General features: G+C 46.3%; 1 protein-coding gene across 7 annotated transcripts; it reads left to right on the plus strand.

Moving 5' to 3' along the window:
• The first annotated feature begins 15,898 nt into the window (after nucleotides 1–15,898).
• Nucleotides 15,899–121,678, plus strand: ROBO4 (roundabout guidance receptor 4). 7 transcript variants are annotated; one of them, XM_028707703.2, is made up of 21 exons: nucleotides 15,901–16,586; nucleotides 35,613–35,936; nucleotides 45,153–45,310; nucleotides 46,537–46,657; nucleotides 49,347–49,485; nucleotides 51,856–51,983; nucleotides 53,736–53,866; nucleotides 54,932–55,151; nucleotides 56,673–56,794; nucleotides 58,733–58,904; nucleotides 60,840–61,034; nucleotides 62,153–62,195; nucleotides 63,012–63,151; nucleotides 65,416–65,754; nucleotides 72,612–72,728; nucleotides 82,804–82,948; nucleotides 92,060–92,299; nucleotides 101,491–101,900; nucleotides 108,099–108,368; nucleotides 117,105–117,307; nucleotides 121,343–121,678. In XM_028707703.2, exons 1-20 carry the CDS (start codon nucleotides 16,406–16,408, stop codon nucleotides 117,269–117,271), a joined length of 3,762 nt encoding a protein of 1,253 aa, XP_028563536.2. In that variant the 5' UTR covers nucleotides 15,901–16,405; the 3' UTR covers nucleotides 117,272–117,307; nucleotides 121,343–121,678. The 7 variants fall into 7 exon arrangements, with proteins under 7 accessions (XP_028563537.2, XP_077776054.1, XP_028563536.2 ...); XM_077919926.1 differs by lacking the exon at nucleotides 121,343–121,678 and adding an exon at nucleotides 117,966–119,320; XM_077919927.1 differs by lacking the exon at nucleotides 121,343–121,678 and adding an exon at nucleotides 118,477–119,320.
• Nucleotides 121,679–121,896: the final 218 nt, after the last annotated feature.

Here is a 121,896-nt window from a genome sequence, read left to right on the forward strand (position 1 = left end):
CCCAAACGATCGACCAGGAGGGAGAGAACATGCCAGTCAGGCATGTGTCTCTGCCAGGGTCCTACTCGAGCGTAGGCTGAACTCCTGACAATATCAAGCCCAAATCATTCAGTAGGGCAAATATAGCTTGCACGGCATCACGTGTTAGGAATGGAGGATAAATTAGGTTGTTAGGATTTTAATGCAACCCTACCTAATTTGCATTTTCTGAAATGTTATCATTATTATTAATAATACATATATTTTAAAGTTGTGCAAATGTTTTCACAGATGTTTAAAGGACACCCTCCCCCCTGCCCAAAACACGATGTTGGTATTGTTACCAGACACAGTGCAGATCTTGTTGCTTTTATTAGCACCCTTGAAGTAGGAGCAAGATAATTTGCAATCCATGCTAATGCACAATAGAAAGAAACAAATAAATACAACGGTTACTTATTTTATTTATGGATTTGAATCGTGGCTCCTTTTTTAGCACATTCAAGGTGGATAACAATAAAGCAAAGCAAAACCACACAATAAAACAAATGGAAGGGGCAAAGCTCAGTGCCAGAGGGCAGGATTTGTGGAAGATCCCGGGTTCAATTTCTGCCATCTCAAAGTAGGGCAGGAAGACCTCTGTCTGAAGCCTTAGAGCACCCTGCCTTCAATGGTAGATATAAACACAAATAGAAAAAAACAGGGGTTCAGGCCAGCATATAAATACACAATATACGGCAAGCAAAGTACAATGAATTGTAATCATCACAATTACCTTCTCAGTGTTAATTCTGTTGTATGGGTCTGAGAAGTTGCTCTTGAGACAAGAAATTCATCTTCTCAATAGAATTACACCGCATGGGTTTAACACACCTTTTGATTTGGGCTGTTTCTTATAACACCTCTTTCAGAAACCTTTGATGTTTTACATTCTCTTCTCCCAAGTGTCCACTAGTGGGCTTCCTCTGCGCTCTGCTAGCCAGCATGCAGCAGGTACCTCAACTGGTACCCAGTGTGGGACCTTGTTAACTTCACAGGGTGAGTCAGCCTGCTCACGGTCTGGAAAGGTTACATTGCATTATATGGTTTGGCTTGCGTTGCTACCATTTTCTTTTATGTCATCAAGTGAAAAAGGAGTTTCTCTTCGAAACTGGGATCACCGGGCTCCAGTCCCGTTTGCTACAGCTGCTCCGCCGCTTCCAAGAATTTTCTTGCATCAGAGATAATGAAAACAGATCATTAATTGTAATATTGTACTTATTTGGTTATTCTGGAGTACCGCTTGTATGTACTGCATGCCTTGTAATAGCGGGTGCATTGTGACGAATACAATTCATTCTATTTTGCTTGCCATATATTGTGTCTTTGCATGCTGGCCTGAACCCCTGGGTTTTTTATTTGTGTATGTTTTTATATAGCGGGTTCCTTATTTTTGTGTTTAATAGTAGATAGATCCTGACCTAGATGGGCCTCCCCAAAGCACAGACAGATCAATACAAAGCAGTTTCTGAAGGCAACAGAATAAAACAAACAAACCAGGAGGCAGTAAAAAACTCAAACCCAGAAACAGGAGCAAATGTTCTGAAAGGCAGATCTAATGCCATTCAAAGCGCAATGGAAGGGGCCAACTTCCACATAGCACCTAAAGAATGGAGAACACAGATGCTTAAAAAGAGAATTTCATCATTTGGCTGATCAAATCTATGACAAACAAGAAAGTGCAGGGCAAATAAGAAAATGTTTGTACACTTACCATAATGGCGAATGCCTCATCTACCAGTAAAATCCAGTAAAACTTGCATTGGTTACCGAGACATTTGTTAATGATTCACAAAATCTATGGACAATTCCACAAATGATTATCCAAAGCAATTCTAGAAACCCATTCATTTTCTTCCAGAGAAACATTTGAGATCATACAAACCTGGAAAGGATATTTGTAAATGTTTTTATACTTCCCTGTTATTACTTTTCCTTTCGCATTTTGAATTTGGAAAGCATATAGTATGAATTGGCATAAGCTTTCAGCTGCCGAACAGTGTCAAAAACTACGAACCATTGCACACTGTATGTCAGAGACAAAACACCATTGCATGCCAATAATATTTGACAATTTACATTAAATTCTAATACAGTGGTACCTCGGGTTACATATGCTACAGGTTACATACGCTTCAGGTTACAGACTCCACTAACCCAGAAAGTGTATCTCAGGTTAAGAACTTTGCTTCAGGATAAGAACAGAAATCGTGCTCCGGCGGTGCGGCAGCAGCAGGAGGCCCAATTAGCTAAAGTGGTGCTTCAGGTTAAGAACAGTTTCAAGTTAAGTACGAACCTCTGGAATGAATTAAGTACTTAACCCGAGGTATCACAGTAATCAAATACGGCATGCCATGGCATGCCATTCCTCAAACCCTAACTGCCAGTGCAACTCTGAAACTACCTTTAGATCTTGAACTGAAATATCATCAGATATCAGAGAGAGATAATTTCTGGAGCAAATGCTGAAGTTTCTTTTTTAGCAAATACCAGGTGGACATTGTCTATCCACATTTATGGAAGGGAATTTTTGGGAACAAATCGTTTCAGTTCCACCCTGGTCGTAGCTGGGGAGGTTTCCAACAGCTCAGTTGTGCTTTGTGTAGATGCTGAGCTCCACAGCCAACACCTGACCTGCTGTTCGTCTCATTAGAATTTCCTGCCTGCCTTACAAAATGTTTCGCTGTGAAGAGCGTGGACAACAAAAGGATTTCAAGACTACATATGAAAAGGCTGTTGTGTGAGAGAAGGGGGAGTATCAGGGTAGGAGGGGGAAGGAGGGGGGTGCGGTATTTAATCTTTTCCTAACCCCCCCCCCCTGCAAACTTGAGTACCTCCTTTCCTGAGCCTCAGCTTGAGGAGTGTATTGCTATTCACATTAGCTCATTGCATTTCTTAATCCATGATAAATGTTGGGAAAGATGGTGTTACGTGTGGTGGAAATCCAACCAGACCACATGAAAGGAAATTAATGAAACAGAGTCAATCCTATTAGTTCCGGCCTGTATGGCTTTGAGGTAGAGACGGAGGGATGGAGGAGAGGAGGAGGCCTTTACCAGCGCTGCAGAGGAATGGGGAGAGGGGCAGGGGCTCATGGAGCTGAGCCATTGCTCGTTGCCGTGATCTGGAAAGGCAGCATGATCCACTGAGGAGTACAGGATCAGGTTTAAGGTGCTGGTTTTAACCTTTAAAACCCAATACGGCCTAGGACCCTCATACCTACGGGACCGCCTCTCCTGGTATGCCCCACAGAGGACCTTACGGTCTTCAAACAAAAATATTTTGGAGGTCCCGGGCCACAGAGAGGTTAGGCTGGCCTCAACCAGAGCCAGGGCTTTTTCGGCTGTGGCTCCGATCTGGTGGAACGCTCTGTCACAAGAGACTAGGGCCCTGCGGGTCTTGATATCTTTCCGCAGGGCCTGCAAGACAGAGCTGTTCCACCAGGCCTTTGGTCAGGGCACAGCCTGACCCCCTCCTTTGGCAATCCACACAGAACTCTAGCCCAATGGTTGCCATTAATCTGATTTGAATTGATTTTATAATGAAATAATTTTAGAATGTTGTATCATTTTAATGTTGTTAGCTGCTCTGAGCCCGGCTTCAGCTGGGGAGGGCGGGATATAAATAAAAAATTATTATTATTATTATTATTATTATTATTATTATTATTGAGAAAAGCATTGGTCCTGTTCTCTGACACTGAGTTGATCAGTGGCCTTTGACAACTCACATAGCCCTTCACATTCCTCTCTAACGCCCCTATTTAGCTGTGGACCAGAGGGAGGGAACCTCTGGCCCTCCAGGTGTTGCTGGACTCCAGCTCCCATTGGCTCCAGCCAGCCTGGCCTGTAGTCAGGAAGGATGGGCGTTGTTGTCCAGTAGAAGGCTGATCGCTGAAGAATTGATGCTTTTGAATTATGGTGCTGGAGGAGACTCTTGAGAGTCCCATGGACTGCAAGAAGATCAAACCTATCCATTCTTAAGGAAATCAGCCCTGAGTGCTCACTGGAAGGACAGATCATGAAGCTGAGGCTCTAATACTTTGGCCACCTCATGAGAAGAGAAGACTCCCTGGAAAAGACCCTGATGCTGGGAAAGATTGAGGGCACAAGGAGAAGAGGACGACAGAGGATGAAATGGTTGGATAGTGTTCTCGAAGCTACCAGCATGAGTTTGACCAAACTGCGGGAGGCAGTGGAAGACAGGAGTGCCTGGTGTGCTCTGGTCCATGGGGTCACAAAGAGTCAGACACGACTAAACAACAACAACAACTTCTGGAGAGTTGCAGTTTCTCCATCCCTGCTTCAAGGTGTGTGTTGGTTTGTGTCTGTATGTGCAAGAGACTGTGGGGTGATCGCCCAACAACTAGTAGACAGCCCCAGGAGGGGTTGCAAAATGGCAATATGGGCTCCCTGTCTGAAAAAAGATTAGCCACCCCTGCTTTAAATCACACCAAGAGAGCAGTTTCCCATGCTCTCAGTGCTGCAGCATGGTGAATTCCAAGCTTCTTGTCCTCATGGAATCTTTACACCGTTATTTGTTTGCTGAGGAATATCTCTGCACTGGGGTACAGGAACAGGGGTTAGCAAACCTGCCAAGGTTTGTGCTTCAGCAAGGGACTCATTGCCCCTCCTGGAGCTCCCTGGCTTTCTTCCTGCTGCTTCTCCTAACTCTTTCTCTTTGCTTTCATCTGCCCACAGGAAGAGATGGCAAGAAACAAGGACATAAGAAAACATTTCCCCCTGTCCCACCATGGCTTTGTTGCATGCAACGTTGTTTCCATTCTGCTGCAGTTCATCCTCTGCCAAAAATTAGCAAGTTCGCTTCCCATTTCTGTTTTCTTCAGAATTCTCTGGACATTCCTAGCTAGAGAGCAAAGATGGAGAACTTTCATCGCCCTAGACTGACCTAGGACACTTTGGTACCTGAGGCAAACTGCAGAATGGCAACCCCCCTCCCCCTGCCAGAGTGGCTGGAAACCAAAACAGATCCACCTCGTGCTGCAACATTTTGTTGCAGGTGCTGCTTGTGGAAACAAAATCCTGGAAGACAATGGAATTTGTCTGATCTTTGGGCTAGATCCAGGCTAAGTTAGCTGAAATTAGTGGGGTCATCCTTCTTCCCTCTGGAGAAATCCCAAAGAATCTTGGGATGTTGCTGACCAGCTTTTTATCTGCAAAGAGCAATAAATTTCCGTGACAGCTGGGTGGTCTGATCAAGGATGCCAAGAGGAACATTCACTGGAGTCGTATTTAATGGCAGTGGTGATAGGAAAAGACAGGCATGTCCAATCTCACAGGCACATGTTCCCTCACCCACCCCCTGGGATCTGGCTAGGAGAGGCACGTCTGTCGGCAACAAAACCCTGGAACCACCCAAAGAATATCTGTGTGGCAGCTCCTGCAGCCACAAAATATCACTGGATTGAGACAACAGTGCCACAGAGAAATAATAGAAGCATAGTGCATGTTGACAGGAGAAATGGACAAATTTGTCCATTTCCATTAGTCTCATCTTTAGAGTAGACCCAGTGAAATTTATGGACCTGTTCATTTCAATGGCTCTATTCTGGGTAGGATCGTCATTGGATACAATTCTCAATTTCTAGACCAATTTGTGGAGGGTATGATTGTCAGCGGTCGCTAGTCACGATGATGATGCTCTTCTTCCACTGCTGGAAATGTGGAGAATTTGTCCCCCATCCACTGCGGGGAACCTTAAGTGGGGTAAGTGCTGTATCACTCAGGCACTGCTTGTGGGCTTCCCATAGACATCTGCTTGGTTGCCCTGAGGAGAGAAGATTGGACTCAGTGGGCCTTTTGCCTGATTCAGTAGGGCTCTGCTGACATTCTTACACATAGCCAGCTGAAGCCCAGCATTATAGCCGGCATTATATCCATTTACTTAGGTGCACCATCGATGAAGGGAAATTCAAAATGGTGGCCCTTGGCCATTTGCCACTGCCTGATGTCTGGACCCATTGCTAAGCCCAGAGCCAGAGCCCACTGATGTAGGAGGCAACCCCACAAACCCAGAGCAGATCCTAATTGGAATGGTGTATATAAAGGCTGAGGGACGCGGGTGGCGCTGTGGGTAAAACCTCAGCACCTAGGACCTGCCGATCGCATGGTCGGCAGTTCGAATCCCCGCGGCGGGGTGCGCTCCCGTCGTTCGGTCCCAGCACCTGCCAACCTAGCAGTTCGAAAGCACCCCCGGGTGCAAGTAGGGACCGCTTACCAGTGGGAAGGTAAACGGCGTTCCGTGTGCTGCGCTGGCTCGCCAGATGCAGCTTGTCACGCTGGCCACGTGACCTGGAAGTGTCTGCGGACAGCGCTGGCTCCCGGCCTATAGAGTGAGATGAGCGCACAACCCTAGAGTCTGTCAGGACTGGCCCGTACGGGCAGGGGTACCTTTTTTATATAAAGGCTACATGTACCTGAAAGGGTTTCAAATATACTTCCTGTTCAACTGCAAGGGAACTGTTCAGGAGACCACCTCTCTCCATACAGTATGAACCTACCTGGACCCTGAGATCGTCTGAGGCCCTTCTTCGCCTGCCTCCTCCACAAGTGGTCCGGAGGGTGACAACATGAGAATGGACCTTTTCTGTGGTGGCTCCCCATCTGTGGGAATGCTCTCCCCTGGGAGGTTCGCCTGGTGCCTTCACTATACACCTTTAGGCATCAGGCGACAACATTCCTGTTCAACCAGGCCTTGGGCTGATTAATATTCTGTGGCTTTTTAAATCTGTTGTGGGAGGGAGGGTTTATTGGTTTGTGTTTGTTCATATTTTTATTATGCATTTTGTGTGTTTTATATTGCAATTTTATTTTGTGAACTGCCCTGAGATCTAACAGATGAAGGACAGGGTACAAATTTAATGATCATTGCCATCATCATCAACAAATCACAGCAGGCTTTAGGGTCGCACAGAACATCTCTGAAAGCGGGGAGGCTTCCACGTAGCTCGAACTACACAAATGGTGCTGTGCTACTTTCATATCTTGAGGGGGTGGGTTAGCAAAAAGCAGGAAAACTTTGGTTTCCTTTTGGTCATCCAGCCACATTGCGGCCAGGGCCACCTCAAGCCCCTTGCTAATGTCTGCTCCTTCTTCCTCTGAATGTGCTGAAAAGCGGCCTTTGGCTGCTCCTCCCTTTTCTCTATCCTCCCCTCCCCCCAAAAAAAATCATTCCTCACAGAGTGGGAAAATAACTGGAACAAAGCAGAGCTGGATCAGTATTAGACCTGGGGTTCTGAGCTGCCCCCCTTTTGTTCAGTGCCAGCTGGGAATGAGTCACAAAACAGAAGCCCCTTCCCCTCGCAGCCCGGGCCACCTCCATTGAGCGGCAGTGAAGCAGAAGCCGGCTCTGTCCTCAGCACTTTTCTTTTCTTCTCCCCCTCCCCTCATCGCCCCCCCCAGCTCCCCACAATGCAGCACAACAAAAACCTCCTCCCCAGGCCTGCTTTCTCCTCAGACGCGTTTCCCTTTTATTGGGCCTGCCCTGCAAATGAGATGTACTTTCTGCTTTAACTAACTCAGGGAATCATTCACAGACTCTATCTTTCTTTTCAGAGGGTTAGGCCTTGGCAGCCAAGAGGTTGAGGAAGCCGGAGGAGGGACAGGGGTAGCCAGGGGGTGATGGGGAAGCGGTTGCTATAGGGATGGCGTGCAGGCTGCCAAGAGGTGCTTTGGGGGACCACCACCAGGTCCCAAAGAATGCCAGGCCTTCCTCGACACTGCTCACCTGCAGGGAGGAGGTGGGGGGTGGCGGACAGGGGCACAAGGGACCCGAGGCCTTCTTTTTCTTTTCTTCCCACCCCCCATTTGGATACAGACCTTGATGTGCTCCGCTTCCCACTTTGTTGGCTTCGGAGCCTCTCGGAATGCAAACCAGGCCCGCAGACAAAGGTCTCCGTGGCGGAGAGGGGTGGGTGGGAAACAGCTTCTCCTCAGGAGGCATTTAAAAAGCCCCGTCCTCCTGTTGGGATGATTAGGGACCAATTTAAAGGTCACTTTGGGAGAAAAAAGGCCCACGCTGCTAGCGGTTGTGTCGGGACTACCTGCCTGCTAGGCAGGAGTGTGTCTCCGTAGCCCCTACTGGGCTGCGGGTTCACAGGTGAAAAGCAAGGGGGGGAAAGGCAGGCAAAAACCATTGCACACGACCACAGGGACGGCAGGCACCAGGAAGAGCGGGAACTGGCTCCCTGAAAGGCTCTGCTCCAGTTTTGCAAGGCAGATGTAGGCATTTCAACTGTCTGCATTTTTCATGGCAAATTATTGTGCCTGCTGCTGGTAAATAGGGGTGGGGGGGGGAAGAATGTCAACTCAGTTTGCATTTAAAGGCAAGCCTGCCTATTTGGCAGTGCCTGAAACAATACGTGGACCAAAACTCAACTGTCTTTTTGAATTTTGCATTTCTCTGAATTTTGCAATGCGGTTACTCCAGCCGAGTGGTGTGTACAAAAATTCATATACTTCCGTAAAGTGCGCATAAGAATTCATATATTTATACAAGCAACAGTTAATAATGCATTAGATGGGGGAATTCTTTTTTTGCAAATATATGCATATTAGGCAAAATTGCATAAAAATGTATGTGTGTTCGGAGAAATTTACATGCCGCTGAACAAAAATTCATATACGAGGGTAAATGTATATTCTCAGTGAAAGCGTCATACAAAACTGCATTATGCTCGGGGAATCGCTTTGCAAAATTGTGTATATTAGGCAAAATTGTGTGCAAATGCATTCAGCAGGAGAAATCAGCACTAGAAGGCTAATGCATTTTCATGAGGACTTCAGCAAAAATGCCAATTGATGTGAAAATGTGGAAAACTGAATTTAAGATTGGAAAAATGAGAAACCACAAGAAACAGAATTTGTGAGAGTCACCCATCCCTATTGGTAAAGCACAGCTTGGTGAATGTGTGCTGAAGCTTTTGTCCAGGTATATAAAAATGTACTCCTTCTTGTCTCATTCTGCCTGCCCCATCCTAGGATGCATTGAATTTGTACATGTGCTGTTTCTGACATTCTGAATCGGAATATGTGCTTTCTGTCTTGCAAGGAAATACAGTTTCAGAGAAAGATAACAGAAGTTCTTTGGCAAAAACATGCCATGCAAGTGGCAGATTTAGGAATAGCTACTCTCATGCTCACATAATGTAAACAACAAGAGTATTTCTGTCAAACTTTGAGAAGAAATCGAACGTGCTGAGGTGGTGCTTGTGTTGAATCATCCTGGGGCGGGGGGTCAGGGAGAGAAATGCAAAATGTCTAGCAGGTGAGACTGTGAGGAAGTAAGCAAAAAAGGGCGTGAGGAAGAGTCTGTGGATTTAAAAAAGGAAACAAATATAAGGAACGGCCCAGTACCAAACTGGAGGCCAAAGAAATGTAAATGCTTTTGTCAACAGTGTGCAAAAGCAGGAAAACTCCCACAAAGGACTATAAATCCTTCAGGGGACTGACCTCTTTTTGCTACAGAAAATGGCCGTATTGTGCATTATTAAAAGAGGCCCTGCGTTGGGCGAAGGAACAGAACTTTTGTGAGCTTCAGGACACTTGGCAAAACTGAGCAGGAGCAAAACAGACTAAGCAGAGATCCCCTCTTGCCCCCTGAAAATATTGCCTCAAATATATTGACTGGGACTGGAAACTGGGTTCCCACCCCACAGAGGCCCCCACGCCACGAGGAACGAGCTTTAAGCTGTCTTGTGCACGTAGCCTAACAGCCAATCCAACACAGCCATCGGCTGGTTGGTTTGTTGCCACGGTCTTCTCCCAACTCTCCTCCCGTTGAGGAGCAAAGCAGAGGAGGAGGTTGCCAATGGAGGGCGCTTGGTGTTCCAGTAGCAGCAGGAGACCAAGCAATAGCAAGGAGGGGTGTGTGCAAATAGGTAAGTGAGCTACTTGTGTGCTCCTCTTCCCTCACACACTGGGAACCCACTTGCCTGCTCCTTTGCTTCTGCTGCCACCGCCTCCTTCTCCCTTGTGGCAGGGAAAAGACCCTGTAGCTGAATGCAAAGTGACCTCCATTGAGCTGGGCCTGCTAGGTTGTGGGATCTGGCCTCAGACCGGAGCATTTTATCACTGGTGAATATTCCCAAGCAGAAAACAAGACTTTTTGTGAAGAGCACCAAATTGTACCGCAGGTATGATGGTGACCCTCCAAATGAGGCTTATTCCACGAGTGCATTTGATGCAATAAAGCTGGGAGAAGAATTTAATTTCCTCTGTGGCAAAATGCTGCGAATGAAGTGTGGATGAATTCTTATGGTGCATGCGAGTTTCCTCAGAAGCACTCCCACTGGCTTCAACAGAGTGGCTCCCAAGTAAACTCGCGGATTATCGCAGTCTCAATTTCATTCAATATGTGGAACGCAGCGGTTTAATAAAGTTTCAGAGTCAGTGCCTGAAGGGTTTGTTACTCTAGCATCGTTGTATCCATTGGCCAGGACACTAGAAGAATGGTACACAATGAAGCAGCAACAGCAAATAAAACTGAGTGATCTGGGTAGCAGGGAGGAAGAGAGAGTCTCACAAAACTTCTCTTACCTCAAAATAACCATCAACATTTAAATACTTTCCTGATGAGCAGCACGCCTTACTGAGCAGTTGTGTGTAAAATGCTACATGCCTGCCTTTTCTTCTGTTGTCACCAATAAAGGGGTCCAAAGATTGCTTTAAATTGGAGCTGAAAATTCAGCTGAGGGGCCTTGGGTTTCTGTGACAGGGCCAATTTCCCACAGGCCCCACCAGGCCCATGGTTGGCAGGGGGAAATGATTTCCGTACCCCTTAGCTTCTCAATCTTATGGTTAAGGTACCCCTGCCCGTACGGGCCAGTCTTGACAGACTCTAGGGTTGTGCGCCCATCTCACTCAAGAGGCCGGGGGCCAGCGCTGTCCGGAGACACTTCCGGGTCACGTGGCCAGCGTGACAAAGCTGCATCTGGCGAGCCAGCGCAGCACACGGAACGCCGTTTACCTTCCCGCTGATAAGCAGTCCCTATTTATCTACTTGCACCCGGGAGTGCTTTCGAACTGCTAGGTTGGCAGGCGCTGGGACCAAACAACGGGAGCGCACCCCGCCGCGGGGATTCGAACTGCCGACCTTTCAATCGGCAAGCCCTAGGCGCTGAGGCTTTTACCCACAGCGCCACCCGCGTCCCACAATCTTATGGTTACTTCTCCACATTTCCACACAAGTTTGTGAATATCGATTTTTAAAAGTCCTCATGAAAATTCATTGACCTGAAAATCCCTCCTAACATGCAACACCTGGGCTCGTATGCCATTTTGCCTATTTATTTTATTATTATTTATTAAATTTATATACCGCCATTCATTAGAGGTGGTTTACAACACCGAAATCCACAACATAATAAGATAAATAAATAAACAAACAAACCCCAACCCCTACAGTTTAAATATACACATATTTGCGAAACCATTTCCCCCTAAATATAATGCATCTTTAAAAATTGTTTCCAGAAATATATGCATTCCTACGTACAGTTTACTCAAATATAGGCATTTTTGTACGCACTACTTGGCAGGAGAACAGCCCTGCGGGATTCAGAGAAGTGTAGATTTCTAGGATCTCTGTGTTTCAGTTACCATATTGTTTCGGATAGGGTGAATTAGGCAAGTTCGCCTTTCAATACAAAGCGAAATGAATTTTGCCTTAATCCCCAGCTAAGTCCCTGCCTTGCTACCTACACCTTATCTGGGCTAGCCTCAACATTGTGCTTAAAGGGAAAATCTACAAAGGCATGCAGAAAGAAAATTTAGACTAAGGCACCTCTCTATTGCTGTCATTACACTGACCTCGACACAACCCCAAGGAACACAAGGGCTAAAGCACTTAATCTTTATTGGGGTTTATGGGTGCCTCTTTGAAATGCCTGCATCCTGACTGGTCTCCAGGGATGACCAGCAGCCACTGAAACTTGCCCTTTGTGTTGACCTTTCTACTTGACCCCCCCCCCCAGCTGGCCTGGGGAGGTGTTGTGCTCAAGGAAAACGCTGAGGTCATCTCATGTCTAAGACCGCGATCCCAGTTCCCACATCTATCAGGCAGCCGGAGTCTGTAAGGAGAGAGGCCTTGGATTTGAGCACATGTAGTCTGTAAAGACATGGCAGCAGAGCCACACTAACAACAACCTTGTCCACCAATGAGAATCCATGCTTCACTTTGTTGTTGGTGGTTTAGCTCATCAGAAACATGACTTGTGATTGGTGGCGATCACCTGCAATTGGCTTGAAGAAGCTTCCTTAGGACGGGACACAAAGACAGATGCTCTCTTACTTCTAAGGACTTTACAAATTATTATTATTATTATTATTATTATTATTATTATTACTAAGTCATATCCAACTAATGTCTACTTGGAGTAGATCCACTGAAATTAATGGACCTAAGTAAGCCATGTCTATTGATTTCAATGGGTCTACTCTACATAGGATTGGATTCAACCCATTGTTATTTTCGATATATGCCTAAGATATAATAGCCAACCCACTGACCATCCAGTTAACCGCCAGCAGCTTGCCTGAGGCCAAGAATGAGTGCATCTGTCATTTTTTGTTTCTTTCAGTTTCTCATATTTCCACGTCAGTTTGCATTTCTTTAATTTTTTAAAAAAATTCCTCTCAAAATTCACCAGGATTGTAATGCAAATTTCTCCCAATACACAATTCTGTTTTGCCTAATATAACATTTTTGCAAAGCAATCTCCAGTAATAGAATGTCTGTTTTGTTAGTTGTTTTCATTAATGTATGAATTTATGTGCAAAAATTTGCGCTAGTATATGCATTTTTTGTGCAGAATACTTGCCTAGAAAACGGCATTGAAAAATTCAGAGGCTTTCAAAGTAAAACTTTGTTTCGGTTTGTGCATTGTTTCAGAAGTGCGAATTAGGTAAGGTTGCCTTGAAATGCAAACTGAATCAAAGTTCTTCCCTACCCCTACCTGCGACACAGCGGCTGCACTTGGCTCTAACTCCCTGTCCTTGGATGGTGAAAAAACCTGCAGTCTCAAGAGGAAGATAATGCGAGCGGCACAGTCAGGTAACTGTCCACCCAGTCGCAAGTAATCCTTGGTGTGAAATGGAATGAGAGGCAGTGGCAATGGCCATAATAACCCGAGAATAACTTGATTATTGCTATTATTTTGGGGGGGCAGGGAGCAGTCAACCGCAGAGCAATGCTGTGTACTGGAGAGAGGGAAGTAACCCCAATGTTAGCTGTATGTTACTATGTGAAAGCTACCTTGGGGAGCCTTCTCAACTGAAAGCGGGATGGAAACAGAGGCAAGAAAAGGAAAACAGGATGGGGAAGTGTAGGAAGACAGAGAGAGATGAAGGATCCACTATAGGCAAGGTGAGGGATCCATTTGTTTCTGCCCGATGACACCACAAACACATGCAAATCCTTTGAGCAGAAGAGCCTAGTGGACACACCGTGGGCAAATGGGGCCTTTATCATAACTCTTGAAGCAAGAACACTGCTTTCTGGCTCTCCGGCCTTGGATACACACAAGATCCAATACCAGAAGATTTGGTATCCATTTATCTCAGGTATTGCAATCCACAACTGACCTTGAATGCAAAAAGAAAAATGCAATAGTGAAATTAGAAGGAAGAGTAAGAAAGGACAGATGTGCAGGAGGTGCAGGTTCACGCTTCTGTTTTAAGAACAAATCTATGAATATTGGTATCCATGGAAGAGTCTCTATGAGGTTTGCAGAGCACAGAAGTCCCATTCTTTGGCTCCTGTTAGATATCTTCTTCTTCTTAGGTGATCACTTATAGCCAAGATTGTCTTCCATAAACATGGTTTTAACAATGAGTCCGTAAGTGACTTTGGAGGCAAATTCTGGATCCACACATCCTTCCACGGTGGGGACATAGGTTTCTGGGCAGGAGTTGATCACAGTGTGGATTTGCCAAGCGTGCCTTCCTCCTAGCACGTTTCTCCCTTTCGTCCTGGGTTTGAGTGTATTCAAAGCCCACGACACCTTTGGTAAAGGCTGTTCTCCAACTGGTGTGTTTGCAAGCCAGTGTTTCCCAGTTGTCAGTGTTTATACTACATTTTTTAAAGATTTGCCTTGAGAAAGTCTGTAAACCTCTTTTGTTGACCACTAGCATTACGCTGTAGGGACGCGGGTGGCGCTGTGGGTAAAAGCCTCAGCGCCTAGGGCTTGCCGATCGAAAGGAGTGCGCTCCCGTTGCTCGGGTCCCAGCGCCTGCCAACCTAGCAGTTCGAAAGCACCTCCGGGTGCAAGTAGATAAATAGGGACCGCTTGCTGGCGGGAAGGTAAACGGTGTTTCCGTGTGCTGCGCTGGCTCGCCAGATGCGGCTTTGTCACGCTGGCCACGTGACCCGGAAGTGTCTCCGGACAGCGCTGGCCCTTGGCCTCTTAAGTGAGATGGGCGCACAACCCCAGAGTCTGTCAAGACTGGCCCGTACGGGCAGGGGTACCTTTACCTTTACCTAGCATTACGCTTGCCATTTTTAAGTTCAGAATAGAGTATGCTCTGGAAGACGATCATCAGGCATCCACACAACATGACCAGTCCAACGAAGTTGATGTTGAAGAACCATTGCTTCGAGACAGGTGATCTTTGCTTCTTCCAATACACTGATATTAGTTTGCCTGTCTTCCCAAGTGATGTGTAAATTTTTGGGGGGACACCTTTGATGGAATCTTTCGAGGAGTTGGAGATAGCGAGTAGGACCTGGTAGATCTACACAGATGCTTTTTACAAAGTAAGGCTTGCTACCTTTCTGGCAAAGCTACAAAGCCAAAAAGTTCTACGATCAAAGCGCAATGGTGAGACAAGACGCAAATGATCCAAAGTTTGAACTGTGTTAGGAACTTTGTAGTGGTGGGACCGGGGCACAGGAGAGCACCATGGCTTACTTGAGAGCTTCCTGGAGGCGCCTGTTTGGCCAATGGTGGGGAAAAGGATGCTGCAGTAGATAGAACTTTGGTCCAATTCATTGAGGCTCTTCTTACATTTCTGTATTTGCAACAAACAGCATGAAATCAGATAGGAAAGAGCCACATTTGCTTACTTGACACTGGGAACAGGAGCCCTCAGCTCGGCTCCTTGTAAAACACGACCAGGCAGCTTGGACTGGTGTGTTGGTAGCTCGTCCAGGAGTGGGAGAGAAAGACATTCCTCAATTGGGAGGTGCTAAGTTGGGTGTGAGGCATGAGGGCAGCATAGTTAATAAGGAGTAAGAGTGATGGATGGTTTGTGCATTTGGGAGTTAAATGGGTATTAATTTCTTTAGGCTAATTTAGTTTGTTGAATGTGTTCGAGTTCATTAAAAAAACCCCAGAACCTACCTCCCAGGAAACAAGTGGTTGTTTTTTCTTTTTTTTTTAAGGAGAAGGGTGCAACACCAGCAACGGTGAGAACAATTGAGATGTTTGGATTCTCAGCAATGGAATGATGAAATAATTGGCCCTAGTGCAATAAATGTAATTGTAACTGTCTCGGGCATGTTGTGCCTCTCGTGACAAATGAAAATGTTTCAGGCTCCCTTCAAGACGCCCAGTTCCCCAGCCAGGTTGACAAAGGAGCAGCCGACAAGCGGTTAAATCTATCAGAGGATGGTCAATTTTGTTTGAAAACACTCCTTCCACCCCCCCCCCCAGACAAAGCACTGAGCCTTCTTTTATGTAGTCAATCTCCCCTCGCCAGGATGGCTGGAACTCAACTTTTCCTTGCCTTCTCCCCAAGGGGGGTGGGAGATAGAAGGCATTTTGCACGGAGGTTAAAAAAAAAGAGGGAGGGAGGGAAGGAAGGAAGGAAGGTTGGGGATAGGGTTTTTTTTAAAAAAAAATGAGAAATGTCTGGCCTTCAAGAAGGAAGCCACAAAGAATGTTTCCCTTTTCTTCATTGATCATTTAATTTAGTTCTTCACAATATTGTGTAAGGTGGGGGGGAGAGAAAAGTGTGTGAGAGAGATCCCAGTGGATATGCCCCCCTCCCCGCTTTCTGATGTCACAGATGGTTCAGGGGACTAGCCCGCTCACAGCATGGTGCCTATATGCTTTCCTTCCCTCATTGTTCCCCCAGTTAAAAAAGAAGGGGGGAAATACAAAAGCAGTTGGAAAACATGCTTAATAACTAATTCCAAATAATTTCCCAAACAGAGGGCTTGGGCTAAGCAGAAGGCAGAGCTGTGCAGGCGCAAGCAGAGAGCGAGAGAGAGAGAGAGAAGGGGAAGGAGGGGGGGCACAACCTGCCCCCAAGGCTTCTTGGGCATCTGGACAAGAGTTTCTTTGGATTCCTTGCATGCTACTAGAGGGGACTTTGTTTCCCCCCCTGGAGCCAGCATCTTCCCCCCTTGGTGCCTTCTCCTCTGCAGGATGCTGCCCGAAGTTCTCCTGCTGGGTTTCGCCTTCCTCCCCTGGGTTTGGGGGGCTCAGACATGCCAATGCCGGTGCACCTGCCTGGCAGAGCAAGCGAGGAAAGCCCCACAGGTGCCCAGCAGGCAGACGCGGCAGCTTCGCCACAGCCGCCAGCCTAGGCAGAGGCACAGGCTAAGAGGTAAGAGAACACCCCTCCCCACCTTTCTTTTCAGGGGGAAACAAAAAACCAAACAAACCCCGCCAAGTTATAGGTTATAGGCCTGCGCTGACTTGCCAGTGGGCATTGCGGCCCACCTGTTTGAGTTCAGCTCTGGGGCTGGCGATCAGAGCCTCCTAGGAAACGCGCCATGGAGGAATAATGACAGCTGTAGGATTGCTGCAATAAATGTCAGTCAAAGCCGTGGTCTGTGGAAACAGTGGCGCGGTTGGTGCGCAGGCTATGGCGGCGCCACGGATGTGTGCACTTGCGAAAGGAGACCCCATGTGCTTTTGTAGCACGCAAGCAGTTTTGTATCGAAACCTGAGGAAGAGAGAACTGCCAAAGATGACTGGAGGAGCAGAAGGTGGTGTTTTTCTTTTATTATGACACTTATGGGTGTGCCGTTCCCCCCCCCCCAAAAAAAATTTCCTGCATCATTTGGGATGGATTATAAGGCCTTTGGGGCAGAGACTAAGGAAATAAGATGGGGAAACAGGGAGAGAGATGCGGGAAAGCGTGCAAAGGAAGAACGGTGAAATAGTGGGGATCCAGCAGAAAGCTCTCCTATGGAAGAGCTCTTGTTCAGTCCCCTATTAGTTTCCGTGGAGTTTTGTGGAGGAGATTTTCCCACTGAAATGGTGCCCAGCCCAGTGGGATTTATGCCATGTGATGGGATAGGGATAGATAAATCCTCTGAAATGTTTGTGTTGACTCCCAGCTCATAAGGGCTTTTGATAGAGTGTTTGGTCATTATGCTTTTTTTTTTTTTTTTTTTTTTTTTTTTTTTTGCAGAAAACCCAATATTCTCTTAACTGCTTCTTACCTGGGCAAAAGACCAAATGTGAATACTGCTGGCTGCATTTCAACCTTCAGTGCAGTTTTACAAAAGTGTCGTACTATTTTTAATTATGTTTTAGAAATGATTTCTCAGTAGCCCAGCCACGGAACGAATAATCTGTGACTGCAGAACATTAATGTAAAGGGTTGTATCATTATAACAGTGTTCAAAATAAAGCTACGCTATGAGGACTGGACCTATGTTTTAGGTCTTGGGAAGACTTTTTACAGGGAGGGAGGGAGGACCTCGTATTCACTATTCAGTAACACAGAGGTCATGGCTCTGCTCTGAAAGTCAGTGAAAAGACAGTTGCATCTCTCTGTTGTCTTTGGACATTGATGCTGAACTCTCAAATGAACTGATTTCTTTTCTTTTTGCCATTGTTTATTCCTATCTTGGAAGCCCCTGAAAAGTGTGGGATGCATCCCAACTAAGTTTGTTGAACGTAGTTCCCATTGCAATAAATGGGATTTATCCTAAGCCAAGTCTAACTGATTTCAATCAGAACTAAGTTCGGCTAACTTAGTCTGGATCCAACCCTATGATTAAAAGAAAGAAATTACCTGGGTGTTTTAATGGTGCTGCAAATTACACTGAGGCTAAAACAACCTAACTGTAGGCTGATCATGATAAGCAAGATGAAGGGCTGAACTCTTTGTGTGAATGATGATAGTTGTTCACTGCTTAGAGAATCTTTTTATATTATTATTAAGAGGCATGAGTTGGCATGAGTAAACAGTCAAACACCACCATCTCTGTGCATACTCAGTTGCTGCCGTAGCACTTTAGTTTCCAAAGGAAATGTATGGAGTGCTTTGTTTATTTCCATTTTATGTTCAGCCTTCCCCCATCCTGAGATCCCCCCAGATGTTTTCGACTGCAACTCACATCAGTCCCAGTCACCGTGGCCAACACATGCTGGGTGTGAGCAAGGGGAGTTGTGCTTCAAAACCTTTAGGAGGGCACCGGGATGGGGAAGGCTGCTTTATTGATTTTATCCCCAATGGAACGAATCTGTGTAAAAGTTTGGCTCTAGCAGATGTGATAATTGTTAATCAGAGAGGGATGTGTTACAATCGCTGTATGACACGCACCATGTTCGCAAGGTGCACTGAGTGATATTCATGTGCGAAACCTTGAAATCTTGTAATAACAAGTTTATAGCAATTAATTAATTAATTAATTAATTAATTAATTAATTTGGTGAAATTATAAATTATATGATGCTTGATAAAATGCATCTTTCTCTGTTATTGTCACTAATATATGCAATTTCATGCACACTACTCTTTTATATGCATTTCTGTACACATTCCTTGGCCAGAGATCTGCATTGCAAAATTCAGAGGAATGCACATTTCGAAGCATGGCTCTGTTTTTGTTTCAGAAAGTGTGAATTAGGTTGGTTTGCATTTAAATGTGAATCGAGCCATATCCCCCCCCCCCATCCCTAGTCATCTGAATACAAGAATCGCCCTTTGCAAAGTACAGGTTGGAATGGAACTGCCTCAATGGAGTGATCACGTGACTTTCAGAGGAGAAATCTGATTCTCTCACATTTGACTTCTTCTGGAATCAATGGGAGGTTGTTGTGTCACGTGTATCGAGGGTCACAGGCCATCACAATGCGCCATCGCAATGCACGCTATGCCCTGTGCCTCATGTAGCACTTTGCTGCTGATACTAGGCCATTGTGCCAGTGTTTGATAACAGAATACAACAAAGCCCAGAGCATTGCTTATAGAGTGCAGGGGCCTTAATTTGCAAGCCTAATACATGGGAAAGAGGCCATTCCTATGCACAAGGGATTGTAGGATTAGCTGCATCTCAGCTTGGCGGAACAAAGTTGGGGTGATTTACAGTACTGTAGTTTGTTAAGCGTTGCTGGGAATTGTAACTCTGTGAGGGGGAAACTACAGTGCCCAGAATTCTTTGAGAGGGGAAAACATGATTTGAAGGTGCTTTAAAGGTATAGGATGTATGCAACCCTCAAAGAATTATGGGCTAACAAACTAGAGGGCCCAGAATTCTTTCAGGGAAAGAATGTGATTCGAAGGTGTCATGTGTATACAGCCTTACATGGCAGCAGTACATGTCAACATGTATCTTCAAATGGCAACTGCTACCCCAAAGCAACTGAAAGACTATGAGTGATCATGTGAATGCTGAGGCTTTTAAATTTCAGTTGGTCACCTCAGTATTTTTGGGCCAGGAAGATAATTTTGTAGTTATATTAATTGTGGGAATTTGCACAATGCATAGCAAGTTTATGCATGCTCTGCATATGGCTCACACATGCTTCCTATATTTTACTCCCCCTTGCAGCATTTGGGAGCAGGCGGGCCACATTTTTACCAGCTATGTAGACAGGAGGCATCTTTAGGATATGTTTCCAGCATCATATGAAGGGGCTTCAGTAGTTTCTGGGCTAATTTCAAAGTGCCACCTAATGGATCCCTGGGCAAACTGCAGCTTGGAACAGCCCATGTCTCAATAACGGTAACAAAATCCTGCCCTGTGCCTTTCATTCATTATACCACAGCCATGGTTTCCCCCAAGAATCCCAGGAACAGTATTTATTAAAGGGTGCTGGTAGTGGTTAGGAGATCTTTGCTCCCCCACCAGTGAACTACAGTTTTGAGAATGGTTTAACCATCAATCTCTCTTCCCAGAGAACCTGGGGGAATTGGATATTGAGCCACCAATATTGGGTTGTATCCAACATTAGCCCTACTCATAGACTCATTGAAGATAGTGAAACTAAGCTAGGCCCCACTCATAGCAGTATCCTGACACTCTAAACAGCCATGGCATCCCTCAAAGAAAAATGGGAAGTGTAGTTTGTTAAAGTTCCTGAGAGTTGCTAGGAGATCTCTGATCTCCTCCCAGAACTACAAATCCCAGATTTCCTTGGGAAGAGGGATTGTTGTTAAACCACCCTGAGGATTGTAGCTTTGGGAGGAGATTAGGGATCTTCTGGCAACTCTCAGGAACTTAAAGAAACTACATTTCCCATGTTTCTTTGAGAGAAGCCATGGCTGTTTAGGGTGCTGAGGGTTGTTATGGGACCCCTGTTCCCATCCCAGAGCTACAGTTCTCAGACTGATTTGACAACAATCCTTCTTTCCAGGGATTTATATGGGATATAATTTTTTTTTGGGGGGGGGAGGGGATGTCTCACTGTAATGTGGACTCCCTCTTTAATGACTTGAAAGTGCTGCAGTTGAAAGTAGAGGTGAACATGCCTCAAACTGAGACAGACCCTTGGTCTATTTGGAGATCTCCAGATGTTTTGGAGCATAACTCTCAGCATCCCCAGTTAGTGGTCATGCTGGATGGGGCTGATGCAAGATGTGGCCAACAACATCTGGAGGACAGCAGCTTGCATAAGGCTGGACTACAATTAGCAGAAACTCTCCAGAGTATCAGGCACTTGACCTCCTACCATAGTGTGCTCTACCTGGAGATGCTAGAGATTAAACATGGGTCCTTCTGCATGCAAAGCACTTATCTCATTGTGTGGAAAGGGGCAGAAGTCATTGTATATCACCAATCAGCATAACATTTGTACAGTACATGCTAATTTATATCTATAGATACACATTTAGAAACAATTACAGTGGTACCTCGGGTTAGAGACGCTTCAGGTTACAGATGCTTCAGGTTACAGACTCCGCTAACCCAGAAATAGTACCTTGGGTTAAGAACTTTGCTTCAGGATGAGAACAGAAATCGTGCTCCGGCGGTGCGGTGGCAGCAAGAGGCCCCATTAGCTAAAGTGGTACCTCAGGTTAAGAACAGTTTCAGGTTAAGAACAGACCTCTGGAACGAATTAAGTACTTAACCTGAGGTACCACTGCAGTAACATTCTTCCAAGTCTGTGCCTGTATTAGATCCAGAATTGTTTTTATTATAAGGTTGCTGTTGTTTTTCCTGATGATGTATTCCTTGTTAAATTGCTTCAGGGTGTTTTGCGGGAAGCAGTTCATAACTTAAATAAATACACAAATAATTTAAGCAGAAATGCCAACCATCTCACCAAAGTGGGGAAGATCGCTCTGACCATGCGACCTGCATGCTTGTATTTTCTCCTGCCCATGTGCTCACTGTTGACGGGCAACGTCAAGGTCTATTGTCTCCCTTCTTACGGTCCGTCCTCTTTAAACCAGAATCTGACTCTTCAAATAGAGGACTCTTTGAAAAAGAGGACTCTGTAAAACAGGACACATGACTGCCTTAGAGCTGTGGCTGCTCCCCAAACATAACAGGAACCATGGAAGCTTTGCCTCCGCAGGAGTGGAAAGTGCTAAATCAGGATGAGTAATTCAGATAGGCCTTTTGGGAAGGCCCCAAAATAAACTTAACCTCTTCCACGCTGCTGCTTTTAGGTTCCAAAACAGCACACCTTCTGGAAAAGAATTATATTAGCTTTCTGGAAACATCAGTGGGTGGCAGGGAAATAAAGCTGTTTCAACTTGATTAGTTAACAGTGATGTAATCCTGCTGAAAACAAGGCATGCTTTATACCGTATTGGTCTGAATACCAATGGGTGGGTGTGGCTATCTTACACTCTCTAAGTTGCCCTTCCCACTCACTCATGCACAATCTTGCATCTGCAAATGCACACAGCCCTTCCTCAGTGGATCAGTGCAAACCAGCTGAGCAGGGGAGCTACCTTCCCCCATCCATTCATCAAATGATTGATGTGATGAGAGAGGGAGAAATTATTTAAATCCACATCAGGGTGTTGGACTCTGCCCAACCCTCCACTGTGTCCAAAGAGGACCAAGGATGCTCACTGGCTACAAAACACCGAGTTTTTATTGGCAGAGGAAATGGAAAATTGAGGGAATGGAATGGTGGGGTCTGGAAAAGCGTGTGGCTAACTCCATGGAACCTTCAGCAGAAGCACTCTGCACTGCAATTATTATTATTTTTAATTTCATACTCTCACCTTAGTCCCACTAACATCAATGAGAAGGACTAGCACGGGATACAATCCCCCTAGTTCCCTGGTAAGAGAGATTGATGGTTAAACCATTCTGGAAACTGCAACTTTCTGGTGGGAATAGGGGTTTCCTAACCACTCTCAGCATCCTTAACAAGCCACTATTCCCAGGATTTTTTGTGGATGTATTTATAACAGTTTAAAAGGTAAAGGTAAAGGGACCCCTGACCATTAGGTCCAGTTGCGGACGATTCTGGGGTTGTGGCGCTCATCTTGCTTTATTGGCCGAGGGAGCCGGCGTACAGCTTCTGGGTCATGTGGCCAGCATGACTAAGCCACTTCTGGCGAACCAGAGCAGCGCACAGAAACACTGTTTACCTTCCCGCCGGAGTGGTATCTATTTATCTACTTGCACTTTGACGTGCTTTCGAACTGCTAGGTTGGCAGGAGCAGGGACCGAGCAACGGGAGCTCACCCCGTCGCAGGGATTCAAACTGCTGACCTTCTGATCGGCAAGTCCTAGGCTCTGTGGTTTAACCCACAGCACCACCCGTGTCCCAGCGCCACCCGCGTCCCTTATAACAGTTTAGGCTGTCCCAATAAGCTTATATTATGGAACATTAAAAACAGAACAGGAAAAAAAGACAACAAAAACCAGATAGGAATTCCTAACACTAGGTCAGCTGGCAAAAAAAGCTGCCTTCAGATACCTGAAGGGCTGTTGTGCAGAAGATAGAGGTGACTTATTCTCGCCATCAGGCAAGAGTATAACCAATGATTGGAAATCACAGGGAAGAAACATGTTAACAATCAAAACTCTTTGACAGTGCAGCAGCAGCAGCCTCTATTGGAGATGGGACAGTCTCTTCTTCATCAAAAGTATAGGCAATGGCCATTTTGTGTGTGGGTCCCATTCCTGGCCCCCATGTGCGTCAGTTTGCATTTAAAGGCCAACCAACCTAATTCACATTTTCTGAAACAATACATGAACCGAAAGGCAGACATCCTTCAAAATTTGCAGTTCGCCGAATTTTGCAATGCAGTTTTCCAGCCAAGTAAAGTGTACTAAAAGGGCATATATTGGGACAAACTGTGCATAGAAATACATATATTAACGGGTGGGGGAACATTTTTAAAAAGCATTATGCTAGGGAAAATGCACTTTACGGAAATTAGGCAAAATGGCATACAAAAATGTTTATTTCAGGAGAAGTTCGTACTGAAATCCTGATGAATTTTCAGGAGGGTTTTATTTTTATTATTAAAAAGAAAATCACCAACAGATGTTGAAATATGGAGAACTGGGCTTAAGATTGGAAAGGTGAGAAGCAGAAATTGCCATGTCTACTTGTTCCTAGTTGCTGCTCTTCATTTCAGGGACAGGGTGAAAGACCTTGAGACAAATTCAAGCTGAAATAAGATAAGTGCTTGTTATTTGATCACACCTGCCTAGATTTTGTCTTGGCTGCTCCAGATAGTTTCTTTACAAAACAATGCTAAATTAGTAAGGTCTATGCGATTGTGTTGGCTGTCCCTCCCATCGCAAGAGGGAGCACACGTTTTCTGTGATTAATGCAAACTTCCGACCTTTGTCCTCATGCTTTTATGATTCTGGCCTTTTGTGGCTCAATTTGCTTCTCCTTAAACATGCTATTATTATTATTATTTAGGTTTATCATTCATAACACTTCCTGCCACTTGCGTGCAACATCCTGCCATTGTCTGTTCAGAGGACCTTGGCAAATTCCAGCTGGTTGCAAGATTTTGTATGACAATAAGGTGCACAATCTATGAATAGGGATGTATTGCATCTGAATGATTATTGCATCTACCTCCCCACCTTTCCCCTTAGCAGCTTAATGTGATTAGCTTGGGTTCTCCCCTTCTCCATATTATGCTCACAACAAGTCTATCAGTGATTGCCAAGTGAGCTTCATGGTCAAGTGGGGATTTGAACCCTTGCTCTTCCAGCCCCAAAGCTGACACCCTAACCACCATACCACAGCGACTTTCTTCTGAGGACCGCAGAATTAGTTCTACATTCCTAAAGCATGGTGGGTGGAGCATGGACAAGTGATTCTCAAACAGCAGCCCCATGTGTTAGGCGGCGAACAGCTGTTGGAATTGAAAGGGTGTCTAAAAGCTGTGTGTTTGTCCTGTATCATGAGCAACTGCTGTTGAAAAAATCCCCTTCAAACTCACAGTTGATATGCCATAGCCCAGTATTCCCCAAACTTGGGTCTCCAGTTGTTTTAGGGCTACAATTCCTATCATCCCTGACCAATGGTCCTGCTAGCTGGGGCTGATGGGAGCTGTAGTCCAAAAACAGCAGGAGACCCAAGTTTAGAAAACATTGCCATAGCTCTTTGGTACAGAGATCCTATCACGGTGATTAGAAATAACACTCAAAAGTTCTGGGGAAACTGGGTGCATACATTGGAAAGTCGCACCACCCGCGCTAATAGTGAGCTCGTTCTCTGAACACCAATTCTTATGTGAAAAGGTAAAGGACCCCTGGACAGTTAAGTCCAGTCAAAGGTGACTGTGGTTATGCGGCGCTCATTTTGCTTTCAGGTTGAGGGAGCTGGTGTTTGTCCACAGACAGCTTTCAGGGTCATGTGGCCAGCAGGACTAAACCACTTCTGGTCCAACAGAACACTATGACAGAAGCCAGAGAGCATGGAAATGCTGTTGACCTCCCCGCCGCAGTGGTACCTATTTATCTACTTGAGCTGGTGTGCTTTCAAACTGCTAGGTTGACAGGAGCTGGGACAGAGCAAAGGTGAGCTCACCCCATCATGGGGATTTGAACCGCTGACCTTCCGATCTGCAAGCCCAAGAGGCTCAGTGGTTTAGACCACAGTGCCACCTGCATCCAAAATAGCCCAAACAGCACCATCAGCAGGCATTGAGAAAACCCATGGTTTGCAGAATTAACCCACAAAAGAACTTTAGATAAAAAGAAAAACACCTAAAAAAGGGGTAAACTGAAAACCAGCCCCATAAGGACTGGGCCTGCTCAGTGGGCATGGAGTGCTGACTCTTGGGGTGGGGGAAGTTCAGAAAGCAGGGACCAGGAATGAAATGAAGCATCTTACATAGGAAGCAGGTTATTCTTCTATGTTAGTATGCAATGAATTTTGAAAGGTGATGAAATTTAATACGTCAAGAGTGAAATGTTGCACAGCAAGCTCAGTTGGTTAGAGCGTGGTGCGGATAATGCCAAGGTTGCAGGTTCGATTGCAGTATGGGACAGCTGCATATTCCTGCATTGCAAGGGGGGTTGGACTAGATGATCGTCAGGGTCCCTTCCAACTCTGTGAAACTTTGCTACAAATAGTGCACATTTATACTGCTTAAAATGCACCATTCGTTTTTAATTGGAGGGGAATTATATTTTGATACAAAGCTTTCTCAAGTGGCCGAGAAAGTTCTTGCTAAGACAATTAGGGATTCTCACAAGAAACCATCAGAGGAATCCATGGACAATTTGATCAAGAGTAGTTGGAATTTAAGAGTCTGCTTAAAAACAAGAAAGCGGAATATTCGAAACAAAGCTTTCAAACATCATTTGCATTTTGGGAAGTGGTGTTCATATTTTGTGGACTCCTTAGGATTCTTTCTTATTGTAAAGCAAGAATGTGTGTGTGTGGGGGGGGGGGTGTTTTTTACCCCTCTGCCAGTTTTTGAAATGTATGCCTTCATAGTTTGGCCAACCCTTTCTTAGATTATTATTATTATTATTCACTTACAAATTGCATTGCTTGTTGGATAGCTAAATAAAACCCATTGGCTTCACTCCCATTCTGGGAAAAACTTCATATTTTCAGAGCATTGTCTTTGTACAAGGAAGGCTGAAGTAGATATAATTGAAGGAAAAGAGGCGGGGAGGGGAGGGGAGGGGAGGGGAACTTTTTAAAGACAGAGAGCAATTCCTTGACTTAGGAGCCAGCAGATTCCAGGTCCTACAGGGGGAAAACAAATAGGAAAGTTGGTGCAAACAGTCCTTTTTCTGGTGTGGGGTCTTCCAGCAGCTGTAGTTTTGAGCTGGAGGAGAGGAGGCCCTGAAATTCACACCCACCCCTTCCGGTATCCTTTGAACAGTCCGGGAAAATACGCGCTGATACCAAGAGGGGAGGAAGTGGCTTGAAGAAATGTTTGGAGCTGACAAATTTGTTTGTGTCAGAGTCCCTGTGCTTGTGCGTCTTGGAGCAGAGAGACAACAAAAGCCCCCAGTGGAACTGACCGGCAGAAAAGGAGGCAAGTGAGTGCAGGGTCCAGCCAGTCTCCCTGGCTGCCCAGTTCCATCAAGAAGAAGTTTCTGCAACTAGACAAGCATGGCAGGAGCGGTGAGCCCTGTGCTACAGAAGCTCATAGTTTGGGCAGTGTTTCTGCTGATGCAAGGTGAGTGATCAGGATCCATCCGGACTAGGGGAAGCTTTTACTTATGCAGTCAAAGGGGTTTAGAATCTGGGGGCAGATCTCCACCCTCCCCTCCCAGCCCAATGGAAAGGAGAGAATCTTTGATTAAGTTTCTGAGCGTACTTGGAAAACTATGATGAAGGCTGTGGTCCTGCACACACTTTTGTGGGAGTAAGGTCTATTGAAGCAAGAAGGCTGTGCTTTTCAGTTCACATGTTTCGGATTACCCTGTAAGACTAGCCTGAAGGGGGGGGGGGCTCTCTTCCCCAGCGTTCTTCATTGCTTCAACAACCCCCTGAATTTATAGGAGGTAAAGGTAAAGGTACCCCTGCCCGTACGGGCCAGTCTTGACAGACTCTGGGGTTGTGCGCCCATCTCACTCAAGAGGCCGGGGGCCAGCGCTGTCCGGAGACACTTCCGGGTCACGTGGCCAGCGTGACATCGCTGCTCTGGCGAGCCAGCGCAGCACACGGAAACGCCGTTTACCTTCCTGCTAGTAAGCGGTCCCTATTTATCTACTTGCACCCGAGGGTGCTTTCGAACTGCTAGGTTGGCAGGCGCTGGGACCAAGCGACAGGAGCGCACCCCGCCGCGGGGATTCGAACCGCCGATGTTCCGATCGGCAAGCCCTAGGCGCTGAGGCTTTTACCCACAGCGCCACCCGCGTCCTGAGCTAAATTTATAGGAGAAGGAACCCCAAATTTCCCAGTAACACGATTCAGCCTCCCAATAAAATATTTGAGGGTGCTGCCCCCCAAGTTGAAGCGCATTGCCATTCAAATGGTGTGCACGCACCACATCATGTGATCAATTATGCAGGGTGGGGCTTACCTGGGTCCCCCTCCCAACATTTTTTTCACATTGGCACCCCGCCGTAAAATTTGAGATGTTTTGCAAATGTCATCTGGATCCTGGGTCATGTTCATCTCGTTTCCTGTCGTTTTGCAAAACAAAAACAAAAACCTATCATCAAACTGATTGATTAAAAAGAAATCTCTGCATTTTTTAAAGCCTGGAATGGAATGGATCTTAGCTATGTTCACTCACAGTGAAAACTTTGGCATATTTACTTGAGTCAGAAGTCAGTCCCTCTGCGAGTGTTCAGTGGGGTTTGTCCTAGGTAAATGTGCAAGTTTCACTGTGTTCAATGGCCCTTACTGTTACGGCTGTGGTCCTAACACACTTTATTATTATTATTATTATTATTATTATTATTATTATTATTATTATTATTATTATTTTATTTCTACCCCACCCATCTGCCTGGGTTTCCCTAGCCACTCTGGGCGGCTTTCAACAGAAGGTTAAAAACACATTAAAACACAATCATTAAAAACTTCCCTAAACAGGGCTTAACTTGTAAGTCAGAAATAAGCCACACTGGACATACTGGAGCTTCCTTCCAAATTTTGAATAAATTTGCTTAAAATTGTAGCGTAGGTAAGGCAAATATAAAGTGAGCCCACTGAATCCTAACTTTCCCCTGAGCACTATTGGCTTAATTTAGGAAATTTGGGTTGCTAGGTTATCCCCGAGGAGCAGTGATAAAAAACACTTGTCTTCCTAACTTTGCCTTCAGAATTCTGTCCAATGAAATGCTTAATATTACTGCACTACTGTTGTGCAAGTAGTTGCAACACATCTGGAGCTCCAAACAAAATATTTAATTTGCCATTGGTACACAGTGGGATCTAAGAACATGTGATCTTTTGATCTGGGTTTGCTTTGTTTGGCATTCTGGGATGTTTGGAGACAAAGAATGTAAGGAGGCAGTGATTTCCATCCTGTCCTGAGCCCATCACAATCGGCACTGTTTCTTTTCTGCTACAGTTCAGCTTCTGCTATTTTACTATGTGCTGTGGCCAAAACTAATATAATTATGCCAATAATTATGTAATTAACTTCCATGCATTTCAATGGAAAGAAATGTTGAAACAATGCATAAAACAGCACACTTATTGATGTAACATTTGCAGACTAAGAAACCATGATAGCAAATACCTGGGTGGTTTCTTTTCTGACCTTAGATAGACAAGTGAACTATAGCAATTCAAGGTGTTAGGTAAGGTCAGGTTTATAAAATTGATATATTGCTTTCCATTACAAAAATTCCCAAAGCAATTTGCCAAGTAAAAATGCAATAGTGAGAATCACATAAGCATGTTGAAAACATAGAATCAGTGGCAGGAGAAAATTTCAGCTCAATTTAAAGGTGAACCTAATTCACACTTTCTGAAGCAATATTATTATTATTATTATCATTATTATCATTATTATTATTATTATTATTATTATTATTATTTCTGAAGCAATATTATTATTTGTTGAATTTATATACCGCCCTATACCCGCACGTCTCAGGGCTGTTCAAAGAATAAAATCAAAATACAGTGGTACTTCTGGTTATGAACTTAATTCATTCCAGAGGTCCGTTCTTAACCTGAAACTGTTCTTAACCTGAGGTACCACTTTAGCTAATGGGGCCTCCTGCTGCCGCCGTGCCGCCACCGCACGATTTCTGTTCTCATCCTGAGGTAAAGTTCTTAACCCGAGGTACTACTTCCGGGTTAGCGGAGTCTGCAACCTGAAGTGTTTATAACCTGAGGTGTTTGTAACCCGAGGAACCACTGTATAAAATGTGTGGGAAAATGCACATATTCATGAAAATAAATGCAAGTATTCATGAAAATAACATAGAAAAATTAATTATACAGTGAATGCTCGGGTTGTGAACATGATCCGTGTGGGAGGCACATTCGCAACCCACAGCACCGCGTCTGTGCATGCGCGGGTTGCAATTTGGTGCTTCTGCACTTGCGCGAGCGCCGAAACCCAGAAGTCACGCGTTCCGGTACTTCCGGGTTCGGCGTGGTGTGCAACCTGAAAACACGCAACCTGAAGCACCTGTAACCCGAGGTATGACTATATTAGGAAAATCTGCTTTGCCAGTTGTGTACAGGCAGGGACTATTTTAGGTGTGTCCAAATGATGCATGATCGCCGACATGCAGGTCCTTTTGGACTTGAAAGAGGGTGGAATGGGGCAGAATGGGGGTGGGGCAGGGCATAATGGAGCGGAACAGGGCGGGGCACAGAAATATGTACTTACTGATGCGCATGGGATCCAGGAATGGAACCCCCATGCAAAATACTGTATACAGTATTAGGCAAAATTCTATGTAATAAATGAATGCATTAGCACTCAAATGCTGATGATTTTTCACGAGGACTTAAAAAAATAAAATGCAAAGTGATGTGGAAATGTGGAGAACCAAACTTAGGACTAGAAAAATGAGGAACTGGACAGATTTCCTCATCCCTAACAGATTTTAGTGTCATAAAATGGTCCATCTCCATGAGAACCACCCCATCCAGCTTCAAATGAACACCAAAACAAACATTCAGTTGTTGGCACTACCCAAATGCCTGGGGAAACAAAGACGTCTCTGGCTTCAAAACAATTCCAACATTAGTGGCAAGCCAACCTTCTTGGGCAGAGCATCCTGTAGACAGGGCGCTGTTAGAGAAAAGGCCCATTCTCTCGTTTGCACCCTCCAGGCCTTCCTCGAAGGAGGCTTGCACAGCAGGGCCTCAGATGATGATCTCAGGGTCTGGGCAGGTTCATAGGCAGAATGGCAGCCCTTTCGATATAAGGGTCCTGAACTGCGCAGGTCAAAAACAACCATTGCTTTTCTTACTAATTCACATTAGCTTGCTCAGATGATCAGCAATAATAGGGGAGCTGTTTATTTTAGATGCTGCCTGCTCCCTTCTTTGTGTTTATTTCATGGAAATGATGAAATGCTTTCTTTCTTATTTTGAAAAGCTTTGCAGTGTGATGACGGGGGATTTGGTTCTAGAACTCTAAAAGGGAGCAACACTGCCACTTTTACAAAGTTGTTGCTAATGCACATCCCCTTTTGAAGAAAGCCCCCCCCCCCCAGCATTCACTCCAGGGGTCAAAACCTGCAGCCACTGTACCAAGTGATGAATACTTCCCAGCCCTCTCTTTTCCTCCACGAAGCCCAAATCCTGTTGCCCAGTTCTCTCATTTCCTGCTGCTTGTTGGGATGGTAATACAGAATCTGAATGGGCTAAGATGAAAAAGTGGTGGGGTGGAATGCTTAGATGTTTCTTTAGAAACAAATGTTGAAAAGCAGGAAATTCCTGAAATGTTACACACCGGCCCGTCGTCATGCTCAGTAAATGTGGGAAAGATGGTGGAATCAGGAAGCTTCAGTGGTAGCACCAGGGGGAAAACATTTTTGCAGGGATACAAAGAAAGGAAAAATGACCTTTCTGGTTGGGTTGAACTTGAGAAAAGTTCATTTACTTCAAATAGCCAAATCCAGCAACAAAAGACCGGGGGAGAGGGGGAATTAAAATATTTTTCTGTTCTTCCACCTTTGGTGGACATGCCCAAGGATTAAGAACTTCTGGGAGATGATTTACAATGAAATGAAAAAGGTATTTAAATATACCTTCCTGAAGAAACCAGAGGCCTTTCTCCTGGGCATGGTCGGCCAATTGGTGCCAAAGAAGGATAGAACTTTCTTTATGTATGCAACAACAGCAGCAAGAATACTTATTGCAAAGTATTGGAAGACACAAGATCTACCCACCCTGGAAGAATGGCAGATGAAGGTGATGGACTACATGGAATTGGCGGAAATGACTGGCAGAATCCGAGACCAGGGAGAAGAGTCGGTGGAAGAAGACTGGAAAAAAATTAAAGTATATTTACAGAAATATTGCAAAATTAATGAATGTTAGAAGGATGCTGGAACGAAGTTATATGGCTTTAGCAGAAATGTTATAAAGAATTAAGTAAAAGTAGATGGTTAATGGACCAAAGTGGGAAAATTAAGGTTAGACTGTCTTAAGTTAAATTTTAGAACGAAAATTGAGAAAGATGGAAAGGACTTGCTGAAATAGGTAATTGAACTAGAATACAAAAAAGGGAGGTGTGAGGAGGTCGATGAAACAAGTATATGAAGGGTAAAGACATGGAAAGGTTAGATGTGTTTTTAAATGTTTTTGTTCTGTTTTTTCGTTGTTTTATTGTATTGTTTTTTGTTTTTTGTTTTTCTTTTGTTTTTTGATGTATTGTAAGGTAATGTGTTGTTTTGTTTAATTTTCTATTGTTCTTTTTCTCTTACTGTAACTTTTAAACTCCTAATAGATATCATTTTTTAAAAAAAATATTTTTCTGGGTCTCCGTCTGCACTATACATTTAAGACAGCATCATAGCACTTTAAGCAATGGTTGGTTCAGCCAAAGAATTTTGGGAATTGTAATTTGCTAAGGGCACTGAGTGCTGTTAGGAGCAGGGGCTTAGCGCGGGGTGAGGCATAGACCTGGGCATGGATTTTTGAGGGGGTACGAAGCCCCCCTGTGAGGTGCTCCTCTTCGGGTGTTGGAGGAACCGAGGCTCATTGAGAGGAGCAGCAGGCAGCGCTGTCCTGGGGGTGCCGGCTTGGGGGCACCTGGTTGGGCCCGCCAAGTGCCACGTTGTTTGGCCAGACTCCCCCTCCTGGCATGGGCAGGCAGGTGGAGCAGCGCAGCCCTGCTTGGCTGCGGTGCAGGGCAGAGTCACTCCGGTGGTGTCGGTGGTGAGGGCTGGGATGCTGTGCCCGGCTCCTTCACCGTACGTGCCTCTGCCCACCCCCAGCACACATGCACCTACCCCAGGAGCTGTGAATTCATGCAATGCCGCTGGTTGGAGATCCCCCATTCCCCTCACACAGCTACAGTTCCTGGAGTGGTTTAATAGTCAACCTCTCTTCCCAGGGAAGTCTGGGAATTGTAACTCTGCGAGGAGAATAGGGGTTGCATGATAATAGTGGCAGATGTGTCTTGTGCAACACTTCTACTTCTAGAAATTACTGGACTTGGAGGACTTCTGGGAGATGGTGGTGCCAGGTCAAGTCTCCTAAGTGTGTTTTATAAGCTGGTAAAGGTAAAGGTAAAGGGACCCCTGAGCATTAGGTCCAATTGTAGCCGACTCTGGGGTTGTGGCGCTCATCTCGCTTTATTGGCCAAGGGAGCCGGCGTGCAGCTTCCGGGTCATGTGGCCAGCATGATTAAGCCGCTTCTGGCAAACCAGAGCAGCGCACGGAAATGCCCTTTACCTTCCCACCAGAGTGATACCTATTTATCTACTTGCACTTTTGACGTGCTTTCGAACTGCTAGGTTGGCAGGAGCGGGGACCGAGCAACGGGAGCTTACCCTGTCCCGGGGATTCAAACTGCCGACCTTCTGATCGGCAAGTCCTAGGCTCTGTGGTTTAACCCACAGCGCCACCCACGTCCCTATAAGCTGGTATCCGACCGTAATAAATTATCTATCTACTGGACTTGGAGATTTGCATGAGACAGGTTGCAGAAAGCAGAGTTTTTGACTGGGAAATAGGGGGAGGGAAAGGGTTATTGTATCTCAAAGGGTGCCTAGAGGCCCACCGGTCCATTCTTTGTGGCTGAAGGTCCTTGACTTTCTGCTGCTTCCGAGGGGACAATGTCAGGAAATTCTGCACAGGAAGCTCCGAGGGGATTACTATGTATTGCCTCAGTAACAATGAGTTTGCTTCTCGGAGACTGTGGATCAGCAGAGTGCCATTCTACAGAAAGCTTAAATCAAGGGCTGGGGCTTTTTCCATCTCTCATTAAATTCTAGAAGTTTGAAAGGCTGGGAAAATTGTGCTTCACATTAAACAGAGAGGCTAGAAAATGGACTGCGGTTACTAACAGGCACTGAGATAAGGAGAGCAAGCGTGCCATACTGTACTTGTCTACCCAGCCTAATGGGATCAATCCCGGGAGTATGTATAGGTTTGCCGTCTAAGAGGACCAATTTATGTTGTTGATTCTAACAGTGATGTTATTTAGAGCATTGAAATGTCCGAGGCACATTCATTGATATTTTTGGATGGAGAGCTGATTCTAAGGGAGAGGCAGAGCAATTCAAACTCCCTTATGGGGAGGGTGGGGTAGGGGCTGGATTAAATGGAAGTGCTGTTCTACTGATCTCCCTCTGACTCACCAGCAGGGCGGCACTAACACCATGCCATTGGCACTGAAATCATCCTTTGAGTGAGCAGGAAGCAAGGTAGCAAGTCCTTCAACAGCCGAGCCCAGGCTGAAGCCCCCAAAGTGGAACATTCTGAGGCAGTCTGGGATCTGGTCTTGCCGTCATCGCACAATGACATTGGGCCCATTGCCTAACCTGTGCACCAGCCTGCAGCTGCCACAGGGATTGGGCTCATTCATCCTTCTGCCATAGCTGGTGCAGTGATCAGGTTGGCCTGAAAATGCAGACTTTTTCCTTGCTTGCTGAAGCAGCAGTAGAAGCTGGTGTAGGGGTGGGGAAGGGAGAAAGGCTTTCTTTCCTTTGTTAGTCCACTTCCACACCCGCCAGTGGAGGAGGAAAGTGGCCAGTAGAGGCACTGACCTCTCATCATACTGTCATTTGCAGCAGCACCTGCTGGTGGCTGTGTGAACTACAGCATGACGACAGCCTTACACAAATATTATGTGTAAAGATTGACACGGGTATCCAATTCTCCAATGAGGCTGTGTTCACAATATCCCTGCTGTTATCATCCAAACACCCCTGCAGGTTAGGCACACAGTGACTCACATCTGTACATTTTGTGGCTTAGCAGGGACTTGAAACCAAGTATTCCAGTCTTTGTTATATGATGTCAAACGCTGCCGAAGTGGTCCGCAAATGGACGTAGTGAACAGTGATTCCGGATATACCCACTGTTTCATGAAATTCTTCTTCAGCACAGCAGAAGGATACAGAAATGCTTCATAAACCCATCTATATGGTTAATGGAAGTGTATAACATAATTGCTATGGAGCAGTGGTCAGAAAGTTATGTAACCACTGTTCACCATGTCTGTTTGTGGACTACTTTGGCAGCATTGGACGTCATAAAACAAAGATTTACGGCTTGTTTTCACCAGATAAGAATCTGACCCATTGCTTCTTTCAGAGACTTGCATAGTCTACAAAGACTTTCAGAGACTTATAAGACTTACAGTGGTGCCTCGCAAGACGAAATTAATCCATTCCGCGAGTCTCTTCGTCTTGCGGTTTTTTCGTCTTGCGAAGCACGGCTATTAGTGGCTTAGCGGCTTAGCGGCTATTAATGGCTTAGCGGCTTAGCAGCTATTAACAGCTTAGCGGCTTTAAGAAAAAGGAAACAAACTCGCAAGAACTCGCAAGACGTTTTGTCTTGCGAAGCAAGCCCATAGGGAAATTCGTCTTGCGGAACGACTCAAAAAACGGAAAACCCTTTCGTCTAGCGAGTTTTTTTGTCTTGCGAGGCATTCGTCTTGCGGGGCACCACTGTATGTTTATTTGGTTCTATGTTTTCAAGAGAATCCATCAAGAGTGCATATTTTGTGATTTTCAGAGATTTATAAGATTTCTGTTTATTTGGTTTTGCAGAGAGTGCATATTTCATATATTTCATACTGTTCAATATTCTGTAGAGATTATATAAAGAGTTTATATTGACATCACATTGTTGTATTTGGTCATCGTGTTGCCTTGGATATTACTGTGTTTGCAACACAGGGGTTTTAATTGTTTAGCACTAGCACAATGCAGGGTGCAAAAATATGGCATAGGTTACTTTGCAACTGGTTTGTTTGGAACTTTTGAGTCGACCCAGTGCTATGTTACTGTAGGTGGCAAGCAAAGGAATGGAAAGACAAAAAAGTGTTTGATGGGGGAGAATGAAGTTTATTTTTTTTCTGTCCCTCCCTCCCTGTTTCTTATTCTCCCAGGTTCGAAGTCTCGTTCAGAGGAGGTTGTACCATATATCATTGATCACCCCTCTGACCTTGTGGTGCGCTGGGACCAGGCTGCGACCTTGAACTGCCGTGCGGCCGGGAACCCGACACCCACCATTGAGTGGTATCGCAATGGCGAGTATGTGAAGACAAACAAAGACGATGGTCCCTCCCAACGCACCCTCCTGCCGGGTGGCTCCCTCTTCTTCTTACGTCTCAGCCAGAGGAAGGGGAAATCGGACGAAGGGGTATACAACTGCGTGGCCAGAAACCACCTGGGTGCAGCCGTTAGCAAGAATGCGTCTCTTTATGTGGAAGGTAAGGCATTGGGATCAGCTTGGAGAGTTGCATATCGGGCAAGCCACTTCTATTGCAGCATGGTGGGGCTGTCTGGGTGGGACTAGGGACTCACCTACATTAGTCAAAAACTGCATGTTAAATACGTTATAAACATGCTACACCAGATGGCACTGTAGAGCAGAAAACTTTTCTATGCAATTTCTGTAAAATTAAATTGTTTTAACCAAGGGGGGGGACTCTGTGTAAGGTTCCCCCGCTTGGTTAAAACAATTTAATTTATGGCTTATTTATAGCGTCCCCCACCCCTTGTATAGATCCACCCTTGAGGGACTGCCAAATCTGTCCATTGTCTTTTCTCTCGATTTTCTCATTTGTCCAGTATTAAGTTCAATTCTCCACATTGTTTGATGGGTGGTAATGGTGGTGGAATAAAGTACTCCTGAAAATTTCTTCAGATTTGAGTGCAAATTTCTCCCTGTATGCACATTTTTGTATCTAACTTTGCCAAATAGGCACCTTTTTTTGTTTTTTGCAAGGCAGCTTCCCACAACGTTATTCAGTCTTGTATGTTATTTACACTAATAGTATGCATTTCTACACATGCTTTATCTCAGTAGATGCATTTTTGTACGTGTTACTTCACTGGAAAACGGCACTGCAAAATTTGGAGAAGTGCACATTTTGAAGCCTGTCTTCATTTTGTATATTGTTTTGGAAAGCACAAGGCAGGTCGATTTACCTTTAAATGTGAACTAAATCCAATCCCACCCCTGGTGAGATCTTGTTTCTATGAGCCTATGAACTTTTTCCGTAGACTATGCCACTGACTGCAGGTGTGCGTTGTTTGTAAAGACTGTTTAAATGCTTTTACCTTAAGAAATGGGGACGTGGGTGGCGCTGTGGGTTAAACCACAGAGCCTAGGACTTGCTGATCAGAATGTCGGCGGTTCGAATCCCCGCAACAGGGTGAGCTCCCGTTGCTTGATCCCTGCTCCTGCCAACCTAGCAGTTCAAAAGCACATCAAAGTGCAAGTAGATAAATAGGTACCGCTCCAGCGGGAAGGTAAATGGCATTTCCGTGCGCTGCTCTGGTTCACCAGAAGCAGCTTAGTCATGCTGGCCACATGACCCGGAAGCTGTACGCCGGCTTCCTCAGCCAGTAAAGCAAGATGAGCTCCGCAACCCCAGAATCGGCCACGACTGGACCTAATGGTCAGGGGTCCCTTTACCTTTATCTTTACCTTTACCTTAAGAAACAGGGCAGACAAAAGAAAGAACTCCACACAGTGCCTAGTTAAACTTGGGATTGGCTCCCACAGGAGGCAATGATGGCGAGCAACTTAAAAGAGGCATCTTGTTGACCACTGTGAGTACAGGATGTTCAGCTAGGTGTGCCACTGGCCAGATCTAGCAAGTTATTGTTGTGTTCTTATGTTCTTACAAGCAAACATTTACCTGTGCATGGAAAGCTACCATGTAAGAGAAAAGTCCTCAGGACAAACTGTCCCTCCTGTACTCGATTTTCACATGCAGGGAGCTTTTAACATGGGAGAACTTTCAAATACACACCTCCCACCTGCAAACTGAAATGATCCACAGTCCCTGGAGGACTGTTCGTTTGAATTAGTTCTTTGATACCTACCTACCAACCAACCAACCAACCTTTATTGTTGTGATCGGAGATCAGCCACTAAATTATTGCCAAACAGCTAGCAGGGAATGTCCGCGTTGTTAAACTCATGCTAATATCACTTTCAGTGCTCCTTGCCTCACATTTTTCTCTCACAGCAGTCGTGAGCCAAGGCCTCAACTGCTCCCATTTTACAGATGAGAAAACTGAGAGAAAAGGGCTGGTTCAATGCCACCCAGTGAATTCAACGCTGTTGATCCCATCCAATTAGATACAGTAGTGTTTAGTGTGCTGAACTAGGATTGGGGATCGGGGACAACATTTTGCCTCTCATATTCAGGAAGCAGAGAGTAGTAATGCCATTCATCCATAAATAAATACAATGAAATATATGCATACTGAGAGCAACAATTAAGAAAAGTTCTGCCGTGTGTGTGTGTGTTTTGTGTTTATAAATACTTTTGACTTTCTAGCTACTCTCATTACTCCTATATTCCATGTTCTGCATCCCCTGGGTAGTACAGAGATATCAAATGCCCTGTCTCAGGCATGCCCCTGGACCACACCATCTTCCCCACCTTTAAGCCCACAACGTCTCTCTTGCAGGATTCTGCAGCGCTAATTATTGGCACAATTAAAAACCCTCTTTAATATTCAGGCTGGGAGACCCTCCAATTAACACTTCATTAACGATCAGGCTCCATCCGGCTCTCGTGGCCCAGTGTGAAGGTTCGCAGTGGTGTTTGGCAGCTATAAATATTCATGCAGGCAAAGATGGTTTGGGAGATGCTTCTGTTAGCAAATTAAATTAAGTGCGCCACATGGACTCGCTGTTCGAGCACGTGCAAGCAAATAGTTTCCCTCCCCGGATGTGCATTGGGTCTTGCATTGCCGTGGAGCGATGCGAAACATGCAAGCCAATTCCAGACAGGCTCCCAGTTTTTCCTCTGCTCCCTGCCCCCCAACTGCCTCTGTGTGGGTCTCTGTAACAAAGTCAATAGGAGGCTGGTGTTTTGGCATTTTTGCTTTGTGTCAGATCAGCCCATCGTGCAGAGTGAGGAGGTAAAATGCTCAGCTGGACCATTTCAAATAGCAAGTCTGTGGGTCTCATACCATTTAATGAACCAACACATTTATTTTAAAAGGGGATAGCATTTTAGCTGACCGAAAGATTTTGAATTGATTAATATCATGGTTTAACCCACACAGGTGGCGCTGTGGGTTAAACCAGAGAGCCTAGGACTTGCCGATCAGAAGGTCAGCGGTTCGAATCCCTGCGACGGGGTGAGCTCCCGTTGCTCAGTCCCTGTTCCTGCCAACCTAGCAGTTCGAAAGCACGTCAAAGTGCAAGTAGATAAATAGGTACCGCTCCGGTGGGAAGGTAAACAGCGTTTCCATGTGCTGCTCTGGTTCACCAGGAGCGGCTTAGTCATGCTGGCCACATGACCCGGAAGCTGTACGTCGGCTCCCTCGGCCAATAAAGCGAGATGAGCGCCGCAACCCCAGAGTTGGTCACAACTGGACCTAATGGTCAGGGGTCCCTTTACCTTTACCTTAATATTATGATTGTAGCTTAGAAAAAACCTGGCTCAGTGACAGAGCATCTGCTTAATGTCCCAGGTTCAGTTCCTGACATCTCCAGTTAGAAGGGTCAGGTAACAGGTAATGGGAGGACCTTTCCCTGTCTGAGTCACTGGAAAGATGCTGGCAGTCAGAGTAGACAATAGTGGACTGGCTGGATATATAGTCTTATTTTTGTAGAGGGAGGTCCCGTAGCCCAGTGGTTTGTACAAGGCAGTTTCCTCTGTTTGTTTGTTAAATATACAGAATAAAAAAAGAAATTCTTGTGATTGAGAAGACCAGCATTGCAGACACAAGCTTTTGTTCCAGACTGATTGACTTTAAGAAAGTACCACCTTCTTTTGCCATACCCTATGATCACAAAATTAAAATCCTCAGCTTGCACATACATATGCAGCAAAGTGGGAAGCCATCATTCACTAACTGTGATCTCAGTTCTCCCAACACCTCCAGCACAAGAGGTATTGTTACACAAAATCTTTAGGGGGCAAAACCTAAAAGGTGGTGCTGCGGAACCACCATAAACATCCCATTGGGGACTGAAGACAGTCTATGGCCATGGAATGCTGACTAACTGTTGAAAGGGAATAATGGAAAATAATGGATGGAGGAGGAATGGGGTGGAGTATCTTGGAAGCTGGCATGGCTAGTTGACTGAATCCCTAAACAAGAAGCACTCCACACTGGGACGTTTTGTAATAGGTTCCGCTTATAATGTTAACAGATTCTCGATCATCCTCCTTCTGAGTTTATTAGCTTAAAGGGCAGTTGTGGATCAAAACTCCCTGTAAAATATTTGTGTATTGACTTATGCACTAGGAAGTCATATTTACAATCCCATATGGTCAGGGGCAGCTAAATTTGTATCCCTTCCATATGTTGAGATGCTTTTCTCATTTCTACAGCAAATATAACCCCCTCCATTAGTCCTGTATGGGCACATCTGTTAATTTTGGCTTCTCTCAATTTCTCATTTTTCCCCAGTTGCACGTTCAGGTCTCTACATTTCTGCATCAGTTTGTGATTTTATTTTTAAGTAGCATTTTAGAGCAATTTTCGCATAATATGCACATTCTCGTGCACAATTTCTCCATAGTTTCTGATTATTTCCTAATATGAATTCATTTTATGTCTTATCTTCACTAATATGCATATTTTTGAACACACTTTCCCCAATAGACATCCTTTTTTTGGTGCATTATTTGTTTGGAGAATTTCAATGCAAAATTCAGGAAAGTGCGAATTTTCAAGAATGGCTGCCTTTTGTTTAGCAGATTGCATTGGGAAGTGTCAGTTAGGTAGGTTCCCATTTAAATGGAGATCAACCAAATTTCTCCACCATTCGTAGTCCTCTACCATTCTTCTTCGGCAGTAGAATTGACCTATTTCTTTGTTACAGCGCAGTCGCTGCAATGCAGCCTAATCTTTTCTCTTGGTCTGTGCTGGGAAACGTGGGGCGGGAGACTTTTGGAAACAATTAAGGATTATTTTGTTTAACCATCTAAAAATATCTAGCAATAACATCCTAAGGTACGGTCTCTGCAGGTTGCTGCTTGTAAGAAGTTGACTCATCTCCTGGACTTTTGATTATATTACAAAGGAGTCACATCCTTCAGGAGGGATGAATGCAGGAAGCAGGCAGAAGACTGGAAGGCAAGGGGAAAAGGCTGCCTCTCTCCCTCTCTGTGGGTTTCTCCCTTCTGATTGTGTTCCCAGTTCGGGTTGTCAAGGCAATTGTTATATTTGAAGCAGAAGAAACTGCAGGAAGACGGCTTCCCATAAATAGCCACGCTAGTTCTCATTTTGTTGCCACAGGATGGGGTGATGGTTGCTAGCTTAGATGGTTTCAAAAGGAGATTGGACAAATATATGGAGGATAAGCCCATCAATGGCTATTAGCGTTGATGGCTAAATGGAAACTCCAGGTTCAGTGGCTTGTATCTGTGAATAGGGCAGATGGGTAGTAACAGCAGGAGAGGGCTTCTCCCTGTTGGCCAGCTGAGCTTTGCTGGTCCGTAGGAGGAAAAAACTTAAACAAGATGCAGAGTTTCCAAAAAATAGACCAGAGGCAATGGTACTTCATCCAGCAGAGCTTTACTGAGCACAACGGTCACAAATCCAACACAGTCATATCTTGGTTGTCGAACTTAATCTGTTCCGGGAATTCATTTGACTCCTGCAACAGTTTGAAAACCAAGGCACGGCTTCCGATTGGCTGCAGGAGCTTCCTGCACTCAATCGGAAGCCACAGAAGACGTTTTGGATGAAAAACGTTCGCAAACCGGAACACTCACTTCTGGTTTGCAGCGTTCAGGAGCCAAAACGTCCAAGTACCAAGGCATTCGAGAACCAAGGTACGACAGTACATTCAGGATTGGCACAGTTGCCACACTTGCAATAAAACTTACAATGACTTATAATAAGACTAAACCATAACACTATAGCGTACAGAACAGCACACCAGAACAAAGAGATAGAAAGAGTAAGCTCAGAGCCCAGGCTTCTTCTGGCCTTATTATTATAGTCAGCATGGCCTTGACAGAAAGATAAGAGAACCAGTTTAAACCAGCTTTACTCAGCTTCTCAGAAGAAATAACCCAAACAAGAACCTTCTGCCTGTTTCTTTCATATGGAAAGAAAACTTTCCAGAACCCTCTTAAACCAAGTAGAATAGGAAAGATCTCTACACATCACATCAGATTTCTGTACTAAGAAATGAGAACTGCAACTCCCTTCATGTTCCACTTGTGGGTTTCTTGAAGGTGGCAGGGGTGGACTTTGGTCTTTCAAAGTTCAGCGGTGCCCTGTGTGAGCCCAAAATTCAGCACCCCTTTCTCTCCCCTTCTGTTCTGTTCAATTCATGACATCATAGTTGCAGCACCCTATGGCACCCCCAAGGCTCAGTACCCAGTGTGGCAGAACTGGTGGTGCTGCCCTTTGTGGCTGGCCTTTTGGCAAATGGAGGCGTATGCAATGCAAGTTTCCTACTCAGAGTAGGCACCCTGAAGTTAATGGACCTGATTCACTTAGGTTCATTCATTTCTATGAATCTGCTCTGAGTTAGCATCAGCATCACATGCAACCTGCAGTGTTGATGTGTGTGTGTGTGGGGGGGGGGGGCTTTTGGTCAACAGGCCTCTTTTTGATGGCCTGGTGGTCTTTTGTATTGTTCAAAAGAGCAGCAGTTGATGGCGCTTTGAGTGAAGTGGGACTACAGATGGCATTAAATGGCTACTTGTAAAGTCCAGCAGACTGACCCTTGGAAAAATGATAATTTTGAGAAGCCTCCAAAGGCCCATCTAGTCCAGCATCTTGTTTCCAAATAGGTTTCTTTCTTTCTTTCTTTCTTTCTTTCTTTCCAAAAAGTGAAGGCAAGGAAGCATGCTTGCTAGGATGCATTGATGAGCAGTAGTTCAGCAACATCCGAAGGACCAAAGATTCCCACTCCTGCCTTTCGTGCACCTGAGCATGTGAGCTAGTATGTTTATTCTGGACTAGCAACTGTTGTGAAACAGTGTGTGTGTGTGTGTGTGTGTGTGTGTGTGTGTGTGTTGCAGAGTTTTCTCAGCTGCACGGCCTCGTACCATGGTTGAAGTTGGACACTAGCTCCACACTACACACTTGCAGGCAATCGATGCTGCAATTCAATGCACATGTTCCTGAGAAGAAGTCCCACTGAGCTCAGCATTTGGGTTGCCATACGTCTGGGAAATCCAGGACATGTCCTCTTTGGGGAGTCCAACATGCCCATCTGGGGGGATTTTTACATTTTAAAGGAAATGTCGAGTTTTGGAGGGGCGGGGCGGTGTTATTTATTCATTTATTGGGGTTTTTTTTGCTTGGGCTTGGCCCAAGCTGGTTAAAGATGCCCGTGTGCTGACAGCAGCTCAGGCTGTCCTCTTTTTTGCTCTTCAAGATATGGCAACCCTACTCGGTATGGCTTCTCTGACAATGGCACGCCCAGGATGGCAATGTTAATTGAATTCCTTACATCATCATCATCATCATTGACTTGGGCGCCTGTTTAAGCTCCATCTCCTCTGTTTATGTAGCTACACTCCATCATTGAAAACGATTAAAAACACATTAACTGGATATGTGTGTGTGTGTGTGTGTGTGTGTGTGTGTGTGTGTTTTAGAATCCACAAAGTAATGGTAAAATACAAACCAGAATTAAGGAATTTATACTGCAGCGCTCTCTTGATGCAGTGAACATGTGAAAGGCAATCCAAAGCCTTTGAAGAGTGGTAAAAATCTTAGGGTACAATCATCGAGCACAAGTGAGGTAAGCACCATTGACGCTGATGGGAGAGAGTTAAACATGTGCTCAACACACTAATTGAAATTAATGGGATGTGCTTTATTACAATAGAGTGGCTGCACCAAATAAACTCACTTTTAAGTTTAGTATGGTTTATGATTGATTCTGCTGGTTCAGCTTTTCCTGTTTTAAGTATCCCTACCCCTCACAGCATCCAATGACTTGTGGTTGGAATTTTGTTCGATTTCCTTATTCAAGTTGTTGTTTGTAGCAGGTTTATCTATTATTGGCTCTTGCCCTTAATTTGTAAGGAATTAAACCGCTCAAGGAGCGATCCTTTTAACTGCGTCATCCTTCCTTGGTGTTAGAACATGGAAGTTTAGCCTCCAAATCAAAGAGATTAATTTTGTCAGGTGGAGCAGAAAGGCAGCTGGATCAGTGCTTGATTCTGCTTACAAAATGCAACCTCTGGAAATGACTGAGTAATTAAAAACTATGTTGCATGTCCTGCTCCTTTGCATAAACACAGTCAACACCAGAGGGCAAAAGAAGGATTCTTACACCTATCCCCCTTTGCTGCCTAATGTGCAATGAACAGCTTTTTGCACCTTAAACTTCTATTTTTTATTATGTGATCAGTAGTCCAGTGAGGGACGCGGGTGGCGCTGTGGGTAAAACCTCAGCACCTAGGACTTGCCGATCGTCAGGTCGGCGGTTTGAATCCCCGTGGCGGGGTGCGCTCCCGCTGCTCGGTCCCAGCGCCTGCCAACCTAGCAGTTTGAAAGCACGTCAGTGCAAGTAGATAAATAGGTACCGCTCTGGCGGGAAGGTAAACGGCGTTCCGTGTGCTGCGCTGGCTCGCCAGATGCAGCTTGTCACGCTGGCCATGTGACCCGGAAGTGTCTTCGGACAGCGCTGGCCCCCGGCCTCTTAAGTGAGATGGGCGCACAACCCTAGAGTCGGACACGACTGGCCTGTACGGGCAGGGGTACCTTTACCTTAGTCCAGTGAGGGGCTACCCTCTACTGGTGCAGCTAATTTAGGGTGTTTCTAGAGCAGACATGTCCAAAGTCCATTTGGGAGGCCTAATGCGGCCCGCTGGCCAGTTTAATCCGGCTCCTGTGGCAGTTTATTTCCTGGGGTAAAATCCCTTAAATTACCTCAACAACATTAATCCTAAAAAAAGCTCAACAACTCTGCGGTAAAATCATAATAAAAAAGCTCAAAAAGTTAACAACTTTGGTCGGCCCTTTGGTCGGCCCTCATGGCCCTTCACTTCATCAAATCTGGCCCTCTTTGAAAAAAAGTTTGGACGCCACTGTTCTAGATGGTTGTTGTTTTCAGGTGGGATTCAAACACATACAGTGGTACCTCTGGTTGCAAATGGGATCCGTTCCAGAGGCCCGTTCGCAACATGAAAAGAGCGCAACCCGCAGCAGGACATCTGCGCACACATGGGTTGTGATTCTCCGCTTCTGCGCATGCATGATGTCATTTTGCACTTCTGCACATGCACAAGCGGCGAAACCCGGAAGTAACCCTTTCCGGGACTTCCGGGTCACCGCGGGACGTAACCTGAAAGAACGTAACATGAAGCGGACGTAACATGAGGTATGACTGTATTGACAAACTCAGTTGCAAAATCGTAGGCCACGTTCACATATGTGCAGTTAAGTCAAATTGCTTCCCCCAAAGAATATTGGGAACTGTTGCTGACCCCATACGGGAATTTCATTTAGCATATATTTGTGTTTTCTCGTAGCTCTGCAAGAAGAGTTTCGGCTTCATCCCAGCAACTTGGTGGTGACAGCTGGAGAACAATTGGTTCTGGAATGCTTGCCCCCTAGAGGACACCCTGAGCCAACCGTTTCGTGGAAAAAGAACGGCGTCCCCATAAATGAGGAAAATGGTCATTATGAGGTAATCAAAAACAATACATCTAGTAGCAATGTTTTTTTGTGGTTTTTTAAGAGCCGCTGTGGTGTAGTGGCTAGAGTGTTAGACTGGGACCTGGAAGACCAAGGTTCAAATATTCACTTGGCCATGAAGCTCACTGGGTGACCTTGGGCCAGAAACTATCTCTCAGCCTAGCCGACCTCACAGGGTTGTTGTGAGGGTTAAATGAGGAGGGGGAGAACCATGTGTGCCACCTTGAACTCTTTGGAGAAGAGGGTGGGATATAAATGATATCAATCAATAAACGCAGCCCATATCAGATACAGTGTATAGTTATCAAAGTCATAATTGCACCACATCTTTTAAAGCCCAGGAAATCCCAGGAACTATAGTTTGTTAAGGGTGCCAGGAATTGTTGCTCCGAGAACTACTGTTCCCAGGATTTGGGGGTGGGAGCCATGTGCTTTAAGATGGGAATGTAGCCGCAACAACCACAGTAGAGAGGATAAAAAGGCAACATACATGCACACAGATTCTGCCTTTTATTTTTAACAAAACAACAACAACAACCCCATTACCAAAACTAATTTTAAACTGCAGACAACTTTGGCTTGGAATTCATCTTCTCATTAACAGTTGTATCTCAGTTTCCCATCTTTGATGGCTACACTGAGGAACTTAGCTATATTTTCTCTGAAAATAAATCCACTAAGTGGATGTATTTAGTGGGCTTGGGAATTGTACTGTGCAGTGTGTTGTCACTGCTATGTTGAAGTTATTTTGCACAATTATGTATTGTGTGATGTTGTGATGTCGTGTGTGTGTGTGTGTGTGTGTGTATGCTTTGAAGAATATGTAGAGAAGTTGCTGAGCCATCTTGCTAAGCCAACTGTCCTTTTTTTGCCCAAAGAAAAGGCACTTCACAGACTCCCAGACAATATGACAATATTTTGTTATATATTTTTATTAATACATTTATATATCACCTTCTTCCAAGGAACTCAAGGTGGGGTACACAATTCTCCTCCTCCCTGTTTCATTCTCACAACAACCCTGTGAGGAAGGTTAGGCTTAAGAGTTGGTGACTGGTTCAAGGCGACTGAGCTTCATGGCTGAGTGGGGATTTGAACTCTGGTCTCCCAGGTCATAGTCCAACACCCTAACCATTATGCCACACATCAAAAGGGACAAGTAAATACTTGTGGAGCTCCAACATATTCTTTCTCCTCTACCTCACCCCATTTCGACAGGTGACCAACACAAAGCTTTTGGTAGCGCATGCTTTGAAGAGCGATGCGGGAGCATATGTCTGCATGGCCACCAACCAAGTAGGAGAGCGAGCGAGCAGAGCTGCCTTGGTCTCCATTTTGGGTAAGGAAGGGAACAGGGATTGCTCCTCCCATCTTTCCCCACCAAGTTGAGCTATGCCCTTGGCGGGTGTTCCATCAGCTGGTGAGAATCTCTACACCACAGATAAGTGCCACATTGGGGCTGATTGGCAAAATGTATAAAGGTAAAGGTAAAGGTACCCCTGCCCGTACGGGCCAGTCTTGCCAGACTCTGGGGTTGTGCGCCCATCTCACTCAAGAGGCCAGGGGCCAGCGCTGTCCGAAGACACTTCCGGGTCATGTGGCCAGTGTGACATCACTGCTCTGGCAAGCCAGAGCTGCACACGGAAACGCCGTTTACCTTCCCACTAGAAAGCGGTCCCTATTTATCTACTTGCACCTGGGGGTGCTTTCGAACTGCTAGGTTGGCAGGCGCTGGGACCAAGCAACAGGAGCGCACCCTGCCACGGGGATTCGAACCGCCGACCTTTCGATCGGCAAGTCCTAGGTGCTGAGGCTTTTACCCACAGCGCCACCCGCGTCCCATGGCAAAATGTATAGACATGAGCACAGAAGTGCTTACGGAGAGAACGAGAGCATCGCCCAACTATAACTGTTCAATTATCATGGTATCTGTTTCCCTTGATTTCCACCACCTTCAGGTATTGAATTTGTGCATGGTACTGAAGCTGGCAGGACCAAGGTATTTACTTAGCCAATGGGAAACATATTAGAAAGTCAATTTTTTGAAAGGGGAAGTGATTCTGAGGACATCTGAAGGCAGTCCTGTTTAGGGAAGCGTTTAATGTTTGACAGACTGTTGTATTTTAATATTTTGTTGGAAGCCGCCCAGAGTGGCTGGGGAAACCCAGCCAGATGGGCGGGGTATAAATAAATTGTTGTTGTTGTTGTTGTTGTTGTTGTTGTTGTTGTTGTTGTTGTTTGTTGTTATTTCATGAATGAGATGATGTGCAACACTTTCTTTGGGGACGTGGCATCATTATAAGCAGCTGGATCATTTAGCGTACAGTCATACCTTGGGTTGAATGCGCTTCGCGTTGAGCGCATTCGAGTTGCGCTCCGTGGCAACCCGGAAGTAACGGAGAGCGTTACTTCCGGGTTTTGCCGCTTGCGCATGCGCAGACGTTCAAAATGACATCACGCGCATGTGCAGAAGCAGCGTAAAGCCACATGCGTGTGCGGAGACGTGCCGTCGCTAGTTACGTTTGCTTCTAGATGCGAACGGGGCTCCAGAACAGATCCCGTTTGTATCTAGAGGTACCACTGTATTCAGATCCAGAATATGAACTGAATATGAAAGACCATAATTCGGTGGCAGAACACCTGTCTTGCAAGCAAAATGTCCCAGGTTCAGTCCCCAGGTGTCAGGGACTGTGCTGAGGAGGGCTGCACTGAGGAGGAATGGTGGGAGCTTCCCCCTCCCCCTCCCCCTGCTCCTGATCAGGATCCTGAATCTTCCCAGGAGCAGGAGGACAGTATAGATTTGGAACAGTGGTTTGCAGAGGGACATAGTTCAGAAGGCAAAAGCTGGGAAATACTGGATGGGGAACAGCTAGGAGAAGATGCACTGGGAGAGAGAGAGTTAACAGATTCACTGTCTCTGGAAAACGTTCATCCGCTCAGCCCAAGTCAAGAAAAGCTGATAAGGTGGCAGCACAGAAATTACAGTGGTTACAAGCTCAGGGTACAAGACACAGTAGTGACGTAGATGACTAGGGAGGAAGTGGGTGAAACCATTAATTTGGAGCACCGCCATTCCTAGGACAGGGATTCTTTGTTCTCTCGCTGTGATTAGTAAAGTTTCTAACTGGTAAGAATACTCCCTTCCTTTCTTCTGGTTATCTGCTGCCAACGTGGGGCAGGGAGGAAGCTGATTCCCTGAAACCTGACACCAGGTGGGACTGGGTATGTCCCATGTCTGAAACTCTGGAGAGTCAGTGTCCACTAGCAGACAATACTGAGCTAGATGGACCAATGGTTTGAATTGGTATAAAGGAGCTTCCTATGTTCCTATGAGTTCCTTTTTACTGGTTCCATCACCAGGAAGTGTGGGAAAGAGCATTAATATGAAAACATGGATGGACAGAGAGGTGGGTCATCTTGCTGAAAAGCAGCTATGTCTTTGGATGGCTGGACTCTGTGTCCTGTATCCAGCGCTCGTCCTACTCAGAGTAAGAGGTAAAGGGACCCCCTGACCATTAGGTCCAGTTGTGACCGACGCTGGGGTTGCGGTGCTCATCTTGCTTTATTGGCTGAGGGAGCCGGCGTGCAGCTTCCGGGTCATGTGGCCAGCATGACTAAGCCACTTCTGGTGAACCAGAGCAGTGCACGGAAACGCCATTTACCTTCCCACCAGAGTGGTACCTATTTATCTACTTGCACTTTGACGTGCTTTCAAACCGCTAGGTTGGCAGGAGCAGGGACTGAGCAACGGGAGCTCACCCCGTTGTGGGGATTTGAACCACCGACCTTCTGATTGGCAAGTCCTAGGCTCTGTGGTTTAACCCACAGCGCCACCCACGTCACCCTACTCAGAGTAGACCCCTTGAAATTAAGAGACATGGCCGATTTAGACCCATTACTTTCAAGGGGTCTTCTCTGAGTGGATGTTGGTGGTCTCTGACCCCATAAAACCCACTCTGCTAGTGAGAGTTTCCATAACCCTAAGGGACTACTCGGTTTGATTAGATTGTCTTCTTCTCCTATCCAAGAAAAGCCAGTATTCACTCGGAGGCCTAATGATGTCGTGGCCAAGCTTGGCAGCACCGTCCTGTTCATGTGTGGAGTCCACGGAGACCCAACACCCGCCATCCAATGGCACAAGGAAACGGGAGAGCTTCCCTCCGGAAGGTGAGGATACCTGTTAGATTCAGAGGATTTCTCTGGCTGTCACTCTCTGCTTGGCCACGGCATTGCAGCTTGTGAAAGGAAGATCAAATTGTGTGTGTTTTTCATTGATTTTTTTAATTGTAAATTTATTAAAGACAGAGGAAGAAAAAAGAGACAGGGGGAAAAACAACAACAGAAAAGTTTCGCCCCCGCATTCACAATACAATAAACATCCATATTAAATTACACTTGCAGATTAATATATGCCATTCAAATGTCAGAATTGGTCTCAAAGTTGGTGTTTATAGGAAGCACATCAAAGGGTTGATGCTGTTCCCACTGTAGATTTATTCCTCAGGTTTTGCTTTTAAGTCACCTAGCTATTGCCAGACAGCTCAGAGGAACAAAGGCAGAGCTTAAGAAGAGCCTGGCTGCAGGATCAGACCAAAGGCCCATCTAGCACCCTGTTCTCCGGGTGGGAAATCCTAAAGATGAGCCTAATGGTAAACTGTGGAAATAGAAGAAGCCAAACATTGCTGGATCTAGCTTCTGGGTCATTTAGCGTTGGACAGATCAGTCTTTCTTTCTTCTGTGTATGGCTATGCAGACTACTCGACTCTTAGCAGGCCAGTAATTTTTTATTGCAAGTTGGTCTTTTTAAAAAAGAATCATCATCATCATAGACTAGTAGCTTTTCATAGAATTGGAAGGGTTCATCTCGTCCATCCCCCTGCAATGCAGGAATATGCATCTGTCCCATACAGGGATTGAACCTGCAACCTTGGTGTTATCAGCACCACTCTCTAGCCAACTGAGCTATCCAGGGCCAATTTGCAAGGCTGCTCCAATGTTTTATCTCATCACTTAACATTACCATCAGAGCGACACAGAGCGTGCCTTGAGCTGGATGTGTGAATGGCCTCCCCTGGAACATACGGTGCTAAGAGTAGCATGGCATCAGAACAGAGTCCTTGGCATTTGCTCTTGTGGGTTTCAGGCATTGTGCTCCTCTGCCCCCAACCTGCAGACAAATAAAGGACAACATAGACTGGTTTGGATTGAAACAGGCCATAACTTCATTGAATAGAGATGAAAGAGGGCTTGGGCATGGGGCAATCAAAATGCTTCTGTCCTGCCCACTGGAAGTGATGCATAGGTTAATCTGGGTGGGTGGGGGTGTCCTAAGACTTACATCAAATAGGGTGACCCCTGCAGAGACCACCATCTGGGGGAGTGCCTTCGGCCCTGCCCCCCCTGGGCACACAGACATGGCCATTCCCCCTGGATCCCTTTAATGGGATACCCCAGCGTTTGGAGGGGCTGGCGGAGACTACATCCTCCCCTCCATCCAAGACAAATGATTGCCCCAATGCCCAACCAAGCTGTGACAATTGCTATGAAGTAGGCAAAACCACCGGGTTGGAGCCAATTGGCCCAGTGGACAAATTCCTACCTGGCCCCATAAAACGGCAACCACTGTAGCCACAGCAAAGTCCTTAAACATCGGCTTGAACCAAGGGAGGGTGGGTGGGGAAACCGACGAGGGGAAAGCAGGTAGGGCCCCAGGTGAGGGCTGTTTAAATTGCCAGGGAACAGACCTGAGGGAAGCCTTTGTCAGGAGCTCATCCTACACTTGAGTAGGACCCCGGCAGAGACACAAGCCCGACTGGCATGTTCTCTCCCTCCTGGTCAGTTGTTCGGGAGCTTCAAAAGCTTTCTTCTGCCCGAACATCACAGTGCCAACAGACATCGGCACACTTAGGGATCCGCAGAGTCTTCTCAGTTTGTGTAACAGAACTCAGCAACTCAGCATTTTGGCTAATCTACTTTATTTACATATAAACACACAAAGAGCACTGCAACATGGCTCACTCTCTAGTATCAGACAGCAAAGAGAATGAACAAAGGACAATAGTCCCACTTCACAGAACACAGTAACACAAACATCCTGTTTCCGTCACTTTGCACTTTGTGAAGTCAAAACATACACCGTCATGTGAAAGACAACAATCCCATGACTGCAATCATGGAGCAGGAATTCTAACAGCCTTCCCACCCCGTTGACTCCTCTCCATGTTCCAGCCCATGTCCTAGCCTGCATCCTCATTTGCCATTCTGGGATGCAGGCTAAGATCTGGCCTCTGATAGGAGGCACGGGCTTATGCCCATGCCCCCTATCCGTATGGGGCTGTGATGATGCTACCCCCTCGTCGGGGTCTTGGAGGAGCCTCTGCTATCCTGCAACGCCAGAAAACCTAAAAGGGTGAGCGGACTTGCGATGGCTCTTTCACACATGCAGGCCCTATTCTGGACATTGCATCTGTGTTTAGGGATGAACATGCATTTGTGAACAAAGCCCCGGTCACTGTTCCATACCGCTGCTCCCCACAGGTATGAAGTAAACAGAGAAAACGTCCTACAGATTCAGCACTTGACGATGAACGACGCTGGGAAATATGTCTGTACTGCTCGCAACCAGGTGGGAACCATCTCTGCCAAAGCATCTTTAACTGTGCAGGGTAAGCGGCTCTTATCAATATCAATATTTGGCCCTTGGGACCCTGTCCAGGCCACACCCACTTCCCAAGCCACTCCCCCTGTGACCAGGCTTGCTCCTCAAGGGCTTGACCTGGCCAGCTATGACAATGGCTCTGGTTTGCCTGAAGGAAGAATGACCTCACCAGGAAGCTAGCCTGGCTATTCCAAGAATTAGAAGGGGAGGGACAGCCAGGTATTTGAAGGGTCTCAGCATACAGCCTAGTCCCCGTCCCCCCCGCAACTCATAACATTATGCAGCTGTGAAAAAAGGACAGCACATGAAAACAAAATAGGAGCACATGCCCACCTCCAGAAAGGAGAGAAAAAGTGAGAGGTGTTTTCTTTTTTTTATTTAACAAATGTTTTTCTACTCCTTTTCTGTGAAACGCACAGAAGAATTGAGGGGGGAAAACAGTCGATGTTAAGCATGTGACAAAATCAGTTAACAAGAACATTTATGTCTTTTGCCAAATCACATTTCTTTCTTAAATTTTGCAGCTCCAAGCTGAGAGAGGGTGTCACAATTTGCTTCAATGTGCATAAAAAACAAGTTGGGAAATTAACCAAATGCCAAAACACACACACCAAATAATGGTTACTTGGGTGTGAGGCCCTGGGACAAATGCCCCCCCTCCCCTGTGATCAGCCCTGTGTGTAGAAACCTCTGGCTTCTGTGTGACAGGAAGGTAGCCTACCATAGCGGGATGAGAATTACACCTGGTGTTTTGCCGCCTTCACTTTTGGTACTGTTGACTTTTTGCCTCTGGCCACACTTCTTACCTTTGGCTCTACACACCACTGGCGTGAGATCTTCAACAGGTTGCTCACTGTTGGAAGATGTCCATCAGTCTGGAAAAGGTTCCTCACCTTTTCGCTGTAGCCTAACAACAACTAGGAGGGCACCAGGTTGGGGAAGGCCATGGAGGAAAGCCACAATGATGTATTTTGATAATTGTTGTTGTTGGCCTTGGGGGATTATGGAGGGTGAAGTCAAACTGTTGGAAGGTTGCAGCGCCTGCTGTGGCTGGAGAGACATGTTTTGTTGCAGCTGGGACAGATGAAGGCATAGACACTGAGTTGCGACCAACATTGGGTTGCCCCTTCGCTTGTGCGTGGTCAATATGCAACGCCCCCCCCCCAACCCGGCCAGGCCAACTCAGCCCACCATCCCACCACCAGCCACCTTACCTTTGTGAAAGGAACGCGCTGCCATTGCCCTGGTGATCCTCAAAAGGACTAGGCAGAGCCAAGCATCTTCACCCTGGCGTGTCCTTTTGAGGATAGCCACAAAATTGGGGGTGGGCGGCCCCCTTCTTGAAAATATTGGAGACTCCCTGGCTCCCACGGCCCTCCGTAGATGGCAGCTCTGGATGAAGGCATCTGGTTGTGTTGCTGCAGATGCACCAAGCAGTTTCTTCTCTCTGAGCTCCTCCCAGGGGTCATTCCTCCTCTGGTCCCTGCTATGGATGCACAACCGGACTTTCTGTCTCCAGGCACTGGGGGTCGCCTGCAAGCGATTCCCACAATGGCAGGGTTGATGTTGCCAGCTTTCATTTATTGTGAGCTGCGTTGGTCACCATATCCTGTAGGGAAGCAGCACAAACTTAAGCATAATGCAAAGGAAGGTGGGACTCCAAAAGGACTGACCTTATCAATTTGGGTAAAGTCCACGTTCTCCAAGGATACACCTTTGAGTCTGGGGTTGTTGGTTTTTTTGGTTTTTTTGCTTTTAGATCCCCTGGACACTGGCCAGAGCAAGCAGGACAGGCCAAAAGATGTACTGAAGGAGCCGATGGATGCAAAGGTTTACCTGGCAAACGTCACTGCTGTCCCCTCCACGCCAGCAGCTCACCTGCATTGGAAGGTGAATTAGATATAACAAAGGTGCAACAGAGCATACAGATGGGGGCAGCATGCTCTAAACCCATGGGCCATTCCAGCTGGGGCCACACGGTGATTTCCCCAAATCATGACCACCTCTCAGTCAGCTGACGTGACTTCAGCAAGACAGGTTTTAGTTCTGCATTAAGTGTGGATGCCTGTTCCCAGGAGGATTTAACCCAAGATTTATCTTATCAGCTGACAGGTGGGAGTTAAATTGTTTTCAGGGAACAGGCACACACAGCCAAAGGAAGCCTGTAAAATGCAGACATCTTTCTCCCACTTCCTGCAGCAGCAGAGGTGGGGATGAAAGGGAGAAAGTAGCTGTAAAATGCAGGGATTTATTGAACACTGCTGTTTTAATCTGTTCATGAATATTGTTCAAAATCCAAATTTTGAGCTGAATTGAGCTGGCTGTTCAGAGTTGAATTGCAAAAGCTTGCAGAATTTTAATTTAATTTAATTTGGGCTGAAGATTCCGTTTGGCTTTTGTCTACTCCCACTTTGTTCCATAGCTTTTGTGTTCCTCAGGGACCTCATCTATATCTCCAAGAGTCGCTTGACCCGAACAATGTTGTGGTTTCTGCAGATATCACAGTTCTCTCTGATTTAGGGTTGGGAGAGAAATCTACCCACGTTGCATTTTAAAGCAAGCCTGCTTAATTCACATTTTGTGAACCAACAAGTCAACTGAAATCAGGCAGCCATCCTTCAAAACCCACACACGCCTCCAAATTCTATGACATCATTCTCCAGCCAAAAAGTGTGCATGAAAAGGCACACGATATCGAAGAAAATGACATTACATTGGAGGGAAACGCTTGCAAAAAAATGTGTATATTAGTCAAAACTGCATTACTAAATGCATGCATTGTGTGCAGTTTTGTGCAGATGTTTTTAAAGGAAGAAATTGCAAGCCGAAAGAGTCAGGGAAAGTGAATTTTTGGTTGGAAGAATGAGAAATGGAGAAAAACTTAAACTGGCAAATTTTCTCCATTCCTACTCCGAACCAGAGGTTAACCCAGATTTCCCACCTATTGTCTTGAAGGTTGTCTCCTCTTCCCAGCGCATAGATGGCTATGTGGTGTTCTATCGCTCCCTGTTGCCTGTGACCACACACTGGGCTGAATGGCATGTCCAAAGCAACCACCGTACCATCGTCCCAGGGCTTGAGAGAGGCTATAAGTATGAGTTCAAGGTGCAACCATATTCAGGGAAGGTTTATGGCTTGGACAGCAACGTAAGGGAGCTCTGGATCCCAGAAGAAGGTACGACCCTTCAGCACTTCCTCTTTTTGAATGCTAAATATTCTGGAACATGGGTGGGGAACCAGTGGCCCTCCATACATTGCTGGACTCCAACTCCCATCAATCCCAGTGACCACATCCTAATGGCCAGGGACAATGGAGGTTGTAGTTGAGCAGAGATACATCTAGAGCACACCTCTAGATACACCTAGTTGCAGTCCTTCAAGGCATCTAGGGGGCTACAGGTTCCTCATTCCTGCTCTAGAGGCGGTGATGTGGTGTGATCTGTGCCTAGCAGTTTACTTTGCTTAGGCAGTGGGGTGCATGTGAACATAAAGAAATGAGTTATATTGGGCATGTGTGGCCCTCTGTCAGGCACTGGGCAGAGGAGGAATGGTGGAGACTGCCTCCCCAGCCTGACCCTTCCAGAGAAGAAGACAGTTCAGAATTACAACAGGGGTTTGAGGGAGATCACAGCTCAGAGGAAGATGAGGGGGAAAGCTGGGATATAATGGGAGAGGAAGGAAGAAGAAGCACCAGAGGGGCAACCGCTGACAGATTCAGTGTCTTTAGAAAGCATTCCCGATCCCCCCCCCTCTTCCAGAACCCGGCGAGCATTGAAAGTAGGAGAGCAAAGAGCTCAAAGGCAGAGGGCAGGTAGCAGCACCCATAGTGATGACGCATGAAGGGAGAGAGGGAGAGGGGTGGATACTCACTCGGGGAAACATCATTATTCCAAGAGGCTGCATTTCCAAGCCTCTCTCTGTGAATAGTGAATAAAAAGCAGTTGGTAAGGACTTTCCCTTGTCTTATCCATTCCTGGCAACCTGTCGTGGGGATTTAGATCCTCTGACGACTGACACCCTCTGGATGTTTAAGACTCCAACTGTCCCAGCCAGCATGGCCAATGAACTGGGGTGATGTGAATTAGAATCTAACATTTGGAGGGCCACAGGTTTCCTTGGCCATTGATCCGTTTCCCCCATTATTGTCTCACCTGGTTGGACACAGTTCTCTAAGGTGCCAGGCACAGGACTTTTTCTAGCTCTGACACCTGAGGCTCCTTTAACTGAAGACTGAACCCACCCAGGACCTTCTGTCTACAAGGCATGTGGCTGAGTTTTGACCTAGCCCTTGGAGGCCAGTAGGATTCTTCTGTGCTCTTGCACCTTTGCAAAACCCAAGCGGCACTGAGCAACAGCATATGAACCCTGCCTTGTTGTCATGAAATGAAATCAAGAGCACATAATTCAAATGTGAACTTTCCCCCATCCCACGCTCTCTAGTCTCCTGCTGATAGTGCCATCCCAAGGCTAATTTCGCCACACCTCTTGGAGAACTCTTTGAGATCCACCAGGCATGCAAAGGATTGAGATCCCTCAGTCCTGAACTCCTGATCTTGAGCTGTTGAGTTGTATGGAGGAGGCAGGAGGTGGCAGAGTAGATAATAGCATGTGGCTGGAGGCCTGTTGCACCAGCAATTGTTGCTCCTTCTTTTCCTAAAAAATATCTCAGCAACCCTATCCTTTCCTTTCTTCCCAGTGCCTGGTGCTTCCCCTGAAAGCATCAGCATCACCACATTTCAAGATGCGAATGGCACTGTGATCATCCACTGGGAGCCCCCTCCACAAGACATGCACAATGGCATCATCAAAGGTTACCAGGTAAGGAGGAATGGAATTGGTGCCATTTGGGTACCACAATATCTGGTTGATGGTGATGGATAGAAGGAATCTGGAGGGAGGATGATTAAGTGGTATTCCACCAAGGTCTGGTGGAATAGAGCATTTCATGGGGGTGGATCAACTAAAACTATGGTTGCAACCCTTCAGCAGTTTCCAGCTGTTGTCCTTGAGGAAACTGGGGAAACTAGAGATGTGCTTGAGTGGCATGCAGTTATGTTTCTTTATGTTTCCTGAAATAATTACAGGCATGAGGAATCTTTAGCCCTCCAGGTGTTTCTGAACTGCAGCTCCCATCAGCCCTAAGAAGCATGGTCAATGGACAGGGATGGTGGGAGATGAAGTTCAGCAGCATCTGAAGGGCCAGAGGTTACCCACACCTCATCTGATTCTTACTTTGTCATTTCAAGGCTCGTTTCTTCTTTTGCCTGCTGTCATGCTCCTTGTACATTATACATGTGCAGCAGGTGCGCTGACTCTGAACTTACGTTCCATGGCAGGGTAGGGAATCTCAAGCCTGGGGGTCAAATGTGGCCCTCCTGACGTCTCGACCTGGCCCTCAGAATTCTCAGCAGGCTGCACCCCTCACTGGTACTGCTTCACCCCTCAAGTGACTTTACTTGGCTAGAATGTGTCCTTGAATTCTGACGTTGCTTCTTGCTTGTCTGGATGGAGGCAGGGGAGGGGCGTGTGTGTGTTTGTAGAAACTAGCCTACTTTACAGAGATAAAACTTTACATTCCTTGCACTGCCCACTTTTTCCTACACTGGGATCTTCACTGGCTCCCAGTAAGTTTCCAAGCACAATTCGAAGTGCTTGCCTTCCAATCCTCGCCTTCCCCCATTCTTAAACCCAGCCCTTCTTCCATGACCAAGTCCCTCGCCATACTTTCTAACTAAGGGACAGACAGACAGTATGCTCTTTAGTTAGAAAGTATGGAGAAGGACTCAGTTGGAAAAAACGCTTCCCTGCTTAGAAAATGTGTCTGCACATCCTTCTGGTGGTTCCCTCATGGTCGAGCTGGGAGGCTGTGCCACCAGTCCGTCCCTTTTACCCCTGTGGGTCAGAAATCATTTCAGGGAAACTGGAATTTATCCTCTTTCTAATTTGGGGATTTAAAAACAAAAGGTGGGGTTGTGAGTTTATGTATAGTATACAGTCCTCTTCAGAACTAGATCTGTTTATACTGCAACTCCCTGGGTTCTCCAGCAGCCTGCCTCATCTCTTGTCTCAGTTCAAAGTGTTGGTGCTGACCTTTCAAGCCCTAAACGGCCTCAGGCCTATATACCTGAAGGAGTGTCTCCACCCACATTGTTCAGCCCGGACACTGAGGTCCAGCTCCGAGGGCCTTCTGGCGGTTCCCTCACTGCGAGAAGTGAAGCTACAGGGAATCAGGCAGAGGGCCTTCTCAGCAGTGGCACCCTCCCTGTGGAACGCCCTCCCATCAGCTGTCAAGGAGATAAATAACAATACAACTTTTAGAAGACACCTGAAGGCAGCCCTGCATTGGGAAGTTTTTAATGTTTGATGTTTTGTTATGTTTTTATAGTTTGCTGGAAGCTGCACAAAGTGGCTGGAGCAACCCAGACAGATGAGTCTGGATATAAATAATAAAATCAATCAATCAATCAATCAATCAATCAATCAATTCCTCTGGCTTCACACACTACTGGCATGTGCCTCCCCACCCCCTGGAAATGCAGCCCACAGACTCTAAAAAAACTTAGCCTTAGTCACCCCCTGTTATTTGGCTTCTTTCCCCACTTTGCATCTATCTCTTACTGCTTTGCTAGATGTGTGACTCTGTGCAGGATATATTTGGTTCCTCTCATGTGTGCTTCTGTTCTGCAGAAACTGCCGTCTTGTGCCGCTCTGTGTGAGACAGGCTGACGTTTTTCTTCTCTCGCCTTGTGTTTGCAGGTCTGGTTCCTGGGCAATGAAACTCACTCAGGCTCTAACAGAACAGTGGGTGGAGAAACACACAGCCTAGAAGTGACAGGCCTGGCTAATGGGCAAAAATACTGTGTCCAGGTAGCAGCAGTCAATGGAGCTGGAATTGGAGTGCCCAGTAATCCTGTATGCAGTGCTGTAGGTCAGAGGTGCTATTTTGTAGCTGATCTCTTAGTACAGGGGTGGGGACACCTGTGGCAATCTAGATGCTGTTGGACTACAACTCCCATCATTCCTGACCATTTACTATGCTGGCTCTGGTAGATGGGACTTGTAGCAGTGCCAGTGATGGTCACCAAAAGAGGGTGCCTTTAAAAGAGGATGGTGCCAATTCATGGACGAGAGCCCAAAAATATGGTTCAGAAGCTTTACTTATATTAGTAAAGTAAAACACTTTTATATGCGTTCTAACCCTGTGACCCACCAGATGGCGCTGTGGAGTCCCGTCTTTTGTCAACGTGATTTCCCTTTATGAAATTTACAAAGTGTTTAACTGAAATGCTTCTTTGATGTGCCTAAATCCAGCCTTACAGAACTTCAAAACAACTTAGAACAAATAAATTTACATCCACTTAGTTACATAATTTCGTATACTGATCACAGCATAATATCTTAGATTATAAATATCTTGCAGTCTGAGCTAAAAATCAAAGCTCTTTTTCTTCTCCATTGCAGCCTCCATTAGCCTCAGTGATTCACACAACTGCAATACCACCTCTCCCCATATGAACCTACTCGGACCCTGAAATCATCCTCTGAGGCCTTTCTTCGTGTGCCTCCTACTCAAGAGGTCCGGAGGGTGGCAGCATGAGAACAGGCCTTTTCTGCAGTGGCTCCCTGTTTGGGGAACACTCTCCCCAGGGAGGCTTACCTGGTGCCTTCATTATACACCAGGCATAGGCAAACTCCAGCCCTCCAGATGTTTTGAGACTACAGTTCCCACCACCCCTGACCACTGGTCCTTTTAGCTAGGGATGATGGGAATTGTAGTTCCAAAACATCTGGAGGGCCAGAGTTTGTCTATGCCTGTTATACACCTTTAGGTGCCAGGCGAAAACATTCCATTTAACCAGGCCTTTGGATGATTAACATCTGATGCCCTTTTAAATGGACTGTGAAAGGAGGGATTATTGGCTTGTCTTTGTTTATTATTATTATTATTATTATTATTATTATTATTATTATTATTAATGTGTTTTTATTTTGCAATTCTATGTTGTGAACCGCCCTGAGATCTACAGGTATAGGGCAGTATACAAACAACAACAACAAAGAGAGCATCTCACCCAAGTTGAATGCCTCCAGATTAACATATGCATAGACCTGTACTACAGTCCTTTTCATGTGATTCTGAGCTAAACACCTTGTGACTGAGCCAGCAGAGATACAGCCCTACTTAATGATTGACCTGTTATCAGCTTCAGTGGAAATTTTCAGCCATTCTTCACAGTACAATCCAGGCACATTATAGATTTGTTTCCCATTTCAATGTACATTAAAACAATGATACTTAACAGGGCTGTAGCTTCCTCCTCCTTAGTCTCAGTGTAGTCCTTGTAGGGAGGAGGATGGGGAGCAAAACTGGGATGAGTTGGCTCTGCCTGTCATTGGCTCTGGCTCCACCTGCTGTTGGTCCTCTTCCCCTCCAGCTGCCATGGGCATCTGGCATCACTGCAGCATGTGCCCTGCCACTCACCTGTAGCTGCGCCTCCCACTGAAGATGTTGTTCATGTGGCCAGGGCTCATCTACTGTGTGTACACATATCCCAAACCTTCTTCATTCTTCTGTGGCTTAAGTTCACCATCACACCTTCTTCCACTGAGAGTCAGTGTGGTGTAGTGGTTAAGAGCAGTAGACTCGTGATCTGGTGAACCAGGTTCGCGTCTCTGCTCCTCCACATGCAGCTGCTGGGTGACCTTGGGCTAGTCACACTTCTCTGAAGTCTCTCAGCCTCACTCACTTCACAGAGTGTTTGTTGTGGGGGAGGAAGAGAAAGGAGAATGTTAGCCGCTTTGAGACTCCTTTGGGTAGTGATAAAGCAGGATATCAAATCCAAACTCTTCTTCTTCCTTCCAGAGCCGACAGTCGAGAAGATGGCCAAGACCCCGGACTTCCATTCTGCCAACTACATCCTGGAAGTGGTGCGTCAACCTGTCTTCATTGCCAGTGTGGGCTCGGCACTCTGGGTCATGCTGATGGCGTTCACGGTTTATGTTTGCCAGCAGCAAGCCAGGCAGTATGGCCGGAGACGTCCATATGCCCTAGGTGAAGGTAAGAGAAGCAGATAGAGTCTGGCTTTAGGCTTATAGAAAGGGCAGTGTTCTGACTCATTGCACTGGGTCCCAGGTGGGTAAATGGGCTCAGTGTAGGGTGTCAGTCTGCCTGTGGTGGGGAACCTTTTTCAGGCTGAGGGCCCCATTTCCTTCCTGTCAACCTTCTGAGGCCCACGTTTCAGTGATAGGCAGAGCCGGAGACTAAAGTAGGTGTAGCTATTATGCAACCTTTACCATTGTACAATAAAAGGGACGTGGGTGGCGCTGTGGGTTAAACCACAGAGCCTAGGACTTGCTGATCAGAAGGTTGGCGGTTCGAATCCCCACAACGGGGTGAGCTCCGTTGCTCGGTCCCTGCTCCTGCCAACCTAGCAGTTCGAAAGCACGTCAAAGTGCAAGTAGATAAATAGGTACCACTCCGGCGGGAAGGTAAACGGCGTTTCCATGCGCTGCTCTGGTTCGCCAGAAGTGGCTTAGTCATGCTGGCCACATGACCTGGAAGCTGTACGGCGGCTCCCTCGGCCAATAAAGCGAGATGAGCGCCGCAACCCCAGAGTCGGCCATGACTGGACCTAATGGTCAGGGGTCCCTTTACCTTTACCTTTACCATTGTACAATAGACTAGTTTCTACATACAGTCAACACAACCCTCTCCTATCATCCGTCCTGGCAAGCAATAGGTGTTATCTGGGTCCAAGGAATGTATCCCAGGTGGTCAAAAACCCTCAAGGAGGGTGTGAAGCAGGGATGTAGCCTGGGGAGAAGTGTTTTGGCCTGGGAAGATTTCCAAGAGTTATATAGAGATTGCTGGGGAGGCATAGGGAACCCTGCTCTATTCTAAGCAGGCATGCATGAAAAAAATGTCACATCATGTGCATCGCATGTAATTGTATGGGGGGGGGCATTGCTTTCTTGAACACCGCCCCCTAATCAACTGAATACAGTAAACACACCAAGAGGTCACTTGATTCCAGGTCAGGAGTTAAGTTGTGGTCTTACTAGTTTGGCCCTAGGAAGAGGCTTTATGCAGTGTGGCAGGGAGTCATGAAATGAATTGTCAGTGAAGACAGGTTTGCCTGTCTAATGCTATTTTGCCATGCACCTCACTCTCTCCAGGTCTGTATAGAAACGCCAGTGATGACACCATCATCAAACACAGGTATGCTGCCGTTCCCCCTCTCTCTAGGGATGCATGCATATTTATATCTGTGCAAGACAGCTCTAGCAAAATAGTTAAATGTCGTGGAATGTTTGATGGCAATCGGGGGGCAAGTTATCACCCGCACCACTGTGACCCAGAATTAAATAGCGATTTCACTTCTTTATGTCCTGTCCTTGTCATGCAAAACCAGAACAAAATCACTGCAGTTCTTTATATATGTTTTGTTGTTGTTTAGTCATTTAGTCATGTCCGACTCTTCATGACCCCATGGACTAAAGCATGCCAGGCACTCCTATCTTCCGCTGCCTCCCGCAGTTTGGTCAAATTCATGCTGGTAGCTTCGAGAACACTGTCCAACCATCTCGTCCTCTGTCGTCCCCTTCTCCTTGTGCCCTCCATCTTTCCCAACATCAGGGTCTTTCCCAGGGAGTCTTCTCTTCTCATGAGGTGGCCAAAGTATTGGAGCCTCAGCTTCAGGATCTGTCCCAGTGAGCACTCAGGGCTGACTTCCTTAAGAATGGATAGGTTTGATCTTCTTGCAGTCCATGGGACTCTCAAGAGTCTCTAAAGAGTCTTTATATATGTTTAGTCTTCTTGTAAAGGGGGGGTGAGGTATATACTTCTGCAGCTCACTAGTCCTGTGTGCAAATGAAGACACCTGCCAGGTTTGAATGCCCAAGCTACTAATAGAGTCATGTCATGTCCTTCTTTGATTTCATAGTCTTCTGTCTGTCTGTTTAGTCAGTGAGTCTGTCTGCCACACTACCGAGATTCGCATCTATGAAAGTGTGCCTATTTCCCCTTTGACTGTAGGGTAGACTGTAGCGATTCTCCCTGGCTTTCCAACACATGGAAGTCAACTTCAGGCTCCAAGAACTACAGCACCAGCAGCAGCTTGAGCAGTCAGCTCCTGTGGACTGAACCCAAAGATAACCAGGAATCCCACAAATCTAGTAAGTGTCCCTTGCGAACAGCAGGTGGCGGTTTAGTTTTGCTTAGAGCTTGCTGAATTTTTGATGAAATTTACAATCTGATCCATTTCCTGGGAATTTTTCTGCTCCTTAAATTGTTAGAGAATTTCACACATCGACCACCCTGGAGAACATTTAGCAAGATAGCCCAAGAATATTGTTCTTACAAGTAAGGTGCATAATTTTGGGTGGAACTGTGCATCTGGTTTTAATATTGTTTATTATAATATGGTTTTTGCCCAAGTATAGGGGAGCATTTATCCTTTCTCATTTCAGCATGTTGCCTTTTGCACTGATAAGTTGACGAGCCACCAAAATTTGGGTTTATGAACGGTTGTGTTTGTGTGGAGTTGGAGCAATAGGACCTGTTGACCCTGTTCTTCTGTACTGCAATCTGTATAGAGAGTGTAGAGAGAGTGGATGATTCTCCTTTTATTAAGCACTCTCCCAGGAAGATCTGAAGATCTGGTCTCCATCTGCTTAAGGGATGCTCACTCGTATGCTACTGGGAAGGTTGTAAAAAAAAAAATCTGACTTCAATACAGATCAGGAGAAATTGTCTGTTGGCTTGAGAGATGGGGGAAAAGTATAATAGTATCCCATCTGTTTTCAATTGTTTTAACAAGCTGTGTGTTTTATTTCTGTATTTAATTTTATTGATCTGCAGCCATAATAAAGAATTATATTATTGTTGAAAGAAGCAAAGGGGTCCTTGCAAACCTCCACTCTTAGCTCATTTCCACCTTCATCCACTGACAGTATTATTTCATTCATTCATTCAGTGAGCTGGTTTGCATGCAATGTGAGCTTAGTGCAGACATGTGAATGCAAGGTTCCTTAAATTGGTTCCTCCCCTGACCCTCTTCCTGCTGCACTACTGCTGTTATTAACCATGGTTCGGCTTAGCATGTTGTCTGAACTGGGGATCTCACTCCAGACAAACCATGTATTGTAAACCCAGGAACAAGGCATGGTTACAGCTCATGGTTTTTCTGGAGTGAAACAAACCATTACCCCTGATTTGGATGACACACTGAGCCACACCATGGCTGATTTCAGCAGCCATATTGGAAGAATCAGGGCTGGAGAAGGAGCCAAGGTAGCTGCAATCTTCTCTCTGGGAACCTGCCCATCCATGCATTCTAGAGCTATTTGGATTTTGCACGTCTCTGAATTTTGAGGTACCTATCAAATGCATATACCTCATTGGCCCGAATATAAGCCTCACTTTCCCCCCAAATTCCGACCGTGAAAAGTTAAAGTGCAGCATAAATTCGCGACCTTACAAAAATCGACTTTTACGATATCGCTGCTGAAACAGACATATGGTAATACGGAACAAAAAAAAAGTTTTATTGCCGATTTGAGGCTGTTCATTTGTCATTTACGGGTGTGATCGCCTGCAGAATTGTACTCAACTGAACAGCGATTTGCAATTTCAGCGATTGTACAGTAACTTTTGCGGGCTTGCAAGATCAAAGGCTTAAATTGGCTCGGAGTTACAATTCTACCAACCACAGTGATTTTCAACCTGTAACCCAATTTTAAGGCAGTGGCTTATATTCGGGTATTGACTCCTCACCCCACCAAATTTTAAAGGTACGGCTTATTTGCAGGTATGGCTTATATTCGGGCCAATACGGTAAAATGTGTATTATAAGGATAAAATATACTCTTGGAAATACATACAGTGGTACCTCGCAAGACGAATGCCTCGCAAGACGGAAAACTCGCAAGACGAAAGGGTTTTTGGTTTTTTGAGTTGCTTCGCAAGACAATTTTCCCTATGGGCTTGCTTCGCAAGACGGAAACGTCTTGCAAGTTTGTTTCCTTTTTCTTAACACCGTTAATACAGTTGCGACTTGACTTCGAGGAGCAACTCATAGCACGCGGTGTGGTAGCCTTTTTTGAGGTTTTTGAAGACTTTGGTGATTTTTGAAGCTTTTCCAAAACTTTTCCGAAACCGTGCTTCGCAAGACGAAAAAACTCGCGGAACGAATTAATTTCGTCTTGCGAGGCACCACTGTACTATGAGAGAAATTTAAAAATGCATTTAAGGACATTTAAGTATACATATTTAAATAGGATCTTTTTGTAGATTCCTTTTTTAAAAAATCAGATTATTGCAGTAAAGGGGCAAAATGGACTTATGAATCAACACATGCAAAATGGCTATGAACTAAGTAGGTTGCTCCATCCCTGACTGGCCCTTCCTTTTTGCATTTTCCTTGCCCCCCTCCCCACAGCAGCATCCTTCGACAGGCAGAGCCAAGGTTCCCGCATCCAAACTGTTCCTTTGGTGGCTGATAGTAGGAGCAGCAGCCTATATGGGGCACTCTTTGTAGATCTTCCCGTGAAGGACCTGAAAACTTTCTACAATGCCCCACCGCCTCACCTTCCCAGCCCCAGCCTGCATGCCATGGAACTGGTGCAAAATGGGGACCAGATGTTCATGCCCCACTACAGCCCGAACCCCTGGCTGGCCAGTACTAGGGGAGCAGCACGTCCAGGGCCACGGAAGGCAAAGGGCTCCCTGTCTCCAAATCTTATGCCTCAGGGATCCTGGGATAAAAATAGCAAGAAAGGTAAGACATCATCACCACCACCATCACCATCACCATCACCATCATCTCTCTCTCTCTCTCTGTCTTGTCTGGGAGTTCCCTGTGACATCATAATATAGAAAGAGTTGTGAAAGTAAGGTATCAACTTTTTTCTGGCAGAACTCATGAGCCTTGAACAGCTGCATCACCATTAATAGTTTGGCAGATGCTGCTGCTTCTTCTTCTTCTTCTTCTTCTTCTTCTTCTTCTTCTTCTTCTTCTTCTTCTTCTTCTCCTCCTCCTCCTCCTCCTCCTCCTCCTCCTCCTCCTCCTCCTCCTCTTTCTCCTTCTCCTTCTCCTTCTCTTTCTCCTTCTCCTTCTTCCTCTTATTTATATACCACCCTATACCTGGAGATCTCAGGGTGGTTCACAGAAAAGATCACAACATATATAATCAGAATAAAACCAACAATGAAATAACCCCCCCCCCCAAAAAAAAGAGCCACATTTTAAAAGGGTATTGGATGTCAAACAGATCAACTGAAGGCCTGGTTAAAAAGGAATGTTTTTGCCTGGCGCCTAAAGGTATATAGTGAAGGTACCAGGTGAACTTCCCTGGGGAGAGTATTCCACAGACAGGGAGCCATTGCAGAGAAGGCCCGTTCTCGTGTTGCCACCCTCTGGACCTCTCGAGGAGGAGGCACACAAAGGAGGGCCTTCACTGCATCTGACTGCTAGGACAGCTTTGGCTGATTAATTGTGTCGTGCAGCTGTTCAAAGTTGCAAGAGCCCCATCTCTTTCTGGATGAAAGCGAAGCAGTAGGTTACTTAACTGGACCCCTGGTTCTGGAGGAAGTCCTAGACTACATAGGAAGCTGCCTTATACCGAGTCTGACCATTGAGTCATCCTCTTCACTGTTATCTACACCAGAGACAGCTAACCTATGAGCATGTACAATTTGTTGGATAATAGTATAATAATAATTTATTATTTATACCCCGCCCATCTGGCTGGGTTTCCCCAGCCACTCTGGGTGGCTTCCAACAGAATATTAAAATATAATAGTCCATGAAACATTAAAAGCTTCCCCAAACAGGGCTGCCTTCAGATGTCTTCTAAAAGTCTGGTAGTTGTTTCTCTCTTTGACATCTAGTAGGAGGGCGTTCCACAGGGCGGGTGCCACTACCGAGAAGGCCCTCTGCCTGGTTCCCTGTAACTTGGCTTCTCGCAGCGAGGGAACCGCCAGAAGGCCCTTGGCACTGGACCTCAGTGTCTGGGCAGAACGATGGGGGTGGAGACGCTCCTTCAGGTATACTGGACCGAGGCCAGTTAGGGCTTTCAAGGTCAGCACCAACACTTTGAATTGTGCTCGGAAACGTACTGGGAGCCAGTGTAGGCCTGGATGACAGCTCCCATCCTCCTAAACCAGGCATAGGCAACCTTGGCCCTCCAAATGTTTTGGGACTACAATTCCCATCATCCCTGACCACTGGTCCTGTTAGCTAGGGATCATGGGAGTTGTAGTCCCAAAACATCTGGAGGCCCGAGGTTGCCTATGCCTGTCCTAAACCAATGGCTGGGCTGGTTGGCATTAATGAAAGTTGGATTCCAATGACTTCTGGAGAATGGCAGGTTAGACACTGATTGGCAGCAGCTCTCTCGGATTTCAGACAGGTATCTCTCCCAGAGCTGCTTGGAGATGCCAGGGAATGAACTGGGGACCTTCTACATTCAAGGGTAATGGTCTACCACAGAGCCGTAGTCCCACATCCCTAGCAGAAACCTTTTCTTCCAAGGAACAAGAATCTACAACTTCTCTCGGCAGTTTATTTTACTGCAAAGCTGTTCCGCTAATGTTAATTTCAGGTTTACTGCCTGAAACAAATTTCCCTGTGGAGAGGGTGTCTTGTGGAGACTATAAGATTATTTGGGGAGTTAGACGCAGGGATGACATAGAGAAAGGAGTCACATCCGTGGCAGCGGGAAACCCGAAGGGCTGCATCTGAGATAGTGGCTTTAAATAACCACCGACAGTAGGTCTCTAGCTATCAATATTTTCGCTCCAGAGGGGGAGCTCTGCGGCAGCAAATGTGAAAATGAGTTGTGGCACCTTTAAAGATCACTAGTCTTTATTAGGAGCCGAGTGTTGATGGAACTTGAGCTGACTGCACTGTGCACAAAGTGTTACCGGGTCTGTGGAGTGTTAACATTGTCTCTTCTTGCATCTCATGCCCTTTTGGACACCCTGCTCTTTACATTCAAGATATAGATAGATGGATATCTGGCACCTGATGATCACAGCATGCAACTCAAGTGGATTCTGGTACACAAAAGCTTAGGTTACAATCCATTTAGTTAGTGTAGGGTGGCGCTGTAGGTTAAACCACAGAGCCTAGGACTTGCTGATCAGAAGGTCAGCAGTTCAAATCCCCGCGACGGGGTGAGTTCCTGTTGCTCGGTCCCTACTCCTGCAACCTAGCAGTTCGAAAGCACGTCAAAGTGCAAGTAGATAAATAGGTACCGCTCCGGAGGGAAGGTAAACGGTGTTTCTGTGTGCTGCTCTGGTTTGCCAGAAGCGGCTTAGTCATGCTGGCCACATGACCCGGAAGCTGTACGCCGGCCAATAAAGCGAGATGAGCGCCGCAACCCCAGAGTCGGCCACGACTGGACCTGATGGTCAGGGGTCCCCTTACCTTTACCTTACTGTCATTATGCTTTTTATTATGTTTATATTTTTTATTATTGATGTTCCATATTATTATTATTATTGTTATTATTTTATTATTATTATCGGTGCATTTTTTCTGGGGGGTACGCAGGGGTATGCATACCCCTAAACATTTTGTGAATCTAAGTTTGGCCTCATTGAGAAGTATTTCAATATGAGTATGAGAGTGAGAGTACCTCTAAATATTTCTTAAGAAAAAAAAAGCACTGAATAATAATAATAATAATAATAATAATAATAATAATAATAATAATAATATAATACCACCCTATACCCTCAGGTCTCAGGGTGGTTCACAAGATAAAATTACAATATAAAAACACAAAATACGCAATCAAAATATAAATAGAAGTAGCCAAACACCACCTCCACAAAAAAAACCATAAAAACAGTTAAAAACATTTTTTAAACACACACACACTTGAAAAATCAGTTGAAAATGTGTTCTTAATGTTGTACACCACCCTGGGATCTTTTGGTCCAGGGCAGTATATGAATCAAATAAATAATAATGATGATAGTTTTAAAAGTGTAAGGCTGGGCTTTGTGAATGCGTGATGAATAATAATAATAATAATAATAATAATAACAATAATAATAATAATAATAATAATAATAATAATAATAATAATAATAATAATAATTTATTATTTATACCCCGCCCATCTGGCTGGATTTCCCCAGCCACTCTGGGCGGCTTCCAACTGAATATTAAAAACAGTACAGCATCAAACATTAAAAACTTCCCTAGAGAGGGCTGCCTTCAGATGACTTTTAAAAGTAAAATAGTTGTTTATTGCTTTGACATCTACTGGGAGGGCGTTCCACAGGGCAGGAGCCACTACCGAGAAGGCCCTCTGCCTGGTTCCCTGTAACCTTACTTCTCGCAATGAGGGAACCGCCAGAAGGCCCTCGGCGCTGGATCTCAGCGTCCGGGCAGAACGATGGGGGTGGAGACACTCCTTCAGGATCAACTGCAGAGAGGGGAAAAGGTGTGTATGTAAGTCGCCCCACCCCCAGTCCCCTGGCATGCTGACTCCTTTCTGAATTTTGCATATTGGCCCACTCCACATTCTTCCTGCTCTACAATTTGTGAATGTTTATCAGTTGAGCCCGGGGAAGGAGAAATTGTCTTCCACCCTGACAATGCTGTTGGAGTACAATTCTCACCCCCCACCCCACCCCTGGTTGTTGTTCCCCATCTCAGCCTTAGAACTTCGGCTACCATCCTATATAGGCTCGCTGAATCCACTAAATTCCATGGGGGTCACATCTGAGCCTAGAATTGCATAGTGTTGCTCCTCATGGTAACTCCCTGATTTGGCAATGGTAGCCACAATCATGAGCATCAGGAGTACAGTGGTACCTCGGTTTACAAACTTAATGCGTTCCGGAAATCCGTTCTTAAACCGAAACCGTTCTTAAACCGAGGCATGCTTTCCCTAATGAGGCCTCCCGCCACCAGTGCCCTTCCACCGTTCGGATTCCATTCTTAGTTCGAGGTAAAGTTTGCAAACCGGGACACAACTTCCGGTTTTGCGGAGTTTGTAAGCCGAATTGTTCATAAACAGGGCTGTTCTTAAACCAAGGTACCACTGTATTGCCATAGAACAGATCTTCCCAATCTGCGCCCCCCCCCCGAAGTTTTGGATTCCAGCTCCCATTATCTCCAGCCAGCATGGCCAATGGTCAAGGATGTTGGGAGTAGGAATCCAATGACCTCTGGAGGACCACAGATTCCCCATCCCTGGCTAGAGAGACCAAACGTCAGAATAAGGCAGTTTCCAATGTCCTGAGTCTTGAGATAAGGTATTTGTCCACCTCTAAATGTCATACAGATTCCTGGGGGTGGGGTAACAGCCTTAGCTCAGCCCCTCCTCTGCATGATGCCAGCATCTCCCTGCCCTCCCTCCAGGGAGGCTGAGGTTCTCAGGAGGCCCTAATTGAATCATCTGCAAAGTTCAGGTACAAATTGAATGCCGTGACTTTCGCGGAATCTAATAGAAAACCTAATTTGCTTGCTGAAGCTGCTAATTGCCGGGAGTGATGCAGAGACGGTGGCCTTCTCTGCTGAGGACGAGGCGGGTGGGGTTGCTGGGAAACAAGCCTGGTAGCTCTGAGGGGTACCCCCATCTCTCGGTATCTGTGTGGTCCTCCACAACTTTGGCCTTTGCATTCAAATCAGGCCTTGTGCCTCCAGAACCAATTATGGAAAAACCTCTCTAGTTCCCTGGAAGGTTTTAATGTGTACTTTAAAGGCCCCTTTCTCCTACATCACTGTTCCATCAACTTGCCTCCTCTCTAGCCTCCTTTTTTCTCCACTGCTACCTTCAGCATAGGGATGTGGGTGGCGCTGTGGGTTAAACCACAGAGCCTAGGACTTGCCGATCAGAAGGTCGGCGGTTCGAATCCCCGTTGCTCGGTCCCAGCTCCTTCCAACCTAGCAGTTCGAAAGCACCTCAAAGTGCAAGTAGATAAATAGGTACCGCTCCAGCGGGAAGGTAAACGGCGTTTCCGTGCGCTGCTCTGGTTTGCCAGAAGTGGCTTAGTCATGCTGGCCACATGACCCGGAAGCTGTACGCCGGCTCCCTCGGCCAATAAAGTGAGATGAGCACCGCAACCCCAGAGTTGGCCACGACTAGACCTAATGATCAGGGGTCCCTTTACCTTTACCTTCAGTATGCTGTGGCATCCCTGGGCCACCTCAGGCAGCAGAGGTGGGGGGGGCAGGGCACAGCAGAGGAGTCATTGTCGTCAGTGGCAACATCAGGGAGGCACTAGGGTGGAGGACCAGTGGCAGCCAGAAAAAGCATTTTCACTTTTGCCGCCAGCAGCAAAATGTCCTGGGCTGGCCCTGCCGTCTGTTCCTACATCCTCTGTTACAAAAATGGGGAACCTTTGGCCCTCCAGATGTCATGGGACTCCAATTCCCATCAGCCCCAGCCAGTATGGCCAATGGTCATGGTAGATGATGGGAGTTGTAGACCTACATCGTTTGGAAAGGCCACAGGCTCCCCATCCCTTCTCTATTAGATAGGTTTTCCGAGATAAAGAGCTGTAATAAGAGATAGCAGGGGCCTCAAAAGTGCCTGTCATCAGGTAGCTCCTGGGCAGGCGACTGGCAGTTATTATTTCATACCTACGGGACCGCCTCTCTTGTTATCTCCCACCTTACGATCTTCAAACAAAAACATCTTGGAGGTCTCGGGCCACAGGGAGGTTAGGCTGGCCTCAACCAGAGCCAGGGCTTTTTCGTCCGTAGCCCCGATCTTGTAGAACGCTCTGTCACAAGAGACTAGGGCCCTGCGGGACTTGACATCTTTCCGTAGGGCCTGCAAGACAGAGCTGTTCCACCAAGCCTTTGGCCAGGCACAGCCTGACCCCCTCCTTTGGCAATCCTCACAGAACTCTAGCCCAATGGTTGCCATTAATTTGATTTGAACTGATTTTAGAATGAAATGATTTTAGAATGTTGTAATATTTTACTGCTGTTAGCCACTCTGAGCCCGGCTTCAGCTGGGGAGGGCGGGATATAAATCAATTATTATTATTATTTCTAAATTTGTTTCTATACATATTAAATTGGCATGTGCCAATTTTATGCAAACACATATCGTCTTTTTTTGTAATAAGCAGTTTTTTTCTGGAGGGTAAAAGTGTGACACTTACTGTAGCAACTTCAAGGTACCTGCACCTACCTTCCTTCCTTCCTTCCTTCCTTCCTTCCTTCCTTCCTTCCTTCCTTCCTTCCTTCCTTCCTTTTTTAAAAGCATTGGTAATAAGTTAAAAAACACACACCACACTTCTGAAACCGCCTTAAGTCTTCAGTAAAAATGCAGTTTCTTCCACACACAAAGATCTCCCAACCATCAGCCCCCACCGATAAATCATCAACCAGTCATTTTGATCCATTAACATGCAATCTTCCTAGTGAAAGATGGTTGTCCAGTCATTGCAACAATACAAATGCTCTAACAAAAGGATTGAAAGAAAATGTTGGATGGGAAATACTACAGGCTCAGTTGCCTAAAACAATTTCAAAAACCTGAAAGTGGCACTTCTTATCGAGAAAGAAGACTATATAGCGTGTCACAATTATCTCCTTTGTTAGTTGAAATGAGAATCAAGGCTGATCTGACTTGCACATGTCAATGTCTTTATCTCTTCCAGAGCTACAACAAGCACACAGCACTCCCACGCAGCCATCTAGCTTTTCGGCAGACTGGAGCAGCCAGGGCAGCCAGACAAGCTCTCGTATCAGCTCTGGGAAGCACCGGAGAACTCATGGTAGGAGAAGCAGAAAGGGGCAAAACAGAGCATCAGGAAGAAACTCAAATACAGGCAATGTGCTTAGAAACCTAGGGTTGGATCCAGACTAACAGTGCATGCTCACTTAGTGAGTTCAGTGGGACCAGCTCAGGCTGCTACCCTTCCTTCCTTCTTTCATTTTCATACAAAAAGTTCTTTCTTTTTTATTATTGAATTACGTTGCACACACAAACAATTAGAATAAAACTTACAGTTGTCAAACAGATTAAGTAAATAAAATAATAATAAGGGAAAAGTAAAATTATAATATAGAAGAAAAAAGAATGGAGAAGTATAAAAGAGGGAAAAAAGGAGAAAAAAGAATGTGTGTGTGTGTGTGTGTGTGTGTGTGTGTGCGCGCGCATATATATATATATATATATGGGACGTGGGTGGCGCTGTGGGTTAAACCACAGAGCCTAGGACTTGCCAATCAGATGGTCGGCGGTTTGAATCCCCGCGACGGGGTGAGCTCCTGTTCCTCAGTCCCTGCTCCTGCCAACCTAGCAGTTCAAAAGCACGTCAAAGTGCAAGTAGATAAATAGGTACCGCTCCAGCGGGAAGGTAAACGGCGTTTCCGTGCGCTGCTCTGGTTCGCCAGAAGCGTATATATATATAATATAATATAATATAACAGTAAATCACTCATGGTTAGACTAATATTTTACAAACAGATTCTTAAATTAAAACACAGAGAACTACATTCAAAGCTATCTACAAAACAACAAATAAAGACTTCCGCCAATACCACAACAGTTCATTGTTCTTAGTAAAGATACTTTCCTGTATTTCCATTGGTTCTCCATCTTCGTATCAGGACACTATTGCTTTTGCAGTGTTATTCTAGGCACAACTAGATCTTAGGTGCTGAACCTTGATTCATCAGGTCATTGTTTAAATGATCTCATTCTTTCTTAACTATTGTATTACATTTGTGTCTTAATACATCTGTTAGCTTTGCGAGTTCCAAGTACTCGGTCAGCTTGCATAACCATTCTTCTTTGGTGGGTAAATAATTTTCTTTCCGATATTTAGCCACCAAGACCCTTGCCGCTGATGTCGCATAAAGGAAGAATCTTACTTTATCTTTAGAGATATTGACTGTCATGATTCCCAAAAGCAATGCTTCCGTTTTTTTGCAGAATGTGATTTTCAATAACTTTTTTATTTCCTTGTAAGTCATATCCCAGAATTTTTTTTATCTCTGGGCACGACCACCACATGTGATAAAAAGTTCCTATTTGGTTTTTACACCTCCAACAATTATTGTTGTGAGATTTATTTATTTTAGCCAACTTAACAGAGGTTAGATACCACCTGTATTTCATTTTCACGAAATTTTCCCTTATTAAGTAGCAGGCCGTAAATTTTAAGGTTTTTGTCCAGAGCTCTTTCCATTTCTCCAATTCAATCATACAGGTCTTGGTCCCATTTTCTCATAACATCTTTAATTTCCTCATTCCTCAACTTCCAGTTTATCAACAGCTTATACATTTATAAATAGAACCATGTTCAATATGGCTTACGACAAAGAAAACATGGAGACATCTCAACATCAACCGCTGCATGAACCATTTCTTAATAACATAATGAAATGACAACATAATAGCAAATATAACAATGTATAAAGAAACAACTTTTCAGTTCTATAAATATAACAAGATTATAATAACAACTTTGCACTTCCTGGTAGTAGCAAAAATAACAAGGGAGCTTAGCAGGTTTCCCTTGGTCCTAGAAAACCTTCCATAGTGTTGCTGACAGTCGCTCTTCTGAAGCAGCTTCTTAAAAGGCTTTCAAAGGCAGGGGGTGAGGTAGCTGAAAAAACACCTCCCATAATGCACCTATCACTTTGGGAACAGTTGCATAGAAAGTAGATCAGAATCTACTGGCAGATCCCAGGGTGATTTGCTGTAGATTGGCAATGGCTTCTAACTCCCTTAACAATAGTAACAACAAAATGACTTTTCCGGCCTAAATTGGGCTGTTGAAGAAAGCTAAAATCAGTAGTGAAAGGACTGTAAGCTCAGTTCGGTTCTGGAGCTGAAAGACAAATTCCTAGGCTCAGAATGTGCTCAGAAGCACCGACTTCCTTAATTCTAACAGGATGCCTTCTGTCCTTGGTTCTGGTTGATAGATCTCGGGGTTATAGTAGATCCGACACACTTGAAATCTGTCCACCTGACCTCGAGATGTAGTTCTGTCAAAAATATGGGGAAGTTATTTATAAAACAGATGTATTTTAAAAACATAGTTTTGAGTTTGGAAAAGCCCCTGGTTTTTAAGGATGTAGTTTTTAAGGATGCAGTCCTGAAAGGTGGAACACAAGGTCAGTCTTGCTCCAGTTCAAAGCTCCCGTTTCCTGAAAGCTGTCCATGATAAGTGTGCTTGGACGGGTTAATCTACATCAATTTCTGTGGAACTGATCCCATGAGTGGGTGTAATGGAAATGAACACTGTGGAAGACCTGGAGGAGGCGGGGAATCTCAGGCCCAGCTCAGGGGTAGGGTATATGTGCCCCTCTAGGGCTTTCTGGGGTGCAGGTGGCGCTGTGGGTTAAACCACAGAGCCTAGGGCTTGCCGTTCAGAAGGTTGGTGGTTTGAATCCCCGCAACAGGGTGAGCTCCCATTGCTCGGTCCCTGCTCCTGCCAACCTAGCAGTTCAAAAGCACATCAAAGTGCAAGTAGATAAATAGGTACCGCTCCAGCGGGAAGGTGAATGGCATTTCCGTGCGCTGCTCTGGTTCGACAGAAGTGGCTTAGTCATGCTGGCCACATGACCCAGAAACTGTACGCCGGCTCCCTCGGCCAATAAAGCGAGATGAGCGCCGCAACCCCAGAGTCGGCCACGACTGGACCTAATGGTCAGGGGTCCCTTTACCTTTAGGGCTTTCTATCTGGTCCTTGAAATTCCTTCCTGGCCATATCCCTCAGCGGTTCCTACTTCACATCATGGGGTTTTTTTTGCCAGCTGGAATGTGTCCATGAACTTTTGCTTCTCTGGTTGGAGGATAGTGTGTATGTGACTGTAGAAACTAGCCTAATGTACAAAGATAGGCGTACACATATAGTTTTGCCTCTCGCATGTCACCCTCAAAAGATTGCCCAGAAGAATCCTGCTGGATTAAACCAAAGGTCCACCATCATCCTGTTTCTCACAGCAGCCACCCGTATGTCTCTGAGAAGCCTTCTCCCACTCCTGTTGCCCAGGAGCTGAAATTCAGAGGCATGGTGCCCACGACCCGTAGCCATTGATAAAACACATTCTCCCTGAATTTCCATTTCTCCCCTTAAAGCCACCATCACACCTTGCAGAGGGGAATTTCCTACTTTAACTATGCACTGAGAAATCCCTCGTGACCATAAGGCTCTCTCTGGCAGAGGTGGGCAATACCATGGACGTCCCTGTTTAAGCCTCTGGTTCAGATTGTATAGCATCTCTCTTAACATCCCAGGAGAGGGCAGCAGAGCTTCGTGTTAGCTCTGGAGTTATGGAGCTTTTCTTTGGAGAACGGTTGATTGCTAATGCTTTTGCATTCTGGTGCCCAGCTCTCATTTCGGAAAGCCTGAGGTCTCCTTGTGCTTTGGCCTCTAGTACCTTGCACCCTTTATAACATGATGCTCATATTCTGCCATCCTGGGACCTTGGGGCAGGCTAATTTCAAAGGGCACTGCTCCAGTTCTGAACACATGCGTCATTGCATGATCCTGGTTGCTTGTGTCAATGGGAGATTTTCCTTTAATGCTAATAGTGTGTGTTTGTGTGTGATTTTTAATAGCACTGTGGCTTGGAAGGAAATTATTAAGCCTCTCCTCCCTTATGAATGAAAAGGACCATCACTGCCCCATGCCTGCTATGATGCAATTAGCACTGCATTTAGCACTGCGCTGCACCCTGGGGGAGGGGGCATTCAAAAGAGGGGTGTTCCATATGTTCCATGCACTGCTATTTTTCTAGAAAATAAGGTGCTGGAACTCCCCATGAACATGTCCCTTATAATTCTCTTATAATGGCAATGGCGCCCACCTGAGACGTGCCGGAACTGAGTTCCAGCTTCGAAAAAGTCCTGGCCCATGGACCCAGACCTGACTGGCGGTCTGATAGGGACCTGGGTCTGCTAGGAACCAACATGTACAGGGAGGGCCACAACCCAGTGGCAGAGCTTCTGCCTTGCATTCTGAAGTCCCTTGGTCCAATCCTGAGCATCTTCAGGTAGGGCTGGGAACATTCCCTGTCTGAAACCCTGGACAGCCACTTATTATACTGAGCAAGATGGGCTAATACTCTGACTTGCTATGAAGGCAGCTCCCCATGTTCCTAACCCTTTAAAAAGCCTTGTTGCACCAGGGATGTGGGTGGTGCTGTGGTTTAAACCACAGAGCCTAGGACTTGCCGATCAGAAGGTCGGCGGTTCGAATCCCCAGGGTGAGCTCCCGTTGCTCAGTCCCTGCTCCTGCCAATCTAGCAGTTCGGAAGCACGACAAAGTGCAAGTAGATAAATAGGTACCACTCCGGCGGGAAGGTAAACGGCGTTTCCATGTGCTGCTCTGGTTCATGGCTTAGTCATGCTGGCCACATGACCCGAAGCTGTACCCTCGGCCAATAAAGCGAGATGAGCACTGCAACCCCAGAGTCGGCCACGACTGGACCTAATGGGCAGGGGTCCCTTTACCATTTGGGCACCAGTCCCTGCCTTCATCTATTCCTCCCTCGCCCCCTGCCATGGTGCCATCTGCTGGGCCAGCTCCATGCGCCAAGCATGTATGAGGAGCTCTGAGCCACAGTTTCTCTCTCCTTTGATCCTCGCTGAACAGCGGCATTGAAATTGTTTAAATAAATAAAGTCAGGACTGGGAAGCATGAGGGACTGAGCTTGTACACATCGCCTAGCAATTGCCCGCACCTCCTTAGGGGATGCCTGCCCCGTTCCAAGATGTTTGGCTTTCGAGGGCTCCCAGAGCTAGAGATAAGACTATTAGTCTGAGCCTGAACTGTGTGTTTATGGCCGGCTCTGGTGGTAAATCTCTGCTCTCTCCCGGATGTGCGCCTGAGCTTTGCTTGCATTGTTTTTATTAAGGGAGCCTCGTTGCCAGATGAGCCTCCAGCCGGCAAGCTGGCTCTCGAGGACAGAGACTTCTTCTTTGAAGCCCCTTTCAGAAGCTTAATGAGGCAGCGGGACTGCCGAGGACGCCTCTCCTCGCAAACTGTGCGCTCGGCCTCCACCACACCCTCTCCCTGGTGCCCCATGCCCATAAATCCTTCTCAGTTATTCATGAGGCAGGGTCTGCAAGCAAGAGGCTATGTGGGTAAATTGGACATTGTGGAGGGGGGACAAGAGAGGAACTGGAGGGTTTCTGTCAAAGTATGGATTACGACAAGGGATTTTTTGTTGCATGAACAGCTGCCTGGCCTGGAAGCCATTATTATTATTATTATTATTATTATTATTATTATTATTATTATTATTATTATTATTTCACTTGTATACCACCCTCTATCAAAAGATCCCAGGGCGGTGTACAACATTAAAAATACATTACAGGACATCAATGATAAAAACCATAATAATAAAAGCATGATAAAAAGCATACTGGCAGCCTAATACTAAAATAATCACTACAAGCCAGCCAGATGGGCGGGGTATAAATACTAAAATAATAATAATAATAATTATTATTATTAGCAGTCCTCTCCCCCACACTTTCACAGACCATAGATTATTTCATAGCCATAGGCCTGGGTAAACAGGAATGCCTCAGGGAAGGGCATTCCACAATTGAGGAGCCACCACAGAAAAGGCCTCTTCTCTTGTTGCCGCCCTCTCTGGGATGGGGGACATAGAGAAGGGCCTCACATGACAAGCGCAGGATCCTGGTCGGTTCATATGGGGAGAGGCGATCCTGGAGGTCCTGAACTGTGTAAGGCCAGCTTATATCTTCAACTCAGGCCCTGCTGCACTATACATTCAAAGCAGTACCATACCACTTTAAACAGTAGTGGGTTCCCACCCAAAGGATACTGGGTACTGTAGTTTGATATAGGTACCCATAGTTGTTTGGAAGACCCCTGTTCCACTCAGAGAGCTACAGTTGCCATAGTGGTTTAACAGTCAATCAGTCTTCCTTGGGATCTAGGAACGTGGGTTGCGCTGTGGTATAAACTACTGAGCCTCTTGGGCTTGCTGATCGGAAGGTCGGTGGTTCGAATCCCCATGACGGGTTGAGTTCCCGTTGCTCTGTCCCAGCTTCTGCCAACCTAGCAGTTTGAAAGCATACCAGCACAAGTAGATCAATAGGTACCGCCGCAGCAGGAAGGTAAACAGCATTTCCGTGCGCTTCGGCTTCCGTCACAGTGCTTTGTTGCGCCAGAAGCGGTTTAGTCATGCTGGCCACATGACCCAGAAAGCTGTTTGCACACAAACGCCGACTCCCTCGGCCTGAAAGCAAGATGAGCGCCGCAACCCCAGAGTCACCTTTGACTGGAGTAAACCGTCCAGGGGTCCTTTACCCCCCTTTTTTTAACCTTACCTGGGAAACCCTGGGAATTGTAGTTGTGTAAGAGGAATAGGGGTCTCCTAGCAACTGTCAGCCCCCTTAAGAAACCACAGTTCCCAGGATTCATGGGGGGAGGAGTGGCTTGACTATTTAAAGTGGTAAGGTACTGTTTTAAATGTATGTGTAGTTGGGGACCCTAGAATCTGCAAGTGATGAAGCCTCTCGTGGATTATACCAGTTTTCATGTTGCAGGTGGGAGCTTGATTGTTTTGAAGATTCCTCTCTAAGTGGTGGCGGGCGGGCAGAGATGTCCCCGTGGGGGAAGTATATGATTCATGCAATTTTCCCCAAGCCCATCTCCCCACTGGACTCTACAATCACTGGCCGCAGCATCACCAAATGTTACAGTCCAGGGAGAACCGAAATATAATAAGATGCCAAAAGTTAGTTCTCTGATTGCTAGCAGCATAGAGTTCATACATGCCACTTAAAGTCTGATTTTAAAAGCTTGCCTTCTGCTGTTGGTGAGCAAGTGTGAAAGACAAGAATGTGGTTTTAAATGTGTTTCTTTTCAGTGTTCAGATCGCTTAATGGCATGGGGCTATTTCAATTACATTTCAACCTTCTTGGGTTTTTTTGTGTTTTTTTGTGGTGGTAGTGGGGAGGTTTAGTCACCTGTAAACTAATTTGTTCTGATGTGCATTTTTCGGCTCCTGCTGTTGTTCTTCCCCATAGAGTTGTACAGATTTGGAAATAGCTTTTTCACAGTTTAATTTGAGCTCAGTGGTAGGGCCCTTGCTTTGCCTGCAAAAGGTCCCAAGCTTAATCTATGGGATCGATCTGCCAGTTGGGGTAAAAAATAGTTGCATTTGAAGCTAGTGCTAGTCATTGTTGACAATGCAGAGGGAGATGGACAAATCGTCTGAATAGAGTTGGCCCTACCATTAGGCAGAGTGAGCCAATCTCCTCTGGTGGCAGATTCTGGGGTGAAGCATTCCCCTCTATTGGAGGACGGAGCTGTTTGTGCCACACTGATTGACCTGCACCCCGTAAACTAGCCTGCTGCCCTTGGGTGCCACAGAGGATGCCATCCTAGTACAAGTAACAGTTAACATCTGTTTGAGTTCCATATATGGAACAGGTGGCACCATCTTGTCCATTTGCATCAGGCAGCAAAATGTCTTGAACCAGCTCTGGACATGATTCAATATAAGGAGGCTTCCTATGTTCTTGTCCAGCTTGAGAAGTGGTGGGAAAACCTCATCAGTTTAACCAGGGCTCGGCAAGGTTTACCTCGCCTGGGCTGGTTCACTCCAGCGGAGATCTCTCTGTGTGCTGGACTGCGCATGCGCATGTGCATGAGCGTGCGTGCCTGTGATTTCTGGCATCTGCATCTATGCAGACGTGATTTCCAGCATCTGCATCTGCACAGACATGATTTCCAGCGCCACAGAAGGGAGACCCCGTGCTGCGCTGGTTTAGTGCTGGTTTAGTGCAGCACACTGGGACTCACTGAGTGGGCAGCTTGGTTTGGTGGTGGCTCGTGGGCCGGTTAAACGACGCCCGTGGACTAGTTGTGGCTCATGGGCCTTAGGTTGCTGACCCCTGACTTTAACCCATGCAGTTTTCCTTTGCCATTCAGCACCTCTCCTGTCAGGTTAAATTGACAAGGCTTTCCCTTGACCTTGGGAAGAGCAGATGAGGAGGCAGTGAAGTCAATGATAACGGGTTAAGCCTGAAGGCTTCTTGTGGAATTGCAGGACACTGTGAGTCCGCCTCTGAGGTAGGGGAGAGGCAGGATCTCTTCTGCCCCAAGTGGGGCAGGTGCTGTGGCAATTCAAGGAGGAATAGCACAACTTGTGGCTGGTGGCAACACATTGATCCAAGAAGATTTCTAAACCATAACTAAAGTGTTTAAAATGCACCTGTGCTTGGGGCCTAAAAGGCCATAAGTCATTACATGTGAGATGAGAAGAGCATAATATGAGCTCTGTTGGAGGAGACCAAAGGCCCATCTAGTTCCAGGTGCCCGTGGGAAGCTCATAAGAAGGACCAGACTGCAACAGCACTTTCGCTGTGTGTGATTCCCAGCAACTAGAACCTGATTCCTTTCAGCTAGGTGCTAGGTGCTGTACAGAACGCAAATGTTTATACTTGACACAATATGTCTTGGAGGTGAGGTCAATAATGTGGGAAACTGATGTGATTGAGGAGTGTGTGCGTGCGTGTGTGTGTGTGTGTGTGTGTGAGAGAGAGAGAGAGAGAGAGAGAGAGCAGCAAAAAAATAGTGATGGATAATAAATTGTAGCATGGACTCCTTCTCTCTCTCCTGCCCTCCTCATGCGTCTATGAATAACATTAGCAGAACTCGCAAACAAATGTCGACCTGGACACCCTCTTTGCTGCTGTGACCTGTGGAAAAAAAACAGCGAAATTTGAGGGAACGTTCCTGTTGGTTGTGATAGACGTCGGGTAGCATTATTGCCTTAATCTCCTTTCCACATCCCTGCAGCTCAGGAAACTAAGTGCCTGATCAATTTGTCCATAGAGATCCTGTCAGGCAGTTAATGTTTATCTTGGTCTTTTCCCCCTTTTCCTTTCCCCCTGATGGACACATTAAGTTTTCCCTAATCTGAATTGGATCTGGCTGTCATATGCAAGGCTTGGGGGATGCTGCCTAATGAGACTTTCAAGGAGAACATTATTTCTGGTTTCCTATAAGAGGGCCAATGATGCAATTCTGCTGATGGCCTTGCTTCTGCCAGAGAGAGAGAGAGAGAGATTGCTCTTTTCTTCCCCATATTGGATGCAAGGACTGTAGAGCCTATAATGGCACAATATGGCTCCTAACATGACTTAATGCCAAATGCACACTTCTGCTCAAATTAGGGCTGGGATGGCTCCATTGGTACCCGACCGGGATTCCCCTGCTCTCGTGGGGGCTGGGACCAGCCCCCGCTCACGTGGGGTGGGCGTGAAGCCCGCAACCCCACCTCCTGGGCAGGCCGGAAGTGGCTTTTGCAATAAATCTGGTGGATCTAGATTTATTGCCAGACAAGAACCAGTTCCTAGGCTCAGAGGAATGCAGTTATTTTATTCTAATAGTATGTCTTTTGAGCTTGGTTTAGGTTGGTAAATCTTGAGGTTCTAGTAAAAAGCGAACTAGATCCCAAAAGCCTGAAAACTACCCACCCCTGCCCTAACCCATGAGAACTGCGCTATTTTAAAACATGAAACGAGGAATTGTCATGGTTCATATTAGGTGTGCTGGTGAAATAATAATAATAATAATAATAATAATAATAATAATAATAATAATAATAATAATTTTATTAAATTTGTATACTGTCCTATACAGGTCTCAGGATGGTTCACAAGATATAATCACAATGTGAAAACACAAAAGACACAATCAAAACAAAAACAACCTAATAACCCCCTGGGTGAAACATGATTTTGGCTAATTGAGGAGTCTACCTCCGTGGATCTGAAAACTGTTGTGGGGTTGTGGGCTGAGTCAGAAATGACTAACTGTTTCTTTTCCTTGTGTTCCTCCACAGGGGAGATGAAAAAGGTGCTGAAAACGTACAGCTCCCCAAAGTTCTCAAAATGCAGTGCCTCGCAGAACAGTACCGGTTTGTTGCCTCCTCCTCCTCCTGTCCCTCCGGGTTTTCAAGCTCCCCAAGATCACAGCACCCAGCCAGTGTAAGAGCGGATCTGAAATGCCTTTGTGATTTACCATAGAGTCCCTCCAGTCATGGGGGACGCGGGTGGCGCTGTGGGTAAAAGCCTCAGCACCTAGGGCTTGCCGATCGAAAAGTCAGCGGTTCGAATCCCCGCGGTGGGGTGCGCTCCCATTGCTCGGTCCCAGCGCCTGCCAACCTAGCAGTTCGAAAGCACCCCCGGGTGCAAGTAGATAAGCGGCAAGGTAAATGGCGTTCCGTGTGCTGCGCTGGCTCGCCAGATGCAGCTTTGTCACGCTGGCCACGTGACCCGGAAGTGTCTCCGGACAGCGCTGGCCCCCGGCCTCTTGAGTGAGATGGGCGCACAACCCTAGAGTCTGTCAAGACTGGCCCGTATGGGCAGGGGTACCTTTACCTTTTACCCTCCAGTCATCATTTTCATTTTGCATACATGATTATTTGTGCTTTTGGTGCTCTTGGGGTGGCCGCATGTGATTCTTCTTCTGATACTGTTGGTGCCTGCAAAAGTTTTGAGGAGGCCACACAGCTTTGCTTCCAATCTGTGCATATCCGGTAACTTCTTGACGAAGCCCTGTTTTGTACCACAGATGCTCTGGTTAATATTTTTTGCCTGCCCCTGGCAGCAACAACGTGGCAGCATTGGAGAAGCATAGTAGAACAACCTAAAGCAAAATAAATGCACTGCTAAGGCCCCATCTGCATTATACATTTAGAGCAGTATCATGCCACTTTAAATACTCGTGGCTTCCACCAAGGAATCGTGGGAACTGTAGTCTGTTAAGGATGCTGGGAGTTGTCAGGAGACTGCTGTTCCCCTGATATACAGCCCTGGCTACTTGCATAATGTTTTGTTGGGGTCCAGAACTTGCTATCTGAGATCCTAAGTTCACACAGTGCCATTTGATTTGCTCGCAATCCCATCAGTGCTTTTCTCTTTCTGTAATTGCAGATGCGGGGAGGGAGTTGATATTATCAAGTCCACAGAAAGGAAAGAGGGGACTTTCAATCCTTCCTTCTAGCAGCCCCAATAGAGACCCCCCCTGTGCTGCAATTCCGTCTAGAAAAAAAGACAGAGTTCCCATTGACAGCTATGGGAGCTACCCCCCCCAACCCCCCCTACCTGTAGCATAAGGGGGAGGAGCCTAAACTTCCCATCTTGTGCACTAGGGTCCTGATAAAAAAAGGGTATCTCTACCTGTAACTGAATAAAGAAAAGCCAAAGATATGCTAGCAAGCGATGCAATTAGCATCAAGTACAGTTATGTACAGGTGGCGCTGTGGGTTAAACCACAGAGCCTAGGGCTTGCTGATCAGAGGGTTGGCGGTTTGAATCCCCGCAACAGGGTGAGCTCCCATTGCTCAGTCCCTGCTCCTGCCCACCTAGCAGTTCGAAAGCACATCAAAGTGCAAGTAGATAAATAGGTACCACTCCGGCAGGAAGGTAAACGGCGTTTCCGTGCGCTGCTCTGGTTCTGCTGGCCACATGACCCGGAAGCTGTACACAGGCTCCCTCGGCCAATAAAGCAAGATGAGCACCGCAACCCCAAAGTCATCCGCGACTGGACCTAATGGTCAGGGGTCCTTTTACAGTTATGCCCTGAGCTCACAAGACTGTGACTCACACAACTCGCTGTAGTGATGGAGCCTGGGCAGGCTCTGCCTGGCTCCAGGAATTCCTTCCTGTATCTGTTCACCTTTTGATGGGTAGAGCATTGCAGCTGTATCAAGATCTGCTCCATGCTGACTCATCTTCGAGTACCACCAGGTGCTTCAGATAAATTTCCCAGTCCCCGCCCCCCGGCACCGAGAAGAGAAGCCTACCTGCTTTTGCATACTATCCTCAGGCACTGGTATGATGGATCATCTTTGCTGGTGGTTCTGGTGGGAACGAATTCCAGCCATACTTTCTACCTACTTGGCACTTAAAAAGCTACAAATCATGCTGAGAATTCATGCTTTGCTGGAAGAGAGAGTTTTTCACTTAATAGAGCGGGCCTCTCTGAACAAGTGCCCAGCTATTTAAGTAAATGGACAATTATCATTCCAGGAACGTAAATCAATCCATTAGGGCAATATCAGCTGACTCTGTCCTTTTCGCTGCCCGCTGAATCCCACATTTATGAAGAGAAAACGTTGTCCTTGGATCTGTGCATGAACTAATATCGGTGTCATTCTAAATTTATGGGCAATTACACCATAATTGGCCGCTCTATTGGAAATACATTTGGTTGCAGAGAAGATCGGGGCAGGTTTTGCAGGAGAGAAGAGGCTGCAAATACGTTTCATGCGCTGCCTCATATCACTACTGGCATGTGCCACATGCTCAAGTCGGATAAGTGCTTTTCCTCCTAGTGATGGGAGGACTGTAATGGCAGCCTTCGGACAGAGCTGGGAAACCTTGCCCATTTCCCCATTTCCTGAAACCCTGGAAAGTAACTGCCAGTCAGTGTAGGCAATACTAAGGTTGAGGGACCAATGGTCTGCAGCTTCCTAGGTTCCTTAGTGGTGATCCTTGACTATTTAGCCATCAGGAGCCGAGGAAGATACTTCTGCTTCTAGGCCATGTTTTCTGTAGCTGGTTAAGAACAAGATGCTAGTATCCATGGTTGGCATCTGCATTGCTTCTTTATTTAACTCAGGGTAGGGAACATTTTTCATACCCTCCAACGTTTCTGAAATGAAAATACAGTGGTACCTCGGGTTAAGTACTTAATTCGTTCCGGAGGTCTGTTCTTAACCTGAAACTGTTCTTAACCTGAAGCACCACTTTAGCTAATGGGGCCTCCCGCTGCTGCCGTGCCGCCAGAGCCCGATTTCTGTTCTCATCCTGAAGCAAAGTGCTTCACCTGAAGCACTATTTCTGGCTTAGTGGAGTGTGTAACCTGAAGCGTATGTAACCTGAAGCGTATGTAACCCGAAGCGTATGTAACCCGAGGTACCACTATAGGGGCATCCTATTCCATACCCTCCCAACATTTCCCCAATGAAATGGAGGCATCCTGTTCCATACCCCCCAACCTTTCTCCAATAAAAATAGGGACATCCTATTTCATATCCTCCAACATTTCCCCAATGAATATAGGGACGTTCTATGCCATACCCTCCAACATTTACTTCTCCAATGAAATAGGGACATCCTGTTCCATACCCTCCAACATTTCTCCAATGAAAACAGGGACACCCTATTTCATATCCTCCAACATTTCCCCAATGAAAATGGGGCCATCCTATTTTGTTCAGCCTAAGAACTACATTCCTTTGTGGACAACCTCCTCGGCTCCCCATGACAGTGGTGGGCACAGCCAGAGAGAGAAGTGGGCGGAGCAGCAGATGCAAGTCTTACCTTGGTGTGATTGGCTACATTCTCAAGCACGTGAACATTCAGAGGCATCTATATCCAGATACCCAATACCCACATCAGGCAAGAGCAGGAGGCATTAGTTTAGTTCAGGCATTTCCAAAGTCCATTTCGGGGGCCTAATGCGGCCCACCGGTCGGTTTAATCAGCTCCTGTGGCAGTTTATTTCCTGGGGTAAAATCCTAAAACAACAACAGCAACAACTTCAATCCCAAAAAAATCTCAACAACTTTGGAGTAAAATCTTAAAAAAAGGTCAACAACTTTGGTCGGCCCTTTGGTCAGCCCTCACGGCCCTTCACTTCATCAAATCTGGCCCTCTTTGAAAAAAGTTTGGACACCACTGGTCTAGTTCAAGGACTCATTCCAGCCAGGGGAAAGCACTCAAGAAGGACTCAAAGCAGACCTGGCGAGGGTTGTGACCTGATAAGAACCCCGATAGTCAGACATCCCAGCCTAAGATTATCCACCCTTTGCTCAAAGTGAATTGCCCCTTACAGCAGAGTCAAGTTTTTTTTTTTTTAACCACCTGTTGGAAATGTATGCATGTAACCACATTTCCCTTGCTGCTCAGTTAATTCAGATGTTCTCGTAATGAAACAAAGAGCAACTTAATGGCTTTATAGGAGTCCTTAAATGGCTCCTAAGAGGACAGCCTTTGTCGTACAAAGGGGAAACACAGGGGAAACACAGTTGGCCAGAGTTCTGCTGCTGGGAGTTGCAGGGAGATTAAGAAGTTCTGTAAAGAACTGCTGGCATGCCAACAGCATACAAATGGACTACTTAACGCAGGAGCAAATACTACCAAAGTAGATTCAGCATTGGTTAATCTTCTTCCTTTTTTAAAAAGCATTCGAAACAGTCCACAGCCTCTTGCATCCCCCCCCAAGCTTTGTGCTCTGACTTCCAGAGCTGAAAGTCTTGTGACTGGCTCTGAGGGAAGAGAAAATGAGCGTGAATGAATGAACAGATAGATGTTGAATTGAACAAAGAGCCCATGACTGGTCAACGAGAGGGAGGCACCTTTTGCCAGAGTGCCTTTGACAAAGAGGCACTGGGGTTTGAAATACCCTCACGAATAACCCTCCAAATTGCTTGATGACTCTCGCCTTTATCAGAATGTACTATTAGTAGCACATTAAACCAATTTAGGTTAAATCAGACCACTGGTTTATCTAGTCCAGAATGGTTGAGTATCTACTCCAAGTGGTAGCCAACATGGTGTCTTCCATGTGTGGTTAGATTCCAGCTCCGATCATCCCTGATCATTGACCAAGCAGGCTAGGCAGTGGTGGCCGGTTCCCTTTTAGGACTGGTACAGTAGCCAACAGAAGGTCAAGGCAACCACAGGCAGAGCTCACACATTCGTGTCTCCATCCTGCTCCCTGCTGAGTTCTGCAAGGGACACAATTAGACAGAGGAGGAGGAGGAGGCTGACAGCCAGGGCCAGTTGTAAGTAAGAAGGCAGGAGGACTTGGAGGGACCAAGTCCAAGGTTGGTGGGGCCATGCCCCATCTGCCTAAATGGGCCAGCTTTCACTGCAGTCAGGGTTAATGGAAGTCCAACAAACTCTAGAGAGCATCACATCGGCTCCCAAGAGTCTCCCTCGTCCAGCAGCATCTATCTAATGTGGAGTAGGGCTTTCTAGCACTAGTATGTAATGTTACCATGCACTATTCAGGTCCACCCCCCAACCCCAGATGGTGGAGTGTTAGAGACATATGTTGATATTATGGGTTTTCAATAAGAATTCTGTAAGTAGAGCTGTCAGTGGGGATGGAAGGAGCTGTAAATTTTGCTTCTCTCAGGTTCTCATTTTCTCAGTCTCAAATGCAGTTCTCCACATTTCTGCAGCAATTTTAAAAAAATTCTCATGGAAACCCACCTGCATCTTAGTGTGAATTTATCCTGATAAACACTTTTTTTTTTTTTTTTTGGTACAGTGGTACCTCAGGTTACATACACTTCAGGTTACAGACTCCGCTAACCCAGAAATAGTACCTCGGGTTAAGAATTTTGCTTCAGGATGAGAACAGAAATCGTGTTCTGGCGGCACGGCGACAGCAGGAGGCCCCATTAGCTAAAGTGGTGCTTCAGGTTAAGAACAGTTTCAGGTTAAGAACGGACCTCCGGAACAAATTAAGTACTTAACCCGAGGTACCACTGTATGCAGTTTTGACTAATGTGTACATATTTCCCTTCAATATAAGGCACTTATGCACATCATTTTCACTAAGATATTCATTGTTATGCACGCTTTCCTCTAGTATATACATTTTTGCAAACATTGTTTGGGCAACTGCATTGCAAAATTCACATAGGTGTGAATTTTGGAGGATGGCTGCGTTTTGGTTTGTGAAAATGTTTTGGAAAATGTCAAGTTGAAAGATTCACCATTGGGTTAAATTCCTCCCTCACTCCTAGCTGTCAATGTGGGTTGCCCTGAATCCAGATCTCATAAAACTCACCGAAAGACTGTTGAAAGCCTGGAATATTCAGGTGATGTGACAGTGGGAGCAAAGGTGATTCAAGAAGGTGTAATGAAGGGTAGAGATGACTCATTCTTTTTCCTTCTCACTAGACAGGGAAGGGGCAGAACCAGATGTGTGTACAAGCAGAAATCAAAGGGAGAAAGCCAGCAGTTTTGAGAGGAATGGCAGAGACATAGATACAGCTGAGTTGCCTTCTGCAGGAACCCTCTGGTGCTGTTAACCTAAATATAAGATGGGGAAACAGTACATGTTGCTCAAGCTGTATATATGTTTAAATAAACTACCGGTATGTCTCATAACATATCAGCCAGGTTTGCTGGATCAGGCCAAAGGTCCATCTAGTCCAGCATCCTATTCCCACAGTGGCCAATCTATAGGCACCAACTCTATAGGGCTGAGGTGTCTTCAGCCCCCTCAATGTCAAAATGCTGATGAATTTTCACGAGGACTTTAAAAATAAATAAATTGCAAACTGATGTAAGAAATGTGAAAAACTGAATTTAATATTGGAAAAAGGAGAATCCAAGAGAAACTGGGGGGAAACAACAGATTCTTCATGCTCCCAGCATCCCTATTTGTGGTAGAGACATGCAGATGCGTGCAAGTTCACCTTTTGCAAGTGGTAGCTCGGAACATCGTACAGAGGCTGAGCAATTTCCTCCTCCCTCCCCCTTTTCACTGCCTCCTCCTGTCTCACACCTTGTCAAAGTAGGAGAAAGTGGATCCAAAGCGCAGGTGGCAGGTGGCAGACTCCATCCATTTACATGCAAGACGTGAGCGCTGTCACTAGCTGAGCAGAGGCGGGGGTGGCGTAGGAGCGGGGCTGAGGAATTGTTCTGTAAGTGATGGAGGAGCGCTCTGCACGGAAATGGGCTCGGTTCATTTATTGAAACCACTCCAACATCCTGGCAGAGGTGTGAGAGATGGACGCGACCCGGAGAGTCACTTAGAAACCTGGCGCTGTGCCAAGGAGGAGGGAGCTCCCCAGTCATAGCCTGCCTTTGCGTGCTGGGCAAACTGCAAACAGCCTGCTGTACTGGGATGTGGGCAGAGGTGGGCAGCACTTGCCTGCAAACGTTTTGGGCTTCCGTCAGTGTTGCCCAGGGGTAGGACCTGGATCTGACTGGTGGGTCAAATTGTTATCCTCTACACACCTCAGGGGTCAAGCTGCCCATCTACCAGTTGTCTGACATCACAATGATGTCAAGTGCCCACAATGATGGCAAGTGCCTTGCAGAATGCTTTGGAAAGAGCTTTACAACACCTGGCACTCTGGCAGTCAGCTGGTCGCTGGGCCCTGCAAAGCCCCTTGCAACATGTTCCATGAGACCCGACTATCACATGGAGCTCTTTGCAAGGGACTTGGCAAGACCCAATGATCAGCCGAATCCCTCTGCACGGGGCAGCAGTGCCTGCAACTCCACCATTGATGGAACCAGACCTTTACCTGCCCCACATCTGATCTCATGGACTGGCTGGATGTAAAGGAGTAGTGGGAGGCACCAGCTGCGGAACCCCCAAGGGAACCCCATGGGGAAGAAGCTCAGAACCACGGGATTGGTAGTGGGATGACGATGCATGATCAGAGGGAGAAGAGGGAGCAGACTGGAAGGAGGAGGTGTCATATGTTGAAGAGGCAACAGGGTTCAGTGAGCAGGAAGAGGCTGTGGCAGAGAGCAGTCCAGAATCAGAGGCAGGAGAGGAGGGGGGCCAGGAGACAGAGGTGAGGCAGGCTGCTGAAGAAGCCAGGGAGTCCCCCGCTCCTGCTGAAACCAGTTTCCCTCCTCCCTGGTCTTCTACAACACAGAGAGGAATGAAGAGAGGGGAGCAATGAGAGACAGCAGGGCTTTAGGCTGCTGGGGAAGGAACCTGGGGAGGAGCCTTAGAGAGCAGTGGGAAGATGGGGACCTTCAGTCCTTGCAGCTGCCTCATTGAGAGCCAGTGTGGTGTAGTGGTTAAGAGCAGTAGTCTTGTAATCTGGGGAACCGGGTTCGCATCTCCGCTCCTCCACATGCAGCTGCTGGGTGACCTTGGGCCAGTCACACTTCTTTGAAGTCTCTCAGCCCCACTCACCTCACAGAGTGTTTGTTGTGGGGGAGGAAGGGAAAGGAGAATGTTAGCCACTTTGAGACTCCTTAAAGGGAGTGAAAGGTGGGATATCAAATCCAAACTCTTCTTCTTCTTCTACTGGGAAGGGTTGCTGTGACCTCTAGATCTGAGCTATTTTTGTTTCTTTCAATAAAGAGTTAACTTTACAGACATCAGATGCTTTACTGTTTTATTGCTGACCTATGCTTGATTCCAGCTCCTGACACCTGATGTTGCAGGGCAGGTTGGCATAGTTTGGCTGAATTGTCCTCCTGGGCTAGAGGTTTCCCACCCCTGATGTTTCCCCAACCTATTGGTTTTGCCAGGCACGTCTGCAGTTGAGAAGCCATCTGCTCTAAGGGAGATGTCATTGTGGCACATTGACTGGCCATTTAAGATTTTGCTTCTAGTTCCTGGTGTTGGAATTGGCATGCAAACCCAGCATATTTTGTTTGGGGGCATAGTCTGAAGAGGGCATATGATGCAGTGACCTTGCTGAAGATAGGCAGATCTAGAACCTCTGCCCAAATAAAGTGGTAAAAATTGGGCAGATTGGAAAGAACCCAGAGAAACAATGATTTCCCCTGGGAAATAACTCACAGATCTTTTCTGAACTTCTCAGGCAGGCTTCAGAACATGCTGCCTGTACGTAGTCCTGCCATTCTCTCCTGGTCCCTGGTCCCAAATATCCCTTTGGTGCAACACCAGATTTATGACACCAGAGCTAGAAGAAATTTGAACCCACCTGCAAAAGGTTGCTTCAACTCTGTCCCTTCACATGTCCCTGTTGTGATGGGCAGGAAAGGGTGATCTCCTGCTTGATTTAGAATAGGATCAGGAATGGAGGATGACACTTCTGTTGTTTCAGCGAGTCAACCAGGAACCATTCCTCTAAGCAGCACAACCGAATAACCTTTTTCTCCAGCCTCTTGCCTCCAAGTGTACCTATATTGCAGACAGACCAATGATGAAGATGAACTAATATACAGTTTCAGATAATCATATATTTGCACCAAAGCCTGCATCTGGGGCATGATGGGAATGCAGCAAAGGGATGGCTGTTTTCTGATATTTTCCATGGCTTTTACACCAGGCTAAAAACAAGAGATACAGTAGAAAAGTTCTTCGTTGGAGACACTCATAGCACACCTGCTATTATTTTTGTACTTGAACAGGTGTACCTGCACTTGCTACCTGGATCCTCCCATGGACTTGGTCCTTCAGGAACAAGACAAAGATTCCCTGCCGGCAACCAGCGAGTCCCTGGGAGAAAGCCATACCTTCCCCACACTGCCTTACAGCCATCTTTCTGCAGCCTCGATCTCTGTATCTCTCAATGATGATGGGGAGACGGTTCTGACCCCTGAGGAGGTGGCCGAATACCTAGAGCTCAGCGAAGAGGCAGAGCATCAAAGGTAAGAGCAACGCAGTCCACACAATGTAGCTTCTCAAGGACAATGTAGATGGTGGCTCTGCTCCTAGTCCGTTGTTCGCTCCTCCTACCCTGACATTAGCTGTTGCAAGAGACACAAGCATCTCTCTGAATACCCCAAAGAGGTAAATTAACAGCCCGGTCCTCATCACACATACTCAAAAGCTTGCTTTCGGTGGGGTGGGATTTATTTCCAAGTCTGCCAGTTGATGACATCACTCGTTGGCTCCTTCCCTTGACCTCATTGTCCCTGACCAATGCAGTGTAATGTAATATATTGACTAAGGTGTCAATGCCCCCACAGGCATGATGAATCCACTGACCTTTGGTAAGTCATTGTCTCTTAATTCTCGGTCCTTTCCTTCGGGCTGCTCTGCCAAGCTATTGTGAACATGATGGAGTTGATCTCCAGGAAGCACGGTGGATTCTTAGAAAGAACTACAGTATAGCCATGTTGCAAGAGACTCCACTCCATTTTTCCATTTGGGTTTCCATCTCCTGCTCCAATATCCTGTTAGTATTCAGTGGTCTCCTCATTGGGTTGTTTTCAAGGGACCCCACCCAAGAGCCTCCTCTTCAAAATACTTTTTGTACTTCTGCAAACCTCGTGATTCCTCTGAGTACTGACCCCTTTCTCCCATGTGTGGGTGCTGCCATTTTGGCTACTGAAGCAACGGCACTCACACCCTGAACATTGGAAAGAGAGGGAATGGCGAGAACATGGTAAGCATGTTATGAGGAACATTGTTTCAGATTACAATCTTGCACATTATCTTGTGGTTTTCAAGAAGGTAAACTGAGCACCAAGTAATGGCCCTCAGAGTCTGAACACTGGAAACAGAAGGAAAGCTACGTTATTACTATATATTATTGCCTAGTGGTGCAATTTTAAGGTTAATAGTTCTTGTTTGTTGGTCCTCTGTGTGCTAATAACTTTGAAAGGCTTATTCTTTTACTTACATTAGCTGTTTGAGCTGTTAAAGAGTTGACCTCTCTGCTCCACTTTGAAATAGTATGTCCATAATCAGATTTCGGGATGCATAACTTGCCTGCTCTAATGTCCAATTAAGCCAGTTTTTCTGTTCTGGATCAGAGCAAAGGTCAGTCTAATTCAGCAGTTTGTCTCGCACAGTGCTCTGCCAGAAGTCTTTGGGAAGGACGCAAACAGAGCACAAGGATGATGGCAATGATGGTGCAATGGTGACTTTGGCTATCATTGGTTACGTGGGTTAACCAGCATTAATAGACCAGAATGGGAGCTAATGGTTCAGAGATGGTCCCTGATACTTTGGGATAGCTCTGTTTTTGAATGAGACACCCAGCAGAGCTCAGAGAAGGTGACACACCTGCTGCTAATGGAAGAGGGTGGGTGTGTTATGTATGTAAGAAGCTGCAGTTCACAGTTTTGCAGTTGGAATGTGAAGGAGGAAGAGATGAGAGTGTTACCCAGAGGCAGCTGAAACGAGGGGTGCAATCTTGAGGAGTTGGTCCAATTGCTTGCTTGGGTATCTTCTGCCTTGTATCAGCGCCTGCTGTTTGTCTCCACTTACAATTTGTTTGCACATTTTAAGCAAGGCAAAAATTATACAGACACCTTAAGTCTCCAGTGATCTCTCCAGGGCAATGGTTCTCAAAGTGTGTGGTGCACAACATTGTTATGGCGGGAGAGGATGGCAATTGTGATGGGAAGGCTCAAGGAAATTCAAAGAAACATTTGAACATTTCAGTATATATTGCAGAATATGCATAAATACCTTTTCAAAACGAGAGCAAGAACATCAAGTGTAAGGGAATGATTTGTGTTCTTATGTAGCTGCGTTGCTTTATACTTTCTTGAGGTCCCATGATCAGATTATGAAGTACTTCTGTTCTATGTTATGAATCAAGCATTGCTAGGAGTTGTTTATTTTTGTTTTCCAGTGTATTTCTTATATAAAAAAGAATTGGTGTGGCATGAGCACACTTTTATTCTGGAAGTGTGGCCCAGAGAAAAAAGTTTGAGAACCGCTTTAGGGCCCGAAAATTTGAAATCCTGAACTTTTAGAGTGGCAAGAAGGGCAAAAATGGAACCTGAAACCAGGGGGATGATTTTAGAAGAGCAGCAAAACTGGAAGAAAAGTTCAGGGATGGGTTTGCTGCTTTTCTTCTTTCTCTTCCTCTCTCCTCTTCCCTTCAAAGAAAGCACAGTGTCTATGAAACCCGAATACAAACCACAGTGCTTGGATTATTGCACAAATATGCTGTCTTACCTCTGCGTCCTGAATTGTTTCAATCAGCTTCTGTGTTGGTTTCTGTTCTGTCTTCCAGCCAAGCCTAATAGCTCCAGGGAGGTGGCCTCCTGCACATTCCCTGAAAACATGTAAAGGTGGTTCATGTATGCTACATGTGCTTTTCTGCAAAGGAGAAAATCTCAGTTCCACAATGCACAAATGTTCTTCTGACATGGAAGAGACTTGTGCATCTCTCTGCATGGGATGTGCACAAGTTCCTCTTTGGAACAGTATCTGGAGGAGGTGGGGGAGGAATTTGAATATCCAATTCATGGCAGAGCCTTGAAGAACTTTGCCATAAATGACTTGGGCAGATAAATGCTTTCTTAGGGCAAAATCCATTGCCTATTTCATCCATCCTTTGATGATGGGAGACCAAAAACACAAAACTATATTTTTATTTATTGTTATTCATATGAAGTATTTTTAACCCACTCTTCATTGAGAATTTTTTATCCCAGCGTGGGCAACAATGGAACAAAGCAATAAGGTTATACGGGAGCAGACAAAAATACAAAATCCTTTAAAAAAACAAAACAAAAAAACAGGTCCAGAAAATAACAGCAAATCAATAGTTCCACTATAAGACAAACCAAATAACTGAAGTTTGCAATTTAACCAAATACCTGGGTATTCAGCAGTCACAGGAACTAACTTTGCCTGTCCACACTGGTTCCTGCACTTGGTACAACCCCCTAAGAAATTCTCTCCCCAAGTTCTACAGAGGTGTGCTGGCCCTGTGCAGGGTTACTACCCCATTGCACTGCTTGGCACAACATCCAGATATGATGAATGCACTAGCCGCTCTCGCTCCCTGATTTGCTTTGATGCCTTTGGTTCACAATGTGAAGGTCTGTGTCACGCAGCCCAAGCTGGCTCTGCTCTCCCCCTTGCCCCAGGGCGGGTTGAAGGACCTCCTGGGTGTGCGGCCCCTTTCCCCACCCTGGTCTTGTGGGAACTGCACTTTACAGGAAGCCTCCAGCCCCATCCTTCTGCCAGCCGAAGCCTCGCTGGCTGCAATTAGCTAATGCGCTGTAACTGCTGCCTCTGCAGTTTGGGGACGGCTCTCCCCGCAAGACCGACTCCTTACACTTTTGTAATTGGGGCTGGGACGTGGAGTTGCTGATTTTACGGGAAGCTCATTGATCCCACTCAGATAATTACAGCTCCATTTGGAGCCTAGGCGGGACAACTGCCTGCCAGCTTAAGACATGTTTAACAAGCCTCAGCCGGGCTGGCTTGCCAGCTGCCTGGCCTCACTGCTGCAAGCCACATCTCCTCTTCAGGGGCGGGGAATCGGGTATACAGTCTGCTTCCCTGGTATGACAGAGAGTCTAGTGTTGTTGTAGTGCAAAGTGTAAGAAGTTGCCTTAAAGGTAAAGGATCTCTGACAGTTAAGTCCAGTCACGGTTGCGGCGCTCATCTCGCTTTATTGGCCGAGGGAGCCGGCGTACAGCTTCCGGGTCATGTGGCCAGAATGACTAAGCCGCTTCTGGCGAACCAGAGCAGCGCACGAAAATGGCGTTTACCTTCCTGACCTATTTATCTACTTGCACTCTGACGTGCTTTTGAACTGGTAGGTTGGCAGGAGCTGGGACTGAGCAACAGGTGCTCACCCCGTTGCGGGGATTCGAACTGCAGACCTTCCGATTGGCAAGCCCTAGGCTCAGTGGTTTAGACCACAATGTCACCCACATCCCTAAGAAGTTGCCTTAAAGGTAAAGGTAAAGGGACCCCTGACCATTAGGTCCAGTCGTGACCGACTCTGGGGTTGCGGTGCTCATCTCGCTTTAATCGCTGAGGGAGCCTGCATACAGCTTCCGGGTCATGTGGCCAGCATGGCTAAGCTGCTTCTGGTGAACAAAAACACTGCTTACCTTCCCGCTGGAGTGGTACCTATTTATCTACTTGCACTTTGACATGCTTTCGAACTGCTAGGTTGGCAGGAGCAGGGACTGAGCAACGGGAGATCACCCCGTCATGACGATTCGAACTGCTGACCTTCCGATCAACAAGCCCTAGGCTCAGTGGTTTAGACCACAGTGCCACCCACATCCCTAAGAAGTTGCCTTATACGTGGTCAAATCTTTGGCCCATTCTCCATTGCCTGCCTGGGAGCACATCTCCAGAGTCTTGCCCAGTCTGCTGTCTGAGTCTCTCAAGTAGGACATTGAACCTGAGATCATTTGTGTGTACAACATATTTTCTGCTGTTGAACTATAGCGGAGAAACTCAGGTCTGAAGCCCAAATGAGGCTTTCCAGACCTCTTTATCTGACTCACGGGACTCCCCCCCCCCTACAGGCCACACACCCATTTTCCCAGTCCTGCTCTGCCCCTTCCTGAGTCTTTTTGCTTGGTTGGATAACACCACAACTGGAAAAAGTGGGAGGCACAATGCAGAGACGGAAACCTCTGCACCCTAACAGTTGTTAATCTCAGAGCCAAGCAACACATTGACACTCATTTATCCCTTATCTGAGCCCGTGAGCCTGGGCACTCCAGAACATGCTCACGACTGAACATCAGAAATGAAAATGCAGCAGCGACAACAACAAACAGGGAATGAGAACAGAGGGAGGGGAGCCAGGGGAGAGGGCAGGGAAGGAAAGAAGGGTCTGCACTGTTTTATTGCGATAATGTGAGAACCCTAAGGAAGGAAGGAAAACAGTGGGTGGAAGGGGGAAAGAGAAATGGAGACGTTCCGTTCTCCCCATGATTCACTTTTTTTAAAAAAATGGGATGTGTGGGATTCAGCACAGCACTAGCTCACGGCTTCCCTCCCCAGCTGACATCTTGGTAAAAAATCCCCCTTGCCATGGAAATTAGCATTCAGAAATAATCTCCCGTTGTTGCCAGTGAGACACTCCCCCCTCTCCTCTAACACAGCACCTGATACAGTGGTACCTTGGGTTACAGATGCTTCAGGTTACAGATGCTTCAGGTTACAGATGCTTCAGGTTACAGACTCCGCTAACCCATAAATAGTACCTCAGGTTAAGAACTTTGCTTCAGAATGAGAACAGAAATTGTGTGGCGGCGGCGTGGTGGCAGCAGCAGGAGGCCCCATTAGCTAAAGTAACCTCAGGTTAAGAACAGTTTCAGGTTAAGAACGGACCTCCGGAATGAATTAAGTTCTTAACCTGAGGTACCACTGTACTTATTTTGAGCAGGGAAATCTTCAATACAATTGCTAACTTGCAGTTAGGCTCTCTGTGTGATAAACTCCCCAATCTTGTGGGGCTTTTCGTGCAATTCATTTCAGGGCTCCAAGAACTGGCGTAGGCAGGATCAGCTGCCTTTGGTTCCCTCTGCCCTATCCTGCCGATCCCCTTCATTCTGAAGAGGAGCCCCAACCCGGCATGCCTGAATATGTGGTGGGTTTCACAGAGCAATTTGCCTCTCCCTCCTTTTCATGCTAGGCTGCTGTCTCCGAGGCCTCTGGGCCTTAGGGCAGGATGTGGCCTGACCACAGCTTTTGATGCTAAGTCAGTTGCATTCAGGGCTGACTGCAAAATGTTTTCCAGCCCCTTGGGAAAGGCTCGGAATGGCACGGTGGTTATGGAGGGACAAGAAACCTGCAGTTACGAACACATACATCTTTATACAAGCCATATCTAAAGGGTTGAGCACCGTAGCCACATGAATGCTCCCCTGGAATGTCACCAGGATCCACCGGCAAGCTGGCAATAAAACCCTCCATCAACAGCTGACAAATCCGCTTTCAGCTGGGATTTTCTGAGAGGCATTAGTAGAGCTGACGGTTGGCAGCTTTCAGGGCTGTGCAGTTGTGCCTTCAGGGCAGGACTTTGGGGCAGACGTCCAGGGCTCCACTCAGCGGAATGAGCAGGGCAGTCCTTTAACAGCAGCCAAGACTGGCTTTCCATGTTTTGAAGTGAGCAAAGTTGTTCACATGACCACCCACACCGTAAAGGCCAAAATGGTCTTGCAGGCCACAGGAGGTGTACTTGTGGGCTTCAAGAAGAAGAGGAGGAGGAGGAGGAGGAGGAGGAGGAGGAGGAGGAGGAGGAGGAGTTTGGATTTCACATCCCACTTTATCACTACCCGAAGGAGTCTCAAAGCGGCTAACATTTTCCTTTCCCTTCCTCCCCCACAACAAACACTCTGTGAGGTGAGTGAGGCTGAGAGACTTCAGAGAAGTGTGACTAGCCCAAGGTCACCCAGCAGCTGCATGTGGAGGAGCGGGGATGCGAACCAGGTTCACCAGATTACGAGTCCACTGCTCTTAACCACTACACCACACCAATACGCCTGTGAGGAGGAGGTTCCCCCACCTAAAGAACACTCCCCTCCCAATAAAATTATTTAAGTGCAGAGTCTAAAATTATCTAAGTGCCCTGCTGGGGCTTGGTGTGTGTGTCATATAGGAATGGGCATTCAGTTCACATTTAAAGATAATAATAGTAATAATAATAATAATAATAATAATAATAATAATAATAATATATGCCCCACCCATCTGGCCAGGCTTCCCCAGTCACTCTGGGCAGCTCCCAACAGAATATTAAAAACATGATAAAACATCAAACATTAAAAACTTCCCTAAACAGGGTTGCCTTCAGATGTCTTCTAAAAGTCAGATAGTTCCTTGACCTCTGAGGGGAGGGCGTTCCACAGGGCAGGCACCACCACCAAGAAGGCCCTCTGCCTGGTTCCCTGTGACCTCACTTCTCGCAGTGAGGGAACCACCAGAAGGCCCTCAGTGCTGGACCTCAGTGTCTGGGCTGAATGATGGGGGTGGAGACGCTCCTTCAGGTATATTGGGCTGTGGCCAGTAACTTAATTCACAGGTAATGGAAGTAATTTAATTCACAGGTAATGTGTACAGAAATGCATGGACCAGAACAAGCTAGCCATAGAAATGTATTCTATGTGGTGGGGGGCAGCGGACTGCTTTGCAAAAATGTGTATATGATGCGAAATTGCTGATGAATTTTCATGAAGGCTTAAAAATAAATAAATCACAAACTGATGTGGAAATCTTGAGAACTGAACTTCAGATTGGAACCAGCCAGAAACAAAAAACGACTGATTTGCTCATCCCAAATGCAGAAGAATTCATTGCAAGGATAAACAGGGCAACTGTGGAATGTAATAGACCGAAGAACAGAAAAGCTGAGCAATGTGCCAGTGGTTGGGTTGGAGTTGACAGAAACAAGCCCGTGCCGGGAATAGCACTCGCCTTCTTCAAGAGTTCTTTGCTGAGATTTACCTTGTAATTTAACCGGGACGATGTATCCCTGAAATGAAGAGTCGCATGAACAAGTTGCTAATTAAATCAAAACCTCTGGATTGCTGGTTTCCTTTTCTGGCAGTTTCAGCTGCCCCCCCCCCCGAATGCTCTTTAAAAGATGAACAGCATCATTCCACTCCATCCCAAATACCAAAGCGATCCTTGGCAGAGCTCCAGCATGGGCAATTTGCCTCTGTCAGGGATTTTGTGCGGGTTTAGCAAAAAATAAAATAAAGGAAGGGCACTTAAGCGAATAATGCAGGCAGATGGACACGGGTAACACTTGGAGAATTCTGGATGTTGCGACACTGCCAGAGCTTAAGAAGACCTCAGTTGGGTCATTTCTTGGGTGGGAGGCTGCTGGCAGGATGGAATGCCCCATAGAAACATGCCTGGGAAACGGTGACCAAAATGATGAAAGGTTGGAGCATCCTGCAAGGGTTAGGAAGGGTCTGTTGAGCCATGGGAGATGTCCATTTGGGGCTGCAACTGATGGCGAGTGGTGGAGGGCAGAACCAGAACCAAACGTGGCAGAGTTTGCAGCATTGCAGGACTGTATAGCTCCCCTCTCCCTCTCTCTGTTTTCCTCTCTCTTTCTCTCTGTACCACCCGATTGCTGAAATGAGACTGCATGAGACTGAGACCTAAGGCCACAGTGGATCGCCACTTCCCAGAGCCTAAAGCATATGGGGCTTTTTTTTTTTTTTTAGTCTATATCAGAGATGGCTCATAGCATCCTTGAACCATAGAGGTGGAGAGGTCCAGTCCAACCTCCCTCAAGAAGCAGGCAGTCCAGTGCTAGAGCATCCCCAACCAATGGCTATCTGACCTCAGCTTGAAGTCCTCCAAGGAGGGTGACCATCAGCCCTCTTAGCAGGGATGGGCAAATCCGTCACCTTTTGCTTCTCTATGTCTTCAAGTCTTCCAATCTTTTTCCAACCTTCAGTTTAGTTCTCTGCATTTCCCGATGCAAATGCACCACTATTTTGGGTGCGCATTTCTGTAATTTGGCATGCTTGTTTGCAACTTTGCCTAATATATGCATTTTGTGCAAAGATGTTTCCCCTAATGAAGTGCATTTTTGTGTTATTTTATTCATTCATTCATTCATTCATTCAATCAATATTCAATATTCACTGCCCTATACCCGGAGTCTCAGGGTGGTTCACAAACAAGATCACAACATATAAAATCAAACCAAAAACAATAACCCATTTTTTAAAAAAACCAAAAAACCCCAAAGAGCCACATTCTAAAAGGGTGTTGGATGTCAATAAGATCAACCAAAGGCCTGGTTAAAAAGGAATGTTTCTGCCTGGCGCCTAAACGTGTATAATGAAGGTGCCAGACGAACTTCCCTGGAGAGAGTATTCCATAGACGGGGAGCCATTTTCACCAACATGTGACTTTTTAGGCTCATGGTATTTCAACGTATGCATTTTTATAGACATTACTTGACTGGAGGTCTGCACAGCAAAATTCGGAGAAGTGCGGATTTCAAAGGACTCTTGTGTCCCCGTTCTTGTCCTGTTTAAGAAATGCTAATGTGTATTGAATGCCACACATCTACTGATGTTGTTGAACCAATGTTGCTCATTTCTCCTTGTTGGACATGGCTTTAATTGCCTACTTTTATTGCCTTTCTCCTAAGGCAACAGAGCGATGGCGTTTCTGCTCCTCCGCGGGTCTTCTCCCCACCCCATACCTATGGCTACATCTGTGGTCCGTTGGCGTCCGAGCTGCTAGAGAACAGTGCCGTGGATGACGACGACGACCCCAACATGGAGGAGGAAGGTGGCTGCCGTTCCACAAAGTTCTTCCGCAGTTTCTGCTGGACCCCTTCGTCCAGCCTGAGTGAGGACGACGCCTCGCTGGGGGGCTCCCTGCTCAACGGGTGGGGATCTGTCTCGGAGGACAACGGCACCAGCACCCGCTGCAGCCTGGTCAGTTCCACCGACGGCTCCTTCCTTGTTGACGCCAGTTTTGCCCAAGCTCTGGCCGTGGCGGTGGACAGCTTCTGCTTTGGGCTGACCCAGAAGGACATTGACAAGGCGTTGACAGGTAACAGCATCCTTTCCTGGTGAAAATGTTCATAGGGGAACAGTTAGGGCCAGAGGCTTGCAAGGGCGATGTGGGGCTGTGCTTCCCTCCCTAAGCCTGGCAGAAACTTCCCGGACTTTGGGAAGGAGGCGCCAGGCTTTAATATTTTAATACTCTAATTTACCAAGAACATTTAAGAGACTAGCCTAGTCCCCCTAGTCCACTGACCGCACACCACTGCTTCCCTTCCTTGTAGCAAATAACTGGTGCCCTTCTGCTTATTTATTTATTTGCTTGTTATTTTCAGGCCTTTCCATAAAAGGTGCCCAATGCGTCCAGCACCAGCCGAGTCCATCAACAAAATAAAAATAAAAATGAATTCACAAGCGGATAAGCAATATAGGAATCAAATCAGAGCAGAGCAGATTTTAACAAAATGGCAGCTTGTTAAAAAAATATAATTAAGGCAGATGGGGAGAGAAAATTTTATTGAGGAGTGGTTCATTTTTATTGCATTTTGGAGTAATAAGTAAGATAGGAATTATTGGGATCACTGTAAAACAGAAAGTGAGATTATGACAAGATAGAAATAGGTGTGAGTGTCTCTCAGATCTATCTATCTATTATCTATCTATCTATCTATCATCTATCTATCATCTATCTATCTATCTATCTATCTATCTATCTCTCTATCTATCTATCTCTCTATCTATCTATCTATCTATCATCTATCTATCTATCTATCTATCTATCTATCTATCTATCTATCATCTCCCCACACGTGCACAGTCACACACACAGAGGGAGAAACTATTTTTAACATTCGGTACAGCATTTTAGACAAGTTAGCTCTGGATCCTGGTAGGGTGCAGTTAATCACTAAAAACATATATTTAGTCCAAGGACTAAGAAAACAAATTAATTTTTTATAGCAAAATGTTTCAGCTTCCTCCTTCTCCAGCTGCTCTGATGTGAATATAATGCTAAAGCAAAATATGAGGGCTAGAGGCCATAAAATATTTGGTGGATAGCATCCATTTTATGGAGTATAATTATGTATTAGTTCTACTGATTATATGTATTCAGTTTTATTTGATTCTTTGTTTATCTGTACATAAAGAGAATTGTGGTTTTGGTGGGGGGGGGGGACACCCAGCAAAGGCTGCAATCCTACACCTACCTTCCTGCAAGTAAATCTCACTGAACTCAGCGGGACTTACTTCTGACTAGATATGCATAGGCTTGTGCTGTAGTTTAGGGATACAGATTGAAACACAGAGCAAAATGAATCTGTGGAGGAGGAAAAATGCTTGTTGCTGCTGCTGCTTTTAAAAGGATATTAATTGTGCCTCATTATGGGGAAAAGTTCTTTCCAACCTAGCAGTTCGAAAGCACATCAAAGTGTAAGTAGATAAATAGGTACAGCTCTGCCAGGAAGGTAAACGGCGTTTCTGTGCGCTGCTCTGTTTCGCCAGAAGTGGCTTAGTCATGCTGGCCACATGACCCGGAAGCTGTATGCTGGCTCCCTCTGCCAGTAAAGCGAGATGAGCGCCGCAACCCCAGAGTCGGTCACGACTGGACCTAATGGTCAGGGGTCCCTTTACCTTTAACCAACCTAGGGAGCCTCCTCACCCTGGTTCTGCCCAGTCAACTGACAGCCGACTCTACAATGTGTGTGAGCAGAGCCTTGCCCCCCTTGGAGACGCCCTCTGGGACAGTGGAGTTCAGTTGCACGCAGGGTGTGATCTAGCCTCTCCGGTGCAGCCGACAGCCCTGTTGATTTATTCGGTATCTCCTGCTCAGGTTGTGGGCCCTTCCATTCAATCTCTGTTCCTCATAATAAGGCAGACGGCCTGGGAAGTGCGGTTTGATTTATCGCGGCAGTAATTTTCCCTTGCTGTTAGAACGAGGCTTTTGTTTCAAGTTCTTCTCCCCGTATTGCAAACTTTGAGGGCCGTAAATGACAAGATTGATGGAGCAAGCGAAAAAGAGGGGAGGCCAGGGGAGGCAGGAGGGGGAAAGAGCTTCCGGGCACAAATAGGCTGAAAATCCCTGAGCAACTGGCCAGCAGGCAGCTCCCCTTCCCCTTCCCCTCAAAGGCAGAGGGAGGATTGGTTTCGCTCCTTCCTAACTGATGCCTTTGAAACTCTTCCAGCTTTTGTCCTCACCTCCCATGCAGGCCTCCATTGCGAGGTCAGGTAAGGCTTAGTGTGTTTGACCTTGGAATCACCTACACAGCAGCAATTAACATGTTGCAATGTGCAGTATGCAAATGTGGCACTAGATGGCGACAGTGAGCTATGCAAAATTCAATGGATTTTTCAAAACGTTTTGAAATAAAGCATTTTTTTTAATAAAAATAATATGTGTGTAGATTCCACCCCAGACAAGCCTTTTGGGCAACCTCCAGATTTCTGCATTTGGCATCGCAGAACAATCCATTCCAAGCCAGTTGGGAGACTGGCAGCAGCAGGGGTGTTGTTAGGGGGTTGACCGGGGGGGGGGGGACCCCAAGTCTTTTCTGCCAAGCCTCAGTTCTCCTGCCCCTTCTCCCTCAACCCACATTTTTAAAAGGTTTTAAATATATATGTGATTAAAATGTAAAAACAAAACTTTTGCTTACAATGCACTGCAAAGTGCAGAGCCAATGAGACTCCAGCTACACATTCTGTGGCTTTAGGCTTGCTGGATATTGTGTATGTAAGGTATCGATATCATCACCATCATCATCAGTAACATTTCTTACTCCTCCTTCTCCATAAGATCCCAGGACGGTGACACAATAGTATAAAAATACAAAATTATGTAAAACCGAGAGGGCTTCTGTAAATTTGCGGCTGTCCCTGGAAAATAGGGACACTCGGAGAGTCTGCTCTTTGCTTCTGAGATGCATTCCCTCTTTTGCATACAAATGTATGCAAATGTATGTAAATAACTTTCTCTCTCTCTTTTTAATTTAATTTCTTTGTTTCTTAACTTTGTTACTTCTTTATTTTTTTTCTTTATAATTTTTCTATTTTATATATTTGTTTCCTTTTTTCCTTTTACCTGTTAAGAGATAATACATAATGTTTGTATAGACATGCAAATCTTTTAATCAATAAATAATTGATAGTTCATAAAAAAAATTAAAAATACAAAAAAACCCCAAAAAAGTTGAAAATAAATGCACCCAGTGTGCATTTAAAGCTCATGGCGTCCCCCAAAGAAATCAGGGAACTGTGGTTTTCCCCCTCACAGAGTTGCAAATTCCCAGCACCCTTAACAAACTACTGGGATTCTTTGGGAGAAGTTGTATGCTTTAAATGTGCATGGAATATGCTTTAAATGATCAGTGCAGATCTGTCCACTAGCAGCTGGTGTGGCGGGATGGTAGTGCTCACCTGAGCTTCCAACAGCTGACTCCCTGCTGCTTACTGGAAGGGAGAAGGTCAGCATGGGGGCAAATGCCCCGGTGGAAACACTAAATTAGCTCTCACAGCGCTTTTGCACCGCACTGACTTCTCTACTGCCTTGCCTCTCCCCCTTTCCTCCCGATAAGCAGTAGTGACTCAGCTGTTGGGAGATCAGGTGAGCATTGCTGTCCACTGATGGGAGTTCCTCTGGCTATTGAGTGGTAGCCGGGGCCTTGTAAGTACGTGCAGTTGCTGGGCAAAGAAGGGGGGAAAATAAATGTGTGTTTGCATGTGTATGTCTGTGTGTGAATGTTGGATTTGTTTTCATTGTAAAATGCACATGCACAGCAAGTTGTGGCAATAGATTATGGGCCCCATCTGCCTAAAAGGTGTTATGTACTGAAGTTCTCACCCTGGGCCAGCAGGGGGATACTGTAGATAGTTATGCAAATGAAGGATCGAAAGTGACGTTCAGTGATTGGATAGTTTTAGAAAGTTGCTACAGTAACGTGGTACTGGAGCTCTATATAAGCAGGCTGACTGAGCCCTTCAGCTCAGCTCTGTGCTGGCCTCTGAATAAACAAGAGCTGTTTGAAGAATCGCTGCGTCGTCTGATATGTTCACCCACAACTTAACAAAAGGCACCCAGATAATCCTATCAGCGGCCCATAGCTCAGAGTAAGGCCTTTCAGCAAGAGGCAGAGTTTGTTTTCGCCCCTGCAAAATTCAGCCAAAATTTGTGCCAGTGCATATAAATCAGCATATGCATGTTTTATGCAGATTTGTTGTACCCGTGTCTTTGTAATGCCCCTGAACAGCTTCATTTTCTTTGAGGGATAGAAAGTTCTCTCTTTCTTTACAGCAGGTATAATTTTGTAAACCTCTATCACACCCTTTGCCCCGACTTAGGCTGGAATCCTATACCTGTTTACTTGGGAATAATTTCCACAGGACTCAAATAGAATCGACTTCTGAGTAGATGTGCATAGGATTCCATTGCTTGTCCTCTTTTTTCTTTTCTTTTATCTTAGGAGCCACCCAAAAGCCTGTTTGTTTTATCACTCATTTGTTTATACAAATTATATACAGCTTAATTTAAAAAAGAAATCTGTAAGTGATTCTCATGCGCCAGACCATGGATCATTTTAATTTCCCTTGTCCTGCTTAGACCTGCATTCATCACAACACACATACCCTACAAGAAAAAAAAAAGCAAACTTCTAAACTGGAACATATTCAGCAATCTTGCACAGGTTGCAAACCCTTGAACGCTCCTAAACCCCCTTGTCAAAGGCACAGTCAGGGGGAATAAAATGATTTATTGGCCCACCATTTCATCACATATTTGTAGGTGCAAAAGAGGGGATTGGAAATTGCATTAGGGATTCCAAGAGAATGTGGAGAGTTATTCCCAATTTTATTAATGCAAAACCCTGAAATGTGGTGTTGTTGCTTCTGCCTGTAGCATTAACACACACACACACACACACACACACACACACACACACACACACACACACACAAACACTTTTCTGCAACACCTCTGGTGTTTTCCCTTCTCTGCACTCCCAACAAACTGCTCTGGGCTTGTCTGAGCGATACTAAGGAACGGGGCAACTGAATCTGGTTGCTATCATGTCATTATTTTCGCAGTTCAATGGGATCCTCTGGAGGTGGTTCTGGACATAGGGCAGGGATAGAGCGTCTGCGTTGCATGTAAGCGGTCCCAGATTCAATAATAATAATAATAATTTATTTATACCCCGCCCATCTGGCTGAGTTTCCCCAGCCACCCTTGGCGGCTTCCAATCGAGTGTTAAAAACAGTACAGCATTAAATATTACAAACTTCCCTAAACAGGGCTGCCTTCAGATGTCTTTTAAAGATAAGATAGCTGCTTATTTCCTTCACATCTGAAGGGAGGGCGTTCCACAGGGCGGGCGCCACTACCGAGAAGGCCCTCTGGCATTTCACTGGCATTTCCAGGTACGACTGGGTGAGAGCCCCATCTGACATCCTGGACAGACACTGTAAGCGCTGCAATGAATCAGAAGATGGACTCTCCTTCATTGGAGGTTTCCAACCAGAGGTTGGAAGGCCATCTGCCAGTAATAATAATAATAATAATTTATTATTTGTACCCCGCCCATCTGGCTGGGTTTCCCCAGCCACTCTGGGCGGCTTCCAACAAAGATGAAAGATACACTAAAATGTCACATATTAAAAACTTCCCTGAACAGGGCTGCCTTCAGATGTCTTCTGAATGTCAGGTAGATGTTTATCGCTTTGACATCTGATGGAAGGGCGTTCCACAGGGCGAGTGCCACTACCGAGAAGGCCCTCTGCCTGGTTCCCTGTAACTTGGCCTCTCGCAGTGAGGGAACCGCCAGAAGGCCCTCGGAGCTGGACCTCAGTGTCCGGGCAGAACGATGGGGGAGGAGACGCTCCTTCAGATATACTGGACCGAGGCCGTTTAGGGCTTTAAAGGTCAGCACCAACACTCTGAATTGTGCTTGGAAACGTACTGGGAGCCAACGTAGGTCTTTCAAGACCGGTGTTATATGGTCTCGGCGGCCGCTCCCAGTCACCAGTCTAGCTGCCGCATTCTGGATTAGTTGTAGTTTCCGGGTCACCTTCAAAGGTAGCCCCACGTAGAGCGCATTGCAGTAGTCCAAGCAGGAGACTTTAGGGATTCTTTAGCAAAGGGGTTGTCCTTAGTTGACCCCTGGAGGTTCCTTCCTGCTCTGTGACTGTGGTTGGTCTTTATATGAAATCCCTGCTTCCCTTGCACTGGTGGTGACCTGCCTGCTCTTCTCCCTTGCAGATATTTTGCCTTCAGCACCCCCTCTCAATGGACTCCTGCAACCACACGTTTCCTTGGAGAGCTCAGAGGAAGCTGAGCAGAAGCCTCCCGGATCGCAGCTCCTTCCTGCGTGGGAGTGGAGCACAGATTGGGTGGATGAGGTGGAAGCCAAGTATCCGCAGAAGGCTGAGAACTGGAACGCCATCCCGGAGCTGGGAAGGGGAAAGGCAATGGCAGTAGCAGCGCCGGGAGAAACCCAGCCACTCACTTCTGCCTTGCAGGGGATAAAGGGCAAGTGTTTTTTGTCTTTTATTTATTTATTTGGGAAAGTAGCCTTGGAGGCTGCAATCTGAAACAGAAGAGCAAATGAGAGTAGAGACAAACTCTTCCCCTTCCTTCTCTCTTTTTAAAATATACATTTTTATTGAATTTTTAACCTATCAGTTCCAAGAGTCATACAACATAACTTCTCATCTTACACAATGTTTTTAGACTTCCGTCAACAGCTCTGATGATTTTCCGTTCTTTATGACTTATTCTGCATTTCTTAATTTCTATATTACATTTTGTTGTTGTTTAGTCGTTTAGTCGTGTCCGACTCTTTGTGACCCCATGGACCAGAGCACGCCAGGCACTTCTGTCTTCCACTGCCTCCCGCAGTTTGGTCAGGCTCATGTTTGTGGCTTCAAGAACACTGTCCAACCATCTTGTCCTCTGTCGTCCCCTTCTCCTTGTGCCCTAGTTCTCTTCATAGTCTTTCTTGCAATATTTCAAATAATCCACCTTACAAAACTTCTTGCAGTCCTACTAGCGTAATCTGTTCATCACAATTACTTTTCAAACAGTTCATATATTTATTCCAGTCTTCTAAGAATCTCTGATCCCGCAGGTTTCGAATCCTTCCTGTTAATTTATCTAATTCTGCATAGTCCATCAACTTCATCCTCCATTCTTCTTTCGTCGGTAGTTCTTCTTGCTTCCATTCTTGCTGCTGTCATTGCATATAAAAACAACTTACAATCATGTCTATTAATATCATCTCCTACAATGCCAAGTAAAAATGCCTCTGGTTTCTTAATAAATGTATATTTCAACATCTTTTTCATCTCATTATATATCATTCCCCAGAAGTTTTTCCACTTTTTTACATTCCCACCACATATGATAAAAAGTGTTTTTTGTCATGTTCTTAATACCTGCATGTGGAGCAGATGTGGGATCCAGGGGCAAAAGAGGACCGGGCTCTCTGCACCTTTAATAATAATAATAATAATAATAATAAATTTTATTTATATCCCGCCCTCCCCAGCCGAAGCCGGGCTCAGGGCGGCTAACAACACTAAAACAGTACAACATTATAAATACATTCTAAAAATTAATTAAAATACAAATTGATGGCAACCATAGACTAAAGCTTTGTAGAGATTGCCAAAGGAGGGAGTCAGGCTGCGCCCTGACCAAAGGCCTGGTGGAACAGCTCTGTCTTACAGGCCCTGCGAAAAGATGTCAAGTCCTGCAGGGCCCTTGTCTCTTGCGACAGGGCATTCCACCAGGTTGGAGCCGCAGTCGAAAAAGCTCTGGCTCTAGTTGAGGCCAGCCTAACCTCTCTGTGGCCTGGGACCTTCAAGATGTTTTTATTTGAAGACCGTAAGTTCCTCTGTGGGGCATACCAGGAGAGGCGGTCCCGTAGGTACGAGGGTCCTAGGCCGTATAGGGCTTTAAAGGTTAAAACCAGCACCTTAAACCTGATCCTGTACTCCACCGGGAGCCAGTGCAGCTGGTATAGCACCGGATGAATGTGATCTCGCAGCGAAGACCCCGTAAGGAGTCTTGCTGCGGCATTCTGCACCCGCTGGAGTTTCTGGGTCAGTCTCAGGGGCAGCCCCACGTAGAGCGAGTTACAATAATCCAGTCCGGAGGTGACCGTCGCGTGGATCACAGTGGCTAGGTCAGGGCGAGAGAGGTAAGGAGCCAACTGCTTAGCTTGGCGGAGATGAAAAAATGCCGCCTTTGTTATAGCTGCAATCTGCGCCTCCATGGAGAGGGAGGTATCGAAGATTACACCCAAACTCTTAACGGACGGTGCTGGCACTAATTGCACCCCCGCAAGAGAAGGGAGTTGCCCCCTCAATCTCATATCGTCCCGTCCCAGCCAGAGGACCTCTGTCTTCGAAGGATTTAACTTCAACCGGCTCCCACGTAACCATCCAGCCACAGCTTCCAAGCATCTGATCAGTGTGTCTGGGGCCGAGTCAGGATGGCCATCCATCAACAGATAGAGTTGGGTGTCATCAGCATACTGATGGCAGCCCAGCCCAAAACTCCGGACAAGCTGGGCAAGGGGGCGCATAAAGATGTTAAAAAGCATCGGGGAGAGAATCGCACCCTGAGGCACTCCACACACCAAGGAGTGGCGGGATGACAATTCCCCCCCAAGCGCCACCCTCTGTCCCCGACCAGAGAGAAACGAGCGCAGCCATTGAAGGGCTGTGCCCTGGATCCCCACGTCGGCAAGGCGGTGGTCCAGGAGTTCGTGATCGACCATGTCGAAGGCTGCTGACAGGTCTAGAAGAATCAGCAGCCCCGACCCGCCTTGATCCAGCTGCCTACGGAGATCATCTGTTAAGGCGACCAGAGCCGTCTCGGTCCCATGACCAGCGCGGAAGCCGGACTGGAATGGATCCAGAGCCGATGTTTCATCCAGAAACCTACCAAGCTGTTCCGCAACCGCTCTCTCAATCACCTTACCCAGGAATGGAAGATTCGAAACCGGGCGGTAATTGGATAGATCTAAGGGATCTAATGATGTTTTCTTTAAAAGCGGGCGCACCACTGCCTCCTTCAGTTCCCCTGGGAATGTCCCGGTGCCAAGGGACAAATTGATGATATCCCCCAGGGGGGCCCGCACCTCGTCTGGACACGCTCTAATCAGCCAGGACGGGCACGGGTCGAGAGGACAAGTGGTGGGCTTTCCAGCTCGGAGGAGTCTGTCCACATCGGCTGGGGATATCCGGTCAAAGTGGTCCAATACTGGACCCGAGGACAGTCGAGGGGCCTCCAGTTCCTTTATTGTATCGAAATTGGCGGGGAGGTCATGGCGGAGCAACAGGACCTTCTCCGCAAAAAAGCTCGCAAATGCCTCACAGCTGTGTGTCCAATTGTTATTTAACAGTTGCATTGAAGAATATATTTCACTAGATGCTGCTTGCATGACAAGCTGCACCTCCCAAGGTGACCCTCTCGTACACAGCCACCAAAGCAGGGGGGGGGGACACCTCTGTCCTCCTGCAAGGGATGTTTTCCAGAACCCATGCTTACCTGCCTTACAGCTGATATCACAAGTGACTACAGGTATGGGGAAGGTAGAAATACAGCTGGATCGAATAAATTGCAGCAACACCTGCAGCCAAGCTGGTGCCCAATGTAATGCTCTGCTTTCCTTTGGACCACATCAGTGAGGCTGAGAGGGAGGTCTCATCATCTGGGCAGGCCAGGACCGCCATACTTTCTGTGCATGCTTGCTTCCCAGGGAGGTCATTTTTTTTTTCTCATTCATTTATTTACGGCTATTAGCCCATAAAATATGTACAAACATAAAAAAGCACAAAGGCTTAAAAACCGAAATATCTGACAACAGAAGGTGAACACTGCGATGCAAGGGTGGGTCATTGGGCAGAGCCAAATAACAGGATGGGGCCCGGAGAGCTCCAAGGGACGGTTCACAGAAAAAGGAAAACTGAAGACGAGATCCGACATGCAACCCCAGGGAGGTCACTTTGGTGTTGCTAATGCAGCGGTTTGGCTTCATCCCCTCCATTGTCTCTTGAGACAGACAGGTGCCAACAACAACAATGAATTGGGGGGTGATCCCTGCACTGTGGTTGAAACCATTGAGCCTCTTGGGTTTGCTAATCAGAAGGTCAGCGGTTTGAATCCCCACGACGGGGTGAGCTCCCATTGCTCAGTCCCAGCTCCTGCCAACCTAGCAGTTCGAAAGCACACCAGTGCAAGTAGATAAATAGGTACCACTCTGGCGGGAAGGTAAACGGTCTTTCCATGCACTGCTCTGGCTTCGCCAGAAGCGGCTTAGTCATGCTGGCCACATGACCCGGAAAAACTGTCTGCGGAAGCAGACAAACGCCAGCTCCCTTGGCCTGTAAAGCGAGATGAGCACTGCAACCCCAGTGCCGTCTGTGACTGGACTTAACTGTCAGGGGTCCTTTACCTTTACCCTGCAAAAAGCCAGCTTGAAATCCCTATGCACCAGCTGATGCGCAGGGAGATTAATCCTCCTGGGTCACTATCTTCCCCCCACCCACACAGGCCAATTTTAACAGGTGGGTGGATCAACCCACCTGTCAATCACCTGACATCATTATGACATCAGATGAGTGACAGGTGGGTTGTCCCCCACACCTGTCGACATTGGCCTTTGGGATGGCAGGAGATAAAGATCTGGCCAACTGGGCCAAAATTGCTCCCCACCGCTGTACCAAAGCTACAGATGTCCTTTCCCCTTTTGCATCTGGCTAGCCTGGGAGCAGGCCCAGCATCCAGATGTGGCATTGTTGGACAGCTGCAGGGTCCCGGTAACCTACTCCCATCATCCCTGACCACTGGCTGTGGTGCTTGGAGCTGATGGGATTTGGAGGCTGACAACATCTGGAGGGCAAAACCTGGAGGCCCCCCACCCATGTCTCCAACCCTATCCTAGAGCAATCTTACATTGAGAGGATGGTGGGAAATGTAAATGGTGGCTCCCCCCCCCCCCAGCACTCATTCAGAGCACTGCTGCTGGCACAGTTCATAAATTTTCTGTGTTCTGCTTGGTTGTGCCAGAGGCTTGACTTCCGACTGGGAATTGTTCATCTAAGGCGATCCCAATCCGTCAAGTCAAGTTGACAGAGTGGGGAGGTGGACTTTGCCCTCTGGACCCTCAATAATGTTGTTTGCACCCTAAAAGTCCTGACCTTCTGGAACTGAGCTGATGGAAGTCAGGCAGCAAGAAATTCAAGCTAAATAGGGAGGGCATTGTCATCTGGTTTGCTGGGGACAATAAACAGCAGGAAAAAGAGAATGGTTCTCCTGATTTGCAGCTGCCTTGTCTGTACATTGCAAACAGGACATACGTAATTCTCTTGCCCAGGGTTGGCCAGCCTTTTGACACAAGAGATTCCTTTGCACTTACGAGTTGGGTAGATTCAACAGCCAGAACAGGAGGGAACTTTTCAACCCCTGGCAGCGCTGTGACTTGGTAAATCGCCACACCTGCCAAAATGCCCTTGGCCTCCTCAGCTACTCAAGATACACAGACTTTGTTAATTGCAAGAGGTCCCCCTGCCTGACCCAGATCTGAGATGCTGCTCTGCTGGCCAACATGAGAGCATCACACATGGTGATTTGGGCCATTGCAACTCCTGTACTTCAGCAAATTTGCAGCTTGTTTTGCAGATTTTGCTGAAAGCCACCTGCTTTCGAAGGAATAGGGTGACACCCCCATCCCATTCAACTGCCTATGTGGTTTCTCTCTTTTTGGGTGGGTGTGTCTTATAAATTGCCGGAGGTGCGGTGAATTGGGGCCAGTGTCTGCAGCCCACGACTGCTCCATGGTGGGGGCAGGGGGGCACAGAGAAGACCTATTGATTTCCAATGCTCTGACTGACTGATGGCCTCCCACACCTTTGCGCCTCAGCAAGCAAGGAAGAGAGATTCAATTAGTGATGGAAGTATCCCGTGCACCTTGCCCCCCCTGCCATATCCACTTTGGATCAGAGCCTCACACGGGAGAAAGCCTCACTCCCCAAGATAGCTCTGAGCGATGCCTCTTGTGGATCACAGCAAGCATCCATCAAAGGTATTCGGGGGTCAGAAGGGAGGTGCAAAAAAGAGCAGGCCAGGGCTGTTCCTGCGTCTTCAAGAGTTGCGTTGTAGAGGGAAGGCGGATGAGGCTCATAGCTCAGTCCTGCAGCACCTGCCTTGCATCCCGAAGGTCCCAAATTCAATCCCTGGCACCTCCAGGTAGGGCTGGTAGAGAGATCTGCCTGAAACCAGCCAGGATAGACAACATTGAGCAAGAGAGGCCAATTGGTCTGCCTCAGTCTATTTTTATATATATATATATATATATAATATTTATTCAAAGTTTAAAGTTATAACAAAAAAGCAATAAAAATACAAAGAAAAAGAATACAACAATAACAGAAAATATATATAAAAAGGTATAAAAATACATTCACTTAAAATAGAAAAAGAACAGATTAAACCTTTACAAACTTTCTTCCTTTACTTGTTTCCTTGACCTCCTCATACCTCCCAATTTTGTATTCTAATTCCAATCGTTTTTTCAGCAAATCCTTCCAACCTTATTTTCATTTAAATAATTTAATAATATATTATAGTTTAACGTCCTCTCTTTCGTCAATTTCATCAACTCATTTTTACTTAATCCTTTTATATCATATCTACCAAAACTACCTAATTTTCTTTTTCCAACATCTTTCTAACAGTCCTTAATTTTGCAATGTTTTTGAAGATATACTTTAAATTTTTTCCAATCTTCTTCCACCGACTCTTCCCCTTGGTCCCAGATTCTGCCAGTCATCTCAGCCAATTCCATATAGTCCGTCACTTTCGTCTGCCGGTCTGCCTCAGTCTAAGGCAGCTTCCTGTATCCCTATGAAAGGAATCTGCTGTACCTTTAATTAGCATGGTCTGTTGGAAACTCCTCCTGCACCTTTAATCATTGAGCCAAGTAGGGGAGTTGAGCAGGTGACAAGCTACATCTGCAGAAACTCCCTCTTTTGCATAACTGGCAGGAGTCCTGTCCTCGTTTTTGTTTGTTTGTTTCCAGCAGGCCATTGTATTCAGAGTTCACTGAGCCTCTCTGGCGTCCTTGAAGGAGAATAGTTGGATCATCAATAGAGAGCACTTGTCATATTACAAACTAAGTCACAGACCGTGATCTATGTACTCTGGCAAGAAGGCCGAGACCTGCAGTGATACGTACTTATGACAGTGTGGGTGCTATATTGCTCTGCCTTTGTTCTTGGCAGTCTATACCACCGCAGGAGATCAGCCACTCATCAGAGGCAGCCGCCAATTAAGGCCAGGTTGGACAGCCTCTGACTCTCCAGCAACATCTGGAGGGACAATGCCAGTGGCTTTCAACTAGTGTGCTGTGGCACCCTGGGGTGCCTTGAATGATGGACAGGGGTGCCATGGGCAACACTGGCCTCTGTCCCTCTTTCCTTCCCTCTGATGCCCTCTTGTGTCTCTGCCTTCCAAAGGCTTGCACAGTGATAAGCTCTCCCGGAGAATGGTGCTTCTGGGGCTGGCCAGGGGGTGCTGGTTGACATGAGCTGAGGCAAGTGGGTGAGGGAGTCAAGCCAGCCAGTCCACCAGCCCTTGCTGTTTGGAATGGAAAGACTAGTGGGAGGTTGGGCAGGCAGGCAGGCAGGCAGGCTCTATGCTGGCCTTTCTTGTGCTTGCTGTGTGCAAGGCCTGCCTGGGAGCTGAGTCCCCGGTGCTGAAGGGGAGCCTTTCCAACATGCAGGCCCGGCAGTGCCTGCTGCTGCTACTCCTGTCTCCCAAGGTAAGGTGCTGGCCTCACGTTCACCTAGGGCCATTCTCCGTTGGGCCACTAAGGCTGGGGGCATCCTCTTTCCAGGCCCCTGTGGGGCAGCGTGAGGAGGCAGCTCTCCTTGGGGCAGAGGGGACAGCTCAGAGACTGGGAGCAGCAGCAGCTGCTGCCCAGAGGACTCCCAAGGAGAGGGAGAGGAGATGAGGCTGAGGGAACACTCCACAAGGGAGGGTGTCCAAAAAGGGGTGAGAGGCCGCCAGCTCTGCAGGAAAGGGGTGACATAACTGGGCTCCTGAGCCCCACAGGGGTGCCGCAGAAAGAATGTAGTTGGTCATGGGAGCTGTGGGCTCAAAAAAGTTGAAAACCTCTGGACAATGCAGTATTAGCACCCATGGGCCCTGGCATGCACATGCTTAAACAGATGCTGACACGTTAGTAGCTGCCCTCATTAACTGCCACTCTCTGGGCTGTCCTTAGCCCACTCCCTGCAAGCCTTCAGGCCCCACACTCACTGCCAAGAGGACCGGTTGAAATAGTGTCCCCTTAGGTGCAGAAGCAGACGTTTTGCATGGGGCAAGGAGTTCTGTTGAGGGACCATAGCTTGGTTGAAGAGCATTTGCTCTTCATGTAGATGGTCCCAGTTCAAGCTCTGGCATCTCCAGTTAGGACTGGGACAGATCCCTCTATGGAGTGCCCTGCCAGTCAGTGTAGACAATATGGTGCTAGGTGAAACAATTCTGCCTAAGTCAGTTTCCTAAACTAATAGCTCTCTTACTGAGATTCTTCAGAAATTTGTTGGGGTTCACAGAAGGCAGAGGAGGAATGAAACAGAGACTTCTCAGTAGAAGTTGTTTGAATAAAGAGCTGTTTCCGTGGAGTTAGCCCTTGAGTTGTCAACTTTTTCTGTTTTGCTGCTCCTGCTCCTATGCTTTTAACAACTCACAAGCCATACTGCACTTTAGATTTTTTTTTATCTGACATGGAGAAAAAAACTTCATAAGTTGTTAAAGGCAGAGGTGCAAGGCCCATAAAAATGGGCAGTTCTAACCTTGCTTATACCAAAAGGCAGCAAGCTCTTTATTTGGACAACGTCTGCTCGTTGCACTGTTTGGATATTATTATTATTTTGCTTCTTTTCAGGGATGTGGGGGGAAAGAGATGATTCTTCTAGGATATGCTGAGCAAAAGCCCTGCTATAGGAAAAGTGCCTTTGTTTGCACCAGAGGGAGGCCTGCCGGGCACACGCTTTTGACCGGCTCCAGTATGTGCACACAGGATTTTTCCCTTGGTTGTCAAAGCAACGGCTTCTGGCTTTGCCCAAATCTTCTGTGCCCCTGCCCTGGTGCGTCAGTATTGCCTGGAACAATATCCTTTTTTGTGCTTGAGCTACAGCCCCTCCCTGCCCCTTCCCCAAAGGACAGTAATAGCAACAGACTGTTTCTTTTCAGGTGCCTGCATGTCTGACTCAAGCAGCTATCCAGACAGAGAAGCTGGGGCCATCAAGGCTCCTCTGACAGCTACCCAGGACTGTGGGTCAGGATCCTTTGCCATTCCCAAGAGAGGAGAGGAACCGGTTGTGGAGAAGCTCGCCACGCCAAACAAAGGGGGTCGCTGAGAAGGCCGGAGAGCACATCTGAGTGTGGGGACAAAGGTGCATGAAACAGATCAAGGCAGGCCCCTCCTGCACTTCCTTGGAAAGGGGTCTGTCAGGATCAGAGAGGGATGGGGGAGACGTTCAATTCAGTTTGCATTGATTAATCAAATTCACACTTTTCAAAATAATACACAGACCATAACCCAGACATCCTTTGAAATCCGCCCTTGTCCAGATTTTGCAACGCACTTCTCCAACCAGTGTTTACAAAATATGGCTAGATTATGGGAGAGGGTGCATGAAAAGGAATACATTAGCAAAAATAACATACCCCCAAGAAGAATTATATTAGGTGGAATTGCCTGCAAAAAAAATGTACGTTAGTTAAAACGTGGAGAAATTTGCATGCCGGTGAATTTTCACAAGGAATTGCAAATCGCTGGAGAAATGTGGAGAACAGAATTTAAGACTGGAAAAAATGAGGAACCGAGGGAACCAAAATTGACAGCTACTTCATTCCCTAGCCCTAATCAGCATCTCTTCTTGGCCAGTAGACTTTCACCAATCTTGGCCTTTGTCAACAAACCCAAGCGTATATTTGTAATCCCTTCTGGGAAGGAGAATTTCCATGGAAGTTCCTTGGGAGTCCTTGAGCCAGTTCTGCCTGCATGACGTGGACCTTTGCAAAATTTCAGAAAGTCTCTTCTCGTTCCAGCATCTCTCAGGGGGAGAAAAACCCCTGTCTGAAACCCTGGACTGACAACAGCACTGAGTTCAAGGGATCAGTGGCCTGATTCTGTGTAACCTCCTCTTCCCACCTCAACCATAGCATTGTTCGTAATATATGTGGAAGAAGGAACCTGCCCGTATTCTGTTCACAATTTTTTAGCTTTGAGACTAGTTTGGACTATTGAGCATCATGCAGCCCTGTGCAAACTTAAGTGGGAGTAAGCCTCATGGAACACAGCGAGACTTCCTTCTGAGTAAAAATGCACAGGATTCTGATGTCAGTGAGTCAAGCCTGGGATTCACCTTCTCTCATTTTATCCTTGGTGTTCTAGTGTATGTTTTTGGGGGGGGGATAGGGAAAAAGATATCAGTTTACACTTTTTGAACTGGTCCTTCTATAGCCTGCCATGATGATCTGCAGTCCTGAGCAGATGATCTAGTGGGGCAATTGCATAATTTTAGACTGTGTTCTTAACACCCCTCCCCTCTTTAGACAGCAATATATATTACTTGACTTCAAAATGTGGTAAGCCAGCATTTAGGATTGATGCATTTAGGAGCCTTCCCGCTCCTGCAGCTGAATGGATCCCTGGACATCTGCCCCAAAGTCCTACCCGGATGGCACCACTGAGCTGAATGTATTTAGCTTTGCAACAGGAAAACATTCACCTGCTGATTCTTGCATATTAAATGGACTATAAAGGGAGAGGAGCAAAGCCAGACCAGTGTTTTCTTCTCCTCCTCCTTCTCCTGGCCATATTGGCAACTCTTCAGAAGTCTGATCATCGCAGGAGCCTCTGAGGTGGAGATCAGTGTCAGGATAATGAAGAAAAACCCTCTGGGCCTTTTCTTCATTGGCTTCTCTCCCAGGATCCATCAGCCTCTGCCACCATCTGGGTTGCTGACTTGCAAGGACATTTCTACTGGGCAGGGGGGCACTTCTTCTAATCTCCTACTTAACTTTTGATTGCCAACGCTGTGGATTTTTAAAGTTTGGACTGAGGTCCCCACCACCATCATTCCCATGCAGCCTGCAGTGGTTTCTTAGAGAAAGAAAGAAAGAAAGAAAGAAAGAAAGAAAGAAAGAAAGAAAGAAAGAAAGAATCTTCAAAGTGGAGAAAATAGCAACTTGGTAATCATTTTCAACTTGGGCAGCCCTTTGTTGCTTTCTCTGATTTTACCTTCTTGCACGAGAACTGTTTACGTCGCTGTAAACATTTTCTTCCTTTTGAATGTCTACTAATTGTGCCTGATGTGGCGCAGCTACTAACTTTTTCATGTGTGTGTGTGTGGGGCCTTACTGTGTAAATAAATTGAAACATTTCCAAAAGGTGCAATCCATTTCATAGCATCACAATGTTTCAAAGAGGCCATAGGTATGTGCCAGTTGTTTCCTTCTGTACATCCTTTACCTAAGAGGTATTTACAACTGACCAGGTTGGGGGTGAGGGAAAGCTGGGGAGAAGCCCGTTCAGGGCAAGTCATCCCCAGAGGATGTGGGTGTCCATTTCCCAGACCATCCAACTGATAGAATTCGGCAAGGAGTGTACCTTAAGACATAGTAGCTGCTCAAAGAGACCAAAAAGCTACATACAGGTGCTGGAAACCTCAGGTACAGAGGTCAAATGCAGCTCTCTGTCTGGTCCTTAGACTTCACCCCAGGCCACACCTCTCCCCAGTCCTACTGCCAGACTATAAAGTGTCCTTCAACTCTGCCTCTTGCATGTGTGTGTGTGTGTGGACATACAGAAAGAGAGAGACCAAATATGTCACCTAGTATGTCACTAAATGGATATGCACTATTTTATTTTATTTTATTTATTTACCGCCCTTCATCATAAGATCTCAGGGTGCTTCACAGAATAAAATACAGGATAAAAAGATGAAAATAAATAAAACAAATCAGCAAAACAATAAACCTCGCTTCCCACATTTAACACATTTAAAAGGCTGTATAATATTAGCCAGTCAAAGGCCTGGTGGAAGAGGAACATTCAACACCTGAAGATGATTCGGAAACTTCGGCTAGTGCAGAATTCAGCAGCCAGGTTGCTCACTAGGGTAGGACTGTTTGAGCATATTAAAATGATCCTGCTCCTACTGCACTGGCTACCAATTAGATTCCAGGCCCAATTGAAGGTGCTGGTTTTGACCTATAAAGCCTTCATTGGCTCAGGTCCGCAATACCTCAAGGACCGCCTCTTTCCATATAAAGAGGACCCTGAGATCACCTTCTGAGGCCCTTCTTCATGTGCCTCCTCCTTGAGATCTCCGGAGGGTGGCAACACTAGAACGGGCCTTCTCTGCAATGGCTCCCCATCTGTGGAATGCTCTCCCCAGGGAAGTTCGCCTGGTGCCTTCATTATACACCTTTAGGCACCAGGCAAAAATGTTCCTTTTGGTGCTTCTGCATATGTCCAAAGTGCTATTTAGCGCTTCTGCGCATGCGTGAGCGACGGAACCCGGAAGTAACCCGTTCCGGTACTTCCAGGTTTCCTGCAGTCCGCAACCCGAAAACATGTAACCTGAAGCATCCATAACATGAGGTATGACTGTAACAACAACAACAACCAGCACTTTGAATTGGGCCCGGAAACTAATTGGCAGTCAGCGCAGCCGGGCCAGAATTGGTGCAATACGTTCAAACAGGATTGGTGTAATATATGTCATACAGATATGTTTCTGCATATCAGTAAAGATTCTAAACTGTTGGGAGGAACCCTCCTTTTGTATTAAGCAGCATTAATAAAACCTCTCCAAATATAACTTGCTGGGGATCAGAATGGGGCTATTGCACTCAGGTCCTCTGGCTGGCTGTGGTGGGAGCACAGGAAGTCAGCCTAGAGAGGCCCAGCAGAGCACTTAGGTTCTTACATGTCATCATTTGGAAATACGAACCAGGTGGGTTCATAGGTTCGACCCATACAGTTGCCCCGACACCTCACTACAAGTCTTGGCGCTCACCGAGCTCAACGCAGAAACCAAGAGGCGGTTGGGCTTTCAGTATTTTTGTATTCCGGTCAGACCCACAGCCTTCAGTGAGCCAAGAAAGGGTCAGGGAGTTAAGTGCTTGTGCTCAGTTTGAGAAGAGGGATGGATAATTTTATGGCCGCAATGATAATTTTATGAGCCGAGCTTTTGCTTCTTAAGACAAGCTAATTGGATTTGGTGTTTTCGGGACATTGGCTGAGCGGCGGGAGAGCTGGGCATGAAGTTCTGCCTCTGTGAGCAGCCTGGCCTAATTACTCAACTGCATCAATTACCATTAGGGCACCATTTGCTTGGCCCATCACTGGTCCCCTTCTGCAGCATCTTCTTGGCTTATTGATGGCTGAGGGTTTCTCCTGCTTGCTTCTCTTGCAGAAAATGATATTGCTAAACCCTGAGCTGCCCACGTTGAGCCTGGATCTTGGAGAGCGTTGAGGCAAAGCGACTGAGCAGGAAACGAGAATGTCCCTGGAGCAATTCTTACCTCTGCCACAGACTCAGAAGGGGGCCTCTAGCAAATATGGTTTTGCTCAGCCTCAGCCTCCTCACCTGTCATACTGGGATAACAGTACTGGCCTGCATTACAGGGTTGTTGCAATGATGACTGAGATCAAGGATGTCGAAAGTGGCACAAGTGCATACTCTCCAACATTTTATTGATGTAAATTGGGATGCCCTATTCAACAACAACAACAACAACAACGGCTTTATTGTTGCTCCAGCCACTCTGGGCAGTTTCCAACATATATAAAAACATAATAAAACATTAAACATTAAAACATGTCCCTATACAGGGCTGAATTCATATGTCTTCTAAAGGTTGTATCTCCTTATCTCCTTGGCTTGGGGGTCCCATAACTCCATACCCTCCATAAGTTCTCTGATGAAAATAGGGATGTCCTAAGGATAAGTGGGGTCAAAACAGAAAT

This window comes from Podarcis muralis, chromosome 15 (assembly GCF_964188315.1).
Source record: "Podarcis muralis chromosome 15, rPodMur119.hap1.1, whole genome shotgun sequence".
Taxonomy (NCBI): domain Eukaryota; kingdom Metazoa; phylum Chordata; class Lepidosauria; order Squamata; family Lacertidae; genus Podarcis; species Podarcis muralis.

What these genes read in the sequence shown, in the direction of transcription:
- ROBO4 (XM_028707703.2), top strand. Translation starts at nt 16,406, where the DNA reads ATGCTGCCCGAAGTTCTCCTGCTGGGTTTCGCCTTCCTCCCCTGGGTT. An exon ending in CCAGGAATCCCACAAATCTA is followed by an intron (nt 63,152 to 65,415) that starts GTAAGTGTCCCT and finishes CCCTCCCCACAG; the next exon opens with CAGCATCCTTCGACAGGCAG. An exon ending in GGATAAAAATAGCAAGAAAG is followed by an intron (nt 65,755 to 72,611) that starts GTAAGACATCAT and finishes TATCTCTTCCAG; the next exon opens with AGCTACAACAAGCACACAGC.